Consider the following 114,310-nt stretch of genomic DNA (forward strand, 5'->3'; position numbering starts at 1 on the left):
CAACAGGGATGGGCCTAATATAGGACCTGGGAGGAGGAGCTCATTTAGGTTGTGACCCCCATACTGGAATGAGCAGTTGTAGGCGACCCAGTTTTTGCCATTATGCTGTTCCATGTGGTGGGGTATGTATCACGACTCTTGTGACCTCTCAACCTCACATGGTTTTAGTTTCACTGTATATCCAGCATCTTTTAACTTGGCAATCTCAGCCTTATAAGCAGAGGCTTGCTCAGGATTCTTTTAGCTTCCGCTCAATACTTCTAAGCTGTGGCAGAACCGGGATGCCACCGGGTAGGTATGTTCAGCAAGACCAAGCCTCTCAGTTGTAATGGCACCTCGAATGGGGAATTTCTTATGTGGATTGGAGACAGGAGACACTATAAAGGAAACAGCCACCCCCTGAAGCACCTGTTGATCTTGTCTCAACGTCCGCAGTTTTATTCTATAAAGTACTGACAACATTTCTCCCAAATTCCAAATAAAAATATTGTCATTTAGAGCATTTATTTGCAGAAAATGACAAATGGTCAAAATAACAAAAAAGATGCCGCATTTGCAGATCTCGAATAATGCAAAGAAAACAAGTTCATATTCATTTTTAAACAACACAATACTAATGTTTTAACTTAAGAAGAGTTCATCTGGTGGAATAACCCTGATTTTCAATCACAGCTTTCATGCGTCTTGGCATGCTCTCTACCAGCCTTTCACATTGCTGTTGGGTGACTTTATGCCACTCCTGGCGCAAAAATTCAAGCAGTTCAGCTTTGTTTGATAGCTTGTGGCCATTCATCTTCCTCTTGATCACATTCCAGAGATTTTCAATGGGGTTCAGGTCTGGAGATTGGGCTGGCCATGACAGGGTCTTGATCTGGTGCTCCTCCATCCACACCTTGATTGACCTGATTGTGTGGCATGGAGCATTGTCCTGCTGGGGAACATTGCCAGAGCAGAAGGAAGCAAGTTTTCTTCCAGGATAACCTTGTAAGTGGCTTGATTCATGCGTCCTTCACAAAGACGAATCTGCCTGATTCCAGCTTTGCTGAAGCACCTCCAGATCCTCACCGATCCTCCACCAAATTTCACAATAGGTGCAAGACACTGTGGCTTGAAGGCCTCTCCAGGTCTCCGTCTAACCATAAGATGACCAGGTGGAGTATCGGTGATGATCTGGGGGTGCTTCAGCAAGGCTGGAATCGGGCAGATTCGTCTTTGTGAAGGACGCGTGAATCAAGCCATTTGGTTATCCTGGTTATTTGGTCCAGGCTATCCAGGTTATCCTGGAAGAAAACTTGCTTGCTTCTGCTCTGGCAATATTCCCCTCTGAGGATTGGTTTTTCCAGCAGGACAATGATGCCAGTTTACTACTTCCTTCACTCCTGCAGTGTTTTATTTCATGCTGAATGTCTTTTTGACAAATCATTACTTGATTAAAATAACATAATACAATATAGAGAGGCAAAACATACAGATACATTTTAAAATGTACTCTTTATTTATATTTTATACAGAATTTTGCCATTAAGCTGAAGAATTCTTTATTTACTAAATCATTCACTGAAGTGTTATTATTTTAACTCAGGAGACTGCACACAGTGGAAATGATAATTCTGTGGATGATTTAAATATTCGGTTATAACATGTAGGTTATAGTCGGTTGAGGGTGCGATGTGCCCAAAAATGCAACCCAGCTTCTATTGGAGTTTAAAGATACTAAAGTATAACAAATAAATACAATAATGTACATTTGATAAAATGCGTTTACTCTTTATATTAACATATATATTAAAAATGACAAACAGAATGAAGATTTATTGAATTAATTTATTATTTAATAAGAATAATAAGTAAGGCCCAAGTATTTTAAAAGTTCATATGTGACGTTGTTTCTGCGACAGCCCCAGAGCTCCAATGCTCAGTGTATGCGTCAGCATCCGAATTCACTCACTCATTTCATTCACTCACTACTGAGATATAGTGCACTCACTGCCATTCACTATATAGGAAATATTGAATGAGTGAATGATTTCGGACATAGCCCCATTATGGCTGATGTGAAAAGGAAGTCCCGCCTTACAGGTAACAAAGCCAATCAGCTTTTAGAAACAGACATCTCCTGTCTGTCGGTCAACTCGAGAATGCGCATGCGCATTAGCCGGACCTGCTTGAAAATTAGGGGTTTTGACGTGAATTGAGCTAAAAATAAAAAGGCACAATTTATGATACTGTTGTTGTCAGATTTTACTGCTGCTTTGAAATATATTAATTGATTGTAATCTGGATCAACCATTTTGGAGATTTAGTCTTTCCCCATTCAAGTACATAGGAGCTGTTATGCCACTTGTATCCTTAGGAAATTGTCTTGAAAGTTACAGCTCTGCACACTTTTTAGTCTCTCAAGCAATATCACGAGGTTTTGAAGGAGGTCCTGTGTATGCTGAGAACTTGTTGCCTGCTTTTCCAACACATTCTGGTCCAACTTATCATTTAAAAAAAAGTAATACAGTTTTGTTTCGAAAATAAATTCCTTCATAGCCACAATTAATATGTCTGAAAAAGCTAATTTCAAGCATTTAAGCATTAGTCAGAAAGTTTCAAAACATTTTGAAGGTCACGAGAAACATACATTCAGTTAAGTGTGTCCAAAAGTTTGACTAGTAGTGCACAGAATATGGGATGGGAACACGAAAAGCGCCCTGAACTAAAGTAACCAGTTCTAAACACCTAGCAGATGAGGGCGCTGTTGAGCCACTGAGCGTAACATGCCATTGTGGGAAAACAGTCTTTTTTAGGCTGTTAAAGTCATAGTTCACCCAAAACTGAAAATTCTCCCATCACTTACTCGCCCTCATGCCATCCCAAATGTGTGTGACTTTCTGACTTCTGCTGAAGTAGCTCCATACAATGCAAGTGCATGGTGACCAACATTTTGAAGCTCTAAAAAGCACATAAAAGCAGCATAAAAGTAATTCATACTTCAGTGGTTAAATCCATATCTTCAGAAGTGAGATGATAGGTGTGGGTGAGATCAATATTTAAGTCCTTTTTTACTATAAATCTCCACTTTCACTTTCACTTTCACATTCTTCTATTGTTTTTGACAATTCACATTCTTTGTGTATATTGCCACCTATTTTATGTCTTGCTTGCAAATACAACATGTTTACAAACAGCTTTGATGAACACAACTTTAAAATTGTCCTTTGGCGACAAACCTACAGTCAGTAATTTGAACCCATGTACATTTAAGTTTGTTCTTTTGTTACACTTTCATGTCAATACAAATGACTGTCTGAAAGAAATTCTCTGTGCCTGAAATAATTAAACCATGAGGGAGTTTTTATTGTTTTGTGGAGTGAGAGCTGTGTGATATTATAGCCAGACAATGTAATCTTTTCACACTATAAAAACTATGTGAAAAACCTTGGATCGTTTTCACGAAAGGAAGGTCTTATTGGGTGACTCAGACATTTACCGGCAAACTCAGTGTGCAAAAGATAAATTAATTTCTGTGGATGCAGAGGGTGTATGTGGAGGAGGGTGTACATGTCAAGTGAAAACAAACAGGCTACTCAGCTGAGACATTATGGCAGCCATAAAACCTAAACAATGTTAGATCCAGAGAAAAAGTGTGGGCTGTGTCGGAACACATACCAAGATGCTATCAGAAATCTGGTTGACGGGATCGGGAAATAGCTTAGCCATTTCAAGTGTTCAACTAATACATAAACTGACAAAAATAGCAGTCCTGTGACTCTTAAATCTGTAATTCAAGGCTATGGTGAATCAAACACATTGTAAGGAACAACAGACCACATAGAGCCATTTCTGTTGAGCTTTTCTGCAGCTTCTCAGAGGTTCAGCATACACATTTCTTTAAATTTAGCTTATTTAAATATATATATATTTTTAATATAGTAAGTCACTCAAAGAAGCATTCAACTACAAATGACTAATTCTCTTAAATTGTAAACAAATGCACCATTACGAATAACTTTTAAGTTACTTTCTAAAAACACTTTTCACAGGCAAGTTTTTTTGCACTCAATGAATTAAAAATGTCTGTTTTTTTCCTTGTTCATCTTTAAGTCAGCTCTCACAGAAACACAAACTGACATATGAACAGAATTAATGTTTTGCATCTATTCTACAAAAATTATATTAATTTAGAAATTTCCAAGTTATATACTTAAAAGTAATCAACTTAATTGAAAGTCAGTAAGTGTAATTGCATGGCTCCAATAATTTAAAATGTAATGCATGCAGCTTTTTGTACTAAAATATAAATAGATTAAATTTGTCTAATAACTAATTACTTTATAATTAGAATACAACCTTGATATAATAGTATGGTAAATCTATAAAAGCACATTTTTCCACTCAAATTACCAGTACCATGATATAAATAAAATAAATCTCATTCTCATTAATGTAATGCGAACATTTTTTAATTGTACAGTACATATACAGTACATCAAGGTAGTATTTGTTTTACTGCCTATAAATTCTGCTCATTTACATAAAACTTGTCGTATTACAGTATTTTTTTTTAACTGAGAATGTAAAAAGAATCACCATTGAGAATTATGGTAATTAAGAGAAAAAAATCCAAGTAAAACATCTGGATGCATTACATGAATTTGGGTGGAAAATGTGCTTAGTTTTGACAGCATCTCAATACAAAATATTTAGTGGTCCTTAATGCATTTTTTTTATTTTATTCATTCATTTTAGCCTTTGCTTTTTTATTTTTTATTTTAGGGTGAGACACACCCAGTTCCACGAACAGTTGGATTTTACAAGTTAGTTGTCCTCACTGTTAAATAAACTATCCGGCAGTGTGGCAGCTTCTTATATCGCTGATAAGCTGTCCAGATGTGCTTAAAATTAATGACTCTTCTAGCTTGCTGACTTCATGTCAGGAGAATTCTAATAAAATATCATCAGGCAAATGTAGCACAAGTTTTACACAAGTCTTTCACAGAACATTTTACACCGATTTATGCTCTGGCAACATGTTAGGCAAAGTATTTTTGGGCTGCAGATGTTTCTGTCTAATTTTAGGACTATGTATGACTAAGTAATTTCCACACCATAAATTGTTTAAACATTTAGGGCTTTCAAACATCTGTCAAACACAAGAAACTGTGTGACACTAATGCACTCCTGAAAAAGGTAAAAGACCTTGAACTTAAAAGTTCATGTAAATATATAGAACTACAGAAGCGGTGATAATGTATTTTTAATATTGTTTTCCGATCAAAGCATACTACAAATATACATACTCCAGGGGTTTTGTTAATTTGTTTTCTAATTTTAGATAACATTTTAGATAAAATAACATTTCTTGCTGTTTTGTCGGTGGTTGCTTACTAACTCAAGTCAAAATATTCTCTCTTTACGATATTTTGGCTTGGGTCTACGGGATTTAAAAAAAAAAAATGGTTTTAGCATTTGCCAGGTGAAATTGATAAGTAAAATACTTAGAAAGGTAATGTCCTTTAAGGAGCCTGGGTAGCTCAGTGGTAAAATACACTGGTTAAATAGCTCGCTGGTTCAACTCCCAGGGCGTGCTGAGTGACTCCAGCCAGGTCTTCTAAGCAACCAAATTGGCCCGGTTGCAAGGGAGGGTAGAGTCACATGGGGTAACCTCCTCATGGTCGCTATAATGTGGTTCATTCTCGGTGGGGCGCGTGGTGAGTTGAGCGTGGTTGCTGCGGTGGATGGCATGAAGCCTCCACACACACTATGTCTCCGTGGCCACCTGGACTGAGGCAAATCACTATGTGACCACAAGGACTTAGAGCAAATTGGGAGAAAAAAAAAAAAAAAGTAATGCCACACATCTCCACAACAAGCCAAATGAGTTGAGGTTTCATTTATGTACAGTATGTGGCACAAATAGTGTGGAACGAGTTACACACCAAAGTTTAATACTTACTGAAGTCTTCGGAGTTTGTTCAAACCCTAACCTTGACCATGAGTTTAATAAACAAATTACTGTTGTTTTCCACGGAAGAAAGAGCAACATTGGGGATCTGAATGGGCATTATTGATTTTTCCTAAATTTAACCGCTAACCCGAACCCCGAACCTAAACCTAAACCTAGCCATAAAGTCTAATGCCTTACCCATCATTCGAATTTGATAATTAAATATAAAATGAGTAACCAATTTCATTGACTGAAGGCTAAAATTTGATGCCTGTGTTAAATCTGTTTTTTTATTGGTTGGTGTCTGTGGGAATAAAAGTCATACCTTTTCGTATAAGGCAAGTTGCACAATATTTTACGACTTCATCATCTCCTACAATTGTCATGAGACTACGATGGATATGTCCCACCCAAACTTCCTGTTTCCAACATGATCACATGGGGAGTCGGTTGTTGTTTCCAATAGTTCCAGTACCCTAGGATCGGCCACATTATGCCGACTCACTGACAAGTGGCATCTCCTATCAAACATTTTTGCATCAGTGTCGCGATGGGAAGTGCGTTGCGACAGCAGCATGGGAGACCCGGGTTCACATCCCCTGTTGAAACCAGGAAGTAATCGCTTTTGCATAATCAGTGATGAGCACAATTCAGAGGTTGCATTTGTCCCACATTACATTTTTACTCCACTAATGTTTGGGTTTGGGGTTTGGGTTGGGGAGTAGAGTTTATAAAATATGCATTCCTGTTCACTGTATTACAGCCTGCACAGCTGAAAACAACTATCTTATGGCATCCCTCTGACATTACAGAGTGTCTAATTATGAGTCAGATTATAGTGGTACAAACATTATATTTTTCTCTAACACATTAGATATATTTATATTATCATGAATCAAGACCTATTTACCCAAGTTCCAACGATATAGACTACAATAATTTGGAGCTGAACCAGCAAAGCCTTCCCTCACCACGACCTTATTCGAATCTATGAAATACAGAAAGCAAAATACTAATATCTAAATCAGATATGGTAACAAAAACAATCTGGAATTGATGGTAATGCACTTGTGTATACGAAACAACAGCTCGATCTTAATAGCACAGTTCAAATATGAGGCATGGGATGGACAATCTGGACGATCAATGCAAACTTCATTTTTCAAGATGTTTAGAATCTCTCTCCAACTCTCGAGAGAATATCTCTCGCAGACCATTAAAATCTCCAAAGACCTCTATTATGCTGCCAAGAGATAATGCAGATAAATGACAGGGATTAGACACAGACTGAGATAAACAGGGCCTGTTGCCCTGACACTGAAGTCATGATAGCTTGTTAGAAACTCTGCAACAGCTCGTCCACCTCTGGCAAGGAAAATCTAGGCGGGCCCTCCCTTAGACCAGGCCATGCTAGTCAGTTGCAGGTGATATTTGGGGGAGGGACATTCTCATTCTAGTGAGCATTTGATTGGACAAAGATTTCTGGATTCCCCCTGACTGCAAGATGAGTCATCAAAATTTTTGGTCCATTTTCCCAGAAGACTTTAATTTTAATGTATCTGTTAAAAGTTTGTTTAGTCAACCATTAGGAGTGCACTAGCTAACAAAGACCTCAAAGCTTTGCGTGAACTGGATGGATAAACTTGAAGTCGAACAGATATCATCAGCGCACATTTGAGAGGTTAATGATAGCCTTTCATTAATAATTAATATTAGCATTTCACCATCTCTTCAACATATGCTAATGGTGCTGCACTATATTAATACAATGATTGACAAATGCCTTCATTTGTTGCATTTGGTTCCAGAGCTCTTTTTCTGAACTGAGCAGAAAGAATTTACGGTTGAGTCATTGAACTATTGCAAAACGTAAATGGAAGACACTAGTGTTCTTATAAAATAAATTTTGAGAGCGTTCCACTCTGCTATGGCTTTGGACGCAATCTCCATTTTGTGTCACATCCCATTTATTCCAAGTGCCTTCTCCAATCCACAATATGCCAACTGGCATTTCATTTAGTAGACACTGATGCATTCATTTCAAATCATGAGTAAAGGCCCAACACCCTAAGTTTTCCTTTCCAAGACTACAAAGTTCAAAAGAAGTTTCTTCCTTGTGCCAAAAGTCTTAATTCAGTTAAAGGGATAGTTCTCCCAAAAGTCATAATTCAATGCTGGTATTGTGCTTTTTTTCGTTTGTCCTTTTTTAAGCTTGAAGGCCTCAGACACCATTCATTGTAACTGTATGGAACAAATGGAAAAGTACTCATTTTGGTCTCCACAGATGAAAGTAAGTCATGCAGGTTTGAAACGACAAGAGGGTCAGTAAATAACAATGGGATTTTCATTTTTGGGTGGAGTTATCCTTCAATGTATCTGTTAAATTGTGGTCAGGTAACCTTTTGAGGAATTCTGCTACCTCAGTATTGCAATAGTAAAGTGCAGGTCAGTTACATCAGCGTGACAGTTTCCAGCTTCTCTCCAGATCCATCACTCAGCAGCTGGAGGTGCACAGCAGCTCTTCCATGACTTCATGTAAACTTGTCTGCTCATGCTCTGAATTTCTCTCTTCTTCGGCCAATGAGTTTCCCACATTTGTATATCCAAACTCTACATGAGGCCCAGAGGAATGGCTTCTTCTTTTGTCTGTTGTGTGTTTGTTGAGCCATATTTGGCTTGGCATATGCCAATTCCTTTCCTGAGACGATGCAGGTTTATTCCCTGAGAGTATGCTATAAGGGAACACAGAGTGACAGTTCAATGACACTGTTGTTGTGCTTTATGTTTGCTCTGCAAAAAAAGTCAGGTCTCAAGGTATTGAATTCTCACTTCCTTACACGATACTTTATAACCTATAGCTAGAGCATTTTAACAAATTTTTTTTTTTTTTTTGACAAAAATGTTAGTGGTGCAATCATGTGTACTACTCACCACCACAATGCAGTAGGGTGTTCTGTTGTTGTTTTAGCATGTTGCTATGCTGTTGCTAGGATGTTCTAGATAGTGGCTAGGCTATTGCTTCGTAGGTGGTCGCTAGGGTGTTCTGAGTGGGTTTTTAGCTCATTGCTAGGTTTTTCTAGAAGGTGGCTAGGCTGTTGCTACATAGGTGGTTGCTAGGGTGTTCTGAGTGTTTTTTAGCTCGTTGCTATGCTGTAGCTAGGATGCTCTAGTTGGCAGCTTGGCTGTTGCAAAGTAGGTGGTTGTTAGGGTGTTCTGAGTGGTTTTTAGCATGTTGCTATGCTGGATGTGGCTAGGCTGTTGCTACATAGGTGGTCGCTAGGGTGTTCTGAGTGTTTATTAGCTCATTGCTATGCTGTTGCTGGGATGTTCTAAATGGTGGCTAGGCTGTTGCGAGGTGGTTGCTAAGGTATTCTGATTGGTTTTTAGCATGTTGCTATGCAGTCACTAGGATGTTCTAGAAGGTGGATAGGCTGTTGCTACATATGTGGTTGCTATGGTATTCTGAGTGGGTTTTAGCTTGTTGCTATGCTGTAGCTAGAATGTTCTAGATAGTGGCTAGGTTGTTGCTAGGTGGTTGCAAGGGTGTTCTGAGTGGTTTTTAGCATGTTGCTGTGCAGTTACTAGGATATTCTAGAAGGTGGCTAGGTTGTTGCTAGGTGGTTGCTAGGGTGTTCTGAGTAGTTTTTAGCATGTTGCTATGCAGTTGCTAGGATATTCTAGATGGTGGCTGGGTTGTTTCCAGGGTGTTCTGAGTGGTTTTTAGCTAGTTGCTATGCTGTTGCTAGGATGTTTTAGATGGTGGCTAGGCTGTTGCTACATAGGTGGTTGCTTGGGTGTTCTGGGTGGTTTTTAGCACGTTGTTAATGCAGTTGCTTAGGATATTCTAGATGGTGAATATGCTGTTGCTAGGTAGTTGCTAGAGTGTTCAAAGTGTTTTTTTATCTAGTTGCTTTGCTGCTAGGATGTTCTAGATGGTGGCTAGACAATTGCCAGGGTGTTCTGAGTGGTTTTTAGCTAATTGCTATGTTGTTGCTAGGGTGTTCAAGATGGTGGCTAGGCTGTTGCTACATACAATAGTTGGTGGGCCTGGGAATTGCCACACACCACCCTATTTGATATTACAATGATATTTACTTGCCGATTCGATATGTATTGCAATTTTTTTAAGTATTGTGATTCTGTAAGTAATATTGCCATTTGATGTTTTGATATATTTAGCTGTGTTAACTCCTTTTGCTTAGAAAGGGATGTCCAAAAATCTAGAGCTGCCGCAAACTTGCCGCAAATTTGCCACTCATTATTTTCACATGCAAATGAGCTTTGCAATAAACTCTTCATTGTCGCCAAAGGTTTGCTGCAGGTTCACCACTACTGGTGAAGAGCTGCAAACTTCTGGCAAACATTTATGGTAAATAGCAAGCTCATTTGTATGTGAAAATACTGAGTGGTGTTGAGAGGACTCAAGATGGCACCGAGTATGGCTGCTGCGTTGTGAGCTCCAACCCAGTGTTGCAGTTTTTTGTTTGTTTTGTCTACAATTCTTATGTTTTTTTGTCTTGGATGTTGTCTGCCTTATTGTCTACGATAGACAAACACTTTTGGACATTGGTTCTGCAATAGCACACCGAAAACCGGACTTTAAATACCTCAATGCCGACCCACTGTTTACAAACACGACAGCGGAGCTGACACACTTGAGTGTGTATGTGTATTCTATATTGTGTGTATTGTATACTGTACATTGTATATTATTATTTGTATATTGTATTGTGTGTAATTATGTGTATATTAGATATGTAAATTGTGTTGTGTAAATCTGATGTTTATTGTAAATTGGTATATGTCTCATCACTGTCATGACTGCTATGTTGCTCGGATCTGCACCCAAGACTTTCACCCACTGTTGCACTCGTGTATATGGTTGAGTGACAATAAAGGGATTTGTTTTTGATTTGATTTGATTTGAGTGGAGAATATGCGGCAAGTTTGCCAGAACTGTCCATTTTTTGTAAGAACAGTTTCACTGTGTATCATATAATTTGCAGGTAAAAGGTAGGGATGTGCAAAACTACCAATTTAAAAGGGTGTTCTGAGTGTTTTTAGGACATTGCTATGCAGTTGCTAGGATGTTCTAGATGGTGGCTAGGCTGTTGCTAAGTGGTTTATTGGGTGTTCTGAGGGGTATTTAGCATGTTGCTATGCAGTTGCAAGGATGTTCTAGATGGTGGCTTGGCTGTTGGTACGTAGGTGGTTGATAGGGTATTCTTGGTGGTTTTTAGCATGTTGTTACACAGTTGCTAGGATGTTCTAGATGGTGGCTAGGCTGTTGCTAGGTGGTTTCTTGAGTGTTCTGAGTGTTTTTCCCTTAAAGACCCTGTGCTAATTCCAGAGAAGGAATCCAAAATCTTTTGGCCTCATTAAAACATCCCTGAAGAGCATCAAGCCACCAAATGCTTAAAATGGAAATATAACTACTGTTACAGCAGGGTGACTGTCCAGTTCCTGTTTAACCCGGATTCACGCTTATGCAATGGAATATTCCATGATATCTCAGTGCTTAAGTTCTATCAAGAAGGTGATGTCTGTTTTTTTAATCATCTACGAGCTAGTAAAACTCTGTATGCACTCAAACTAGAAGGCACTTCAGAATTCCTGATTCACAAACGTAATTCATGCAGCATTTAAAACAAAGAACAGGTCAGATTCCAATAGAGGGAGTTAAAGTGTGTATTTCTATGTAGTTTTGTCTCTTTGATGTATTTTAACATTGTAAATTTGTGCACACTGTACACCATGTATGTTTAGATATACACTAGCACAAAAGTCTTGATCATAACTTGTCTGTGCCTCCAAAGCAACATCTTCCCTTTATATAACACTGTCTTTCGTAATATCCCCCACATGCTTCCCAAGGTTAACATTTAAAGGGAAAGTTGACCAAAAAAAAAAAAAAAAAAATGATGACAGAATTTAAGTTTTTGGTTGACTTATTACTTTGTGGAAAATGTATTTCTCTCATTCTAATTTTTATTTGCTATTTGGAAAATGCATAGCAAAATTACGTTTTTCGATGGCAGTCTTTGGGTTTAAGTTTCCTGCTCAATGGACAGACGATAGAGGATGAAAGCCAAGGACTTGCAATAAAACAAGGACATTCTCCTTCCTGCACATGTGACCCTTAGAGACAAATTTCCTCTCCAAAATACACCAAACCCAGCTGTTAAACAACAGCATCATGTCCAGCAAGGATGTAACCAGATATTCAGGATGGGGGCGGACCAAATGTAATAATTTAAAGAGTGAAGTAATTGTTTCGGAATCAGAATTCTCATATCCCAACTTATGATGGAGGGGCAAATATAAGTTATCCATTTGTAGGTTGATGACCCCAAAAAGTGTAAACTGTGACCCTGCAGCCCTATCAAAACTTTCCTCCCAATACGCCTGACACAGCTAATGGTGCAATTCTGGGGCTGGACTATCTGTTTGTTCGACTAATGAAAACAGTCATTATTTTTGCATTTACATATTTCATCTTTAAAAATAAAGCATTGAAAAACACAATAATCAAGATCAAATCTAAATATTAGGGCGTACATGCTTTTATTGATGCTTGTCGTTTTCTCTTCTGCGTTCACACTCTTTCTCCAAGTCTTGCTAAGCGTTGAGTGTTTATGTTGGCCACGAGCTTCAATTCTAGCTTATAATGAAATCACCCATTGCTTAGAATAACAACACGATGGGGGAGTATGTTTTTTTGGAGCAAAACACTTGTGTTTAGAGAAGATTTGACAGTGTCTAAACAGATCTGACAGAGATATAGTGTCTTTTTGTACTCCACTGAAATTCAACTTCCAAGCAAATATTAATTCTCAAAAGGACTGTGCTTGTGGAAGGGTTTTTCACTCTGTGTTTGTTGTTTTATTTACTTATCATGTTGCTTTCTTTACTTTATCTTTCGTCTCTAGGGTTTTGTGGCCGAATATAATAACAGAGTTCTATGGTAGTCAAAATTAAATATGCATAAATGAACAGCCCAAAAACTGATAATATTGTTGTATGCAACATAGTGAATGTGCATTTGCTTTATAGCATCTAAAAGTCAAAATATTTTGAACACATATGACTGAATTCATATCCTTTAATAAAGGATGAGGGTATTTATCCAAACTTTAACAGGTAGTGTGTGCCTTTTCTACAACATCTGGCAAACAACTGGAATCTCACACTCTTGTGCCTGCAGTGCACATTTGCATCATTTGCATCAAAACATACTTTTATTGGTATAGAATTTGTTATGTATTCCTCAGTATTCTCTGGAGTGAGCACATCAGGTCAAGATTGCATTCTCGTAACTCTGATTCATAGTTTGGCTCCTGATCTTGAGGAAAAGAGAAAGCTGCTTTCCTTTGTAACTGGTTTCTTCCAGCTTTTTCTTAAATCATCCGCTTCTTGTACTTGTTAGCAAAACCATTATATTTTCAGTAGAATGTGTTCATTCTGAAGACTGACATTCACAATCAAACAGTCTTCAACAGGTTATTTACTGGCTGCTTTTCTTGCCAGATGAAGGTTATTTAATCTCAACTGCAATTGCTTTTTATGTGTATTAAGTTTTAAGGAAACCTACAATGACAAACTGCAGCTGAGGGAGAATGACCGAGATGTGTCTTGTTAATTCCGCAAATAAATGAAGTCAGAGAGTTATTTGAAAATGGAAAAATTGGACTCTATTGTTCATAGCTGGTCTAATTTGGTCATTAGCTGGTCCAAGCTGGTCTAAATTGGTCATTAGTTAGTCCAAGCTGTTCATTAGCTGATTCAAGCTGGTCTAAGCTGGCCCAAATTGATCATTAACTGGTCCATGCTGGTCATTAGCTGGTCAAGGCAGGTCCATATTGGTCATTAGCTGGTCCAAGCTGATGATTAGCTGGTTCAAATTGGTCATTAACTGGTCAAGGCAGGTCTAAATTGGTCACAAGCTGGTCCATATTGGTCATTAGCTGGTCCAAGCTGATGATTAGGTGGTTTAAATTGGTCATTAACTGGTTTAGCAGGTCCAAGCTGGTCCAAACTGGTCATTAGCTGGTCCAAGCTGGCCCAAATTGGTCAATAGCTGGTCTAAGCTAGCCAAAATTGATCATTAGCTGGTCCATGCTAGTCATTAACTGGTCAAGGCAGGTCTAACTTGGTCACAATCTGGTCCATATTGGCCATTAGCTGGTCCAAGCAGGTCTAAATTGGTCATTAGTTGGTCCAGGTTGATTATTACTGTAGCTTGTCCAGGCTGGTCCAAATTGGTCATTTGCTAGTCCAAGCTGGTCATTAGCTGGTCCGAATTGGTCATTAGCTGGTCCAGGCTGGTCATTAGCTGGCAAAAGCACGTCTAAATTAGAGCTAATCAGCTAATGACCAGCTTGGATTAGCTGGTCCAGTTGATTATTACCTTGTTCAGGCTGATCCAGATTGGTCATTAGCTGGTTCCATGCTGCCAATTAGCCGGTCCAAGCTGATGGTTAGCTGATCCAAGCTGGTCCAAATTGGTCATTAGCTGGTCCAAGCGAACTATTACCTGGTCCAAGATTGTCCCAATTGGTCATGAGATGGTCAAAGCTGACTATTATCTGGTCCAAATGGGTCCTTAGCTAGTCCAAGCTGGTCATTAGCTGGTCTAAGCAGGTTTAAATTGGTTATTAGCTGGTCCAGGCTTATCATTGAGAGTGCCACAATGCTTTGCCATAAAACAACTCTGCAAAGTTGAATGCATGAATTTAAATCACATATATAGATACCAACCCTCCTTTCAGAAAACAATAAAATTATAAAAAATAATTTACTCAATTGATTAAGGTTTCTATGCATTCTCCTTCTTTATGCTTATTTTCCTACTCTTGTCTATTTAATTTTTTGTTTTGTTTGTTTGTTTGTTTTCTCGGTAAAGTACCGTGTAGAAGCTCTTCTGAGCTTTTTACTTTCCCTGCTTGAATTAATTTAGTTTAGTTTAGTTTAGTTCAGTTTAGATTTCTGTTTTGTTTAGTTTTCTGTTTTGTTTTATTTTTCCTGTTTGCATTTATTTATTTTGTAACTTTATTTTCAAGCATTTTATTTTATTTTCAAGCATTTTACTTTATTTGTTTTCTTGGGAAAGTACTATGCACAAGCCCTCCTGGGCTTTTTTAACTTTCTCTGTTTAAATTTGTATTTTATTTTGTTTTAATTATTATGCTTGTTTCTAATGTGAAAAATGTATTAAAAATAAATAAATAAATAAATAAACATCTGAGAATTTGTTAAAAAGTGATGAGATGTTTTTATTTAAATTCTCTTTCCTGATGAAATAAAGGTTAAAATAAAAAAATAATAATAATTAAAAAAAACAAGAACCTGTAGCTGTTCCACAAACGGAAATATGTTTTGATAGGATGTCAACAGTGACATTGGTGCTGCATGACAAAATGCGTGTATGCCAACTGGCAGCTGGGCAAACATCAAGTCTCTGTTCTGATGTTTTACATCCTGCATCTCTTTATAAAGTTCAATTGTAAAGAAAAAATAAATGCATACAAGGCAATGAATGACCTTCTCCATAAACTCAACAATACATCACATTAGGCTGACCCTTACCCTTGATTTTCTACAAGCTCCATGGTGATGCTGGATTGGACTTAATACTCTCTCTTTCTCTCCTTTCTCTCTACAGCATCCTGTTGAATTGCCATCTGGGGCAGACAAACACGAATGCCATCTTTTATTTATAGTCTAGCCCTCTTCCTGGCTCTGATGGACAATCGATGTTGGAATGATTCGTACAGTGCATTAGGAGGCTTTAGTGTTTCTTGTGTCATCTGAAATATTCCGGTATCCACTGACCTCATCATTAAAACTATTCAAGCTAAATAGAAACTTAAATATAAAGATGTCAGAAAAGTTATTTGGGGATGTATATATTGTATATTATTTAAATTATTACTATTATGGAAATTGATACAGCTCAGTTCATTTCAGTATGAACTCAAACATTTCTCTTCAAATTAATTCAAGACAAAATTACCTTAATATATGTTATCCTGATTAACTGCATAGCTTTATATTCTGACTGTATCCCAACATTTGTCTCATTCATGTCTATTTTTATATCTCTTATGAAATTTTAGAAAAAACATCTGGGACAGTGTTTAAACTTAAATTAACATAACTCAGAACTCCATAATGTTTCTGGACTAAGTGCCAAAGAGACTCTTTAACTAATAGTTTATGAAACAAGTTACCCTTTCATACTAACATTTCGACCTAATAATAAAATGTTTCTTTGGCCCTGAGTAATTCTTACAGTTTTTAAACAGCCATAAACAAATGGATGGTTTGTATTTCTAAATGTTGTTGTTTATGTCCTGTCAAGCTATTTAATCCTCAATTTCCTTTGCTCTAGTTTATTGGGACTTTAAAAAGATCAGCTCACCCAAAAAAAGAAAATTCTGTCACCGTTTCCTTACCCTCATTCTTTATTTGGAGAGGGGGGAAAAAGATGTTAGGCTAAATGACAGCCTCAGTCACTATTCACTGATATTGTATGGCAACCCTAATGGAAAATCCATCTTAAGCTGGTAGCTGTGTTTTGGAACACGGTAGCTGGTTTCTAGCTGGTCATGAGCTGGTCTAAGCTGGTCATTAGCTGGTCCAAGCTGGACTTTAGCTGGTCCAAGATGGTCATGAGCTGGTCCAAAATGGGAGACCAGCTTAGACCAGCTACCAGCTTGTCATAACAGCTTAAGGTGGTCAAAATGGTTTTTGGATCCTTACTGTTCTCATCTCCCGATCTCGCTCTCCATTCACAAGCCGGTGCTCGACCACACCCCCACCACCAAATCTCTGTATTCCATTTTAAGAGTATAGTCTATCATTAGTTCAAGGTGATGCAGGCAGAGATCAGTGAAGTGCATCGCAGTTCAACCGACAGGTCATTTTGGTGAGGTTCACCCTAAGTCCAAAGTTCAGGCAGTGGCACATGAAGTATCCCATGTCTTACAGTTGGAGTTGGCATCAGTTCATCCTCTGTGAAGTCCATCGTAGTAGACTGAATTGATGTCTGGCTGGCACAGACTGCAGTTAGTCATCATCACTCAGCGACATGTAGCAAGTCAAGTAGAGTCTTATTTGTATAGCGCTTTTCACAACACACATTGTTCCAAAGCAGCCTTACAGGAAATCATGCATAAACAAAAAAATGAAACTGTAATATCTATAAAGTCTTAGAGTGATCATTGTGTAGTTTGATTAAATATGATTGTAAATTGTGTATAAAAATTAAATCAGTAAATAATAATTGTAGCAGTGGGGTCAGATATCAAGCAGGAACGGAGCTGGATCTGGCAGGCTCTGGTAACCTCGGGATATGTTGTCATGGTCCTGTCACTCTGTCAGTCTGGGTTTTGCCTGACAGGACCATGGCATTATCTGCCCATGTCTGTCTTTGTGTGAGCGCACGGTTTCAGTTATATTCCCTGATGTGCGCTCTTCAGTCCATTCTGTCTCATGTCTGGAGTGTGGTGTCTGGGTCCTGACTTCCTGTCTGGTTTGGTTTCGGTCTGTGTTGGGACCCGGACATTCATTCTCCTTGTCTGTCTGTTATTGACGTGGGAGCATCGCGCTTGTGTCTCGCATGCACTCACATCAATAATTTATGTCTGTCTTTGTGTCTACCTCTCATGACCACGAGTTATTGCGGGCTTTGCACTGCGCACCAAGTTTGCGAGCTGTTTTCATGTTGCGCTGAGGTTCGGTCACTTCGTTCTTAGGTATTGGGTGCGTGTGTGGCCGGACTCTCACACAAATGTCTTGTCTCGTTTGTCGCCTGTTGCGTGCATCGTGTGGCGATTGCCTCGCAACGTACGCTCAGATTTCGTTTTGTTTGAGAATGCGTGGCACCGCCTTGTTTGGTGTTGTTACGCATTCTGTTGAGTATCGTCGGCATAACAGTAAAAACTAATTCCACGATTCCTGATAATGTCTCCCAAGGGAAGCATATATAAGGGGGAAAGTAGAGGCCCTAAAACTGATCCCTGTGGCACTCCATACTTAACTTTAGTTTGATCTGGCAATTCCTCATTTACACAGACTAAGTGGTAGCGGTCTGATAAATAGGACCTAAACCATGCTAATGCCTGTCCATGATTGCATAATTCAAATTTTATTTCTGATGATTTCAATTTTTTCTAGAAATGCCTTTGCATCTACACAGACTACCCTAGCAACCATCTAGCAATGCTCTAGTTACTACCAAGAACGCCCTAGTAACCTCATAGCAATGCCCTGTCAACCACCTACAAACCCAAGCAAACACATATCAATGCACTAGCAACCACTCAAAACACCCTAGAAACCATCTAGTAGTGTCCTAGCAACTACCCAGAACACCCTTGCAACCACGTAATGATGCCCTGGCAACCATCTAGCAATGCCCTAGCAACCACCCAGAACACCCTAGCAACCATCTAACAATGCCCTAGCGCCCACTTAGAACTCCTTAGCAGCCATCAATGCTGCAGCAACTACCCACAAAATAAATGTCTTAGCAACTACCCAGACTACCCTAGTAACCATCTTGGAATGCCCTAGTTACTACCCAGAATGCCCTAGTAACCGCACCACAATGCCCTGGCAAACACCTAGAAACCCCCAGCAACCATCTATCAATGCTCTTGCAACCACCCAGAACAGCCTTGCAACCATTTAGCAATGCCCTAGCAGCCAATCAGAACACTGTAGCAACCACATAGAAATGCCCTAGCAACCGCAAATCAATGCCCTAGCAACCACCCAGAACACCCTGTCATTGGTGGTAATTTTGCACAGGCTAGCACCACTAACAATTTTTGCAGAAAATGTAAAAATCTAGTTATTTTTGCAGTTCTTTTGCTGCTGCTAGTGGCACAGAAAGACAGAAAAAAAGAGAAAAAAGGCTAATTCTAGATAAGAACTTTGGAAAGACAAAGAAAGAGCAAAAAAAAAAAAAAAATATATATAAAAACTCCTTTGTTTCACATGTTTCTGACATACTCTTTTACATGTTTTGGATCAACTCTTTTCTTTACAAAATATAAACTAACAGACTACTATCACTATTTTTAGCAAATCACTTAAATGAAATTCTCCTGAGGAGCTTAAGTTCCTTGGATGCATATCAAAGATCAAACACCTAATTTCTTTGGCATTGTTTAAGAATTGAGTCTTTCAGTGCAGGTTAAATTTAAGAACTGTCTTTTGGCTCAGTGAGAACTATTGATTGCGTTGGAGCATTAGAGGAACATTGAATCCAGATTGGTTTATTAGGGAGAGCTTTTGGTACATAGTCTCGCTGTTATTATCTCTCAAAGCTTGAAGGCTTGAGTAGCTCTACATACCACATTAGTAGCTGCTAAATACGTTTTTGTGACGTATGAAATCGGTGGGTTTGATTATGCTTGTGTATGTCTGGTGAGTAAATTAAAAAGAATTCACATTCTCTGTGAATCTCTTTGTCTTCCAGTGAAAAATAATGCAATCAGTGCAAACTAAAACCAGTCGGGATGGTATTTAGCCAGCTGTGTGTGTGTGTGTGTGTGTGTGTGTGTGTGTGTGTGTCAGAATAATAGCGCTGACCACAGGAAAGGAATCAAGGTGCTTTAAGTAAATCATAGAGTTTGACTAAGGCAGATTTCACTATTATAGAGGTCAGTTTCACCTGTCTTATTCTTTTGATTGTAATGTTTCATTTTAATCCACATTATTTTCTGTCCTCTTTAAATGTGTGAATTCTTTCAAGTTTTATGTTTGGCTTTGGCCTTTATTTAGAGAGAGATTTATAGTGCAAAGAGTAAAGGTAGGGTCATAATACACTTCGCTTTCCATTCACTCCGATTCAAACGCATCCCACTGCAGGAGAATGCAAACGCAAGCTTGTGCACAAAAATTTTGCATTCTGCAACAGACGAAAGTTCAAGTTTGGTGAATTCTCATCTGCAAATTCGTATGACGAGAAAACGTGTGACCAATTGAAGATCAATACATCACACACTGACCTCTTGGATCATATACAGAATACATATTTCAAAGCTGTGTTAAAAAAAGTGAGTAGATGTATATTTTTGAACATTCTGAATATAATATGATTTTCTGTTTCTGTTTTTTTTTATTATTATTTAAACCAGAAGCTGTTGCGCCAGACATCCTATCATGTGGACTCTGAATTAATTTCAAATGCTCAAAGTCTTGTGTGACTGCGGCTTAAGAAAATTGTGGGGTAAGAGATCGAATGAGATGGGGATACATTGCTGGCCAGACTTAAACCTTCATCGCCCACATCAGCATCTCACTGAGTCTGGATCACGTGCCTAAACGTATTATTCCGGGTTCAATACAAGTTAAGCTCAATCGACAGCATTTGTGGCATAATGCTGATTACCACAAAAATTTATTTTGACTCGTTCTACCTTTTCTTTAAAAAAGCACAAAAATCGAGGTTACAGTGAGGCACTTACAACGGAGGTGAATGGGGCCAATTTTTGGAGGATTTAAAAGGCAGAAATAGAAAGCTTATCACTTTATAAAAGCACTTACATGAATTATTCTGTTAAAACACATGTATTTTTTTTTACTAAAAGTTGTTTTAATCATAGTTTTTGCAGGATTACAGGATTTATGGCATTACATTGTCATGGCAACCAAGTTGTAAAATTTGATATAATGTTACACAGGAAAAGTTAGTAAGTGATTTTATCACACTAAAATCATGTTAACACGCATATTGTTTAAGCCTTGTGGCAATACTTTTGAAACAGTGAGTATTTCAGTGTTTACGGATTGGCCCCCATTCACTTCCATTGTAAGTGTCTCACTGTAACCCAGATTTTTGCTTTTGTTTTGTTTTTTTAAAGAAAAGGAGGGACAAGTTGAAATGAATTTTTATGGCAAACAACATTATGCCACTAATGCTGTCGATTGAGCTTAACTCTGTGTATTGAAACCAAAACATTCCTTTAACCCATGCACCATGGCTCCAACCAATTTAATTGGCAATATATATTGTATTTAATGGATCGTTTGATATATTTTTCATGTTTTCCATTTTGGATTTTTGTGTGGTACATATTTAATAGTCATCTTAAACAGCAAATAAAAGCTTTTTTTAGACAAAAAAATAATAAAAAGCCTCTAAATGCACTGAATATCTTTCAGAACCTTGTTGTACGAGAGTGCAACCATTGCTTCACCAATGTTGTGTATTCCAGAGCTTGTAGGTGCAGTAATCATGGGGCAAAGCATTCAGTAATTTCCACGAAAGTCTGAATAAGCTTGATAAAGATCAAACCTTTATTGACTACCTTTGTCTAAAGTTTAAAAGTCCACACAAATATAGAAATGATGCTATTATTTACTCACTTTTTTACTCATATTTATTTATGTATTCATTACCTCTTCCCCAACCCGTCAGGGCATGAGAGGAGAAATAGAGAAGAAACAATAGACGTTGAAAAAAAGACATTTGGGTGACTTATTGTTGAATTAATGCCAAGTTGCCTGGCTTGTGTTGGCTGAGGTTTGGGGAAAAAGGGAAGTTACAGGAAATTAAATCGTTGTAAACATGAGTCTGGGGAAATGTCTGAATGGTTGCTAAAATCACACCCAGAGTTGTAAATGTGTAGTGTTATCTTCAAAGAAGAGGTTACGAATCCCACTGGGTTTGTTCATGATGATGGCAAATCGAGGTATGCAGACACGACTCTGAGTTTAGCAGGGTGGGTTATTGTTTCTCTCAATAATAACATGCTCATTCCTGTGCAGCTTAACAACAAGTACATTTGTTGTGTTTGGCAAACACGCAGATTGGGGATCAGTTGCACTTGATCCAAACATACTACATCACAGCAATCGCTGCTTGCCCCATCACAGAGAGTGTTGTTACTATTGAAGTAGAGCACTATATTCTAAACACTTTTTAGAAGTGGTAAATATATTCATCAACAAAGAATGTTACTTAGACCAGGGTTTCTCAAACTGGGGTCGGGGACCCCCAGGGGGGCGTGAGCGGGTGCTAGGGGTTCAGTGTAAAATTTCAGAGAAAGAAAAAAAGTGTTCATAAATGTAAAAAAGTAAAAGAGTATTTGACATTTGGCATTATTGCCATTTTAGTTTAATCAAAATGTAACATTACTCAGTTACTGGGTGAAAAAAAGATATGCTAAATATTTTCCAGATAATTAGGGATGCACCGATATGAAATTTTTTGGCTGATACGATACTGATTTTAACAAAAAATATATATTTTGCCATTTTCTCACCTTATTTTGTCACTAGATCACTGTTTTGCTTATGCTTTTAAGATATACAAAGAGGTACAAAAGCTATTTTATTATTTTAACAATTAATAACTTCCATTGATCATGGATTGGATTGGACTAGGAGAGCCCCAGTGAAAGATAAATACAAGATTAAAAGATTCATATATATATATATATATTGTATATAGCATGATGATTTATGTGGGGAAATTTTTTTATTTTGCACTTCTGTTTTTGCAGTTATAAACAATAGAACTCACATTTTACGTATTATGATTGTACGTTTATGAATTATTATATTTGACATGCTTTACTTTTTTGGAGTTTTTACCATTTATTTTGGTATTAATTTATATCACTGTGACGAGGAGGAGGGCGGGGCTGGGCCGTGACTACGCACACCTGGCACCCAATCGGACTAATCAGCCGAGGAGAGGGATAAGTGCTGCGGGATGTGGCAGTTTGAGAGAGAGAGAACCACACGCAGCTGCCGTGTGTGCATTTATGTTTTGTGTCTTTTTGTTTAAGTTTAAATTAAAATATTACTTTGACTGTTCAGCCGGTTCCCACCTCCTCCTTTCCCATTTTAACCGTGTTACAATTACATACAGAAAAATTATTATAAACGTAATATAATGCAATACATTTACGTCATTAATTATTAATTAGCCATAGTTTTTTCATATTGCCATTTTCATGCTTGTGCGATCATAAGCATGAAAACACTGAGACAAAAAAACTCTCTTACTGTTGGTTGATATTTGTCATGAACTGCCTTGTGTTTTCCCCTCACCTTCAGTTCAGTTTCAGTGACTGTTTAGTTTTCCCCTTGTTCATGGACTACATTTCCCAGTATGCACCTTTTTGATCACGCTCACCTTCCCTTCATCTTCCACAGCTGTTCCCTCATTATTCATCTGCTTATATATACCCTCTTGTTTCCTTCACTCATTGTCGGTTCTTGTTTGTTCACGTGTAAGCATGTTAGTGTTTGAATGTTACTTACATATTTAGCCAGCAAACATCTGTTGCATTTTTGATTTCACTTGATTTATTTTTCATCATTGTTTCATCTTCTTCTGAGTAGCATTATAAATATTCAGCGTTTGGATCCACACTCTCTCGTCTCACCCTTCCCAGAAGTGTAACAATATTTGAGGGGGCCTCCTCCTTTTTGATAAGTTCTTCCTGCTTCATGATTTCTAGTGTTTCAACATCCGTACTATTGTCACAATCAAATTCCTCAGGATAGTTAAATCATAGTGTAGATGTTGGTTTATGGGGATCAAGAAGAACTTCTTGAGTAATGACAGACACTGAATCATGCAGGTCCCTTTGAAGAGCTGTGAAAACAAGTTTGATCTGGTTTAACAGAGCACATCTTCAGCCTGTCCACAGACCTACAGCTGAACATCACAGGAAGTACCTGGGTGTTCTAGACATATGATGAATAGGGCCCTCTGGGTTTGTTTGGAAATGTAGTCTGTGGATCCAGAGTTTGGCTCATCCAGTTAAGTTTCCAGCTGCTGAATTATGTTATTACGTAATATAATTGTGTTCTGAATACCATCTTTAGCCGGAAGGAAATGTTTAAAAAGTGACCTACATTTTTACTGTTACTTTAAGAATGTCACTCCTACTACTTCACAATCAGATGTTATTTCATTATCATTATCGGGAAGCTCATTTAAGCCTTTTTAAAGGAGTCTCATATGTATACAGTATTTTTGCTTACATAAGAGAAGTGATTGTTTGTTCTTGATGGTGTCTTCCATGTTTGACATGTTGCTTTGAATATTTGTCCTCCCTGGTTTTGCTATCATAAAGCATTTGATCTAAAATAAACAGCTATTTGGGACACCATCCCTTGATACACCCATGTTAAATAAGCATATCCGGAAAGCCCAAAACGGTCCTTGTTTATTTGGCAAGATGGCTAGTATGATCCTTCTCAGTCCATTTATGGAAGATCAACAGTTGGATATGGAGTCAGGTCATTAGAAAGCAGGGATAAAATATTTTATAGTCATAATGCCATTCAAATGAAATTTTCAAGAATTGTAGTTGCCTTTACACAATGTTAACCCCCAGATATTTCAGAAATATGAATGTAAGGGATAATGTACTCCATGTCTTACTTTGCGATAATGACTTTCTGACTGTATATTATCCCACTAATTACATGGCTACTTAAGGACAAAAAAAAATACATGGAAATTAATATTAATTTCAGTTGTAATTGTTTTATCTTCCACAGATTATTTTGCTTAGTGTAGTTAAAAAAACAACAACATAGAATCTGCACACCAGGCTGTTGAGATAAAAAAAAAAGTGAGGTACAGAGTCCAAGATCCATTGAGAGAAAAAAGGTTTCACTGAAGATTTGTCATATACAATAACAAAAGTGTATAGTGAAAGTGTAAGTGAATATGTGCACAAAAAAAAAAAAAGGAAAAGAAAATTTTTTTTTTTTATGAATATAGCGAACGTTTCAGTCAATTGTGGACTATCCTCAGTGCTTAACATCTTCAATCTAAACAGCACATACACTACCAGTCAAAAGTTTTAAAACACTTATTCTTTATTATTTGTTTTTCACTTTTAGTATAATAGTAAAGTCATCAAAACTATGGAATAATATAAATGGAACTATGGGAATTATGTCGTGACTAAACAAAAAAAAAACTGTGTTATATTTGAGCATCTTCAAAGTAGTCACCCTTTGCCTAGAATTTGCAGACATGTACTCGACATTTTCTCAACCAACTTCTTGAGGTATCACCCTGGGATGCTTTTTAAACAGTACTGAAGGAGTTCCCATCTATGTTGGGCACTTATTGGCTGCTTTTCTTTATTATTTGGTCCAAGTCATCCATTTCAAAAACTTTTTTTTTTAAATTAAATTTATGATTTATAATGAAATAAATTAATATGGTGGTATTTTTGTCTACAAAATTAATTTCAAACATTTAAGCATACGCCTTCAGATCAAAAGATTTTTAAGATCATGAGAAACATTTCAGTCAAGTGTTTCAAAACATTTGACCGGTAGTGTATATAAACTCTGTGTATAAAAAAGTGTGTATATATATATATAAAAAAGAAACATCCCTTTTTCAGGACACTGTATTTTAAAGATAATTTTGTAAAAATCCAAATAACTTTACAGATCTTTATTGTAAAGGGTTTAAACAAAGTTTTCCATGCTTGTTCAATGAACCATAAACAATTAATGAACATGTACCTGTGGAACGGACATTAAGACACTAACAGCTTACAGACGGTAGGCAATTAAGGTCACAGTTATAAAAACTTAGGACACTAAAGAGACCTTTCTACTGACTCTGAAAAACACCAAAAGAAAGATGCCCAGGGTCCCTGCTCATCTGCGTGAACGTGCCTTAGGCATGCTGCATGGAGGCATGAGGACTGCAGATGTGGCCAGGGCAATAAATTGCAATGTCCGTACTGTGAGACGCCTAAGACAGTGCTACAGGGAGACAGGAAGGACAGCTGATCGTCCTCGCAGTGGCAGACCACATGTAACAACACCTGCACAGGATCGGTACATCCGAATATCACACCTGCGGGACAGGTACAGGATGGCAACAACAACTGCCTGAGTTACACCAGGAACGCACAATCCCTCCATCAGTGCTCAGACTGTCCGCAATAGTCTGAGAGAGGCTGGACTGAGGGCTTGTAGGCCTGTTGTAAGGCAGCTCCTTACCAGGCATCACCGGCAATAACGTTGCCTATGGGCACAAACCCACCTTCACTGGACATGACAGGACTGGCAAAAAGTACTCTTCACTGACGAGTCGTGGTTTTGTCTCACCAGGGATGATGGTCGGACTCCCATTTCTCGAAGGAATGAGTGTTACACCGAGGCCTGTTCTCTGGAGCGGGATTGATTTGGAGGTGGAGGGTCCGTCGTGGTCTGGGGCGGTGTGTCACAGCATCATCGGACTGAGCTTGTTGTCATTGCATGCAATCTCAACGCTGTGCGTTACAGGAAAGACATCCTCCTCCCTCATGTGGTACCCTTCCTGCAGGCTCATCCTGACATGACCCTCCAGCATGACAATGCCACCAGCCATACTGCTCGTTCTGTGCGTGATTTCCTGCAAGACAGGAATGTCAGTGTTCTGCCATGGCCAGCGAAGAGCCCGGATCTCAATCCCATTGAGAATGTCTGGGACCTGTTGAATCGGAGGGTGAGGGCTAGGGCCATTCCCCCCAGAAATGTCCGGGAACTTGCAATTGCCTTGGTGGAAGAGTGTGGTAAAATCTCACAGCAAGAACTGGCAAATCTGGTGCAGTCCATGAGGATGAGATGCACTGAAGTACTTAATGCAGCTGGTGGACACACCAGATACTGACTGTTACTTTTAATTTTGTCCCCCCCTTTGTTCAGGGACACATTATTCCATTTCTGTTAGTCACATGTCTGTGAAACTTGTTCAGTTTATGTCTTTAGTTGTTGAATCTTTGTTCATACAAATATTTACACATGTTAAGTTTGCTGAAAATAAAAGCAGTTGAAAAGGAGAGGATTTATTTATTTATTTATTTTTTTTTGCTGAGTTGAATTGTTGAATTTGTATACACATTCAAGCACAACATTGATTCCAAACACTGATTGGAGACACAAGATAATAATCAGGGATAAACCAGGTATATGTCAATCACTTAACCAATAAGTTAATGATGTACAGGCACTGCCCACATAGGTGGAATCATCCATAGTATGCACTACAGCAACAACAACAGGTGGGCAGGAATGACACCTAAAGAAAACAGGAAAGATTTAAAGTCTTGTTAAGGCCCAAGAGATTGTTCCGTTTTAACAAAAAAAAATCCATCGACTGTGACACTGAAGTTGTCTTTGTTCCAAATTTGAATATCTACGGGACAGGGTAACTCGATCAATACCACAAGCAGAGAGAGTGTGGACAGGGTGATTGGCTTCCTTAAAATGCCTGGCAACCAGAGATTTTAGGTGTCCTCTGCAGATAGAACACAATGTTCATTAATGCGAGTGTGAAGTTGTCTATTGGTTTTACCAATGTACTGCAAGCCACAAGGACATGTCAAAAGGTAAACAATGTTAGTGGAACTACAAGTTATAAAACAAGTAATTCTGTATGATTTTTTTAGTAACAAAACTAACAAAAGTGTTAACCTTTTTAGAGTTATGACAAGAATCTCAGTGTCTACAGAGAAAAAAACCATTAGGGCCTTCGAGAGTCATATTCCATCCAACTGTTGTTGCGCTGCTGTCAGCATGAACCTATCGGTCCCTGATGGTTCATCCTCTAGAGTGAACAAAAAGAGGTAAGTTGTAAATAGATCCTTGCCTACATTGTCAACTGTTAACACATGCCAGTGTTCCTTAATTATATTTTTTACTTTATCACTGATAGGACTAAATGTTGTGGAACAAATAATACGTGAAGAATGACTATTCCTTGGTGCCCTTTTCACAGAAAGATCCACAGTACGTGCTCTCTCCAAGACAGTATCTAACCACCTTCTTGAATATTGTCTTTGAATAAATTGGTTATACAAAACTTTGGCTTGGCATTCAAATTCTTCTGAATTGCTAAAGTGTATACTACGTTTCAAAGATCTTGTGTGGAAACTCTTCGCATACAAAACACTGTTTTTGTCAGTAGGTTTTACATAAAGTGAAGTTGAAAGTTATCTATTCTCAAGCAAGACCAATGTATCCAAAAAGTGTATAGATCTCCGATTGAATTCAAGACAAAATTTGATGTTTACATGCTAGGTGTTCAAATAGTCTCAAAAAGAGAACAATTTCACCTCACTACCATTGAATATAAGAAATATATCATCACTGTAACAATGGTAGAAAATGACCTTTGAAGAAAAATAATTATTATTCTGAACATGTTGAAACTCTAGGTAGCCCATAAAAAGATTAGCGTAGTCAGGGGCAAAAGTTGTCCCTTTTGCTGTACACTGAAGTTGTAAAAAGAAAAGAAGTAATTCTTTGAAAGCACCAGTGGTGCCATTTATACCAATAGATTGGTGGGAGGCAATTTATTCTCTCTTGTATTTAGAAAAAATTCAAGTGCTTGTAAACCCATAGAATGGGGATTATTGGTGTTGAGACTGGTTACATCAAGAGTTGCTAGATAGATATTGTCATCAGAAATTTTAACCAGAGACAATTGCTCTAATGTCACTCGTATCTCTAAGAAATGATGGCAATTGTGTCACTAAAGGTCTAATATGGGCATCAGTGAAGTTGGAAAGAGGCTCAGTCAGTGATCCAATCCCAGACATTATTGGTCGATCAGGAACATTAGTGAGGGATTTATGTACCTTAGGTAAATTATAGATCACAGGTATTGTAGGAAATTCACAAGTTAGAAATGATTTTTCAACATCACTGATCAATCCAGACACACAAGCATTTTGGAGAAATTTGTCAATGCCAAGTTCAAAGTGTTTCGTAGGGTCAAATTGTAATTTCTTGTAGAACTGATCATCAGATAACTGTCTTCTAATTTCACCTATATAATCATTTGTATTCATTCAAACCAGCCCTCCACCCTTATGTGCTGGTTAAATGGTGACATCTCTTTTTTTGTATATTTTTTTGTATACTATGTTTAGTGTAGTCCTAGCAATATAAAGGTTCTAGCATTGATTTTTTCAGTTAATCTTCGAATACAGTAAACTGTCAATGCTTAGACAAGCTGGAGATTACAAATGCATTTGGGCTTTTTTGGAAGAAAATTGTTGTTTAACATACTTCTCTCAGAGGCCAGAAGTCGACAAATGGATGACAGCATCGTATCATTTAATGGTCCTCCAATTACCATTATAAAACATCTTTGGGATGACTGTTCCCTTGCCTTTGGTCTTTTTCTTTTCTTTTCCCACAAACAGTTAGAAAATGAGGACATATTCTAGAGAAAGACATGAGCTGGTACACTGTAAAACCCAGCTGCTAAATCTTCTTCTTCTTCTTTCGGCTGCTCCCGTTAGGGGTTGTCGATCTGCATATTTGACTTGGCACAGGTTTTATGCCAGATGCCCTTCCTGACACAACCCCCAGTGTCAGGGGGACTCTCATTCACACCTACCGGACAATTTAGAGTCTCCAATTCACTTAACCTGCATGTTTTTGGACTCGTGGGGGAAACCAGAGCACACCCACACAAACAAAGGGTGAACATGCAAACTCCACACAGAAAGGCCCAGTTGAGCTGGGACTCGAACCCGGGACCTTCTTGTTGTGAGCTCCCCAGCTGCTAAATCTACATGATGAAAATAATTAGCGGAACATGCTTATAGACCTTTAATCTGGGTCAATGACCAAGACTATTGAACTCTGGAGTATTTTAGGACCTAATCATGTTTGGAATGAAGTACAGAAGACCAGGCAATGTTGAAGTTCGTTCATGCATTTTCCATGTTTTACATCACAGGGGATGCCAGTGATTCTAAAAATGGCTAGCAGTCAGCTTTCCTTTTTTTATACAACTTTTAATTTTATATACAACAGTTCAATGAACAAGTAAATAAAATTAAAAAAAATTAGGAAAAACTGGGTACGGTCACAAAAAAACGCACTTGTGCATGGAACTACTTTCGTATGCAATGGATCAGAATCTGCCTTTGCTGGTTCAAACCAAATGATGCCCCCAAGCCTCTCAAAAACATCACTATAGAACTAGTATCACAGCTTGGAGAAACAAGGATGGATGTGTGTGAGAGAGAGAGAGAGAGAGAGAGAGAGAGAGAGAGAGAGAGAGAGAGAGAGAGAGAGAGAGAGAGAGAGAGAGAGAGAGAGAGAGAGAGAGAGAGAGAGAGTGAGAGTGAGTGAGTGAGTGAGTGAGTGGTCTGTTGCCACTCCCAAGCAGAGATGCTATAGTGTGTAAGTCAAATTTCTGAAGATAATGTCATTTTTGTCAAATGTATCCTATTTTCTTGGTGGAAAAATAGCCGTCCAAGAGGGGTATTCCTCCCTATTTCGCAGTAGCCGGTGCACAAGAGTCACTCACTATAGAAACAGCTATGTCCTCCGCCATTTTGAACAGTATTTTCTCTCCAATGTGGAAACTCTGGTAAGAGGTAAGCACCTTGAGTTTGTGTAATTAATCAGTCTGTTGTGTCTCTCAGCTGTGATGAGCCTTAATGCTGAATGAAGTTGTTAGTTTACAGCTGTTTTCCCAGTTTTAGTAGTGTAGTAGTAATCTGAGAAATCACAGAGTGCCGATGAATTAAAATAGTGACTGGCTGGCGATGAATCACCTCAGCTGACTCATTTACACACAAAAATGGTCTTTTGCTAGCTAAAATCTACAGTCACAAAAATAAATGTGAAGAGACACATCTAGCTTTTTACACATCTGCACTGCTCTTACACTTTAGTTTAGAATGGTACAAACACAAGCAGAGTGATACAAACAGTGAAGTGTCCAAGTGCTGTTCTTAGACATCAGCATTCATGGAATGTCTCTCGTCCAATCAGATTCGAGGACCGGAACATGTATACTGACAAAATGTAGGCCTATACATTGAATGCACTATACGGTGCTTTAGATAAAAATGTCTCCCAAATGAATAAATTATATATGAAACAATATATTGTCTGGAAATGTGCAGGGTATAATTTTAATGCGTTTAGTTTTTTGTTCCATTTGTTTTCTTCTTGTTTGTGGCACTGATAGTTGTTTTGTTCAAATCTGTCTATGTAGAACAACCTGAAATTTTGGAAATAATGTCAGTACTTTCCCATACTAAGATGACAGATGTCCTCGCAAACAATCCCTGGTTGTTGTCAGCAGCTATGGAAGAATTTGTAGCTGAACTGTCTAAATATTGGCATTTTTTGAGTGGTTTTTAATTCATCCCAAGTGACACAGCAATGTACAAACAGCAGTCCAAGAACAGTTTCTCAACAACAGTCTGAGCAGAGTTTAAAATCCAATGGAAAAATGGTCAACCATAGAAAAAAATCTAAATATAAAAGATAAAGGAACAGAAATGGGAAATTCTTACATAAATGTAACATACATTTACATAAATTCCACATGGAATTTTAGAGTTTGATTTGCTCTTGTAATTTGTAAAGGGAATTCATAAATGAAAAAATAATTATTCTAGCAAATGAAATGATGAAACTACTTTGTCTAACTACTCATATCATTTACATCTAGCAAACAACATATCAAATCAAACCAAACAACTCATAACTGGTCTGAGGCTTTATGCGGCCTTAAAGTGAAGTCGTAAAAATTTTAATTATGAGTTCCGAGCACATGAATGACCAAGCAAATTCAAGTTGCTGAGTGGTGATGCTGGAAGGGGCAAGTCGACAAAAAGAGATGATGGAAAGCAATTATTTAGCAAAATTATTGAAACATCAGTGCTATATTTCAATCATTTTAATTTGTTACATATGACAGAGCTTATTGTCTGCTAATGTAAAGCTAACGACTCACCTTTCGCAGTTTGTTTCATGCAAATTAAGTAATAATTTGTTAGATACCAAGAATTAATAAAACATAGCGGCCGTGTTAAAGTTATGAAGGTGAATTCGATTATGCTTATCCAGTTTGGTTCAACACAAAATTGTGTTTGTTTTAGTTTGGCTCCTTCTGTACTTTGTTTTCGACTTGAATGCATGGCATATCATTCAGTTAAATCCCCAACTCGGACTTAGGAGCAATTTTCTTTAAATCTGCATTTTTTGTGTGTATAGTAAAAACAAATATAATCAGTGTAGCAGCAGAAGCCTTACAGTAACATTTAAATGTATTATGTCTTTAACATTGCTGTCAATGGTTTCTGTTACTTAAAAATGTTGAAAATTCAGTACAACATTTACACTTCTGTCAACATTAAGAATCTTTCCAATACAATTCTCACAGGGAAACAATGTCTTCAAGGAACAAGGAACTTCTCTCAATCAGTAGTCTTTCCTTTAACACTGCTCTCTTGCTTTGCCTCCTACCCTGATAACACGGCACTATGTGTACTTAGTGTGGCCATGAGAATGTATGTTCGTGTGTGTTGTGAAGTAGGCCTTCAAACAGCTCTCAGGGAAGGGTGGGAGAGACTGAATTTGGCTGTGACCCAAAACACACAGGCTCGCAGTCACAGGTGTCTTTCACAACTTCAATTTCCACTGGGTTAATGGAACTGTCACATTACATAACCCGCTACACGCAGATGACCATGTTATTTGTACACTTCTGACATTGAAGTGAAAATGCTTAATGGAAAAACTGAAAGTTTTCAAAATAATTAGCATTTATTACGCATATGATTCAGAGCAGTTTGGGGTGTTTGTAAACAACAACTAACATAAGACGGCTTGAAATTAAAATTGAGTTTTGTGGCTTTCTGTCTATAGATGCGTCCCAAACCGCACACATTTGCACTCTCCTACATCATTTTGCAGTTTAAGTAGTGCGAGTAGTATGCTAACATTTAAAAATGCAACAGAAAGGAGTGTACTACAAGTACCCCGATGATGACCACATTTTCAACAGTCAAAACAAAGTGTGGAATGTGGGACACTTCATGCACTTAGTGCTTGCGCCTTGCCGTATGTAGCTGAAGGGGCGGAGTTACCTGGCTGACTTGCTGGTCTGACAAAATTGTAAATTATGTAGAATGAAGCAACTAGCGAAACTTCAGTGAAGACAGCACCTAACATATGAAAGTTGAATGCTTTTTCGTCACTCTACTCTGTGTGAATATGTACAGTACATTGTTTAATTTAAGTGTTGCAATGAGGTTGGCTAATGCGCTAAAGCTAACAGCAGCACATTGCATGCATTTGAAACATCACTTTGGTCAGCTTAAATGGCAAATGCTTTTGTGTAGTATAAAATAACATTCAGGTTTTCATTTGGGACGATACTACACTTTGAAAATTCATAAACTAGATGAGTTCATAGTGTATATTGTAAATGCAAAGTATTTACTGTGTAATTTGGGGCACAGCTTGTGTGTGTTAGCTTTGAGGCCATTCATAATAAATGTTTTACAGTATACTCAAAGGGCTCAGTGTATGACTGGGTAGCATGGACCTGTTAGCTCATGATGCTAGATGCCATGACTACACCATTATAGGAGTAAAACCCATCTTTCTCCATGGACAGCCATTCAAAAGTAGCAATATACTCTGACATAAAATTTTTTGCAAGCAATACTGTTAGTGGATTTTGCCGATACCGATAACTAAGGAGGTGGGAAAGGCCGATTCCCGGGTTCTTGTCCCGCGCTGAAACAAGGAAGTAATTGCGTAAGCATAATTAGTGACGAGCTTGTTTCAGAGGTTGCATTTTCCTTTATTTATTACATTTTTACTTCACTGACAGTAAGTTTTAGGGTTGGGGTTGGGGAGTACAGTTAATAAACTATGCATTCTTCTTCACCGTATAACATCGTTTATAACTAAAAACAATCACTTTACAGCTTGCTTTTGGTGCCCCTCTGTGGATATTTCACTTGGAAACTGGAGTTCACATGTGACCATATGTTCAAAAACACTTCCCGCTTCGGCCACTGGGGGCAGTAGGTCCAATTTTGGTTACCACAGACCGAGTTTTGCTCAAGAACTGTGTTCAAGGTGAGATCAGTCAAAATATTTTAGCTCTACTCTCACTGAATGAGCGTTACTGCAACTTAAGTTTTGTAAATTTACTTTTACATGCCTCGTTCTACGTTTTGTCACAGTTTCCTGGTGAAATGGACTATAGAGGCGCTACAACAACTGTGCGTTTTATTCACTTTCACACAAATCACAACTACAACAGCTGATTATGAAATTATACACTCGTATTTTTCAGTCTGTTACTCACACACTACCATGTTGTGATATCGAAACACTTTTAACTGTAACGCATCATTTGAAAAACTATATATTTTAACACTTGTTTTACAGACCGACCTACATTATACACTTATTCCAGCATGATCAGCTTCTGCGATAGCTCACCTGTTAGAGGGCTGAACTCTGAATTGAGCACTGCCAGTCACGCAGGCTGACACGTGAAATGAAAGTCTCATAGAAGCGACAAGAAATGACTTGGTTGCTTCAGAAAATTTGCTTTTCATTTCACATTTTGTTTTTGGACACTATCGGTTACGTTTAAGTGTTAATTTAGGGTAAGGATATCTGTTTTGTTCACCTCTCATTTGCTTTTTTATAGAACACTATTGGTTGGGTTTAGCTTTTTAGCTTTTTCTGTTTTTATTTATTTTTAATAATTTGTACTTTTTTAAATGTATTTATTTCATGTTCATAGCTGGTTTACATTTGTATATATCTTGTATTTTCTTTATCCTTTTTATGTAAAGCACTTTGAATTGCTATTGTGTACGAAATGTGCTATTTAAATAAACTTGCCTAGCCTTGCCTAGGTTTAGGTTAAAGTTTTAGGTTGGTGAGGTTCGTTTTACTCATTAAAACCTCCATCTAATATTCACCTTAGAAACCTTGTCTAATTATGACACAATTTCACACACTTTGGCACCCATCGCTGGAAATTTTGAAGGGAAACTGCGTCAAAATGTGTAATAAGGCACGTAGCTTCATTTTGCAAAAATGTTGTTAATTGTTGTTAATGTTAATGAGATCAGGCTGAATTTTTTTGAGGAATGTTAAAAGCGTCAAATGGACTTCAAATTATGGATATTAAAAAGGACACAAGTAAGTTTAGAACTGAAATTATGTCAGTTGCATTATGGTTAATCTTTGTGATTCAAACCAGGTAAACACACATGACAGTTAAGAATGAAGGGCTGAATGTGTTCTGGAACTCTCATCCTATAATTAAAAAAATTTGTGTCGGAAAACAGCCTCCACTATATAGATGAAATGTTGTTTTGGTTTTCTGCATTTCTTGCCACTGGAGTCCACTGCAAATTCTGCTTTTGTGCTGCCATGAACAACATGTTTTTGTTCCCAATATCACCATTTTCAGAGGAGTAAAAGTATAAATATTGGCTCAGTATTAAAATTCTCCTAAAACTGAGGCAGATACTCATAGAATAGACTCCATAGCATGCTTTATTCCAAGGTACTGTTATTTGTGTCCTCTATTCTGGATTAAAGGCACAAGAAATCTTGATTGAGAATCATAAGCACTCCTTTTAGCTTTTATTTTGATCATGATGAAAGTCCACTAATAGAAGTCTAATTCCACTATTTTTTAAAGGTCTAGCTGATTTGATACTGGTTTTTTTTAGATCTTGACCTGTTCAACTGCGACCTAAAAAAATACTGCCTTGTGGACAAAGATCTGACAGTCCCATAACAGTACAGACACATATACAGTACATATACAATGGGGTCCAAAAGTCTGAGATCACTTGTGAAAATGCTTCTTTTTTCCATTTTTCTAATTGAATAGAAAGCAAAGAAATCTGACCTTCTGAGTTAGTGATTTAGAAATAGTGCAGAATCTTTTTTTTTTCTCCCCAATTTGGCATGCACAATTCCCAATGCGCTCTAAGTCCTTGTGATGGCGTAGTGACTGGCCTCAGTCCAGGTGGTGGAGGGTGAATCTCAGTTGCCTCTGCAGCTGTCAATCCATGCATCTTATTACGTGGCTTGTTGAGCGCATTACCACGGAGATGTAGCATGTGTGGAGGCCCACACTATTCTCTGCGACATCCACACACAACTCACCATGCGCCCCATTGAGAGCGAGAACCACACATTATAGCGACCACGAGGAGGTTACCCCATGTGACTCTACCCTCCCTAGCAACCTGGCCAATTTGGTTGCTTAGGACCTGGCTGGAGTCACTCAGCATGCCCTGGATTCGAACTCGTGACTCCAAGGGTAGTAGTCAGCGTCAATACTCACTGAGCTACCCAGGCCCCAATAGTGCAGAATCTTAAATATTTCTTTGGATTTCAAAATCATAAAACTTTTTTAAACCAAGTTAAAATTAGATTTGGAATCCCAGATTTTTCAATGTGGTCTCAGACTTTTTGGACCATGCATATACATACTGTATACATCATATATTGTACATATAGCTGTATATATGCAGTGGTGGCTCAGCAGTTAAGGCTCTGGGTTACTGGTCAGAAGGTCAGGGGTTCAAGCCCCAGTACTGCCAAGATACCACTGTTGGGCCCTTGAGCAAGGCCCTTGACCCTATCTGTTCCAGGGGTGCTGTATCATGGCTGACACTAGCTTGGCTGGGATATGTGAAAAAAAAGAATTTCACTGTATGTGTGATAAATAAAATTATTATTAATTATATACAGATATGCAGTAACTGAAGTCTGTGGCATAAAGGCAACCAATGAGCCATTTTACTGCCTAAGGAAATGTTTTTGGATCCATAGTTACCCTACATAGATCCATACTTCCCCTGTAATTTGTTTATAGATCCCCTAAATTTCTGTGCCTTAAGGAGCTGTTTCATGGGGAAACTAAAAGCAGCTGCCAGCACATTTACATGGAAATCAACAATTAAATTGTGTGGCTGAAAGATTTGTTTTGCAATTGAATAGCGGCAGGTCATGATACTGCCAAATAATAATCAGTGTTATTGGTGAGATAAATATCATTTTTATTGTCGTTGATAGATGGTTTATCATTTTATAATTAGGTTAATAATCAATTCGGACATCAGCTAAAAAAACAGTCAATAATTAGTCTCACAGTGGAGGGTTATGTGTATGGAGTCTTTCCTGCCTGAAGCGTTAAGAAAAAGAAAATCTATTGAGACTGCAGCTGAGCCTGAGAATATAACAAAAGTATGTTGTGTTATTAACAAAACTGACCTCTGTATTAGTTAATCATGAAGTTGAGGTATTGTCTATAAACCGCAACATAAAACTGTTTATTAATCTGTCAGCTGGAGTAAAGTTAATCTGAGAAGAGAACGATGTGCTTGAGAGTGTATACGAGAAACCAGAAATAATTAATTGAGTTCTTCAAGGTTTAATATATCACATTTAGCTAAACATTTATTTGAGGCCTGGCCTATGGTACTGGTTGCCTTTTTGAGAGGTTGTTCTTTCATAACATGTACTATATCACAATAGCGTTTTTTCATTTCATCCCGGACTGTGGACTTTAAAAACTATGATATAGCATTTTTAAAACCTCTGTAAAGATGTTCTATGTGGCACAGCTTGTGAAATGGCCATATGTGTGAACCAGATTCAGAATATTTGCCCCTTCCAAGTTTATTTTCAAATCATAAACCATAAAGCCTTTCTGCCAATGGGCTATACATGTTAAAGTTGCTGTAAGCGATTTTAGCGTTTGGAAGCTTTCACGTGACTGAGCCGTTGAATTAGCCATGCCCCCTCATTCCAAAACCCCGCCCTCCAAAGATCATTTTGAGACCAAAACTGAGCAAAAGAGCAGCATTGTTTGTTCCTGTGGCTGTCAAATTCAACAGTGGCACAATAGCGCCCTCAACTGACAAACATGAATCATAGCCTCAATGATCCGCTTCAAATACAACACTATGAGAACGAGCAAAATGTTTGACAGGTGGAAACCCTGTCCTGTGCATAACCCTCAATGCCCGTGGTCCGCAGACACATTTTTGTTTAATGATTACAAGGTCTACAGCTGTCACAGACACTGGTGAAATATCTTTATTATCTAAACTTCATTAATATCTTTAAGGGAGTAGAAACATTTTTTGCATAATTTTCCATGAAATTTCAACTAATACCACAGTTTGCAAAAACAAACAAAAAGTGTGTTTACGGGAATGCACTTACAATAGAAGTCTATGGGGCAATGAACTGCACTGGGATAAACGATAAAATACACACTACTTCGAAAGTATAGCCGCAAAACTTAAACATTATATGAGTTGCATGAGGCAAGTGTGATTAAAATTGCTAACAAACCTTGCTGTGCAAAATTATATCAAATTGTCAATTCCTATCGTGATCATGATCAACTTTAATGCTCAAATAAGACATTTTTGTATACGGATTACTTAATACAAGTGCTTACTCTAAAATACATGCCTTAAAAAGTATGTGCCTTATAGAAAAACAAAAATTTCAAGCTTCCCATTTCGCCTTTTGAACTATTCGAAATGCCTTGCCCCATAGACTTCTATTGTAAGTACAGTAAATGACTGTAAACATAACTTTTTGATTGTTTTTAGAAATTGACAGACAAGTCAAAAATATTTTTGGAGGGAATCTACAGTATGTCACAAATGCTGTCCATGGAGATTAACTTGTATTGATCGGCGCAACATTCCTTTAAACTGAAACCACACACAGATACCTGCAATAACATGCCAGCTCAATTGTGACTGATCTAAGAAGCCAATCAAACACTTTAACGGCACATTACAGCAAGAGTTATTGTAATTAAAGCAGTGGGCCTTGATGGAATATGCAGAAGGCTGTAGCTCCTTTTGGACATCACTTCATTAATCTTCAAAGTCATAAATCTGCAGTTATTTCTGGTAGCTGTCAGCAGAAGCACTTGAAGTAAGCTGTGGCATGGTTTTATCTTGAGGATTGGCTGTTCATCACAAGTGTGCAGTGTGGCACTACTGATTAACCTGCCAGGCACTGAGAGTTTACAGTGCAGGGTGATAAAAAAGATTTGTGTGTTAACAGCTATGGCTGATATCAGGGCTGGTGTCTCATTTTGTGAATGTCTTTCTGCTCTTCAGTATAATGCACAAGTGCATCTGAGGCTTATGCAGTACAGAATGCATGCCAGTTGTATATGTCCATATATAGATGTGTGTATATAGAGAGGGTGGATGGTATAGTGCTGTTGGGTGGACAGTTTCTAATTAAGAGAGAGAGAGAGAGAGAAGGAGAGAGATAGAAAAAGTGCTTAGTGGCACTATTGCAACACTTCCTTTTACTACATATTTCACAAAGAGCATAAAGAGCACAATTCGATCACCTGCAAAATAGACAAAATATATACATATTGTTTCTTCAACTTCAGGCATTTTAAGCATTGTGTACTTCTAGAAAGTAGTCTTGTGAAAACATTTTTCACATTCTCACTAGTTCATTTATAATTAACAATATCCAACAGTGTATATATACAGTACTTGCATTATAGGAAATGTATGTCAATTTTCATGAAAATTCCCACCACAGTGTCATTTCCAGCACATCTCAAATTCTGTAATGTGTTTAATAAAATTCTGTGGAGGAAATGACGCAGAAGGAAATGACATTTTAAAAAAGATTTTTTTTAAATAAAGTGAACACCTTCTTTGTCTTGCTAATTTCATAAGATTTTACAGTATGTATCCTAAATACACACAATTAAATAATATTTTCACACATGTTTCACATCATTTCGCAAATTTAAAGCTTGATTAGAAATGACACCCAATAAAAATATCCCTTTTGAGAAAAACAAAACAAAAACAAACTTGATTAGGGGCTATAAGTTGTTTGGTGTGGTGGAAATGACTGTCATAATTTTTTTTTTAATCAATAGAAATCATTTTCAAATAATAAATATTGAAATGGTTTATGTTTATATCACTCTTTGTTTTGATTATTATAGTTTTAAAAATGTAATGCCTTTTTTTATTTATTTTTTTGAATGGATTTTCATAGTTTATTATTAAATGTCTGGGTCTGGGACAAGGCTAAAACAATAAAATCTATACATAAAAGGCATTTGCAAAATACCAGAAATAAATGATGATGTCATTCATAAAAAGTCAGTAAACAACCCCCGAGACATATATATATATGTGTGTGTGTGTGTGTGTGTGTGTGTATATATATATATATATATATATATAAGTATGGTTATTTATGTTTATTTCATATGATGTTATATTTCTCGAAAACCCCTAATCTGCTCAAGTGTTGTGTTTGATGACAAACTGCAATGCGTTCCAAATGAAAAAACTATTTCTCAGTGTGTAGAGAAAAGGTTATAAATCAATACTGGAGCACAGTGTTGGAGAGTAACGGAATACACGAAACAGGATTACGTATTTAAAATACTAAATATAAGTAACTGTATTCCACTACAGTTACAATTTAAATCATTGGTAATTAGAATACAGTTACAAGTATTTTGATTACTGAAGAGATTACTTTGCATTTTATTGTCGTTTGTTTCATTTAATATTTAGTCCTTTCAGATGGAAAACATTTATTTATATAAATGATGTGATCCAAAGTGCATTTGAACAGCGGTGAAACACTTTCTTATGATGTGTTACATTCATACGAGCAGACAGAGAAGTAAGTTTGAAGTAAGTTTGGAACAGAAGAAATAGAAATAAACCTTGTGTAAATTGTCAGCTTTATGCTAAGCTAAAATGCTATCGATCATATTTTTTTATCAAGAAAATTTAGGTTGGATCATAATTTATTTTTTTCTAGTAAGACCTTTGATATAAAGGCAAAAATCGTATTCTTAATTCTTGATAATAATTTTTGTATTTTTTTTCCTGTAAAAATCCTTAAAACAAGATTAATTTATCTTGATTTAGAAACAACACTGCATAAGATATTTAGGTTTTTCAGAGAATGTATTTTTAACATGTGTATTTTGTCTTACTGTACTGGCAGAGCTTTTATAGTCAAAACAAGTGAAAAATCTACCAGTGCTGAAGAAGTAATCCAAAGTATTTAGAATACATTACTGACCTTGAGTAATCAACGAAATACATTACAAATTACATTTTACAGCATGTATTCTGTAATCTGTAGGGAAATACATTTCAAAAGTAACCCTCCCAAACCTGCTGGTGCATAACATATTGCTCTTGATTATGCACATAATTTAGAAAGGAAATGTTTAAAATATGTTGACTGATGCACCTATTTTTGTTTTGTTATATTTTTATGTTACAGTTTATCGTCATGCCTGTTGCATTTTGTGAAAATTGATGGTTGCCAACCATGTGCACAAGATCATGGAAATTTTCATTTGATGGGCAATCAAGTCCCACTTAAGCTTATTGATTTACTTCAACAAAATGTTCCAAATTATGAGGCAATTACCCTTAATAAAACCGCTGCCATATACAACCATCAGACAGGCCAAGAAAAGCTCTTCACAGAGCTATCATTAAAATATGTAATTTATCAAATTAACCTGTCTATGTGAATTGAACTATACAGTGGCAATAATTTACTTAAATGTATCTTACACTATACAATTCCAGTAAATAGTCTGGACACACCTATTCATTTTTTACAATTACAGCTTCCACATTTTAAAATAATAATAAATACATCAAAATTGCACTGTGCAATCTGAAAGTGTGGCTATGCTTGTCCATTATGTACAGTAGACGAGGACCAAACAAACAAAAACTACCCTGGATTTTGGTCTTTTCAGCTGGAACATCTTGTGCTCAAGGGATTTGAGTTTTTTTTATAGATGTGTTGTTTGTTTCCTGGACAGGTCTTTGGAGTTCTCTTGAGATGTCATTGCAGAGGAAACGATCGTTCAGCACTCAACGGTCCCAATTTTCAAATGTTTACCTTGGTTCCCAGAAAAGGTGCCCACTCTCCCTTGTGGAATACAGTAACAGCTGGAGGCTATTGGATTGCTGTGAGAATGTGAGATCTTTCTCTGCATTTGGTTTAGTTTGTAATGAATTTAATGAAACCTTGGATAACCCTAGCATTAAACAGTTGTTGCAGGAAATGTCCCATTGTTTGGCTGTTGAAAAGCGTACGTGTGTTAAGGTAAAAGCTATTTTTTACAAATATAGATTATTTAGGTTATTCCAAAGCAACCAAGTTTCAGAAACTTCCCTGGCTGAATTTTTTAATTTTGTTAATATTTTTCTGAAAAAAGACAAACATAATGGTTGTAAAAGCCAAAATATTAAATGCCATGGATTCATATTTACTAATACAGTTTTCACCTATGATTTGGAGCAAAACTACAGATAAAAAATTAACCCTTAAGGTGGCAGTGCCTTTATTTTATTTTTACACCGAGATTGGTAGGTCTATTACTAAAATCAGTTGACTTCAGCACACCTTGTTGTATTATATGCAAGTGTGAGTCCAAAAATGGGAAAAAGCTTTTTTGTGTTGTTTTTTCAAAGTTGGAGTGTCTAAAACTCTCAGCGCTTCAGCGCTGAAAAATTAGCTTCATACCATGTGACCCACAATTGGTTTTAGGCCAATGAAGTAAGTGACATTTTAACAGTTTATGGATTAAGCCACATTGAGAGCCCCATATCTCTGGGATTTAATAATATAGGGCCTTAATGAAGATACAAATAGGAAAGTTTGTTCAGAACCAGAATCTAAAAGGATATACAGTGCATCCGGAAAGTATTCACAGCGCTTCACTTTTTCCACATTTTGTTATGTTACAGCCTTATTCCAAAATGGATTAAATTCATTATTTTCCTCAAAATTCTACAAACAATACCCCATAATGACAATGTGAAAGTTTGTTTGAAATCTTTGCAAATTTATAAAAAAACAAAAAAAAAACACATGTACATACTGTAAGTATTCATAGCCTTTGCTCAATACTTTGTTGAAGCACCTTTGGCACCAATTACAGCCTCAAGTCTTTTCGAGTATGATGCTACAAGCTTGGCACACCTATTTTTGGGCAGTTTCTCCCATTCTTCTTTGCAGGACCTCTCAAGCTCCATCAGGTTGGATGGGGAGCGTCAGTGCACAGCCATTTTCAGATCTCTCCAGAGTTCTTCAATCGGGTTCAAGTCTGGGCTCTGGCTGGGCCACTCAAGGACATTCACAGAGTTGTCCCGGAGCCACTCCTTTGTTATCTTGGCTGTGTGCTTAGGGTCGTTGTCCTGTTGGAAGATGAACCTTCGCCACAGTCTGAGGTCCAGAGCGCTCTGGAGCAGGTTTTCATCAAGGATGTCTCTGTATATTGCTGCATTCATCTTTCCCTCGATCCTGACTAGTCTCCCAGTTCCTGCCGCTGAAAAACATCCCCACAGCATGATGCTGCCACCACCATGCTTCACTGTAGGGATGGTATTGGCCAGGTGATGAGCGGTGCCTGGTTTCCTCCAGACATGATGCTTGCCATTCAGGCCAAAGAGTTCAATCTTTGTTTCTCCTGGTCTGAGAGTCCTTCAGGTGCCTTTTGGCAAACTCCAGGCGGGCTGTCACGTGCCTTTTACTGAGGAGTGGCTTCCGTCTGGCCACTCTACCATACAGGTCTGATTGGTGGAGTGCTGCAGAGATGGTTGTTCTTCTGGAAGGTTCTCCTCTCTCCAAAGAGAAACGCTGGAGCTCTGTCAGAGTGACCATCAGGTTCTTGGTCACCTCCCTGACTAAGGCCCTTCTCCCCCGATCGCTCAGTTTGGCCGGGTGGCCAGCTCTAGGAAGTGTCCTGGTGGTTCCAAACTTCTTCCATTTACGGATGATGGAGGCCACTGTGCTCATTGGGACCTTCAATGCTGCAGAAATTTTTCTGTACCCTTCCCCAGATCTGTGCCTCGATACAACCCTGTCTCGGAGGTCTACAGACAATTCCTTGTACTTCATGGCTTGGTTTGTGCTCTGACATGCACTGTTAACTGTGGGACCTTATATAGACAGGTGTGTGCCTTTCCAAATCATGTCCAATCAACAGAATTTACCACAGGTGGACTCCAATCAAGTTGTAGAAACATCTCAAGGATGATCAGTGGAAACAGGATGCACCTGAGCTCAATTTTGAGTGTCATGGCAAAGGCTGTGAATACTTATGTACATGTGATTTTTTTTTTCGTTTTTTATTTTTAATAAATTTGCAAAGATTTCAAACAAACTTCTTTCACGTTGTCATTATGGGGTATTGTTTGTAGAATTTTGAGGAAAATAATGAATTTAATCCATTTTGGAAAAAGGCTGTAACATAACAAAATGTGGAAAAAGTGAAGCGCTGTGAATACTTTCCGGATGCACTGTATATCCTTTTAGATTCTGGTTCTGAACAAACTTTCCTATTTGTATCTTCATTTTTAAGGCCCTATATTATTAAATCCCAGAGATATGGGGCTCTCAATGTGGCTTAATCCGTAAATTGTTAAAATGTTACCCACTTCATTGGCCTAAAACCAATTGTGGGTCACATGGTATGAAGCTCATTTTTCTTGTCCGACAAGACAAAGACAGAAAAACACCCAACCAAAGATGCTATATGAATGTACCCAATAAATTGGTGTGTTACTGTGTAAAGTGTGTTTTTATATGTTATTGTTATTGTTTGATTCATCTACTTTTAGCATTAAGCCAAACATCCCAGAGCAGGAAATGCAGATTGCCAAGATTTTCTATATCAAATGTTCAAACTTCAAATTTAACATCATTCTCAGAGCAGAATACTTCATACCAGGTTTTTGATGTGTTATATTGATGGTGTTTTGAAGTCCTGCTGGAAAAAATGTCCCTGGAGAAAATGGCTCAAGGGTGTTATATTACTTCCAAGTCTCTATCAATTCAGTTTGTAGTCTTTCTCATTCATTTCTTCCCCACAGAGCTATAATGTATTGACCATATCAGTATCATTAATATTTAATGATGACATTTTTGTTTACTTTACTTTGCCTTAAAGGCTTTTAGAACAAAATCTATGTTGGTACTACAATGGTATAGGAGAATCTCCTTCCCATTTCTGCATTTTTATTTGTAGTGGTGCTTGCTGAGGCAACATCACTATTGCTTATACTTAGGGTTAGGGACTTTGGCCTCTAAAGCCCAAAGTATACTTTAATTTTGACGCAAATGCTCAGCATCTGCGTAGTCTTACAGCATGTCAAAGTATACTCCACTGCTGCGTCCAAATATCCATACTTCTCTACAATACAGTATGCCAAAAACAGTATGCCAGTGGAGTAGTGTGTCCTAATCCACAGTCAGAGGTGGGTAGTAACGCACTTAATTTACTCCGTTACATTTACTTGAGTAACGTTTTGGAAAAAAATTTACTTTTAGAGTAGGTTTAAAAGTGGGTACTGGGTTTAATTTTAATTAATGCGTTGTATTGAAAGATTATTGAATGGGACTTTAACGACAGCGGAATTTCACACAGTTGCGCACGCTATCACAGACTGTCACTCAAGCCAAGTCCATCACTGCTGCAGCATCATGCTCTTCTAAGTGAAAGGCTTTCTTAGCTTTGCACAGTGAAAAAAGAATAGTTTCATAATGCAACACCACTTTACACAAAGACAAGCAGATATTTCAAGATTAAAATTGCAGCTCCAACTTAAGGCAGCACTCTGAGGTAAGTGGCTCTAATGATAACGCAGGCTTTTCTGTGACATGGTGATGGTCATTTTCAGTGTGATTCTGTAAATATGGGCTCTTGTGACATTAGTTTTTAAATCTGCAGCAATATATCAATGCACTTTGTCCCGCGTCCCGCGTGTCATGAACAGTATTTACACATTTACTCCACGCCCTCGCAGGGGTACTGGAAACTATCACAGCTACTTCGGGCTGATTAACTGAATAAATCCATGTAAATATCCACGTTAAGTGTAAATGCATTCTGCTATGCCGAACATGTAATTGACAACTGGAGCGTGAACAGACAGCATTTCTGCACGTGGTGCCCTAAGTAGGCTGCGTAGACTGCATTTAGGGAGCAGTGGTACTGTGTACAGGACTAATAATCTAAATTCTTTCGACACTGAAAACTTTAACTACACTGAACTAAGAACTAAAAGCTATGAAATAGCGAAAGTAGGCAATAAAACATGATCTTGCTTTGGTTTATATTTCAGCATTATATATAATGTCCTTATGGGGACATGTTTTCACCGTAATAATTACTAGAAAGGTTTCCATATCTTCTTATTGACATCTAGATCTGACAAGAGCCCTTAAAGGGATAGTTCACCCAAAAATAAAAATCTCTCACCATTTACTCTTCCTCACGCCAGATGTGTATAGACTTTCTTTCATCTGCTGAACTCAAATGAAGATTTTTAGAAGAATTTCTCAGCTAAATCAGCATAAAAGTAATCCATATGACTCCAGTGGTTAAATCAATATCATCTGAAGTGATGTGATAGGTGTGGATGAGAAACAGAGAAACAGATCGCCTCCACATTCTTCTTCTTGTGTTTTTGGTGATTCACATTCTTTACTGCATATCGCCCCCTGCTGTGCTGGGGGAAGAACTTCTAGCAAAAAATGACTTAAATATTGATCTGTTTCTCACCTACACCATCATATCACTTCTGAAGGTATGGATTTAACTACTGGAGTTGTATGGATTACTTTTATGATTCCTTTATGGGATTTTTGGAGCTTCACATTTTGGCAACCATTCACTTGCATTGTACTGACCTGAAGAGCTGAAATATTCTTCTAAAAATCATAATTTGTGTTCTGCAGAAGAAAGGAAGTCATACACATCTGGGATGGCATGAGGGTGAGTAAATGATGAGAGAATTTTCATTTTTGGTTAAACTTTTCCTTTAAAGTGATAGCTCAGCCATAATTAAAATTCTGTCATCATTTCCATACCCTCATATTGTTCCAAACCCATGTGACCTTCTGTATCCTGTGGAACACAACATATGTTAGACTGAATGTTAGGGACTGACAGTCTCAGTCACCATTCACTTTCAAAATATAGAGAAAAAAACACATTCACTGAAATCTGTCTAAAATCTCCTTATTGTGTTGCATGGAAGAAAGAAAGTCATACAGGTTTGGAACAACATGATGGTGAATGATGACAGAATTTCCATTAATAATAATAATAATTCTGTAATACATGTTAAATGTGTATTATGTAATGGAATATAGGGGAGTTACCATCCATTATGTCATTTGTGAAAGTAATGAGTTACTCACTACTTGAGTACTCTTTTAATTGGATACTTTCTTACTCTTAGTCAAGTAATTATTTATGTTAGCACTTTTACTTCTACTTGAGTAATTTTTTATTATTTTTTTTTTTTAAGTAACTGTACTTTTACTTGAGTACATATGCTGAAAAACTAATGAATGCATTCATGACCTCAAGACTAGGTTATTGTAAAGCATTACTAGGTGGATGTCCTGCAGGTTTAATAAATAAACTTTAGTTGGTTCAAAATGTAGCAGCTAGAGTGCTAACTAGAACCAAGGAATATGATCATATCATATATGTTTCGTATAAATTTTAAAATGCTTTTAATTATTTACAAAGCTTTGAATGGTCTAGCTCCAAAGTACTTAAGTGACCTTCTATCACGCTATAATCCATCATGCTCACTACAATCACAAAACTCCGGCCTGCTAACAATACAGAGAATAACAAAATCCACTAAAGGAGGGAGATAATTTTCATATTTGGCTCCTAAACTATGGAAAATCTTCCTAGTAGTCTTCGGAACTCAGACACACTCTCTCAGTTTAAGTCTAGACTAAAGACTTATCAATTCAGCTAGGCATACACCTAATTTATCCCTCAATTCATAGTAATGCTGCTTTAGTTAGGTCTGCCGGAACCGTTAGGACACACTGCACTGTACACACGTGTGTCTTATGTGTTTCATTTGGGGTTTCATTAACTCACAGAGAGAGAAAAATTAGCTGCATGTCATCCGAAGTTTCAGCCGCTTCATTCTTCCACCGGCTGCTCACGGGCACGAGACAAAAGCTGTGCCCTGCACACTGTTAAAAAGCATTCAAAGCCGCTGTCAGTTAATTATGATGTGATGGATGAGCTCACGCCTCGATTGGACTTGTTTATTTAATAACGCCGCGGCAATTGTGATAAGACATGCCAGTGTTATGGATGTCGCCATCTTTGAGTCACTGTTACTATGGTTACAACTGTTAGAATACGGTTGTGACTTCGGTTGTTCGTTCATACAGAAAGCATTCGAACTGCTACTGTACGCTGTTGTATGAACGGGACATTTCAAGTCTCACACCTGTAAGTAAATACGGTTGCCAGTCCCAAACACTGACTGTGTGAACGTTACCAAAGACATGGGATTCTTCATGAGCCATTGTCTGAAGCATGGGCTCAGGATGGATTTCACCAAAAGTGCCTGCCATAAGCTTCCAGCCGGACTGCGATGCTCCTCACTAAATGATAGCTATATCAACTTGGTCAAAGGGGTGACAACACTCTCCTAAAAAAACGAACTACATATAAAATTAATTAACCACTAACCACTAAGCCTTCATCGGCCAAAATCAAAGGGCAATGCATCTACGTGTATATCCTCAGTTAATTCGGGATGACTTCAAGGATTTTAACACTAAAACTTGTAGTTCATATAAAATCATTTTGTTTATCCATTGTCCCACAATACTCACTTAGTTTACTCATTTTAACCACTAATAGTTCTAAACATATATAACTAATATTGGCATTATATTCATTAACTTTCTGTTATAGAGTAATTTCCTGTACAGCTGCTTTGAAACAACGCCTGTTGTGAAAAGCACTATACAAATAAATTTGACTTGACTTGACTCACGAGTCAATGCCCACTTCGGATGAAGTATCTCCGAAATCTGTTCATACTACTTGCATGCATACCTACAAAATGTACTGTTTTAGTGGCCTTCATCAAATACAGTACATACTCAGAAAGTACACTGTTTCGGACGTAACACATATGACTGTGCGCACATACAAATGCATTTGGCGCATGCACACTACGGCTCCTGTGAGACACTGGACTATTTCTTTAGACCCATAAAGATGTCTTTATACTGTAGGTCTTCAGACTCGAGTTATACAATTGCAGGTATCTTCTGACCTCCTCACAAACAAGCTCTTGACGTGCAAATCCACTGTTGTTGTTTTACCTTTGTCTCCTGTTGATTACTGGCGATTATATCTTCTAGCGCTTCTTCATGACAGCAATGGTTCAAAAGTGAGTGTTGCCACCTTGTGGACCCACTAATTAGTGCAGTTAATTCCAGGCGCATTCTGCGCATTCAAAGATACGTGGTTAAAAAATTGAGCTGCGCTGATGACAACATTTACGTCACGCGTCCTGTCCACAGACGCTCAGCGTTCGCGTCTGACCGAAGTATCCTTTGGCCCCTAACTTAACCTCAATTAGGTGGCTTGATGAGAAGAGGTGCCCTATTCTTTTTTAAGCAGTCAGACTTACAATTTTCACCTTATGGACGATAAAATCCCATAGACTTACATTAAAGGAGGGGCCCAAGCCACACCAGAATATCATAGAGACTTAAGGCAGGGCTCTTAAGTAACCACTAACAACACCTTAGCAACCACTTAGCAATACCCCTGGCAAACACCCAGAACAACCTAACATAGTGGCTTTTAGTATTATCTTTTAGAAGTGTAAAAAATCTATATTACCCTTTTAATGTTTTCTCTAATTTATGTAGTTTACGTTCTTCCCTTTAAAGTCTATTCCCTCTAAAAAATAAAATTCAGGGCTTGTAACCGCAAGGTTTCCAGTTTGATTGCCATGAGGTGCAAGCTTTGCAAATATCACCATTATACACTATTAACAGGGATTACAGGGGAATTATTTCTGCAATAAGGGGGATTGTTCCTGCAACAAGTGTGCAGTAAGTTGCACTGGATACGAGTGTCCACTAAATTACTTTAAATGAGCAAACTGTTAAGATGATCTTAAGGATTTTTGCTGACTGACCAAACTTTTTAGCTTCTTACAGATTCTAGCTTTGGGTTTCGAAGCACTTATTCCTAGAACATTAATCAAAACCTTGTTGCTTCCATTCCAGATCCCAAGACCACAGTGGATAAAGAAGACTCTTCCTCCCACACATAATAAAGACTAAAGAAAGTGCTTGAGTGAAATCCTGTCATTTTGTGGTTTGAAGAAGCTCAGCTGCATTCATTCATTCATTGTGATTCAGTCAATCTGAAGAACCAAGGCATTATGACATGTATTATTTCAGCCAACATTTAAATGATTATATCTTTGCAAAGGTTTAGAGTAGAGACATAACCATCATATTGTTTGAAAGCAGACACTTTCCTTTTTACTGAAGTGTATAAAACTCTAAATGTGTTTCTGGGTCAAAGTAACTAAACATGATGGAGCAGGTCACGTACTGTCTATACAGTACACTAGAAAGGTAAAGTTTTCAAGAAAAACATTGATGCTGGTTTGACCAAGCCTTGCCTGAAAGTTTAACACTAATTTAAATAAAAATAATGTTGAAGGTTAAAGACAGACAAACAGATAGACAGAAATAAAGAAAATAAACAAGGCAAGAAAGAGAGACAGTTAAAGCAGATTAAAGGCCTTGTTTACATATTAATTGTTTGAATTTTTGACAGTTCTAGGTTGAATTGTCTTGGCCTGTTTGAATATTCCGTTTAAGTACGTCTATGTGATTTTGGGAATTTTTGATCGCCCATTGTGCAAAAAACTTCACGGGACCCGAGACAGAACAGCCTGAAGGTCTGTACCAAGTTTAGTCCAAGATTATTTCCGAGGAGTCCGAGGAGTGGTGTGGCGTAGTGGGCTAAAGCACATAACTGGTAATCAGGTTGCTGGTTCAATCCCCACAGCCTCCACCATTGTGTACTTGAGCAAGGCACTTAACTCCAGGTTGCTCCGGGGGGATTGTCCCTGTAATAAGTGCACTGTAAGTCGCTTTGGATAAAAGCGTCTGCCAAATGTATAAATGTAAATGTAAATTATTTAGCAGAGACTGGCCACTTCTATTAAAATGAATGGGAGAAATTGGAATGCCCATCCATGGAGCTCTGAGCGCCTAATGGTCAATGGATGTGGAAAGGAAGTCCCGCCTTACAGTTAAAAGAGCCAATCACTTTTTAGGTACACACATCGTCTGTCAATCATCTCGAGAATGCGCATGCGTATTAGCTATACAAGATGGGAATTTGTTTTTGTTTTTGCGTAATATGAGGTTAAGAAGCAAAATTTATTATACCAGTTTTGTCAGATTTTACTGCTGATTTAAAATATGCTCTTTAATCGTAATCTTGACCAACCGTTTTTGAGATTTCGGTGTTCCCCCAATCAAACAGATAGGAGCTGTATTGGCATGACTGGTAATAGCCTTCTGAGAGCATACCAACGATAGCCTCCTGAGAGCGTAGCAAGACTTTGAAAGTGAAAGTTGCGTGAAAGCTCTAGGAGTTACAGTAAATAATTTTGGTCATAGTTTAGGGATTTGGGGGGAAAAATCTTAAGGCCCCAGCACACCCATGACGAAGTGCATCTTCGTTCTTTGCTAAAAGCCAAAAAAGACGTTTGAAACAGCTGAGCAATGACATACTATTTGCAAACATTCAGACACCCACCTCACTGCTGTGGGAGTTGTTCAGAGGTTCATTTACATGTACTGCTCAAGACTACAGTACATGTAAAACATCAACTAATGTGACATTAAAATGTTATCAATGACTTCATGTCTCATTCTATGAGTAGAATTTAAATGAAATCAGAAGAAGATGCTGTTTCTTCTACTCAGTGATGATTTAAAGTATATATGCAATAGATGATGTGTAATTTGTAATGTTTACCTTGTGCATTCATGGCGCTAATGCGCTAATGCTATATGCGGCCATAATATTCGCCGGTTACAAAACACTCTGTTATTGCAGTGTATGATGACACTGATACTACTGCAAAGATGGGTGTATAAAAGAGTGTTAATGGGTGGAATAGAGACAAAAGAATGATGACAGGCATGTCTTACTTTGGACTTTTGTTGCAGATGGTACATGAGTGAAGCAGCAGATCAAACAACAGAATGAATGGGCACTTAAGAGTATTTGAGTAGATCTGATTCCTTTTGCAGACTAATTAAAAACAAGCGCATGACATGTTCTTGGAAAATGTCTTGATGCGAACAACCATACTAATGTTGGAAAGTTTGCACCAGCTCGCTAATAAATCTGCACACCGGTGTGTTCATGTTGACTGATTTTAACTGACTGAATGGAAATTATCTGTGGTCCTTAAAGTAGGTGGAGCTTCCGGTCACACCCACCGATGATGTGGACCAATGACAGTAAAAAGGTGTTTTGCAGCCGGTAAGACGTTTTCCTGAAGTTCGCCCTGGTGAGCTGTTACGAGCCACCGAAACTATGCAAAAACATCATTTTGGCCAGATTTTGTTCTAAATGACGTCATACCCGTTCATCCTTCAGTTTCGTTGGAAGTGTGCAGGGGCCTTAAACCATGTCTGTAGAATAACAGTATGTTGGCATAATGTGGATGGAATAGCTCAGTTCATTTGGATTTGAGAGAATGTAAGGAGAAATGTTTGAATTCATATTGAAATCTCTGACTTTTAAAAGTAGTCTTTGGGAGCTTGGCAGTTCTGAGTAGCGTTTGTGACGTTATTGAGATCTTACAACATCTGACAAACAGGAGACATAGCTGAAAAGTCCATATTTGCTCTCCATTTAGTATCAATGCAGTATAAAAGACCCAATTCAGATATTAAAGAAAACTCTTTTACGATTTTGTGATATCTTGAGGACTCTTTTGTAGCCTTATGGTTGTCATTGTAAGGTTACAAAAGATCATCCGGTCAGTCATTTTATTATACTATATCTCTATTCACTTCTGGCTTGGGATGGCCTGCAGGAATTGTTGTGGTGCTTGTTCCTTTAACGCAGACCAAGTGTTCCAGCATTCTTTTCCATGATTCCACAATTGCCGATGGTGAAAAAACACAAGATTGCATGATGGGCGCCAGATGGCTTGGAACCACTGGTGTTGAGATTATAGGAAAAGAAGAATTTGAAATGACTAAGAAAATATGACCAGATTAAAAAAAATTTGCATGCATTTGAAATCACCTTTTAAAGCCAAGTCCTTCATACGCAAGGCTCAGAAACTGACTATAGTTGTAAAACACAAAAATATTAAGCATGAACCCTCATGGAAGAAACCGTTAAAATTGGTGGACTTAAAGAATATTGGACAAACACTGGACTGGAGAACTAAGGACCCTTCGTAAAGCAATATTGTGAGGTATGTAAACTGATGAAAGTTTGATTTGAGGCCAAGCTGATTATTTTGTCTCTCTGAATATCTTGCATTTGGTATCCAAAATAAGTATTTAATTGCCAACTTTTATTATTCCTCTCAGAGTTTGCATTATGGGATATTTATTGTTATATATAAATACAGAAAGGTTTTCAACATTGGCATCATGTGAATATTTCTTTCTCTTATCAAAATCAACCAACCCTTTCAAGTTGTCATAGGCTGGTATTTGTTATGCCTCACAGTTTAGTGACAAAGTCTTGCTGGTTAGACAAAAAAGGTAAGTAATATAAAAAATAAATAAACATATAAATGTAAAAAAAACTCTTGATAGATCACTTGATTGCCCTATTACATTTTAGCATTCTACTGATTATATTATGACTTGGGCATACAACGGTAGCTAAATGTTCTCTATTAATATAAATATAAAATGTACACATGCTGTCAGTGCTTATTATATCTGGATGAAAATTGTTCTTTTACAGCCAGTGAAGGAATATTACAAAATATATATGTATCTTCAACATTCCCTTATTTTTCTTCTCTTCCCTTCAGTGTCCTTGGGTGAGGAATTTTGTTGTATCAGGTCTTATAGCCAAGACCTATCAATTTAGGACTGTAAAATAATTCAAATGCAAACTCAGCTGCGATACATGTTTGCAATAGGGAAGTGACGGTATCAAATTTTCATGTCATGATAATTGCTGAAGCATTTATCTCGGTTTACGGTATTATCACGGTATTGTTTTGAATTACAAAATGAGTTGATAGATAAATAGATTAATGATGTTCTTAATTGCAAGATTTATTTACTTGTTTTGTACTTTTTAAATGAAACGATCACAAAGAAAGTAACTTTGCAAAGATCAAGATTAAACCATATAAGATTCAAAGAGACATGGTGGCTTTCAAAAGTCTGAGTCCAATGCTTCTATTCTGCATTTATCTAATTTATTACAGTTTATTTTCACTGCAAATGAACAAGTAACAAAAATGGTAACATTTTGAGGGAAAAGTTTAATTGAAAAAGAAATGTGAATTTTAGAGTTCCCTACTAATTTGGTATGTCTTCCTATTACTGCAAGAAATCGAAACAGTTTGGTTAATAGATTATCTAGAAATGTTCACGTATTTTGAAGTGCTTGTGATAACAATATTGTGCATGTTAGTTATCATGGTATACCTTATTATTGAATAACGGCAACTCTTCCTCGCCCATCAGCGCACATGCAAAATTTGCAGTTCCATCAAAGGCAATATCAGACTGTCACTAACAAGGATTGCTGTCTGCCAAGTGCTGTGGCCTTGATGTAGTTCATGCAAAAAATAAAAAAAAGAATGAAAGAAAGATAGAAAGAAAGGAAAATGCTGTAAAAACTTTAATTTCTGTTACCTTGACTGAGGCCGTAATTCTCCTTAAGTTTTAGCTTCAGGACTGATACATAATGAACAAATGGGATGCAGTTTTGTGGGCTTATTGATTTCACATTTGGCACTATATTCTTAGCTGACAGGTCCCCAGTGCCCCATCCATTCTCTTACCAAATTTTGGCTGTGTCTTAAATCCAAGTGAGCTACCTACGTAGACAGTTATGGGCATCATGGGTGCATGCAGTTGACTCATGGATATGAACATGGATATGATGTCCAAAAATGTTGCATGCATGCACCATTCATGCCCAAAAATGCTGCACGTGCCTATGATGACCACAAATGTTGCAAGCACCTTTATGGCCAATGATGCTGAATGCACCTAGGATGGTTAAAAATGCTTTATGCACCTATGATGGCCAAAAAAGTTGCATGCTCCTATGATACCCAAACATGTTGCATGCACCTTTGATGCCAGAAATGTTGCATGCACCAACTGTATGATGCCAAAAATTCTGCATTACAATTTAAATCGTTGGTAATTAAATACAGTTACATTCAAAAAGTATTTTGATTACTAAAGAGATTACTTTGCATTTATTGTCGTTTGTTTCATTTAATATTTAGTCCTTTCAGATGGAAAACATTTATACATATAAATGATGCGATCCAAAGTGCATTTGAACAGCGGTGAAACACTTTCTTATGATGTGTTACATTCATACGAGCAGACAGAGAAGTAAGTTTGAAGTAAGTTTGGAGCAGAAGAAATAGAAATAAACCTTGTGTAAATTGTCAGCTTTACGCTAAGATAAAATACTATTTCTAGCCATTTTACATGCACATTTTACCAGGCACGATCATATTGTTTTTATCAAGAAAATTGATGTTGGATCATAATTTCTTTTTTTCTAGTAAGACCTTTGATATTAGGGCAAAAATCATATTCTTGATAATAATTTTTGTATTGTTTTCCTGTACAAATATCTAAAAATCCTTAAGACAAGATCAATTTGATTTATCTTGTTTTAGAAACAACACTGCATAAGATATTTCGGTTTTTCAGAGAATGTATTTTTAACATGTGTATTTTATCTTACTGTACTGGCAGAGTTTTTATAGTCAAAACAAGTGAAAAATCTACCAGTGCTGAAGAAGTAATCCAAAGTATTTAGAATACGTTACTGACCTTGAGTAATCTAATGGAATACGTTACAAATGACATTTTACAGCATGTATTCTGTAATCTGTAGTGGAATACATTTCAAAAGTAACACTCCCAACCCTGTATGCACCTATGATGGTCAAACATTCTGCGTTCCCCATGATGTCTAAAATGCTGCTCGCGTAGGCAGCTCATTGTGCTTTGAGACACAGCCACACTTCATCGTTTTAAGTACAGCAGCAGTGAGCGGCATACATTTCTCCAACAGCCAGCAGTTACTGAGTGCTATAAATACAACAGCGCGCGCATCACTCACACACAGTCCACTCAAACTATTGAAACTGCGATCTCCGTCGCGCGGTCTGCGGTTTTTATCGACTTTATCTTCTTTTTAATATTTTTGCGGACTATGTAAACTATTGAAACTACAAAACTTTTTTGTGGAATAAGTATTGGAATATTTTTCCCCTCTGGAATAAGTAAGCAGTCTGTTCGGACTTGATGAGAGCCTGATATCGCCTTTGATTCTAAAGGAATTTCCCCCTTTAATTTGTACTACTAGTACTAATGCTGTTTACAGTTAAACATGAAGATGCTGTTCAGGTGGGATGATCCCGCCAAGATTAATGGTAAGCACAGTACTGTCCTATTTTAATAGTATAGACATGGAAGAAAGAAGTGACTCTTTAAAAATGTTTAAACTAAATGCATTGAAAAGATGATATACCAGTCGTTTTGTAATTGAAGAACATGTTAAATTCGATTTATTTTACTTCTTTAATTGTGTTATTTATTTTTAAAATAATATTTTATATAGGTTATGTAATATATATATATATATATATATATATATATATATATATATATATATATATATATATATATATATATATATATATATATATATATATACACACACACACACACACATACATACATATATAGACTCAATAAATAAAGTGCATTTAATTATTAAAATAATTATATAGCAAAAAGGAATTGAAGTACACTGTACAACTGTTTAAGGTAACCTGAAAAAATTGCTTCATGTAGTAAAATCTAAACTAACTGGTTTTATTTAAATCAAAACTGTCATTTAATCTGTTTAAATTTTCATGACAAATTACATTACACCAACCAAAATCATTTTCAAGTATAAATAGATCCTTGAGGTGACAGTTGCATGCTTTTCAGTGTAAGAAAAAGGTTGAAGTGTATATTACTTATTGTACCTTTATTTATAACTTTTCTTGTATATGCACATGCTGTATATGGGTAGTTGATTTCTTCTTAAATCAATATCAAGAATGTATAGCAGAAAGTGCATATTTTAGGTGCTCCATCTTTTTGCACTAAGAAATTTGAAAAACTACAAATATCCCATGTAGTCATTCAATTAAGGTAATAAAAACTGCATGCATACTAATTATAAAAGAACAGAGTGTCTGTTTACACTAAGTGCAAACAGCCCATCTTGTTGGCAATAGTCTGGTGGAAACACAGGATTTTATGACAGATTGCACCACCATGTGCAGCTGTAGCAGCGCTGGGCGTAGCAATAGTAAGTGTATGAGGTGTCAAGCTGGAAATCGGGGTTCAAATCTCACCCCTTGACATACTTTTTCCTATGTCTCTACTCTTAATATTTCCTATAATACTACTTATAGTAATAAATAAAAAAGATTCCTCTTTGATCCGGATAAAATGAACTATGTTTTTGCTGTAGTAATATTGTAGTAACCATGTGTTTTGGTGGAAACCATATAATTCTGATGTACTAACCATGGTGTTACTACAGTAGCATGTTGATAATAGTAGTTAATTATAACCATGGTTAATTTTGTGGTTAGTATGATTTTACTAGAAAAATACCATGGTGATACTATGGTTGCTGTAGTAAAACCATGGTTAATTTTGTAAGGTAGGTTTAGGGGTAGGGGTTGGTGTAGGGTGTCTGTGGGACTCCAACTAAACACTACAGTGTTTATAAAATGCTGCAGTGATGCCACTGTACTGTATGTTAGTATTTAAACATGGGTGTAAGAGTATCTGCCACTATTTGCACTAGAGTGTAAATAGCATCTATCGCTATTTGCACTTAGTGCAAATAGCCTCTGCCATTAAAGAATTAGCAAAATGAAATTAGTGTAAGACAGGGGCGGTTCTAGGGTCAGTACGTATTCGAGGCTTCGCCCAGACCTCTGTGGATACATATGGGGCCATCCTTTGATGAAATATTGGAATAAAAATATTTAAATGTTATTTAAATAAAGTACATTTTTAAACTTTACAAAAGGCTCCCCCACCCCCCAAAAAAAAAACAATTAAATTTTTCTTATCTCTGATAAAAAAAAAAAAATGCTCAAGTGGGACCCCGGAAAACATTTGGGGCTTTGCTAAAAACATTCAGGGGGCTAAGCCCCGGTAGCCCACCCCTCGCAAATGGATTAAGATGCAGTATACCATGTCACACCACACAACGTGTCAACTATATTTATATATTACTCACTTACACCTTTACTTATAGTTTCCTTATACTTAGACTGCTCTTTTTTTCAATATATATACAGTTTCTCAGTCTGTGTACATCTGGTATAGAAATGTCATATTTAAGAGTTGTTACTTCTTGTTACTTGAAATTACAGTGTTTGGGTCAATGGTTAGAAGTGTTGAAATTTATACTGCACTTTTTGCTCTCTCATTTCTCAAGAGGAAATTGTGGCAAACAATGTTCCCATTCACTAAAGTTTCAAGTTTTCTGTGGGGTGTGTCAGTATATGTACACTCTTCAGGACATAATTTCCCTCAATGAATGTTTGTGTACAAACGAGAAAAAACTGAGTAAACAAGACGCAATGAAAGCACTTGCTTGTTGGTTATCTGATTAAACGTTCCAAATAGACTCCTTTGTGACCAAAATAGGCAATTCATCCCATTTAAACATCTCTGATTACAGCTTACTGATTTTTTCTAATTGCATTTACACTTAAAGATTTTTTATGCAAGCTACAAATGCACAGGAGTTGTAATTTTGCCAGTTATTATAAACACACTTCTGTTTTCTTTTCTGTTTAGTCATGTATCTCGAAGGTTAATGGTGCTTGCCCCATACCCTGGAGATGTTAGCCATCCAACACTGCAATGATTCAACCCTGGTTGCTGATGAACCACTCAGCAATGAGACCCAGAAGGTTACTGGAGTGGCACCAGTGCGCTGCATGGAAAATCTCACCCCCCCTTCAACCAACCCCACGGCAGCTGGCCTGTCCATGACACTGGGCATTGTGTCCAACATCATAGCACTGATGATCCTGGTGAAAGCTTACGCCCGCATGCGGAAGCGCTCGAAAGCAACGTTCCTGCTCTTTGCCAGTTCCCTAGTGGCCACGGACCTTGCCGGTCACGTCATTCCAGGCGCGCTGGTTTTGCGCCTTTACTTCTCTGGCTCTGCCGGAAGACATTGCAACCAACCCGATGCCATCTGCCAATTCTTGGGTGGCAGTATGGTGTTTTTCGGCCTTTGCCCACTCTTTCTTGGGTGTGGTATGGCAGCTGAGAGGTGCATGGGCATAACACGGCCTCTCTTGCATGCCCGAGTTGTGTGCACAGCCCACACCAAGGTGGTGCTGGTGATGATATGGTTTTTGGCTTTATCTGTAGCACTGCTGCCATACTTCCATTTGGGCACATATGCCTATCAGTATCCATGGACGTGGTGCTTCATTAAAGTGTTAGAGGACACAAGCATCACAGATGTGGTATTTGTGCTGCTGTTTTCTGGACTGGGACTGGCCTCACTGGCTGTGGCTTTTATCTGCAACACAATCAGCGGAATGACGCTTGTGATTGCCCGTCTCCGCCAGAGGACGTGCCACCGAAGATCAACCAAATCACATGACACTGAGATGGTGGCTCAGCTGGTGGGCATCATGGTCACATCCTGTATCTGCTGGAGCCCTCTGCTGGTGAGTATGATCATTGACTAGGGCAAAGAGAGCTGTATGCATCTGTTGGCAGGGTTGGGAGGGTTACTTTTGAAATGTATTCCACTACAGATTACAGAATACATGCTGTAAAATGTAATTTGTAATGTATTCCGTTAGATTACTCAATGTCAGTAACGTATTCTAAATACTTTGGATTACTTCTTCAGTACTGGTAGATTTTGTCACTTGTTTTGACTATAAAAACTCTGCCAGTACAGTAAGACAAAATACACATGTTAAAAATACATTATCTGAAAAACCGAAATATCTTATGCAGTGTTGTTTCTAAAACAAGATAAATCAAATTGATCTTGTTTTAAGGATTTTTAGATATTTGTACAGGAAAACAATACAAAAATTATTATCAAGAATACGATTTTTGCCCTAATATCAAAGGTCTTACTAGAAAAAAAGAAATTATGATCCAACATCAATTTTCTTGATAAAAAAAATATGACCGTGCCTGGTAAAATGGCTAGAAATAGCATTTTAGCTTAGCATAAAGCTGACAGTTTACACTAGGTTTATTTCTATTTCTTCTGCTCCAAACTTACTTCAAACTTACTTCTCTGTCTGCTCGTATGAATGTAACACATCATAAGAAAGTGTTTCACCGCTGTTCAAATGCACTTTGGATTACATCATTTATATGTATAAATGTTTTACATCTGAAAGGACTAAATATTAAATGAAACAAATGACAATAAAATGCAAAGTAATCTCTTCAGTAATCAAAATACTTTTTGAATGTAACTGTATTTAATTACCAATGATTTAAATTGTAACTGTAGTGGAATACAGTTACTTATATTTTGTATTTTAAATACGTAATCCCGTTACATGTATTCTGTTACTCTCCAACCCTGTCTGTTGGATAGAAGTGTGCTGTATTTTTCTAAGCGATCAGGCTGGCAGACACAAAATATCCCATATCATCTTAAACTCTGATGGGGTGATAACTTTACACTTGCAGTAAATTGTAAAAGTCTCCGGATACAGTGTCACTCATAAGTGTTACTGAAAGGTTAGAATCAGAATTTTTCATAAAATACCATCACTTTAGCATTTATGTTACATAAAATAACAAAATAAAGCCAGAAACCCCCAGCGCCGCAAATAAGCGCCACCTTGAGGTGACGATGTAGAAATATGAATATAAATGTTTTTCACATAGCACTTAAAAAGACAATTCATACATCAAATAAAAGCTCTCGTTCTCAGGAACGTGACTGGTCCTAGTACCACAGTTCGAATGATTATCAAAATAATCATGAATTGAAACATTATCTCTGTAAGACAAAAAAGACAAACGGCTCTGTCTGCTCCAAATAGTGCTCCTGTAAGCCCCAAGTAGCCACAAACTCCATATCAGCTCTTATCTTAGGCTGTTTTTTTGTTACTTGTCTGTGAGCTTGCTTGGTTAAATAATTCAATGTTATATCTCAGATTTCCAGAACAAAATTTGCCGACCAGCAGAAAAAGCATGATAAACAAATCATCTGCCAAATATGTTATTGTTATACATCATCGCAAAGCTGAGGATCAGCTTTCCAATAGAGCTTCTAGTCCACTCAGAGGCCAGGATATTGGACATAACAGTGGGGAAAATGCATGCAATCCAAAATAGACTGGATCTGTGGTGTCTATGGTATGAAAGCTCAGCTGCATAAGAGTGTCACCTACATTTCAGATCTTTATATTGTGATGGAAGGTGATGGAGGAAAAAATATTTTTCCTAGTATACTTGCTTATGTTATAGAGGAAACAGAACCAGAATTACATGCTTACAAATTAAGGACAAAAAACAAGATATTTTTTTCATTATATTTCTGGGGTGAGGGTTTTGTAATATAAGACTTTTTTTTATTTTTTATTATTAATTCCACAGTATGTGCTTAAGGTGAGCTCTTAAATTTGGGTGTGAAAAATTGCAGGCAGCTGCCAAAAAAATATAGCAAAGTGTATGAGTATATGCTTATATTGAAGAAGGGATCCTAGCCATATTAGAGACCAGAAATTACTCTTTTGATTTGAAGTATCTGCCATAGACATACCCAAGCAACCACTCAGAACACCTTAGCAACCACATAGTAAAGTCCTGGCAACCACTCACAACATTCAAGCATTGTGTTGGTGATTTTTGCATCGGCAAGCGCCACTCACATTTTCTTGGAAAAATCTAGTATAGATCGCATTGTCTTGTTTAAGGACAGTCTTTACTCTTTAAATAACTATTTTAGACCATATCAATAAGTTTATTTTCCCTTATAAAGCCTTATACTGTAAGTTATTTGAGTGTAATTGTTACATCACAACTTTCTGTCAGTGCAGGAATGTGTTTCAGCTGGGTTCTGAGAACATGCCCTAGCCATGCTTTTCTGTCATAACACAACTTTATCATATATTATGTGCTGCTTACTAACAGACTTTCTTTTAATTCTGACAGATCTTTGGTCTGATGTCAGTCATCCGCTCGTACAGTGGCTCAATGGGGGATGATCTGCAAACCTACAGGACTTTAATGGTAATGGGAGTGCGTCTGGCCTCCTGGAACCAGATTCTGGACCCTTGGGTATACATTCTTCTACGGCGGGCCGTCCTCAGGAAGATCTGCCGCTTAACTACGGGCCGCAAAGACCTGAGTGGGAGCACATTCCGGCGGTGGGAGATTAGCTCTTTCCAGAACTCGGTTAAAAAAGATATTAATCTGAACTGAAGGGGTGAGGAATTCCAGCGTGTGAGTTCTGACACAAAATATGGAGGATAAATCATGAGGATGTTATATATCAAATCTTTGCACTGTAGTTTTACAGAACACAGATGATATGTCCCTATTGCTTGTTGGTGGATATAGGAGTAGTACACTGGGAGTTGTTCTAAAACTCAAACTCTCAACTCATGCATCATAATGGAGTCAGTTTAAGTTAAAAGAGTAATTCCAGAAGGAATCAAATTTTGCTTTGTCTTGAAATACTCTAAATTATGTTTTGCCACAAAAAACAAAAAAAAAAGAAAAGAAAAAAAAGAAAAAGAAAAAGAAAAACGTACCTAACATTGTAAGTAGAATTTTTTTGTATAGTAAAACATGTATGATTTTACTGCTTTAAGTGCATGTAATGATGCCATGTGAATTGTTAGTAAAAGGGTTGTTGGTAATCATAAAGTCTAGTGAGTCAATGAAACTTTTTGATGGCTGATGTTTTAAAGATGAAACATGTCTTTTTTAAATCTGGAATCAATCCATTTAAAGGATTCAGTGAACAAGAATAGTCAGTAGCAAAGAAAATAAATGGAGTGTTTGTATCTGTCGTTTTATACCTGCACCATTACAATCTGTTTTGATTTCTTTTAATGTCAGCCTATATGATTGATAGTTAAATTATCACCCAAATGTTTTTAAACATTAAAGGGATAAATCACCCAAAGATGAAAATTCTCTCATCATTTACGTACCCTCATGCCATCCCAGATGTGTATGACTTTGTTTATTCTGCAGAACACAAATGAAGATTTTTAGAAGAATATTTCAGCTATGTAGGTCCATACAATGCAAGTGAATGGTGACCAGAACTTTGAAGCTCCAAAAAGCATTTAAAGGCAGAATAAAAGTAATCCATAAGACTCCAGTGGTTAAATCCATGTCTTTTAAAGCAAGATGATAAGTGTGGGAAACAGATCAATATTTAAGTCCTTTTTTACTATAAATCTACACAATTGACCAGCTCCGACTAAAAGGTGGTGATATGCATGAAGAATGCAAATTGGCAAAAAACAAAAGTGAAAGTGGAGATTTATAGTAAAAAAGGACTTTATTGATCGGTTTCTCACCCACGTCTATCATGTCTCATCTGAAGACATGGATTAAGCCACTGGAGGCGTATGGATTACTTTTATGCTGCATTTATGTCCTTTATTGAGCTTCATATTTCTGGTCACCATTCACTTGCATTGTATGGACCAACAGAGCTGAAGTATTCTTCTAAAAATCTTCATTTGTGTTCTGCAGAAGAAAGTCATACACATCTGGGATGACATGAGGGTGAGTAAATGGGAGTTCATTTTTGGGTGAACTATCCCTTAAAGTTTGTTTTTGGCTTCAGGGATATTTCACAGAGTTCTTATGGTGTTATACATAGTATTTCTAAGTCAAATAAATATCATAAAAGCAACATGAAGGCAAAACTTTTACTTGTAAATATAGGCAAATGTTATTTGTTTGAGTTCTTGTTTGTATATTAGTGCACCATTGTCTTCAAAAGCTATGGAATGTAAGTTACTGAATGTTATGACCAATAAAGCTTAACCTGTTAAAAAAAACAACAGGAACTACAATATGTGCAAGAAAAGAGAAAATATTCTGCAAGTTCATCAACCTCATGGGTCTTCCAATCTCTCTCTGTCTGGCCACAACACTTAATCTACATCACACCTGATATCCTCCCTTGCAATGCAATGAGGGAAAAATCTTTTGGCATGAGGCAGCCACCCCCTACAACAATCTGCTGCGATATCCTCACAACCAGCATCCATTGCACCCAGTAAGGACAACTGGTCGTGAGGACGGTGATTATAGACCTTCCATCTCAATCCAGAAAAGAACTCCTCAGTGAGATTTAGGAATGGGGAGTATGGTGGGAGAAACTCCAAAAAAACGTGGGTGGGCAACAAACCATTCCCTGGCTGTATTTGAACGATGGAAACTTACTTTGTCCCAAACTATAACATACGTTGGCAAGTCACTTCTTACCAACGTCCCCTCATTCTCAGGAATGAGATCCCTGTAAAGAGTTTCCAGGAAAATGAGATGTTGTGTTATAGGGCCCAATGATGGGAATGTGGCTGAGCACACCATTCACACACATGGCAGCACACATTGTAATGTTCCCTCCACGCTGGCCTGGCACATCAACAGTGGCTCAGTGACCAATAATATTACGGCCACGTCTCCTGACTTTGGTCAAGTTGAATCCTGCCTCATACACAAAAATGTGTGGGGATTCATCAGCCTCCAGCTCCATCACTCTCTATAAAAGATAGAAGCAATTTAGGAAATAACTTACAGTACAGTAGATATTGTAAATCATACAGTTACACATTCCACATAGTGTAACAATCTGCATATACAATACTGAAAGACAAGGAGATTACAGCACTGTAGTGTACAATGATAAATTCTTATTCCCTATTACGTGAAAGAATAACAGCGCATCTCCGTTCAGTGCGTCAGATGTTTTCAGGCTCCTCCCCGCCAGTCTCTGGTGACAGAAGCCACGCCCTCTCCATTCACCGAGTGATCTTATTGGCCGACTGAGGTCACGTGTCGGTCTCTCAGCTACAGCATTAGAACGCAGGACGGCCGCATTACTGACACTGCAGTGGTAAGTGGATAATTAAAAACAAAAATATAACACATTATTCGATGCACAAATCATAAAAGTTCGATCTATATCGGTTTAATTCTGTATGTTTGCTCTTAATGCCTTGTTTTAAGAAGTTAAGTGCTGTTGAAATATAATAAATATATAATTGTGCATCGCAAAATGCGACGGTTAGCATGCTAGCTCACCGTCGCAAAATGCGACGGTTAGCATGCTAGCTCACCACAAATTTGACCCAAAAACAGCAACAATTGAGCAATAATGGATCATTTCCTTTAAGTTTATGCGACAGTAAGTAAAAACATTTTCCATCGTCTCGTTATCCTAAAACGAGCTCTCAAATATTGTTAAATTCCTTTTTAGCTGGTTTTGGGGGAGGGTCACGACCATTTTATCTCTGAGGTGTCTGGCCGTGTTTGAAACCCTGATGGTGTTTTGGGCGTCATAGTCAAAATTTACAAGTCATAAATGAATTTTATCATCATTTATGTGACAATGGGGACTATTTTGTCTATTAAATGTATGTAGATGTGTTGATGTTTCGGCACGCCGGTGAACTACCGTTCTTTTGTCTGACTGCATTAAAATGGCCGCGCGGCTGTGATGGAGACTGCGTTTTCACGATTTGTCTACGTTTGGTTTAACCCTTGTGCGACTTTCGGGACATTTTTGTCTTTTTCATTTTTTCGATCATTTTGGCTGTGTTAATGCTAACGCCGTAAATTTTGCTAAAGGTGTGTATTTTTGGTGGAATTCTTATAGTTCAACCTCAGTTCCTGTAATACATCTATAATACACTGTGTACACAAAAGTTACACTTCAGGACAAAATTGACCCCATTGAACCCCATTAAAACTGCAATATTTGATCCTAGTGCTATTAAAGCATAAAATCATGAATTCTATTATATAATGCTTTCCATTACATTTTTAATATTTCCACCAGATGGCGCAATGTTTCTCATGTTTAGCCTATGGAGCAAATACATGCTTTTTTCCTATTTTCTGTTTGTTGTATTATAGAGCACTGCAGGACAATTAAATCATGCAGCTAAAAGTGTGGGTGTGTTGGTATGGATGTCAGAGCGTGTTTTGTATGTGTGTATTGAGAAATTTGTGTGTGTGTAAAAAAAAAAAAACTGTGGTATTATATAAACAAACTGACATTTAAAGGGCTAAAATCCTGAAAATGAATGAATACTTGGTAGTTACGATCAGGACTGATGTTGGTTAAAAAAATTAACTCATTGAAAGTGGAAAATAATATTATTATGGCAGTTACTGATGCAGACATTTTTGTCCTCCAAGGACCTCTGAGTAATGTTTTTTAAATTGATGCACAAGGGTTAAGTATTATATTCATTTGGGTAGAAATGCAAAATGAAAATAAAGGTTTGTAGAACATCTGTTCGTAATTGCACGTGTAGTTAAAAAAAATATATATTTTTTTGTAACATTAATTTATTTATAAAGCACTTTCCAACTACATGGTGGCTCAAAGTGCTGTACATTCATAAAAGCCAGAAAACATAAAATCACAAATTACAGACCACATTAAAACATCAAACAATACATCAATGCTTCTACTCAAAGGCCAAGTAATTCAAATACATTTTAACACAAGCTTTAAAAGTAGAAATGCTAGGAGCAGCTCTGATTTCAAGTGGCAGTCCGTTCCAAAATCTAGGCCCAGCAGTTGAAAAGGATCAGGGCACCGAGAGTAATAATTTGTTAGCCGATCTTAGTGTTCGCCGAGGCTGCTGTAAAGAAATGAGTTCAGATACATAAGCAGGGACCGTTCCGTGGACTGCTTTAAACACATACAGTAATACCTTATATTTTATCATAAATTCAACCGGCAGCCAGGAAAGCCAGAATTGGCGATATGTGATCCCTCTTCTTTGCCCCAACAAGCAGCCTTGCTTTGTTTGGGTGTCAACAAGTGTGTCTGTGATGCTTGGTAAACATTATGCAGACAAAATATCCCCCAAAAGGGACCTTTATTCAAATAAGAAAATATTTTACAAAATTATATCTATTATACTTATTACACTGAGCCACTGTGTCCATGGTGATTCAAATACATGATGTTTTGGTGCACATTGTGAACATTTCCCTGGATGCATGCAGTAGATAATATCTAGATTAGACCTTTTTATTTGCAATCTAAAATTTAATCAGAATAACTGTCAATTCCAGATGATGTTTTGTAGCCTACAAATTAAACACCAAAACAAAAACAGTCTTTTTTTTTTTTTTTTTTTTTTTTTTTTTTGTGCATATTTTGTGATTTTTGTTATTGCGTTCCAGTAATGAAACATGCCTTTGTTCTGCATTGCCTGAATGCAAAAGGAAACCAAATTCTGCAAAAAGCATTAAAAAAACACTTATTTTTTTCATTACAGACCGACCGGAGCAGCATTCCACCTTCACATTTAGATCAACTCTGTCAAACTGAAGAACCGCTTTTGAGCAGCTATGGTAAAGCACACAATATCAACATCTGTGTAATATGTACACGTCTGTTTGCTAACCCAGTGTCTTACTAGAAAGTGTTGGTAATTGCAAAATCAGCTAAGTAGGGCTAACTAATAGTAACTAGCTAGTAGTACTAATTATTGGCTCGTAATACTGCAGTAATTACATGCATTGGAACAAGAGCATCAGTATAAATCATGTTTCGATTTTTACATACCCTTCTGTATTTCTGTGGTGAAATTTAACTAATGTTAAAGGGATAGTTCACCCAAAAATGAAAATTCTCATTTCCACACCCTCATGCCATCCCAGATATATATATATATATTTGATGTTTAGAAGAATATCTCGGCTCTGTAGGTCCATACAATGCGAGTAAATGAGTTCCAAAACTTTGAAGCTCCAAAAAAGCACAAAGGCAGCATAAAAGTAATCCATATGACCCCAGTGGTTAATCTGTCTTTTTCAGCAATCTAATCGGTTTTGGTTGAGAACAAACCAAAATATAATTCCACTTGGCAGGTTTGGTTCGATTAAAACGAACTCTGGTGCGATTGCTCTGTTAGTGCGGTTCATTTGAACAAGCTGAACGCTGCCATCCGAACCTTGGTGCGCACCAAACAAGCGGACCAAGACCGCCTGAATAGTGGGTCTCGGTCCGCTTCCAAACGAACTCTGGTGTGGTTCAATTGATATATGAACACAACATGGACCAAAGACGTCTAAAAGGACCAATAACAGGTCCGGACCAAGAGAACTGAACTACAAGTGTGAAAACACCCTTAAAACCCTTCCCTCTGAAACTCCCCCACCCGACACAAACATGCAATTTATTCTGATAATAATTAATAACAACACATAAATAAACTAAGTCAACAAAGTATTTAGAAAAAGAAAAAAGTATACTTTTCGAAAAAACTAACAATAAAACCCAATAAGAATGCACACACACACACATTTAACATTATCTATCTCTCTCCACTGCCTCCCCCTGAGAGCCCTCCAAAAAGTCCAAATAACTGCCCCATTTTTTTTTATTATTAAATAAACCCATGTTGCCCAGCATTCTATATGTCGTCATCCTCAATGCCACCACCCTGACCATCTCCGTGCACCACTCCCAAAACGACTTCCATCCCCTAAGGATGACCTGTCTTCTGATCATAACACCAGCCAGGACCCAATTCTTTATGTACCCATCCCCTATATTAATGACCGTCCCATCGCCTAGAATACAGAATCTGGGGCAAAATGAAATTTGAGTGCCCAATACATCACACACAAAACTCTGAACCCTCAACCAAAATTCTTGTATCTTAACACACCACCAAAAAACATGGGTTGTGTCCCCATCTTCTGATTGGCATCGCCAGCAGGTGGGTGTGTCTTTAAGACCAAGCCTATACAATCTAGAGGGGGTCCAATAGAATCTATGTAAAATCTTAAATTGCATGAGGCGCACTCTTGCATCTCTAGATGTAGACTTGATGTTTTTTAGAATCCTAGCCCACATTCCCTCCTCCAATCCCAAATTTAAGTATAAACTTCTAACAAAAGTGGAGCCAATTCTGTAGCATAAGATCTAAAAATTCAGTGGCAAAGCCATCTGGCACCAGAGCCCTGCCTGTAAGCAAGGCCTTAACCTTGGAGGAGCTTGGCAAGGTAATCTCAGAATCAAGATTTATTTGCTCAGCCATCAGTTTAGGTAGTTCTAATCTAAGTTTCTTATATCCTCATCAGTAGACAAAGACGTGGAACTATAGAGATCAAGATAGAATTCATTAAAGGCATTATTAATATCAATGGCCGAGGTAAAAATTTCACCACCAGCAGATTTCACAGAGGGAAAGGTAGAAAAATACTCTTTCTGTTTTATATATCTAGCCAGAAGTTTTCCTGCCTTGTCCCCTGACTCAAAGTATGACTGTCTTGCCCTGAATTGCCAAAACTCCACCTTCTGTGACAAAATAGTATTATATCTGTATTTCAAATGGGTCAGTTCTCTGAGGCTATCAGACAACATTCTGTGCTTCAGCTCTGCCTCGGCACTTTTAATATTCCTTTCCAACTCCACGAGTACTCGTGCTTTGATTTTTTGGTGAGTGGACATACTGTATGATCCGGCCCCTAAGAACCGCCTTAAGTGCCTCCCAAGCCACGCCCACAGAGGATACTGAGGACCAGTTGGTCTCCATATAAACACTGATTTCAGCCTTTAACATTTGTTGGAATTCAAGATTTTGTAAAAGGGATACATTAAAGCGGAAACTATATGACTTCCATTTCTCCATATGTGGCAACACCTCTAAACTCACCAGGGTGTGATCTGAGACTAAAATGTTTCCAATTGAGCAATCAACAACAGATGAAATGAGGGACTTAGATATAATTTAAAAAATCTATTCTAGAATAAATCTTATGGACTGATGAAAATTTAATGTTCCTACCAGATATGTTCAAAAGTCTCTAAATATCTATAAGACCAAGATTTTTACACATCCTGTGAAGCATCAATGTTGCTCTAGGGGGCTTACACACTTTTGCTTCACTATGATCAAGGACTGAGTCCATCAAAAGATTAAAGTCTCCTCCCAATATTATATCATGAGGGGTGCCAGCGGCTTGCAACATCCCTTCAAGATTGATAAAAAAAGCCCTGATCATCAGCGTTAGGTGTGTAAATATTAGCCAAAATCAACCTTTTCCCTTGAATTGCTGCTAAAATAGTAATGACTCTTCCTAATTTATCTTTAATGTGTTTGAGACATTTGAATTGTAGACTTTTATTCATCAGTATTATGACTCCCCTGCTCTTTCTTGAGCCAGCACTGAAGAAAACATGTCCACCCCATATCTTCCCAAATTTTTCAGCTTCCTGCGGGGAAAGATGCGTTTCTTGAAGAAACACTCATATTTCTTACGCTTAAGAGAAATAACCTTCTTTTAATGGGGTGCCCCAACCCATTCACATTCCACGTGGAGAGAGACAATCCACTCATTAACATTTGACATATTGACATAATAGAAAAAAAAAGATTATAAAGACCACATTCCAACATTAATGCAACAATCAAAGCCCAAACTTTCCCCCGAACGAAGAAAAACGTGCACATTAACCCCGCGCACGACTGCGCCAACCGCCAAACTTAGTCCATGTATGCCTACGAGAGCCCCCGTGACAACTTTGCCATCAGATTGCTCAAGTCCGTTGTTACTATACTAATTTTGTGAGACAGAATTACACAACAAAAGCTAATTATAAAACAAATTCTTGTCTAATTTCCCGCACTTCCCCGATCAAATCGGCTCCCTGGCTCACGGCCTGGTGCTCGGGGGTGTCAGCTTGAGCACGCAAGTGTCTTTTAATGTCTCCAGAGCCCGAGGATTTTGAATTCTTTGACATTGTCCTCCTAGAACAGTTATGGAACAGTGTATCGAATCTCACCGGTTGTATGACATTGCTAGTATTAAAACTAGCAAAGTGCCGCAGAGCTCGCTGTTCACACGTCCGAACCTCGCATGGCGTCCATGTTCAAATGCCGGATAATATGGATTTAAGGAAAACTTTGGAGAATGAGAAGCTTTTTTTAAAAAAAACACAGTTCACATAGCAAGATTTGGAATTATTTTGGGTTTTGCCTGATGAGCCCAGGAAAACCCATTTGCCGTGAGTGTCGACAGAGATTTCAAGTTAAAAGGGGAAACACCAGCAATCTTATTACACACCTTTGGACACATCCCACTGCTTCTGCAGAATACACATGGGTCACTTCCCTGAGCCATGCGATCAAACCGGTGTGTGTAATCTGTGCTCGTGCTGCTGTTTACCAGGAGAGGGGATGAAGCGGTTGTAATAAATGAACAGCTGCGCAAAACAGTCTTTTCAACATTACAATATCTTTATTTTTACATTACCAACATTCAAATAATCACAGAAATAATGGAATAAAAGTTTAAAACCGTGCCGTTTGAACTGGCTGTTTTGATGCGGCGAAGATTTTTTTTTTTTTTTTTTTTACATCAAACTAAGAATATATTAGGTAACAAGTTAGTCCATTTGAGCCGTCTCCCTGTTCATCCATCAGTTATTTTTACCAATTCCGGAGCAACATGTGGAATGGCTAGTTTCTAAAAACCACCTTTGCTATGACAAACTATGTTAAGAATTAACACACTGTCGTGTGGTATTGTGGTACTTTAGCTGGTATAGTATTGTAAGATATGATTATGGTAGCGTAACAACCCTAAATTGGACTGCAAGATTGTTTCGGTATTGCAATCGTTTTCCGAAGTTAATTGTAACCCTTGAGATAATCAGGCCATTAAAACCTAATGCTGTATGTTTATGTACATTTTATAATTGATTTTTCTTATTTCTGTGCAGCCTTCTCCACTTCGTCATCGCTTCGTGCGAGTCTTTGTGAACGACGACCGCCATGTGATGGCCAAGCACGCTGCTGTCTATCCCACTCAGGAGGAGCTGGAGGCAGTGCAGAATATGGTCTCCCACACCGAACGAGCCCTCAAGGCCGTCTCTGATTGGCTGGATGAGCAAGAGAAAGGAAATGCCAAGGCAGACACCTTGGAGGCCGATGAAGATGGAGAGAAAGAGACGTGAGCCGAATATAGTTGCTTCAAATAGCTACTCGCAGTAGTTTTCTTATGAATAATACTCTGTTTTACATCATAGATGCAAATACAGTTTGTCAATTCCTTGTATTCAAGAAAAGTTTGTCTCTTCTGAGTAATATGTAATTTGATGATATTAAATGGTTAGTTCTTGATGACTTCCCTCTCTCTATCTCATGTAATTGCCTCTCATATTTTGTTCTCCAGTGAGCCCAAGTCCGTGGATCAGCCCACTCGGTCCCTGCGTGGAGTGATGCGTGTGGGTCTGGTAGCTAAAGGTCTGCTGCTTAAGGGAGACCTTGACCTGGAGCTCGTGCTGTTGTGCAAAGACAAGCCGACCGTCACCTTGCTGAAGAAAGTGGCCGAGAACCTTGGAGAGCAGCTTAAGGTACGATGGCTTTTGAATCTTACTGTTATCGACAAACCATCAAATATTGTAAATGTGCATGATTCTTTAAAAGTAAATTGCATTTGTAATGACTTGTGTAGTATTCTCTGTAAATGTGTTCTACAATACACTTCTAGTATACTATAATTATACCATGCTATTATATACTATACTAACTGTTTATACTAACAGAGATTTGTGGATGCATTATTTTGACCAGTAGCAAATTACATTCAATGCAAGTAGTATAACAGTCAATATCTAGTAAAAAAAAAACATGTTCCAGATGATTTTTGTTTCTTCCTAAAAACACGAGTGAGATTTCATTTAAAGGCACCAATATAACAAATAATAATAAATGGCAAATTTGACCAACATATTTTTGCTAGTTCACTTTTCTAAATTAAAAGAGCTACTCCGGGACTTGCATAATCATCATTTTTGAATGATGGCGCAAAATGAATTAAAGTTTTCAACTGATTGCATATGTGTGTAGTACAACAGCATAATTTGATACACAAACTCAGAAAAAGAAAAACAAAACTTTGTAACACTTTACAGTAAGGTTCCATTTGTTAACCCAAATGCATTAGGGATCATGACTGAAACAATTAATAATATATTTTTTACAGCATTTATTAATATTTGTTAATGTTAGTTTAAAAAAATACAATTGTTTATTGTTCATGTTAGTTCATAATGCATTCATTAATGTTAACAAATACTACTTTTGATTAAAAAAAATTACCAGTTAATGTTGCAATTAACATTAACTAATGTTAATAAATGCTTAATCAGTATTGTTCATGTTAAAGGGATAGTTCACCCAAAAATTAAAATTCTCTCATTTACTCACCCTCATGCCATCCCAGATTTGTATGGCTTACTTTCTTTTGCAGAACACAAATGAAGATTTTTAGAAGAATATCTCCGCTCTGTAGGTCCTCACAATGCAAGTAAATGGTGATTGGACCTTTTGTAGCTCCAAAAATCACAAAGGAAATAAAAGGAAGGAATCCATAAGACTCCAGTGGTTAAATCTTCTGAAGCATTATAATAAGTGTGGAGAAACAGATTAAGTCCTTTTTTACTCTAAATCTTCACTTTTACGTCTGAAAGTCACATGTGGTGCCTGTTTAGTTTCATTTTCACATCTGAAAGTGAAGGTTAAGTGGAGATTAAAAAAGGACTTTCTCACCCACATCTATCATACCTCTGAAGTTTCCTTAATGTGATTTTTGGCGCTACAAAGGTCTGATCACCATTCACTTGCATTGTATGGACCTACAGAGCTGAAATATTCTTGTAAAAATCTTCATTTGTGTTCTGCTGAAGAAAGTAAGTCATACACATCTGGGATGGTATGAGGGTGAGTAAATTGAGAGAATGTTCATTTTTGGGTGAACTATCCCTTTAAATAATGTTAACAAATGGAACCTTAATGTAAAGTGTTACAAAAAATGGAATGCTTTGCTTAAAAACAAAGAATTGAAAGAAATAGTTTTAAAGTCTTCAGTCGTTGATTTAAGCACAATCTACCCAATAGCTCATCACAGAAGAAAAATATGACGTCAGTCCATGTGTCCGTGATGCCTGCATTATCATCAAAAACTCCAAAGAACAACCCTTGACCCTCACCCTCCACATGACTTCACCACTTGTGAGGGAGGAGGTTGAGAAACAGGCTGCTGGAGGTATGTTTGACCTTCTACACCTTACAGCTCCCCTAACCAACCCCCACACCCCTAAAGATAGGCAATGCAGATGGGACGGATTGAGGCAGGGATATTGTTTATTGGGCCTTCAATGGAGCTTGGGGATATTGTGTACAGAACAGTCATGTAACACGTATTGTTATATTTTCTGCCTTTTAAAGTCTCACAGTTCCATACAGTGTCATGTTAAGTTTTGATGGCCCAATATACAGTAAATGAAGTGATGTGAAACTTTTAAATGAGAAGGAATAAAAAAAAAAAATCCCCTTTAAAGAATTTAAAAGAAGAGTTTAATGAAGGCTTATTGAGAATTAAGAAGAAAAAAAATCACAAACCTTGTTGTTTGCATGTGTTTATATACTGCAAAAGAAATGGAACAGTTTGCATTGCAGCAAAAATGAGAAGCAGAAAGACTGTTGAGCTCATTTTGTCTGTACCTTTAAAGAGGCTGGAAGGAGGGCAGGGGGTTATAGATAATGCTAGACATTCAGACACAATTTAAAGAATAATTTAGACATCGTAGAAATACAGATTGATAAAATATGGTCACTCAATGGATCACTGTGCTCTGTTTTTAAGTTTTGAGCTTTTAAAGTCAACATTAAATGGAACTTGACACCATTTATGCTGTTAATTTTCCTGGTCTTTTTGGTGTATATTAATCCAAAGCAAATTTACTCCATAATCTTTCGTCAAAATGCAAAACTTGCTTTACCTCTAAAATGGACTTTCCTTTTTGTCTAAAATCACCTAATCAGCATAAACTATTAAAGTTAAAATAGCACTGTAAGCATTTGATAATTGGTAAAGTAATGCAGCGAATCTAAATTCTTTACAGTTGCTAATACAGTAATCCTGGATAATGTAATTAACGGTACTGCAATAATGGGAAGAAACGATCAAGTCCTGCTTTTTTTTTTTTTTTTTTTTCAAATTGAATATTCTGTTTCACTTGGAAACATGTCGCAAGTCAAAGTTGTTGCGAATGCCATTTCATGTTGACTTTAACCCAGAAGTTGGGTAAAGAGCGCATTCACATGTCACTTCAGGGCTGGGGTGTTTGAAAGGAAATCTGTTGAATTTTGTTTTTAGGTGAGGGTAAACTTGAGGCCGAATGCAAAGCCTAGCCCTATCTGTGACCCCGCAGTTAGTGACACCTGCCTCGGCACATCACAAGCCATCAGTTTTGCTGCAGTGTGGACATGTTTTGCTAATACCTTTTGTGTATCTGACTACTGCTGCCTGTGGTTCAAAATCTGATTCTCTCTGTCAAGCCTTCTAGTTTGTCAATTTTAGGGACGCTGGACCTTTGACCAACTGGACGCTCTCTGTCTCGGAAGGGGCAAGGCAGTGCACCCAGAAAAACAAGGGGGCGAGGGGGAAGGCTTCCCCTAGTCACATGAAAGCACTCAGACACTGAGGCATACATGTAAAGCAGAAATTCACAGAACCCTCTATAACATGCAGTCATTTCCATTTTCACACCAGCATCACTCCAGAACAGGAAAAAAGATGTCTGTGCGAGCTCCATTCCAAATTCTAGTGAGCTGCCTACCTAGACAGCATTTTAGGGATCATAGGCATGCTCCACGCAAATGCTGTTCCTAACGGTAGGAAGCAAAATTGAATTATTATTATGACATACCTCATTTTCAAAGGCAGTATTGCATGTATCCTATTCGAATTGGGCAATCTCGTTACTCAGTGAAAGTTTGTGGTCAAGGAAGCTGTCAGTTTTGTATATAACTATTTTATTATGTTATCTAATCGAAAATTTACTATTTGACTGTGTATTTTTTTGCTTATTGAAAGTTGTTAGCTACATAACATTCCAACTTCAGTCTTTATGAATTTCCGTTTGGTTAGAATGCTGCCTTGGAAGGTAGCTGACTATGTAGGCAGCGAGGCAGCTCACTAGGGTTTGCTACGGAGCCAGGAACTGATGACGTTTGACTTGCCCACAAAGATTTTAATCAGTTCATACAGTGTCCTTGCAGTTGTTTACTTGCACAGGAAGGGTTTGTTTTGTTGGTTTGTTTCCAGTGGGGGAGCTCCTCCTCCTCTCCCCTCTGCTGCCTTTGGTAGGGGTTATCTGCCTCCTCCCCCCCCCTGGCCGTGAGACAGAAAAAAACCCTTGGTCAAACTGTACCTTGTCTTCTTATTCTACCTGCCAATAGAAACGCAATCAGTCATCGATCCTCCGGATGTTCTGGACAGGCAGAAATGCCTGACTGCTCTGGCGTCTCTCCGCCACGCCAAGTGGTTCCAGGTTTGCATCTTGTCTTTATTTGACTTCTAGTAGTTGAGTTTTTTTTTTTCTGTGTTCATTTTATTTAATGCTGTATTTTTTCCAGTTTTTGTGTGAATATTTTTGTGTCTTTTTGATTGTTTAGGTTTTATTTGTGGGAGTGTATTTGCCTCTGGTAGAATTCATATTCTTGCTGGATGGTTTTGAATTGCGTTAAGGACATCTTTGTCAATTGTGTCTTCTGCCTGACTAATTTAACTCTTTTAATCAGTGTATTATCACATCTATAAACTACCTTAAATTACATTTTGACACACCATGTCATGCCAGTCTCATGTTTGAACTTAGAACTGGCTCTTTTACAGAACGCTTTAACACCTGCCATTTTTATCGTCTTAATTTGAACTCTTATATTGAGTTTGCAATATATCAGGTGCAGTATTTCTGCTTTCTGCCATACTTTTCAACACACTTGATAATTGTTACATTCATGTGTTTTAAGCCTTGTAGTTATAAAAAGTATTTTTTCCCTAGCTCTTCGTGTTGTCCTTAACAATTTAAGCTCTGTCGATGGTGTTTATGGCATAATGATGATTGCCACAAATGTCAACTTACAATGGAATTGCACAGCCAGATAATAATTGCTAAAATACATACTTTCAAAAGTGTAGCCACAACACGAAAGGCCAAAACAGACTCTTCTAGCTACACAATCTTGGGTTTGTGTTTTTGCATTCCAGAATGTGTCAGAACGCAGTTCGTAACACAATGCAAGTATGCGTTGCATTCTCAACGTTGCCACTAGAGGTGCTATAACATTGGTGTGAATGATTTGCTTCTACAAGGACTAAACGATTTAGACAAATTTAATTATGATTATTAAAAATAGCGATTCCTTTATTCCTAACCATTTTAGCCACAGTACTGAATAAACACCTACGATTTTTGTGGTTATTTTCTATGAGTTTGAGCTTTTAGTGCCTGTCTCTAGCTACAGACACTATCCTTCCATGCACCGCAAAACACCTCTAATTTTGTATTCTTCCAATTGCGCTCCATTTTCTGAGCTGCTGTCTTGAGAGCATGAGTGTGATCATTGTACCGTGGTGCAGGGCTTCTTAAATTTTCTTTAATCGACACTATCAAGATTGCTAGAGAAGACTATTTATATTTGTTATTTCATCAAGCTCTTCTGCTGAGTATGAGACAATTTTGGTAGATTATTAGTAAAGAGTATTTCTACCTGAACGATAGCGTGGTGTAGATTGAGTGACATTATCTGATCGCAGCATACAAGAGACGAGGTAATGATACGAGATGTCATCGCTCTGCGGCAGAATTTCTATAGTATCAACATCAACTCCATTTGATGGAATTAAATCTAGCTTATGATTATGGCGATGAGTTGGTCCTGTCACATTTTGTCTGATTCCAAGAGAGTTGAGAATATCGATAAATGTCTATAAATCCTATGCTGTTCTCAGGACACCACTCAGACATCCAGTGACCCTAATCTACTATAAACATCATCACCATGATGAGCAGGGAGGGGCCAGAGCATATTACAGTGTCTGACATCATTTTTGCAAGTTGATACACCTCTTTAACATTATCTTTAGTGATCTCTGACTGGGGAAGCCGGACATCATTAGTGCCGAGATGAATAACAATTTTAGAAAATCTATGTTTAGCATTAGCCAGCACTTGTAAATTTGATCTGATGTCAGATGCCCGAGCCCCCAAAATGCATTTAACAATAGTGGCCAGAGTCTCTATTTCCTCTTTCCTTATAATAGAATCACCAATTATTAAGGCTCTTTCGACATGATTCACAGTGGGGAGAATTGATTGGAAACCCTAACAGGAATGGGAAAGTGGTGTCGCTTTGCTGAGCAAGTATGCTGCCGAGATGTCACCCAAATGCCCTGCTGTGGGGGCTCTACAGCTAGATCCAAAGTGTGTGTGTGACGCTCGCTGTACTACCCGCATCCGAAAACAGTATCTACCGGCTTCTCTTTCTCACTGACCTCCACTAGTAGATGCGCCTCTAATTCATTAACCTTCTCTGTCAGCCTGACTAATTCCTTACATTTATCACATGTAAATCCCTCACTGCTGACGGAATAAGCTATAGTAAACATGTGGCATGTAATGCAGGAAGCAATAACATGAGCGGATGCCATGACTTACCGCAATTGATTGATTGTTGTTATGGATGTTCTTGAGTGGCGAGGGTTTGAGATCGATGTGGTTCATTGTGGTTCCTGATCAGCAGATGTTTGAGCATCTATGCAATAATCTGTGTAAAACACAGAGGAGAAAATGTATGCACGCAGTCAAAATGCGAGATGTAGACAAGCGGGAAAAAAGAGAAACTGTTGCACGCAGTAAAATACACGCAGTTGAAACGCTGTAAAATGGCAAAGGATAAAACAATGAGCGTATAAGAATAAGCAGTGCTGAGTAGGCTAGCAAGCTACAAACACAGCAACCGGAACAGGAACTAAGGCATGTGAACAGATTAAATGAAATTAAATGATTAAAAACAGTTTTACTGAATAATGCATGTAGATACATTAACAAAAATACAAGCTTCACATCTCTGCTTTTAAACCCTTCAAGTGCATTGCCCTGTGTAACTCCATTGTAAGTGCATTACTGATAGAGATTTTTGCCTTAAAATATAAAACTTTGCCACAATGTTGTCGAAGGAGATTAACTTGTATCCCAAACATTCCTTTAAGTGTGGTTTAAGGCCAAAGTATTCCTCAAGTTTTCCAGTCTCATCTTTAACAAGTCAGTTTGTGCAAGGCTTGATGTTTTCTGATTGTTACCTGTTTTCACCCTCAGTCTCTGTAGAATGTTTTTGTGTAGTGCCCAAGCTGTGTCTCGTACAGTTTTGGCTTTGTCACAGCTTTCTTAGTGCCGAAGAGAAATATTGCACCTTTCTCGCCACTCTGACACATTGTAGCGCTTTAAAAAATCACTGTCTCCCAGTATAGCCCTGTCGTGTTAATTTTTTGAGCTTGATGTATTTAATCTGCTCTTTTATTAAGATCTGTCATATGTCTTAACCATTTTTCACCCTCCCCACATTGCTAATGCTTAAAGACACATTATTCAGTACTGGCAAATCTCGCCCATTTTGTTTATATATTGCTTTGGTGTAGTGCAGCATAATGAGTCCTATAAAGTTAACTGTTGGATTGTGTCCTTCCTGCTTGTGTCTTTAGGCCAGGGCTAATGGACTGCGCTCCTGTGTGATTGTCATCCGTATCCTGAGGGACCTGTGTGCTCGTGTTCCCACCTGGGCCCCTCTGCGAGGATGGGTGAGTCCTAACAAATTTCTTTCTAGATATATGAATAATTTTGAGGGCAGATTAGAAACTAAGCTTCTTTATATGCTGGCATATGTGTAAATTGTAGCTTGTTCTCGTTTCTTGAAGCCCTTAGAACTGTTGTGCGAGAAATCGATTGGCACTGGCAACCGGCCAATGGGAGCAGGGGAAGCTCTGCGCAGAGTTCTGGAGTGTCTTTCCTATGGTATCCTCATGGAAGGTAAGTGCTCTTCTATTTTGACTTCATAAATAGGTTACAAATAGATTGTCTCAAAATAAAGTATCGCAGAACAGAGCAATCTAATCCTGACCCAGATTTTACATTGGACATCAAGTGGCAACCCAACACAGTACTTAAGTTATTATTGTTATAGAGAAGTAAACAAAAATGGACAACAATTTGATGCAAAATTACCATGACAAAGGCCAAATAATAAAATTGACAATTTTTTAAATGCTTAAAATGTTATTTACCTGCCAAACACATGGGGTTAACACTGGGGCTCGTATTGTTTTAGTATTAGCCATATTTCCAAACGACTGATGAATTTGCACCAAAAATATATTAAATGGTCAGTTGCATTTTATTATTTACATTCAGCATTGATCTTTCAGAACAGATTTGAGAACCACTGATATAGAAAATAAAAATAGAAAAACAGTTTGACATGTTTGAATGTGGACTTATGTACTATTAGATGCTTCCGGCATCAGTGACCCTTGTGAAAAGGAACCAACAGATGCTGTTGGTCACATGAATCGCCAGCAACGAGAGGACATCACTCAGAGTGCTCAGGTATCTGTCTGATTTGCTTATGTTTGATGAGGCTTTTGTGTTGATTTGTTAACAGATCTCATTTGAGCATAATGGGTAACCTTGTCTTTGTATTTGATTGACAGCATGCCTTAAGGCTTTCAGCTTTTGGGCAGCTGCACAAAGTACTTGGTATGGACCCACTGCCCTCGAAAATGCCCAGGAAACCACACAATGAAACCCTTATTGAATACACAGGTAAAAGATTTGTAGAGATAGATGGTGTTCTAATGTCTTGCATTTCTGAGGGTAAAACTTAAATTGTGTTGTATTTTATTGCTTCAGCTCAGATTCCACCCAGCACAACCTATGTTCCTCCAATGAAACGTCCCATGGAAGAGGAGGAGACAATGGAAGAGAAGAATCCAAACAAGAAAAAGAAGAAATTGCAAAAGAAATGTAAATATGATTTATCGTTCATAATCGGCTTATAATAGTTGCACACAACGTAGCAGAAGCACAGATTTAACAGTTACTGAATTGGCATTTTAAGAACTGTTTTACAAAATCTATAAATTTAAATGACATGAATGAATAACATAAAATACATTTAAATATTTAGCGTAGTTACAGTGGAATTATAGTACATTGTTTTGAAAGTGGTTGTGTTTGAAATGCTGTTAAATGCAGTTTTGAAGTCTAAATGTAATGAACTACTGTCTTCTACCCTATAGCTCCAGAGGAGAAAGCAGAACTGCCACAAGCGATGAACGCCCTGATGCGTCTGAACCAGCTGAAACCAGGCCTACAATATAAACTCATCTCTCAGACTGGTCCGGTCCATGTGCCAGTGTTCACCATGGCTGTAGAGGTGGACGGGAAGAGCTTTGAAGCCTCTGGCCCCTCCAAGCGCACTGCAAAACTACATGTAGCTGTTAAAGTAAGAGTCTTGATTTATTTGGAAGGAATAGAGAAAAGATTGAGGCAACATTTATTAAAAATTAAAACGCTGAAATAAGCATTCACATACCTTGTTGACTTAATGCATTCCTAGCAGAATCTAATTGATATTCTTCTCCAGGTCTTGCAGGATATGGGTCTGCCCACAGGAGAGCAGCCGAAGGTCGCTGAACTAGTGAAGCCAGATGAGTTGATGAACACACAAGAGGCTGTACAGGCTCCAGTGACCCAAATGGAGCCAGAGCCCATACCTTCAACACCAACCAACATGGACAGCACCACCGATGAGGTATCAAAGATCATCTTGCATCAGTGTTATAGTACAAGTTGTAATTGTGGCTTTTATACTGTAGATAGAAAATGTGCATTTCTTACATATTGCAGAACGTTAAATTTTCACAATTCTGTAATTGGCCTTAAACTGTAGTCACTTTGGAGAATATATTGCGCAATTGTCAAATATGGAGCTTTAGTCCTAATTTTCCGCTGTTGGTATCCATCTGAATGATTGTCTTGATCCACATTATACATGCAGGAAGAACAATGCTTATATACTTAGGACTGGGTAAAAATATTAGTTTTCTGAAACATCGTGATCTTCATTTGAACAATCTCCATATTGATCCTTAAATCCCAAGATTCATCTTTTACAATAAGTGCAACTCTATACAATGAGAGTAAATCACTCACAAATGTGACAAATTTTTGCACTATGCGTCTTAAAATATCGGTGATTAGCCACTTGCTCGTACAGTTCACTCACCAGTGATCGAGTAGTATTGGCTAGAAAAAGTTCAGAGTAAAAGTCTGGTTTGACTCGTTCCATGTCTAATGTATGTCCAAAGACAAGATCCACACAATCCATTTGTCATTGAATAAAGTCTATTTTAACATCCTTTTGTTCTTTAGTTAATTGATGATGAAAAACAACAAAAATAAAGTTTAATCACGAAGAGTACGGATGAGGAAAAGCCATTCGAGTCCTCTAGTTAATATTTGCTCATTTACAGACACTCTTTACAGAAATGCCAGTTCTCTTAAAGAGACAGTACCGAATTTTAGCACATGTTCGACAAATCAAAGTAAATACTTATAAATAGTGCAAATTATGCATTAAACAATAAACATGTAACAAAATGAGATATATGCAATATAAAATCATATTTATTGTTTGAATACATGGATTTTTCATTTTTTAAAAGCTAAAATGTGACAAATGATGAAAACAAATATAATTTAGAAAATAATTTTTTGTAATGTGCCTAGTTAGGACGTCCCTTGTATAATTAACAGCATTAGCTGGGAGAGAATTTCTTATGTAAGCAAAAAAGACATCATTGAAAAATACCCATATGAATTGAGAGCTTGTGAATCATAATCGAATGGAGAAATCTGTATCAGTACCCAGCACAATAAATACTGTAGTGTAATTTAAAGGAATATTCCTGGTTCAATACAAGTTAAGCTCAATCGACAGCATTTGTTGTATAATGTTGATTTACCACTAAAATGATCTCAACTCGTCCCTCCTTTTCTTTAAAAAAAGCAAAAATCGGGGGCCTGGGTAGCTCAGTGGTAAAATACGCTGGCTACCACCCCTGGAGTTCGCTAGTTCAAATCCCAGGGCGTGCTGAGTGACTCCAGCCAGGTCTCCTAAGCAACCAAATTGGCCCGGTTGCTAGGGATGGTAGAGTCACATGGGGTAACCTCCTCGTGGTCACTATAATGTGGTTTGTTCTCGGTGGGGTGCATGGTGAATTGAGCGCGGATGCCGCGGTGGATAGCGTGAAGCCTGCGCACGCGCTATGTCTCCGTGGCAACGCGCTCAACAAGCCACGTGATCAGATGCGCGGGCTGACTGTCTCAACCTGCGCAAAAAGGCAAAAATCGAGGTTACGGTTAGGCACTTACAATGGAAGTGAATGGGGGCCAATCTTTTAACGTTAAAATATTAATATTTTCAAAAGTGTAGCCTTAAGACATAAACAATATGTGTGTGTAAAATATTTTTTTTATTTTTTATGAAAAGGAGCAATGAATCTAAATTATTTTTACTCTGTACAAGGGACAGCACTGGTGTGATATTTTATACCAGGTAAAAGGGGGAAACATTATGAATGGATCTTCCAATATCAATACAATAGCCTAACGAATAGAATAGCCTTAAATAAAGAATAGTTGCCTAATAAAGAGTTTGCTACCCATGATAAATGAACCTAAATAACGCATTGAAAGCCAGATGTTCTTTACCAATATATCAAATTACACCGGCAGCAAAGTACTCGCACTCACAGAAGACATTTAATAGCAGGTAGTGAATATAATGTGCATGGTGGGTAACCACATTATATCGGATTAGGAATGACACAAGAAATTCTGTTAGACACACAGATACGCGCTTGAAGAAACGCACTATTATATTTTTAAGAACAGATGACAGAAAACCCATCTATATGCATGTCTGATGCGCTGTCTGTTCGGAGGCTTGTAGTCTCGTGGGACACGCGTATGTAAAGGGTTCTCACTCTTTCTTTGTTTCAGTCTTCTGAATTTTATTTGCAAGAATAGTATCATCTATGAGAATGCAGCAAGTGATCTCAGACATCTCAGCTCAGGAGGTGCTCTGAGTTCAGTTCGCTTTATTTCCACAGAGCAGTTCATTGTGAGCGAAGCTCTGCATGGTCACTTTATATGTAGCCTATACATCTGTGATTTAAATCATTAAATAATACAAAAACACGTTCACCTCGAACCATGATTTATATTTCAGTGATTATTATCATCATTATAATTGTTTACATTCATAATCGTTTTTAGATCTTAATTTGTATTAGTAATTTTCCGCCTGATGTCAAGACGGATAGTTGTGTGATGGTAAATAGAAAGGTGGTTGTATGTTTTTTTTTTTGTTTTTTTTTTTTTTACCACTTCGTTATTTTAATTGATTTTATGTTTCATTTGAAGTGCAATTTTAATTTATTAAAATAAATGAATTACATTTTCAATGCAAAGTCACTAAAGCAAGAATATTCACCGATCCCTCAGCCGGAGGGTTGACGATGTAATTGGATATTGTGATATGTGTGTATATACAGTTGAAGTCAGAAGTTAACATACACTTAGGTTGAAGTCATTAAACCTCATTTTTTTAACCACTCCATAGATTTCATATTAGCAAACTATAGTTTTGGCAAGTCGCTTAGGACATCATCTTTGTGCATGACATGAGTAATTTGTTTACAGACAGATTGTTTCACTTTTAATTGACTATATCTCAATTCCAGTGGGTCAGAAGTGTACATACACTAAGTTCACTGTGCCTTTAAGCAGGTTGGAAAGTTTCAGAAAATGATGTCAAGCCTTTAGACAATTAGCTTCTGATAGGTGTAGTTCTGAATTGGAGGTGTTCCTGTGGATGTATTTTAAGGCCTACTTTCAAACTCAGTGCCTCTTTGCTTGACATCACAGAAAAATAAATCAGCCAAGACCTCAGAAAAAAAACTGTAGACCTCCACAAGTCTGGTTCATCCTTGGGAGCAATTTCCAAAGGCAATGCTACCAAATACTAACAATGTGTTAAAAACTTCTGACCCACAGAGAATATGATGAAAGAAATAAAAGCTGAAATAAATAATTCTCTCTACTATTATTCTGACATTTCACATTCTTAAAATAAAGTAGTGATCCTAACTGACCTAAGACAGGGAATGTTTTCTACAATTAAATATCAGAAATTGTGAAAAACTGAGTTTAAATGTATTTGGCTACGGTGTATGTAAACTTCTGACTTCAACTGTATATATTCATTTTGTTCCCTCCTAGGGCTGGGCGATATGCAAGAAACATGTTCATGATATTTTTATATAAAAAAAATAATTATAATTAAACTGGGTCATGAGATGAAAGGTAATAAAACACCAACATTAAACCTGCAACAACCCAAAATAAGTCATGTATTTGCCTGCACAACAAAATACCCGATTGATAGCTCATGATGGAGAAAATGCACAGATGATGTAGGTTCATTGCCAAAGAGATGTTGCCCTTCACAACTGTTGAAAAGCCATCTTTCAAAAAGTTGAACACTTTTTAATTGCACTTAATTTTTAGTTTCATTTTAATTTTATGTAAAAAAAAAAAAATAAAGTTCAAAGTTTGAAAGTATGCTGCCTTGCGTTGTTGTGTAGGCTATTGCTTAACGGAAATTACCCCATAGTACCACTTAGCGTCCAACCAGGCAGTTTGAACGTGAACACTGCACCGGTGTGAAAATTATGATATCGTGGCAAGTCTAAGTCCAGTCAGTATGGCCAGTTGGTAAAGAGTTAATATCATGCTGTATATCGGTATTGAATGTTATTTATGCTGTTAACATTTGTATTACTTCGCTCTTTCAGAGTGCTCGACAGCAGGGCCCCATCCTCACCAAACATGGAAAGAACCCCGTTATGGAGCTCAATGAAAAACGCAGAGGACTGAAGTACGAGCTCCTCTCCGAAACAGGTGGAAGCCACGACAAACGCTTTGTAATGGAGGTGAGGCCATGCATGTCTGTAGCTTTCCACACATTCATGTGATTTATTTTAAACCGATACAATTACCCAATAATGTTTTTTATGGCTGCTGCTCTTCTCTATAGAATTATATTTCAAATCTGTCTGTTCTAGGTGGAGATCGATGGACAGAAGTTTCAGGGTACAGGATCCAATAAGAAGGTCGCGAAAGCATATGCAGCTCTTGCAGCTCTTGATAAACTGTTCCCAGAAGGCTCCAGCCCAGAACCAAACAAGAAGAAAATGGATCCAATGGTACACCTGATGCTCTGCATCCTTTTCAGCTTATCAAACGACAATTTTCTTGCAAAGTGAAACGTTTCTCGTTGTTGTTTTATTAATATTAACGACATAGCAGCAGCAGGTCTACTGGGGTACATTTACACTTCAAGTCTCACATTTTGATACAAATAATCTTCATTTTTGGTGGAATTTTGAAGTGTATTTGACAGTTTAGGAGTGTATCCGCATTAGCGTGAGCGCACTCGCATGTAAAGTGCACACACGTTGGCCGCCTGTCAGTCAAACGGTGCAGCTACAGAAGCGAGGAATCTTTAATATTTTTGTTATTTGTTACTTTTCTCTCTCCATTCTCTTTCCCTTTTGACCCGTTACTGAGATCAAGTGGTTCTCTTGCGATCGACTTGATGAGCACCCCTGGTGTAATGTTTCATCGGTGTCTCTGCTCTGTAAAGCATAAATATCTTCTGTGGCTAATTTGTTTTCTTCAGCACAACGCTGGATTTGGGATGGTTAGTGGACCTACCGATCCGACAGCCAATCCCAGGGGCAGAGGAAGAGGGCGTGGCAGGGGGCGTGCCAGAAAATTTTACAATGGTGGATTTAACCAAGGTACCACTCTTTCTGCTTTGAATTGCTGGTAGTGGATTAGTGGTAACTATTAAATGTTTGAATTTGAACTATTAAAAAAGCAAAACTCTTTGTATAAAAGGATGTTTGCATAAAATTGTTGCGGGTTTCTTTTAAAGGTATATTACAGGTATAGAAGGCTATTTATATATTTGTAGGTTTGAATAAAAATTAAGATTTTTCCAATGCATGGCGATTTTCATTTGAACAACATTGATTTTTAAGTCCCAAGATCGATCTTTCTCTCTATGCGGCAAAACTCTACAATGCAAGGAAATCACACGCATATGCGACAAAATGTGACTAAAATGTCTGAGTAGCCACTGGCTGGTAAATGTTCAGATAATCACCTGTGATTAAGTTGTAAAATGGTGAAGAAGTTCAGCAATGCGTGTTGAGAGTAAAAGTTTGACTTTAATGCCCTTTCTGTTCTGTACAGTCAGTCATTGATCAAAAACAGCAAAAATAAAAACATAATAGCCATTGAAATGCACTGTAGTTAATGTGCGCTCAACCAAAACATCTCAGAGGTGCTCGCTGAACTGCGGCTGTTCTTAAGGCTAGTTCGCAGTGCCCCAACAAACGCAACACTTCAAACGTTCTAAAATTGGCTGTTGTATTTAGTCGTTCACACTGATCCAACAAACTTGCGTGTTGTTGTTTGCCTTTAAAGAAGATTTCTAACAAGGAAGAGGCTGCAGGTGAAGCTAAACATGTTTTAATGTAAATATATATAGCTCAGTTAAATATGTTTAGCATTTATTCAATGGGACGTCAGGCTATAACTTAGTCTGGAAGTTCAGTCGGAGAACAGCAATCCAGCTGCAAAAATACAGAATGAGATTGTCCATAAAATGTGGGATAAGGTAAAATTTTAACTAGAGGTAGACAAATATCAGTTTTACTGCTGGGTGCTTTTTGGAACTATCGGTTATTGTAAAAAATATATGGCGATAGTTGCCGATCTCTTTTCCATGTTCCTCTTTTTTTCTTATCAGTACGTCAACTGGTGAATTACTGTCTGTACATTCAGAGCTCTTCATCTGATTAATCTACAGGTTATTTAAAGCTTAATTTGGTAAATACTCACATCTAGAGCATTGTAACAGAGCCAAATCTCCGTAATTTCAAAATAAGAGTCCCTGGTGTATTTCGCATTTGTTTGAAAAGTCCCGTGTTATTCCCCAAATCTTAATTTCTCTGGTTATTATTATTATTATTTTGGCAGCCTCAATGTCTGTGCCCTTCATAGTAAAGAAGGAATAAAGTATTTTTTTTAGTATTATATACAACGATTTTAAGAAACTTTCGGCTGATTAATCTGTTATCTGCCTTTTCCACCACCATCGTTATCTGTATCGGCAAAATCCACTATCATTCAACCTCTAATTTTAACTATTGTAGATCTGCATTTAGTTAAATGTTTGCATTTTCTGTGTGATTTGACGCCATTTGAGAAATAAAGTATCTGCGTTTTCCATGCGAGTGAGGAGCGCTTCAGCACAAATACATCTCCGTCTGCATCTTGATGTAGCCTATTTGTGCATATTCCCCTCACGAATTGTCATCCACACAAACTGCTTAAACCAACACTAACATATAATTCTTTCTTTTTTAAGCTTTAGCAAGTTCGCTATAAAAATGTGATTAATCGTGATTGACTGTGTTTCTCCTGCGCTACCAATGCATGTGTGGTCTTGCGCATGTTGGCAGGGACGCTTACCTCATTGTCATGGCAACGTTTTGTAATGAAGTCCGATTACATCAGAGTTTGTTGGAAAATCAAACCAGACTGCTCAAATATTCTCAGACCCAAAAAAAATAATTGATCATGTTCAATCGGTGAAATCAGACGCCAACAGGGTGAACACACTGATCCAACAAAATCCATCAAGTGTTGGATGTTGGTGTTTTTAGGCGTTTGCTGGGGCAGCGTGAATTGGCCCCTTAAAGGGACTACCGTATTAGCACTTGTTCTACATATCAATGTAAATACTTGTAAATAGTACATATTATACAGGTAACGTATTAAAATATATGCTATACAAAATATGCAATTTTATTCAGTCTTATTTATTAATGATACATGGATTTGTCATTATTTAAAAAAACTTTAAAAAAAACTATATTGTGACCATAATAATGAAAAAACAAATAAATTACATTAAATTTGTAAAATTAAGATTTTCATTGTGCATTTAGAAAGTCTCCTGTAACAGCATTTACTGAGACAGAATTTGTCAAATGTAAGCAAAATGGACATTTTCACTGATGTATACCCAAAGTATTCAGAATCTAATCGAAATTGGAACTTGAGCTTGTGAATCGGAAACAAATCTAGAAAGCCGTATAATAATACCCAGCTATATATATATATATATATATATATATACACATATATATATATATATATACACATATAAGTAGCCTCATATTCTTTCTTGTTTCCTATCAGGTGGACATGGATCATATGGATATGGAAACAACAATAACTCTGGCTACAGTGAGTATTTCCCATCTTCTCACTGGATCTATTGATTCTTTTTTTTATAAATGTAATGTCATTTAATTTGTTAAACATAAGGCTCGCCTTTTATAGCTTCAGTTTCATTGTTTAATTTCGAGTTCTTTTCTCAAGTTCAGTGTAACTTGTAACTTGGCCACCTGTAAAAAAAAAAAAAAAAACGTGCTGGCCGATTGTTTATTTACTGTGGAAATCTGTTAATTTGCCACTGGATGTAATTGTACAAAGCTGTATTGGATGTCTGTAGGACATTTAGACATTGATTAACATAGATCCATGTTTTTGTGGTGCACTATTTCCCTTTGATTTTACATTTCTCTGCTTTGTTGAACCATGGGACGCAAACTTTCCTCGGCGAAAAACGCAAAAATGTTTCCCAACACGCCAACGCCATTTTCTGAGGAAAGACCTTCTTCAGGGTGACCGGAGCAGAGAAATCTAAAAAAAAAAAAAAAAAAATAGACAAAGAAAACTATCTTTTGAGTCACCTTGATAACTGATCGACATCATGTCCAATGACGTTTGTCATGGCATGCTAAATCAATGCCAACACAGAAGAGATCTAATTCTGTGTTTCTCTGCTCTGTCTCACCCTTTAGGTGACTTTGTCTCTGACTGCTATGACTACCACGAGTTTTCGACATAAGCCGTCCAATGTTTTCAATAAGCACGCAAAAGTGAAACGCAAAATAGAGACCCAGGGAAAAACACTTGGTTCCCGCACATTATGAACTTGTTTCCTTCGATTTCACCTCAAAAACCTGCACCCAACAATCGACTAACACTGTGGATGTGAAAGGAAGTATGCTGCCTACAGTTGCTGTGGAAACAGGAATGCAATAAGACGCTCTGGTATTGGACGCTGCCCTATTCCTCATGCAGTGATCAGTGCAGTTGAGCAATTTGATTGGCTGATGTGTTGAGACAAATGTTGCAATAGTGTAACTTTGGCAGACTGAAAATTCGAAAAGCAAACTTTCTTTACCGCAATGCTAAAATCAAAATGAAGCCTTTTTTCCTGTAATAATGTTACAAATGGATTACTTTTGGATTAGTCACTTCGATACATTGCCCTTTTTTCTTTTTCTTTTTTTTTTTTTCCTTTTGTTCAATGACAATTGTTTATAAAGTGCAGATTTGTTAACTGGATGTGTGAGGAGTAGGCACAGATTTTTAATGTGATAAATTCTGTGAACCAATGAACAAACGTGATTTGCTGCATTTTAATTGTTTAGAGAATGTAGTTTGTGGATTGTCTTTTTTTATTTTAAAATAAATTGAGTTACTTTACAAAACTTTGAAGTTTATGTTAAGGTGTTTTTCTTCATTTTAATTTCTCATTTTGATTTTTAAACTTTGTGCATTGTGTATAAGGTCTTGTATTGTGTTTGTAATTTTAGTGGGGACTTCTTGCTGGCATTTTAATACTAAATTTTCATACTTACAAAAGGCATTTGGCCTCTTCCACTCAATCCGAACAATTTCAAAATTCAAATACGATACGTTTTGATTTTATTTTCAAACCAACCAGTGGTTTTCAGAATACAGCAGTGATTAATTACTTGTAGTGTTATTTTACACACAAACCGAAGTTGCATAGTGTCCTATAGGGTTTATTTAAGCTTACATTGTTTTAAATTTATTTTATCAAAATTTAGAAATCGTTGCTTGAATTATAAGAGTACCGGCACAACAGACGTTTTACAGTCGATCCGCAATGCTTCAGCACAGCTCAAAGAAACCAGCAGCACTTGGTCCTCAAAGGCCAAAGTATGCTTCGGTTTTCCGTGTGCCAGCATGTGTCTCGACGATGCGTGTGACTCACATTTCATGGAGTCAGTTGGAGGTGTACCTGTGGATGTATTTTAAGGCCTACCTTCAAACTTTCTCTTTTTGCTTGACATCATGGGAAAATCAAAAGAAATCAGCCATGACTTCAGAAAAAAAATTGTGGACCTCCACAAGTCTAGTTCATCCTTGAGAGCAATTTCCAAATGCCTGAAGATACCACTTTCATCTGTACAAACAATAGTACGCAAGTATAAACACCATGGGACCATGCAACCATCATACTGCTCAGGATGGATTTGCATTCTGTCTTGTACGAAAAATACAAATCAATCCCAGAACAACAGCAAAGGAACTTATGAAGATGCTGAAGGAAACAGGTAGACAAGTATCTATATCCACAGTAAAACGAGTCCTATATCGACATGACCTGAAAGGCTGCTCAGCAAGGAAGAAGCCACTGCTCCAAAACTGCCATAAAAAAGCCAGACTACAGTTGGCAAGTGCACATGAGGTCTTACTTTTTGGAGAAATGTCCTCTGGTCTGATGAAACGAAAATGTAACTGTTTGACCATAATAACCATTGTTATGTTTGGAGGAAAAAGGGTGAGGCTTGCAAGCCGAAGAACCCCATCCCAACTGTGAAGCATGGGGGTGGCAGCATGTTGTGGTGATACTTTGCTGCAGGAAGGACTGGTGCACTTCACAAAATAGATGGCATCATGAGTAAGGAAAATTATGTGGATATATTGAAGCAGCATCTCAAGACATCAGCCATGAAGTGAAAGCTCGGTCGCAAATGGGTCTTCCAAATGGACAATGACCCCAAGCATACCTCCAAAGTTGTGGCAAGATGGCTTGAGGACAACAAAGTCAAGGTATTGGAGTGGCCATCACAAAGCCCTGACCTCATTCTGATAGAAAATTTGTGGGCAGAACTGAAAAAGCGTGTGCGAGCAAGGAAGCCTACAAACCTGACTCGGTTACACCAGTTCTGTCTGGAGGAATGGGACAAAATTCCAGCAACTTATTGTGAGAAGCTTGTGGAAGTCTACCCAAAATGTTTGACCCAAGTTAAACAATTTAAAGGCAATGCTACCAAATACTAACAAAGTGTATGTGAACATCTGACCCACTGGGAATGTGATGAAAGAAATAAAAGCTGAAATAAATCATTCTCTCTACTATTATTCTGACATTTCACATTCTTAAAATAGTGATCCTAATCCTATATCAAAGCATAAATATTTTTTATTTATGCATTTGATTACATACCCTCTGATCACACTGTTAAAACTTAATCTCTTCATTATTCCTCTTTAGATTTCTATAATAACGGAGGATCCAATGGAGGTTCAGTAACTTTAGGTCCTCCAGGAACAGCCAGCCCAGCCACAAACACATCCGCTGGGGCAACAGCAGGAGTGGGTGGCTTTAGCTCATATTACCAGAGTGATGGAGGCTACACTTCCCCGACTGTCACAGCCAAAACGGCCGGTAAGAAGCCACCCATGTACCAGGGCAACAAGGCTCAAGGATCGGGAAATCTCTCAGGTCAAGGGGGAGCAGGTTCCTTCAGTCAGTACAGCCAGGGCTTTGGACAGGGCAAGAAGAACTTCGGTCAGGCTCAAGGCGGTGGAGCGACAGGGAACTTCACCTACAGCACGGCTTACCCTTCGCAGGTGACCGGTGGGCAAGACTACAGCTATGAAGGTGAGAACACTGTTTGCGATTTAGTAACAAGTCTGAATCATTTCTTTGAACAAAGCAAGAGTGCTTGAAGCCTGATTTGTTTGTCTTGTAGGTTACAGCAACCAATCAAACTACAGCACACAGGGCGGAGCCAACCAGGGCTTTGGTGGTAGCTCCACCCCCTACAACAGCGGAACAGTGGGATACGGCCGTGGAGATCCCAATATGAACTACCAGTACCAATAAACCTGCCTTCTCGTGTGTGTGTTTGCTCCTGTACCATGATTCCCAAACAATGAGTGTCATTTATTATCTTTATTTGATTATAGCATTCTTGATTTAATTTCTGATCACCAACGAAAAAACATGGATGTACTTAAAAAAAAAAAAAAAAAGAAAAGTGTTTCTATACTTTGTGCTAAATAGTGTATTTCTGTTTATTTTTAAGTTTGTTGCATTTTTGTTTTTGTTGAACTCTCCCAAACTTTTGTCCAAAGCAAGTAATGAGAAGACCCTGTTGTTAATATGCAGTGACCGGACATGTGGTCCTTGAGTGATTTTAACCATTCAGAAATGTAAAAATATGATATGCAGAAGTTTCATTCGTTTTATGATTATTATGATTATTATTATTTTTTTGCCCTTCCTTTCACTGCTAAGCTATTATTGACCAGCAACATTTCATGACTTTGTAACTGTAGGCTTTTTTTTTTTTTTTTTTTCCTTTCTTTTAAATTATAAATGCAGATGTAACTTTGTTTTAAACAGTTACCTGAATGTGGAAGTTGTGACGTGTCCGGTTGTAGCGTTTGCCCGTTTTGGGTGTTGGGGGGGGGGGCTTTATTTTTCAGAACAATGTTTAAGATTGTGTGTTGTTTGTAATAAAAGGATTTTATTTTGGAGGATTTCTGATCTGTTTTGTCACTTTTTCCAGGTATTTTGGGTATTGCATATCTTTAATACCCTTAAAGATGTGGTGTGTTATCCTGTAATTAAGATGAGCCATTTTCTGTCTTCTCTTTTAAGATGCTTTAAGTCAAATCTACAAAATAAACCTTTATCAAATGCATCTAAATTACAATAAACCAGTTTTCTGTCAGGCTGGTAGTACTGCACAAAACCCATTTGTAATAGAAACCACCATATGTTTGTCTTTGTGTGTGTATTTGAAGATCATTAAACTATTTAGTCAATACAAATTAAATAATGTAGGCCTGTATGTAATAAAACAGGTTTTGAAGCTTTATCAACACAAGTTTCCCCAAACCAAACTCTGAGCCAATTCAGGGATCCTCTTAATATAAAAAAAAATGCCATATTTTCTTGATAACACTGTTTAGGGCCGAGCCCTGGTTGAAAACATTGGTAATCAAGTATACAGGTGCATCTCAATAAATTAGAATGTCGTGGAAAAGTTCATTTATTTCAGTAATTCAACTCAAATTGTGAAACTCGTGTATTAAATAAATTCAGTGCACACAGACTGAAGTAGTTTAAGTCTTTGGTTCTTTTAATTGTGATGATTTTGGCTCACATTTAACAAAAACCCACCAATTCACTATCTCAAAAAATTAGAATATGGTGACATGCCAATCAGCTAATCAACTCAAAACACCTGCAAAGGTTTCCTGAGCCTTCAAAATGGTCTCTCAGTTTGGTTCACTAGGCTACACAATCATGGGGAAGACTGCTGATCTGACAGTTGTCCAGAAGACAATCACTGACACCCTTCACAAGGAGGGTAAGCCACAAACATTCATTGCCAAAGAAGCTGGCTGTTCACAGAGTGTTGTATCCAAGCATGTTAACAGAAAGTTGAGTGGAAGGAAAAAGTGTGGAAGAAAAAGATGCACAACCAACCGAGAGAACCGCAGCCTTATGATTGTCAAGCAAAATCAATTCAAGAATTTGGTTGAACTTCACAAGGAATGGACTGAGGCTGGGGTCGAGGCATCAAGAGCCACCACACACAGACATGTCAAGGAATTTGGCTACAGTTGTCGTATTCCTCTTGTTAAGCCACTCCTGAACCACAGACAACGTCAGAGGCGTCTTACCTGGGCTAAGGAGAAGAAGAACTGGACTGTTGCCCAGTGGTCCAAAGTGCTCTTTTCAGATGAGAGCAAGTTTTGTATTTCATTTGGAAACCAAGGTCCTAGAGTCTGGAGGAAGGGTGGAGAAGCTCATAGCCCAAGTTGCTTGAAGTCCAGTGTTAAGTTTCCACAGTCTGTGATGATTTGGGGTGCAATGTCATCTGCTGGTGTTGGTCCATTGTGTTTTTTGAAAACCAAAGTCACTGCACCCGTTTACCAAGAAATTTTGGAGCACTTCATGCTTCCTTCTGCTGACCAGCTTTTTAAAGATGCTGATTTCATTTTCCAGCAGGATTTGGCACCTGCCCACACTGCCAAAAGCACCAAAAGTTGTTTAAATGACCATGGTGTTGGTGTGCTTGACTGGCCAGCAAACTCACCAGATCTGAACCCCATAGAGAATCTATGGGGTATTGTCAAGAGGAAAATGAGAAACAAGAGACCAAAAAATACAGATGAGCTGAAGGCCACTGTCAAAGAAACCTGGGCTTCCATACCACCTCAGCAGTGCCACAAACTGATCACCTCCATGCCACGCCGAATTGAGGCAGTAATTAAAGCAAAAGGAGCCCCTACCAAGTATTGAGTACATATACAGTAAATGAACATACTTTCCAGAAGGCCAACAATTCACTAAAAATGTTTTTTTTATTGGTCTTATGATGTATTCTAATTTTGAGACAGTGAATTGGTGGGTTTTTGTTAAATGTGAGCCAAAATCATCACAATTAAAAGAACCAAAGACTTAAACTACTTCAGTCTGTGTGCACTGAATTTATTTAATACACGAGTTTCACAATTTGAGTTGAATTACTGAAATAAATGAACTTTTCCACAACATTCTAATTTATTGAGATGCACCTGTATATTTGAGTTTTTAATGAGTTGTATGGAGTGCTATATTCTTGAATTAATATTCTGGGTTCATTACTAGTTAATCTCAATTGAAAGCACTTGTGGCTCAATGCTGATCACTACACAAATAAATGTCATTGCGCCTTTTAAAGAAAGAAGCATGAATTGAGGTTACAGTGAGGCACTTACAGTACAATGAAATGAATGGAGCCAATTTCTGGAGTGATTCAAGTGTAAAGTGGAAATGTGAAGCTTATAATTTTATTATAGCACTTGCAATAGTTCTGTTAAATCTTGTGTAATATTTGAGCTGTAAGTTGCTTGATTTGTCTTCATAATCATTTTGGGTTTTAGGGGTTTGAATGAAGTTAAAATATAGCCAAATTTACAATTTTACACAGAAAAGGTTAGTTAGTGATTTTATCACACTAAAATCATGTTAACACACATTGTTTACGTCTTGTGTATAATGAGTATTTTTACGTTTACAGATGGGCCCATTTCACTTCCACTGTAAGTGTCTCGCTGTAACCCAGATTTATTTTTTTAGTCACTTTTTTTTTTTTTTTTTTTTTTTTTTTTGGTGTTAATTAACATTATGTGGCAACAGCTGTCGATTGAGCTAAACTTGTATTGAACCCGGAATAATCCTTTAAGCGCTGTAAATACAGAGCCGCTGTTGAGTTTCGCTGCGCTTTTATTCTTTTATTCTTTTTTTACGGTAAAATATCCTCGTGCGTTTGTTGTACTATGGTTAAGGTAGCTGGTGTGACGTCATGTCCGTTTCCTCACCCGAGCTAAAGGCGACGGCATCATGGCTGACACCGCGCTGTTAGAGTCTCTCTTGCGGCTGCTGGAGAAAGTAGACGCCGGCATTGACAGCCAGAATGTGGCAGTGGATCTCGGGGTGGATCATCAGTTGATCGTCGGGGCGGTGAAGAGTCTCCAGGCGCTGGGAGAGGTGATTATATCCAACATCACACACAAACACACACCGACTGATGCAACATCAGCGTACATGAGATTCATTCAGATGAGAACTGCAGTATCGAATTATGTAGAAATGATCGGACAGACTGGCATTCTTGCCATTATGTGTAGCGCTAAATATAAATGTAATAGAGTTATGTAAATTATTCTGTTTATCTATCTAGCTGTCTGCCTGTTATACTGTGTTGAGATGTCTGTCTGTCTGAAAGTCTGTCTGTCTGTCGATCTTTCGGTCTGTCGATCTGTCTGTCGTTCTATTGATCTCTCTGTCTATTTATCTGTCGTTCTGTTTTTCTGTTGATCTGTCTATCTCTCTCTGTCCGTCTGTCGTTCTGTATGTCTGTCTGTCTATCTGTCATATATCTGTCTATCTACACTATACTGCCAAAAGTATTCGCTCACCCATCCAAATAATTGAATTCAGGTGTTCCAATCACTTCCATTGCCACAGGTGTATAAAATGAAGCACCTAGGCATGCAGACTGCTTCTACAAACATTTGTGAAAGAATGGGCCGCTCTCAGGAGCTCAGTGAATTCCAGCATGGTACTGTGATAGGATGCCGCCTGTGCAACAAGTCCAGTCATGAAATATCCTCGCTACTAAATATTCCACAGTCAACTGTCAGTGGTATTATAACAAAGTGGAAGCGATTGGGAATGACAGCAACTCAGCCACGAAGTGGTAGGCCACGTAAAATGACAGAGCGGGGTCAGCGGATGCTGAGGCGCATAGTGCGCAGAGGTCGCCAACTTTCTGCAGAGTCAGTCGCTACAGACCTCCAAAGTTCATGTGGCCTTCAGATTAGCTCAAGAACAGTGCGTAGAGAGCTTCATGGAATGGGTTTCCATGGCCAAGCAGCTGCATCCAAGCCATACATCACCAAGTGCAATGCAAAGCGTCGGATGCAGTGGTGTAAAGCACGCCGCCACTGGACTCTAGAGCAGTGGAGACGCGTTCTCTGGGGTGACGAATCACGCTTCTCCATCTGGCAATCTGATGGACGAGTCTGGGTTTGGTGGTTGCCAGGAGAACGGTACTTGTCTGACTGCATTGTGCCAACTGTGAAGTTTGGTGGAGGGGGGATTATGGTGTGGGTTGTTTTTCAGGAGCTGGGCTTGGCCCCTTAGTTCCAGTGAAAGGAACTCTGAATGCTTCAGCATACCAAGAGATTTTGGACAATTCCATGCTCCCAACTTTGTGGGAACAGTTTGGGGATGGCCCCTTCCTGTTCCAACATGACTGCGCACCAGTGCACAAAGCAAGGTCCATAAAGACATGGATGAGCGAGTTTGGTGTGGAAGAACTTGACTGGCCTGCACAGAGTCCTGACCTCAACCCGACAGAGCACCTTTGGGATGAATTAGAGCGAAGACTGCGAGCCAGGCCTTCTCGTCCAACATCAGTGTTTGACCTCACAAATGCGCTTCTGGAAGAATGGTCAAAAATTCCCATAAACACACTCCTAAACCTTGTGGAAAGCCTTCCCAGAAGAGTTGAAGCTGTTATAGCTGCAAAGGGTGGGCCGACGTCATATTAAAACCTATGGATTAAGAATGGGATGTCACAAGTTCATATGCGTCTAAAGGCAGATGAGCGAATACTTTTGGCAATATAGTGTATCTATCATCTGTTTGTCTATCGATCTGTCTGTCTGTTATCTACATGTCTGTCTATCTTTTTATCTGTCGTTCTGTGTCTTTCTATCGATCTGTCTGTGTTTCTGTCTGTCTATCTGTTTGAAAGTCTGTCTGTCTTTCTATTGATCTGTCTCTCTGTCTATCCTTATATCGATCTGTCTGTCTGTCATCTATATGTCTGTCTGTCTGTCTATCTATCTATCTCTGCCTGTCTGTTGATTGTTCTATCTGTCTGTCTCTCTGTCTGAATGTCTGTCAATCGTTCTATCTGTCTGTCTGTCTGTCTGTTTGTTTCTTTCTATCGATATATCTGTCTGTCATATATATGTGTGTCAATCTATTTATCTGTCTAGTTGTCCATGTGTCTGTCGGTCAGTCATTCTGTCTGTCTCTCTGTCTGTCTGTCTAAATGTCTTTCTATCGTTCTATTGATCTGTCTGTCTGTCGATCATTCGATCTGTCTGTCTGACTGATTCTGTATGCCTTTCTGTTTGGCTTTCTATCATCTATCTGTCTGTCTGTCTTTCTGTCATTCTACCTGTCTCTCTGTCTGTCTGTCTATAACATGCTGCAAGCCTTTTAAAGAGTCCATATTCTATTCTGCACATTGTCAATCTGAAATCTAGTCTAGGTTTCTCGGACTACAAACATTTTTTCACCATCTCTTTGACCTTTAAGACTTCTTATGTAAATGATCTCCGTTATGACTGACGTATCTCCACCCACTGTTCTTCATCAGGGCAGGCCAAGTTACTAAAGACTAATTAGGTGTTGATACATTTATTTTTTTTTCTCCCTAATTTGGAATGCCCAATGCGCTCTAAGTCCTCGTGGTGGCGTAGTGATTCGCCTCAATCCGGGTGGCGGAGGACGAATCCCAGTTGCCTCCGCGTCTGAGACCGCCAACCCGTGCATCTTATCACGTGGCTTGTCTTTTCTATGAATTGCTCATGTAAAAATGGCAGTGTGATTGCATACATTTCCTATCACCTTTGGATGATGTTTGAATGCTCAGGTGATTTCAGCAGAGCAGCGGTCATCCAAACACTGGGAGTTGACAGGAGAGGGTTGTGAGATTGCTGAGCAGGGCAGCCATGAAGCCCGAGTGTTCAGTGCCATCCCGGATAATGGTCTGCCCCAGAATGAACTCATGGTGAGAGAGAAAGATTCATGCATGAGTGTACTACACAGTCCTGTGCAATCATAATACATATTATTGCTATATATTATTGTTATTGCTATATATATAGCAATAACTGTAATATATAGCAATATATATATATATTGTATTCAGTGTATGTGTGTGTGTGTGTGTATGTATGTATGTGTGTGTGTGTGTGTGTGTATATATATATATATATAATATGTATATATAGATAGATATACACACATACATAGTACTGTGCAAAAGTCTTAGGCACATACTAAGATGTTTCACAAAAACACTTATCTTAAGATTGTTATTTATATCTTCCGCTTTAGTGTGTCAATAGGAAATATAAATACAAACAGTCCTTTTGTGAATAGAATAGAATAGAAGAACAGGGAGCCCTGCAACTGGTGTCATGGCCCCCACAAAGCCCCCCACTGAACATCGAGTCAGTCTGAGATTATATAAAGAGACAGAAGCAATTGAGACAGCCTAAATAGATAGAAGAACTGTGGTGAATTCTCCAAGAAGCTTGGAACATCCCATCTTCCATCAACCAAGAAAAACTGTGTCCAGGTGTATCTAGGAGAATTGGGGCTGTTTTAAAGGCAAAGTTGGTCACACCGAATATTGATTTAGCTTTTTTATGTTTACTGGACTTTGTATAACATTAAGTTATAAATGAAAACTATTTATGGCATTATTTTTAAAGACATCCTCACTATGCAACATGCCTAAAACTTTTGCACGATACAAATATATATATATATATATATATATATATATATATATATATATATATATATATATATATATATATACATTTTAAGTATTTATAATTAATATGGTTCAGTCAGTCATTACTGCAAAATAAAAACCAACAGGGTGATTATAGACCTTGATGAAAAGCAGTAATGACCAACTTGCTGTACGTAATTTCACTTAAAACATGGTTACTTACCAAATAATAAAGTAATGGAGATGAAGTATGGTTTTAAAGGGATAGTTCACCAAAAAATAAAAATTGTCATATCATTTACTCACCCTCAATCATCCCAGATGTGTTTGACTTACTTTCAAATGAAGATTTTTAGAAGAAGATCTCAGCTCTGTAGGTTCATACAATGCAAGTGAATGGTGTCTAAAACGTTGAAAAAAGCACAAAGGCAGCATAAAAAAATCCATGCGACTCCAGTGATTTAATCCATGTCTTCATCAATATTTAAGTCCTTTTTACTTTAAATCCACTTTCAAACAGCCCTACTATGCATGTTCACAAGAGTAGTTCTTCTGACCTACTGGACTGTTGTGCAAATATAATTTGTTTATCCCTCACCCCTCCCTTTTTTCTTTCTCCTCCTTGCCTAGTATGTGGCAATATGCAAGAAGAATGCGTATAGCAGGGCTGTTTGAAAGTAGATACATTGTAAAAAAAAAAAGAACTTAAATATTGATCTGTTTCTCTCACACACCTATCATATCACTTCTGAAGACATGGATTAATCCACTGGAGTCGTATGGATTACTTTTATGCTGCCTTTATGTGCTTTTCGGAGCTTTAAAGTTCTGGTCATCATTCACTTGCATTGTATGGACCAACAGAGCTGAAATACTCTTCTAAAAATCTTCATATGTGTTCAGCAGAAGAAAGAAAGTCATACACATCTGGGATGGCACGAGGGTGAGTAAATAAGAGAATTTCCATTTTTGGGTGAACTATCCCTTTAAACAGATTTTTTATTATTTTATATTACGTGTAAAGAAAGAACGTACAGGAGACATGAAACGAGGGCAGCTATGACCAATCAGAATACGTATTCCAGAGGGAGGCTTTGCCGTATTGGGAATACATTCACAATAAAATGTTCTTTTTGAAAGGATAATCATTAAATGTCATCCTTTCGCTATCTACAGTATTCAGTCCTTAATAGTAAACAGAACGTTGCTATATAACAAGAATAACTGTCAGCTATGTGTTCTGCGCAGTGATACAAATCGAAGCTGTACTTTATGAATAAAGCACGGCTATTGACAAATAAGCATCCAGGACCCGAATTATTTGTTTTATAAACTTTACCCGTTTAAATGAAGCTTATGTCAGATTCTCATCTATCCATTACTACTTTTAGAAAATGCAGAGTGGAAAGGTGGGTTTCAGCAAAGCCATGTCCAACAAATGGATCCGCTTGGATAAAGCTCATGAGGGAGGACCCAGAGTCTTCAAATCCGTGAGTACTGCGTTACACTCTGATGCAGGGCTGGTACTAGGATGCGATCTTTGGCGGGAGCATTTTGATCTTTAGGTTGGGCAACAGGTTTTCTCTTCTTCTGACCGAGAGGGTCTGTCCTACTAGAGATCTGGTGGGGCAATGCCCCTTCTAGTCCCCCCATTAGACCCTGCCATGCTCTGATGCAGCCTTTGATAATTAATTAAGCCTATTTATTGATATGAACGTGTTATTAATGTAGTGTGTGTATGACTCAGGTGGAAAGCATTGAGGACACCGTAAGGGACAAGCTTCAGCTGGTGCAGAAAGGACAGTCGTCAAAACTGGACGAGAAAGAGAAGAATGAACTCAAGAAACGCAAACTGCTTTCAGAAGTGTAAGAGAGAGCTTGTGTTTTTACTTTGACCCGAAACCTGTTCAGCTCAGCTGTCCATCTCTGCCATGCCCTAGCACTGCGGTTTATTATTATGAGTCATGTGTTTTTGTTGGACCTTGTGTTGTGTTTCATCATGACCAACAGGAGGTGCTAGAGCTTGGCTTACTGTTTGTTCATTTCAGGACAGTGAAGTCTTACTGGATCACCAAAGGCTGCAGCTTCAGCACCACCATCACCAAACAAGAGACCGAACTCACTCCCGAGATGATCGCCAGGTGACAGTACATTTGAAACATGAATCATGAAAAATATATAAAGATTATGTATTAATGGGGGCCTGGGTAGCTCAGTGGTAAAATACGCTGGCTACCACCCCTGGAGTTCACTAGCTCGCTAGTTCGAATCCCAGGGCGTGCTGAGTGACTCCAGCCAGGTCTCCTAAGCAACCAAATTGGCCTGGTTGCTAGGGAGGGTAGAGTCACATGGGGTAACCTCCTCGTGGTCGCTATAATGTGGTTTGTTCTCGGTGGGGCGCGTGGTGAGTTGAGCGTGGATGGCGTGAAACCTCCACATGTGCTCCACATGGCAACGCACTCAACAAGCCACGTGATGAGATGCGCGGGTTGACGGTCTCAGACGCGGAGGCAACTGGGATTCGCAGTGTGATGCGTTTTTGAGACATTTATTTTTCACTGTATAGAAAATGAATATTTAGACACTTAGTAGACTTAACGTTGTAAATAAATATGACTCAAATGTTGATGTCAGTACGTTTAACATAGTGGTTTTATTTTTCTTTCTCCTTCTGCGTCTCTTGTTTCCTCTGGTCTCCCTGTTTGTCTCAGTGGGAGCTGGAAGGAGAAGAAGTTTAAGCCGTATAACTTTGAGGCGATGGGCGTGGCTCCAGACTGCGGCCACCTGCACCCGCTCATGAAGGTCCGCACGCAGTTCAGACAGATCTTCCTGGAGATGGGGTCAGTCTTCTTCTGATAAATCATGAGTTGTTGCCAGATTTATCATTTAATCAGCTTTATAGCGAAGTGCTGGAAAGATTCCACCAAACACTTTATTTTACCGCTAAACAAAACTAAGAATTAAATGCAACCTCTTACTTGGCTTATTATTGTAAAGCAAGACACTTTTTAATTTAAATGATTTATTAGTTCATTGGCATCCTGCTGTTATTTCTCAGTGTTAATTATGTCTTAATAATACCTGTCAAACAATTCAGAAGTAAACACACACAAGATTTTTAATCTGCACTATCTATCGATCGCTTGTTCTCTGTCGTACTATTATCTATCGCTCTGTTGAACGATAGAATGATAAAATGATAGAGCGATAGGAAGACGATAGATAGAACGTTAGATGATATAACATCTATCTTAAAGGGATAGTTCACCCCAAAATGAAAATGCTCTCATCATTTACTCACCCTCATGATATCCCAGGTGTGTATGACTTTCTTTCTTCACCAGAACACATTTGAAGATAGTGGGGTGAACTATCCCTTTAAGATAGAAGTTATATCATCTAACGTTCTATCTGTCGTCTTCCTATCGCTCTTTCTATTGTTCTGTCATTCTCTCTATTTGTTATTTTATCTCAATTATCTGTCTGTCTATCTATCTCTCTTTCTGTCGTTTTATCACTCTGTCATTGTCTGTCGATCTATCTGTCTATCAGTCGCTCTCTTGTCATTTTATCGTTAACTCTATCGTTCTATCGTTGCTTCGAACTCTCTATCATTTTCTCTATCATTCTATATATTGTTTTTTCAATCTAACGTTCCTTCTATCTATTGTTGTTGGATATTTCTATCTGTCGTTCTCTCTATCATCTATCGCTCTATCACGGTATCTGTCGTTTTATCGCTCTATCTATCTGTCATTTTATCACTCTATTTATTGCTCTATCTATGTTTTATAGCTCGATCTGTCGCTCTATCTGTCATTCTCTGTTGCTCTGTCATCTATCTTGTCATTTTGTCGCTCTATTGCTTTATTTATGGTTCTCTCTATCTAGTTCGCTAGTTTTATCATTCTATCAGTCTATCGTTGTTCAATCCATCTATTACTGTCATTCTATCTGTCTCTCTGTCTGTCTGTCTATCTGTCTATTTATCTGTCTATCTGTCATTCTATCTATCTATCTGTCTATGTCATTCTATCTGTCTGTCTGTCTGTCTATCTGTCTATCTGTCATTCTATCTATCTATCTGTCTATGTCATTCTATCTGTCTCTCTGTCTGTCTATCTGTCTATTTATCTATCTGTCTGTCATTCTATCTATCTATCACTCATCATTCTGTCTATCATTCTATCTGTCTGTCTGTCATTCTGTCTATCTATCTATCACTCCATTTTTCTATCTATCTCTCTATCATTCTATCTATTTATGTCTATCTATCTATCTGTCTGTCTACCAATGTCATTCTACCTGTCTATCTACCTGTCTATCTATGTATCTATCTATCTGTCTACCTATGTCATTCTATCTATCATTCTATCTATCTGTCATTCCATCCATCCATCCATCCATCCATTCATTCTGTCTGTCTATTGTTTGTTCATTCGTTTGTTCTATCTGACATTTTATCTGTCTTTCTATTTTATACATTATATTCTTTTTGTTTATCAATCTGACTGTTGGACCTGTAAAACCTCACAATTTAAAGCTTTGAAAACTATTTGTTAACTGTCAGTCCAGGTTTTTTCAAGCCAACATCAAGTTTCTTCACAATCTTTACATATCTAGTGTTTTCAGTTTGTTACTCTGTTATAAAAGCATGTGTTATAAAGTCTGTCATTGACAGGTTCACAGAAATGCCCACCAATAACTTCATCGAGAGCTCCTTCTGGAACTTTGACTCTCTGTTTCAACCCCAGCAGCATCCGGCTAGAGACCAACATGACACCTTTTTCCTCTCTGGTGAGAAACAACATCTCTGTGGCTCGGTGTGTTGTTTGGTTACTCATATCTTTACTCATTCTGCAAACGGACAGGGGCAGCTTGACTCAAAAGTTCATAGCACCTACTTTCAAAGCATATATTTCTAATATTTGTTTATATTTGTCAGACCCTGCATTGGCTCACGAGTTTCCTCAGGACTATCTGGAGAGAGTAAAGAAGGTTCATTCTGAAGGAGGTTATGGATCACAGGGGTAACTATCAAAATATGTTGTCAATCTAATGGTGAAAAATTGACTATTTTAGGTCCAGTTTGTTTATTTACATTTATGTATGTTATTTTAAAATAGTTAACGCATAAATGAAAATTACTCACCCCAATGCTGTTCCAAACCAATACGACTTTCTTTCTTCTGTGGAACACAAAAGGAGATATTTTGAAGAATGTACCAGTCATATTTTCCCTTGCTGTTACCAGTAACTATGTTTGGAGATTAGGGATGCCGCGATTATACGGTTTCTCTGTTAACCGCGATTTAAAAATGTTTCGAAATTTAGAATCCACGGTTAAAACCGTGAAATGCTTTATTTAGACGTGGCAAAAATAATATACATAATGTATAAATATATATATATATAACAGGTAAAGGTTGGGCAAGGAGGAGGCGGGAACTGGCTGAACAGTAAAAATATAGTTTTAATGAGAAACTCAACTTAAAACAAACGTAAACAAACACAGACACACATTCATCATGGCCGCATGTGTCTCTCTCTCTCGAACCGGCTTCTCTGGCTGCCCTTTATCTCGCTCTCCCGTTGATCAACTGATTCAGCGCCGGCCGTGCTCCATCACGGCCTGGCCATGCTCTCCTCCTCGTCACACTCCCCCACCTTATTCAGGACGGGGCGCCACCGGTCTGACTAACCCCCCTCCCCCCCGGAGGGGAGATGCTGTCCTTCCGGCCGTTCTGTCAGGCGGTGGTCCACCCCGCCTCCTGTGAACCTGGGGGAGAGACGAGGGGAGGTGTGGAGAGAAGGAAAGGGCGAGCGGAGACACACAGAGAGAGAGAGAAGAACTTGCTCGCCGGTTCCCAGACATGCTGTCGCCCGGTCCTCAACGGCTCCTCCTCCCTCTGGCGCAGGCCAGCTCGCTCCTCCCCCGGCGGACGGCAGCGAGTCCTTCGGCCCCTCGCAGACGGAACCTCTCCTCCACTACTCGGCAGACGACCGTGGCTCCGCCGGCTCTCTGCGACCAGCAGCGACCCCCTCCGTCCCCAGGCAGACGGCCGCGGCTGCTCCCCTGGCAGATGGCAGTGGCGAGGACTCCGCGACAGTGCATCTCTCCTCCCTCCCGGGTTTCAGGACCACTGTAACGGTTCAAGGATGGGAAAGGAGGCGGCGGGAACTGGCCGAACAGTAAACAAAGTTTTAACGAGAAACTCAACTTTAAAACAAACGTAAACAAACACAGACACATATGCGACGTGGCCACGTGTGTCTCTCTCTCTCTCGAACTGGTGTCTCCGGCTCCCCTTTATCTTGCTCTCCCGCTGATCAGCTGATTCAGCGCCGGCTGTGCTCCATCACGGCCCGGCCGCGCCCTCCTCCTCGTCACAATATAATATAAAAGTTATTCCTAAGATTTTGTAAGCCTAAATGTGAAAACTCTTGTGCCTGTGTTGGTACTGGAGCTGTTACTATGGTTACGGATGGACGAAACATCCTACAAATGGGACAGGATGCTCCACTAGTCATCCAACAGCAAACTAGTAAGTTTAATTGTTTTTAGCTGTGGTGATTTTAAAGTGATGAATTAAAAGATGCTACTTTTTGTAACGTTTAAGCGTGCTGACAGTGCGCGGTGCATTGCGTGTAGTTACTATAGGCGAGTAAACTTTGAAAAGATTCATCCTCGTTATTTAAAGCATTGCTTCTGTACAAATTCATCGCGTATAACAATAAATGTAAATTTGAGTTGTTATCGGACTTTAAATTGCCTGCTGTAAGCAATTTTCCCGTTATTATGCACAGTCCACAGGTTTATTCGTAAGGTGTTGTGGACAGTAATTTTATGGAGTCTGTTGCCGATTCTTTATGTTGGGGTGTCTGACAGACAACGAATTGCTTTTAATAAACTTGTTTCAGAAAAAACTGTCGGATGCCTTGAACTAGGCTACATGTTGCGCACCCACAATAATCTTCCGTTTACACACTTTTGAAGCAATCTGGTTACATTGATGTTATAAGCAGTGTCGTGCCCTAGATTGGAGCATCTCTTATTCTATACCTCCTATTTATGTTTTGTGTATTTATACGTTTTCTTCTTGTAGGGCTGCCCTTAGTGTCCACATATCCTCCAGAAACTCGTCCACTAAGATGTTCGATTGTGATATGATATGCATTTTTTGCGTTAGTGCTGCTGTATAATAAGAAAAATTGCAAATAATCGTATAACCGGTTAACCGCGACATAAGGGTGAGTAAATGATGCAAGAACTATTACTTTAACATCTCGTATCAATTTTAAGATACAAGTATGACTGGAAAATTGAAGAAGCTCAGAAGAACATCCTACGAACACACACCACGGCGGTCAGCGCTCGGATGCTGTATAAACTCGCACAGCAGGTAACACACATTCACACACTCACTCACAGTTTTCAGAGCACACATACCATTAACACGAATATGTAGCTCATTGGTCCTTTTGTATGTTTCAGGAGAAGTTTACACCAGTGAAGTACTTTTCCATCGATCGAGTTTTCCGCAATGAAACTCTGGACGCCACCCACCTGGCAGAGTTTCACCAGATCGAGGGTGTCGTGGCCGACTACGGTCTAACTCTGGGTGACCTCATGGGTGTTCTGCACCAGTTCTTTACCAAACTAGGTATTTCATTCCTTGCATTTAAGATATAGTGTGTGTGTGTGTGTGTGAAAGGGTTCTGCCTTAATCTAATTAGTTTCTAAATTGCTTATTTTTATGTTTCATCTCAGGAATCACAAAGCTGCGCTTCAAGCCTGCATACAACCCTTACACTGAACCCAGTATGGAGGTGTTCAGCTATCATGAAGGTAAAACTCACCATCACCTCTGAAGTGATAGGTTTGTGTGCTATTATTTTGAATACAGACCCACAGAATTAAGGATGAGAATCAAAAGAAATTGATTCTTAAACAGTTGCATTAATGATTCTAGTACTTTTGAGAATGTACTTAAAATAAACAAGACAATACAAATTGTTACATATTTGTTTCAATTGTTAAATTTTTTAAATTAAAGTTACACTTAGGACTATTTCTTGTTTAATTTACAACAGTTCCTCCACATGTAACTTGTATGTAATTTAATGTTTCTACCATAGATGTCAATAGAGAGCCCAGATTTCCATACCTTACCTTCAAATGACCATTTATTACAACAAAACGTTTTTTTTTTTAATTTATTTATTTTCTCCCCAAATTGGAATGCCCACTTCCCAATGCGCTCCAAGTCCTCGTGGTGACATAGTGACTCGCCTCAATCCGAGCGGCGGGGGACGAATCTCAGTTGCCTCCATGTCTGAGACCGTCAATCCGCGCATCTTATCACGTGGCTTGTTGAGCGCGTTACCGCAGAGATATAGCGAATGTGGAGGCTTCACGCTATTCTCCGCGGCATCCACGCACAACCCGACCACGTGCCCCACCGAGAGTGAGAACCACTTAATCACGACCACGAGGAGGTTACCCCATGTGACTCTACCCTCCCTAGCAACCGGGCCAATTTGGTTGCTAAGGAGACCTAACTGGAGTTACTCAGCACGCCCTGGATTCAAACTCGCGACTCCAGGGGTGGTAGTCAGTGTCTTGACTCACTGAGTTACCCAGGCCTCCCCAACAAATCCGTTCTTTTATGAACTTTGGTTATGGAACCAAACGTTCTGAAAATCATTCGGTTCCAGTATTTTTAAGAAAATGGCAGCCTTCTACAGGCCATTTTATAAGCAAGAAGTTTATTGTTTGACCCTATTTAGCATACGTTTAAAGTAATAGTACACCTAAAAATGAACATTCTTTTCATCACAATTTGAAAACGTAAATGATGTTTTCAAATGAAACATCATTTACTCACCCTCATGCCATCCCAGATGTGTATGACTTTCTTACTTCTGCTGAACACACATGAAGATTTTTAGAAGAATATTTCAGCTCTGTAGGTTCTTACAATGTCAGTGAATGGTGACCAAAACTTTTAAACTCCAAAAAGCATGTAAAGGCAGCACGAAAGTAATCCAGTCGACTCCAGTGGTTTAATCCATGTCTTCAGAAGAGATCCAGTTGTTTTTGAGTGAGAACAGACCAAAATATAACTCCTTTTTCACTATACATCTTGCCATTGCAGTCTCTCGGCACGATAATAATTTCAAGCTCGATTACACTTCCTAGTGTTTCACGCATCCTCAGAGCACTAGATGGTGTTATAGGAAGTGTAATCGAAATTGAAATCACGATTGCCAAGGAGACTGCTGATGTCAAGATTTATAGTGAAAAAGGAGTTCTTTTAGTCTGTTCTCACCCGAAACCGATTGGATGGCTTCTAAAGACATGGATTAAACCACTGGAGTTTGATGGATTATGTTTATGCTGCCTTTATGTGCTTTGTTGTACCTTCTGAGTTCTGGTCACCATTCATTTGCATTGTATGGACCTACAGAGCTGAGATACTGGTGATGAAAGAAAGTCATACGCATATGGGATGGCATGAGGGTCAGTAAATGATGAGAGAATTTTCATTTTTGGGTGAACTATCCCTTTAACGTCTCACTACTTTTTTTCTTTCTTGATTTTGTCACCCTGAATGTCTCTCAGGTCTGAAGAAGTGGGTGGAGGTGGGTAACTCTGGGGTCTTCAGACCGGAGATGCTGCTGCCCATGGGTTTACCTGAGGGGGTGTCAGTCATTGCCTGGGGTCTGTCCTTAGAGAGGTGAGTCAACACTTAATACACACTTCATTGCTTTTTTAACACACTAAAACAGAGCCGAATTTATCCATGAAAACAGCAGATTTGAGTCTGTAAACCCCAGCATCTTTATTATGTTTTAGTTGTATATAAAACGGTCCATTCAGTAGATGCATACCATTGAATTTATGGAGGACTAGGAGTGCCACTAAAAATTACCGAGTAAGCGGTTTAGAAATTAAAATATATTATATGAGGTGTCTTTAACTACTATGTACTTATTTTGTACATGTGTGTTGTTGCATTGTACTTAAAGTTTAAAGTACCTGCATTTAATTACATCTGTAGTTACACTGTTAACCCTCAACCATTATTTGCAGAAAATGTGAATCTTCTGAGGATTTTGCCAGAACAACATGTAGTTACACAATAAATAAATATATTGTATTTTATGTATTTTAATGTTAGTACATTGTATTTAAAGAAACCTAATATAAATTGGGACCAAAAATGAAAATGTTAACTTTTTGTTCACAATATGACCAAATCTGCCATCTGTAGAAAAGATTTTACTACAAGATTGTCTCTCAAAACTAAATGTGTAATCGGTATAATGAGAAGCAAATGTGTTGCTACCTCCAAACATTTCACAATGCTACAGTTCATTGGTTGCTCCCATATGAGAAACTGCCCACAATATTTTAAACTATTTATAAAAAAAAACATTTATTCCAAGAAAAATATTTAATATGTGTATATAAATATATAATATAATATTATTATTAATTATTGTATTTTTTTCCAAGAAAAAAATAAAATAAATAATAATATTATTATTTATTTATTGTATTTTTTTCCAAGAAAAATATTTAATGTGTGTATGTGTGTGTGTGTGTGTGTATATATATATATATAATATTATTATTATTATTTATATTGCAAATTATTTATTCATTGTATTTTTTTATTCTTTTTATTTTTTTATAAAATGCAATTTAAAAGCGTCATTGAAAATTATTTATTAATTTCTTTTGGTAACACTTTAAAGTACGATTTTATAAGGAAACAAGTTATATACATTAGTTAACAAAGAACAATATTTTGCAGCACTTATAAATCTTGAGCAATGTTTGTTTTAACATACGAATACATTTTTAAAATTAAAAGTTGTAAAAGTAATGTAAGCTAACAATAAACAGTTGTAATCCCATTATAAATGCTGTAAACATTTTCTTTATTGTTAGTTCATGATACCTAATGCATTTGTTTAACTACAATTGTAAATTTGTAATTGTATATGTCAGTAACACTTTACAATAAGGTTCCATTCGTTAACATTAGTTAATGCATTAGGTATCAATATATAATTAACAATATATTTTTTACAGCATTTAATAATCTTAGTTAATGTTAGTTAATAAAAATACAATTGTTCATTGTTAGTTCATGTTAACTAATGGAGCCTCATTGTAAAGTGTTACCAATATGCCAATTTTTTTATTTTGGGCATTTGAAAAGTCATTTATTTTTATGTTTGAATTAATAAATTGATAATTTTCTTTTTATGCCCTGTTAGGCCCACCATGATCAAGTATGGAATTAACAACATCCGGGAGCTCGTAGGGCATAAAGTGAACCTGCAGATGGTGTACGACAGCCCTATATGTCGACTGGACTCTTAAATCATACGCACTCATCTCTCCATTCACAAAAGTCTTGATTTATACATTTTGACTGGTCTGCATTGTTCTTGTCTAAGCCATAACACAAACCCTGAACTACACAAGCTACTCGGACATTATTTATGAGGACCCTGTTGGACAGGCCGACATCAAAGCACTGGCGGATTTGTGTCGGAAGGAAGTGTGTTCATTTTTTGCATGCAGAATGTGGTTACAACAAGAGTCAACTTATTACCGATGTTGTGTTCCAGTCACCACCACACGTAGGAATCCCTACTAGCTTCCACTTCGATCAAAGAATCTTTACCTTCTGATCCGTCTATTACGTTACATTATTTTAACTGATATGTTACCTTTTCCACTGCCGTTTTTCCATCAATGCTCTGTAAAAACAGCCACTCAGCTAAAGTATTGAAGTCCTCATACTGTAGAAATACTAAATTAAAAATGTCTCAAATCGCTAATGCGACTTCATTAATGGTTGTTTATTCCAAAGCCATATGATACGAAACCAGGGCCCATTCATGTTTGCTTTCAAAGCTTCAGTGTTAAGATATCAGATAGATCAGTAGTTCTCATCTGGTGGGTCAAGACCCAAAAATGGTTGCAAGTCTGTTCTGACAGTATGGAAACAATGCTAAGTGCAAACATTATAAAGCAACTAACCATATAGTCATGCATAGTTAGGATCTAAATATATAAATGGGCTTCTCAACTTTTAAACGGAAGAGGAATTGCTTCTGATATGGTTTGTTGTTGACATCAAAATCTGTGATGTCCAATCAGATTCTACCGTATTCTGCACGGTAGAAGCTAGTCAAATTAGGTAGATTTTAACATGGATAGGTTGCATGACTAATCCTTTAAACTGAAAATATAAATTGCATTTAGTGTGCAATATTAAAGACTATTTTTGCTTTCTTTTGCATGATAAACATTTTGATATTGTGTTTGGTTTCCATAATGCACATTGTAAAATGTGGGTCCTGAAGCAAAGCCAGTTGGGAAGCCACTGCTGTAGACTGTCTTTATAATGTGTGTGCACTGTTGTAAATGCTGTGCTCAAGGTCTGGATAAGGGTTGCAAGTCATTTGTGTAATTCCAGTGGAAAAGGCTAAGTTTTCCTTTCCCCACACTGTGCAAGTCTCCTCCTCGGTTAAACGTGGGAATCCGTTTTATCCCAGTGTTTCTATATTTGACTACAGAGCATAACACAGTGTAACGTCAATATTTCCTTTGACAAGTTATTTTTCTGTCCACTTAGGCTGTGTGTGGAATAACAAACTAACATACTACTCATACTATTTCTATAGTTTGCGTAGTGTGCACCGTGTCAACAGACCACATGGCACAGAATACTGTATTTCACAATGCAGTGAGCTCAAGCTTCCATATTTAGTGTGACGAATGAAGCGGAGGTAATCGCGACCACAGTTTTAACATCTTTTTTTTCTCATTGTTTGATTGGACTTCCAAAATGCAAGACATTTTAATGCAAAAATGTAATTAAAAATGCAAAATAACCATTTATATTGCTAAGGTGATAACTGGACACCACACACAGGTAACATATTGCGATCGTGTGACAACAATGTAGCATATCACCATTTGAAACATTTATTGTGGAAAAAAGGCCTACTGTGTTGTTTACCACCTTTTTTTTTTTTTTTTTAAGTAGGCAGTGTACTGTGTATACTACGCAGTATTCAGTAAGTAGTAAGCTAGTATTCCAATCAGGAAAAAAAAATCACAGCAAATCCAATATATTGGATTTTTGCGCTTTTCGCAATTGCGGCCTGTTAGGGCAAAAAAGTAAACATGGAAGAGATTTATCGTGTGTTTTTTCATGCTTGATTAGGACGCAATGTAAGGGTCTATTCACGGAGAATGCGTTCATACATCCATCTGTGCTATTTTTCAATGCTAGATGGATGTTTTTGACCGTTGCAATGTGTCACTGTTTTATCAGCATCTTACGTCTTGAGCGCTGGGTTCTTAAGTTGCCGCATCTAGTAAAAAATACTTTTAAAAATGCACCTTGAAACCCCAGCGTACTATCATTTTGCCAAATTGGGTTGATGTTTCTGGCTTCTCTGGATGTTCTTGTCTAAGGGATGCAATTTTCTGACGGCGTTGTTTCTGTTTTAGTAGAAAATTAAGATTGCTGATTACATAGAAGTACAGGCAGTATGTTTTTGTCTTTAGCGGACACTTGCAACTGGTAGTTGAGATCCATGTGAAATCTAAATAAGATTAGTGTCTCTAATCCCAGTAGTTTTAGCAAAACATACTGTTGGAAATGAATTAAAGCCATTTCTCTGCAACTCAAGCAGTTGGTATTACCAATTACGTAAAAGTACATGGACGGAATATTAATTGGATGTTAAGATAAGGCTTTGAATTAGATTCAAGAAGTATTTCGGAACAGTTTGTCCGACAGAACACTTTCATCATCTTTAAACAAGTTTCCGTAATCT

General features: G+C 37.8%; 3 protein-coding genes across 4 annotated transcripts; all 3 read left to right on the forward strand.

Annotated features, from left to right (window-relative positions):
- Positions 1-55,944: 55,944 nt before the first annotated feature.
- Positions 55,945-64,158, forward strand: ptger1b (prostaglandin E receptor 1b (subtype EP1)). The gene is made up of 3 exons (XM_051714210.1): positions 55,945-56,298; positions 58,745-59,634; positions 62,102-64,158. The coding sequence occupies exons 2-3, from the start codon at positions 58,789-58,791 to the stop codon at positions 62,369-62,371; spliced, it is 1,116 nt and encodes a 371-aa protein (XP_051570170.1). The 5' UTR covers positions 55,945-56,298; positions 58,745-58,788; the 3' UTR covers positions 62,372-64,158.
- Positions 64,159-64,956: 798 nt separating this feature from the next.
- On the forward strand, positions 64,957-93,376 carry LOC127450221 (interleukin enhancer-binding factor 3 homolog). 2 transcript variants are annotated; one of them, XM_051714118.1, is made up of 19 exons: positions 64,957-65,033; positions 67,438-67,513; positions 71,895-72,124; positions 72,347-72,527; positions 74,074-74,221; positions 76,420-76,511; positions 79,724-79,819; positions 79,937-80,048; positions 80,527-80,624; positions 80,729-80,840; positions 80,928-81,041; positions 81,317-81,522; positions 81,664-81,831; positions 85,940-86,077; positions 86,210-86,350; positions 86,827-86,947; positions 89,421-89,468; positions 92,602-92,991; positions 93,083-93,376. In XM_051714118.1, exons 2-19 carry the CDS (start codon positions 67,511-67,513, stop codon positions 93,214-93,216), a joined length of 2,532 nt encoding a protein of 843 aa, XP_051570078.1. In that variant the 5' UTR covers positions 64,957-65,033; positions 67,438-67,510; the 3' UTR covers positions 93,217-93,376. The 2 variants fall into 2 exon arrangements, with proteins under 2 accessions (XP_051570078.1, XP_051570079.1); XM_051714119.1 differs by lacking the exons at positions 92,602-92,991; positions 93,083-93,376 and adding an exon at positions 90,089-90,784.
- Positions 93,377-96,686: 3,310 nt separating this feature from the next.
- Positions 96,687-112,297, forward strand: LOC127450243 (phenylalanine--tRNA ligase alpha subunit-like). Its single transcript, XM_051714185.1, has 13 exons — positions 96,687-96,879; positions 99,563-99,700; positions 101,827-101,925; positions 102,183-102,301; positions 102,484-102,576; positions 103,147-103,275; positions 105,117-105,232; positions 105,381-105,465; positions 107,739-107,838; positions 107,931-108,099; positions 108,207-108,284; positions 110,061-110,175; positions 111,728-112,297. The coding sequence occupies exons 1-13, from the start codon at positions 96,733-96,735 to the stop codon at positions 111,831-111,833; spliced, it is 1,494 nt and encodes a 497-aa protein (XP_051570145.1). The 5' UTR covers positions 96,687-96,732; the 3' UTR covers positions 111,834-112,297.
- Positions 112,298-114,310: the final 2,013 nt, after the last annotated feature.

The sequence above is a fragment of the Myxocyprinus asiaticus genome, chromosome 13 (genome assembly GCF_019703515.2).
Source record: "Myxocyprinus asiaticus isolate MX2 ecotype Aquarium Trade chromosome 13, UBuf_Myxa_2, whole genome shotgun sequence".
NCBI lineage: Eukaryota > Metazoa > Chordata > Actinopteri > Cypriniformes > Catostomidae > Myxocyprinus > Myxocyprinus asiaticus.

Bases quoted from the DNA above. Each gene is read 5' to 3' on its own strand.
- ptger1b (XM_051714210.1), top strand. From the start codon at position 58,789: ATGTTAGCCATCCAACACTGCAATGATTCAACCCTGGTTGCTGATGAA. The intron at 59,635-62,101 runs GTGAGTATGATC...TAATTCTGACAG, and splicing joins TCTGCTGGAGCCCTCTGCTG to ATCTTTGGTCTGATGTCAGT.
- LOC127450221 (XM_051714118.1), top strand. The intron at 86,078-86,209 runs GTGAGGCCATGC...TGTCTGTTCTAG, and splicing joins ACAAACGCTTTGTAATGGAG to GTGGAGATCGATGGACAGAA. The intron at 86,351-86,826 runs GTACACCTGATG...TGTTTTCTTCAG, and splicing joins AGAAGAAAATGGATCCAATG to CACAACGCTGGATTTGGGAT.
- LOC127450243 (XM_051714185.1), top strand. From the start codon at position 96,733: ATGGCTGACACCGCGCTGTTAGAGTCTCTCTTGCGGCTGCTGGAGAAA. The intron at 103,276-105,116 runs GTCAGTCTTCTT...TGTCATTGACAG, and splicing joins CAGATCTTCCTGGAGATGGG to GTTCACAGAAATGCCCACCA. The intron at 107,839-107,930 runs GTAACACACATT...TGTATGTTTCAG, and splicing joins TGTATAAACTCGCACAGCAG to GAGAAGTTTACACCAGTGAA.